Source organism: Phyllostomus discolor, chromosome 5 (genome assembly GCF_004126475.2).
Source record: "Phyllostomus discolor isolate MPI-MPIP mPhyDis1 chromosome 5, mPhyDis1.pri.v3, whole genome shotgun sequence".
Lineage (NCBI taxonomy): Eukaryota > Metazoa > Chordata > Mammalia > Chiroptera > Phyllostomidae > Phyllostomus > Phyllostomus discolor.
Window position 1 is genome coordinate 92,359,428 of NC_040907.2, and position 144,179 is coordinate 92,503,606.

General features: G+C 39.5%; 2 protein-coding genes, 2 long non-coding RNA genes, 1 other non-coding gene and 1 pseudogene across 9 annotated transcripts; 3 read left to right on the forward strand and 3 right to left on the reverse strand.

Moving 5' to 3' along the window:
* Nucleotides 1–5,973: 5,973 nt before the first annotated feature.
* LOC118500744 (N-acetyllactosaminide beta-1,6-N-acetylglucosaminyl-transferase-like) lies at nt 5,974–67,880 on the forward strand. Of its 3 annotated transcripts, none has more exons than XM_036026562.1 (2): nt 5,974–7,339; nt 27,255–28,953. In XM_036026562.1, exons 1-2 carry the CDS (start codon nt 6,418–6,420, stop codon nt 27,437–27,439), a joined length of 1,107 nt encoding a protein of 368 aa, XP_035882455.1. In that variant the 5' UTR covers nt 5,974–6,417; the 3' UTR covers nt 27,440–28,953. The 3 variants fall into 3 exon arrangements, with proteins under 3 accessions (XP_035882455.1, XP_035882457.1, XP_035882456.1); XM_036026564.1 differs by lacking the exon at nt 27,255–28,953 and adding an exon at nt 67,756–67,880 and having other exon boundaries at nt 5,975–7,339; XM_036026563.1 differs by lacking the exon at nt 27,255–28,953 and adding an exon at nt 48,051–50,013 and having other exon boundaries at nt 5,975–7,339.
* Nucleotides 6,930–33,427, reverse strand: LOC118500745. The gene is made up of 3 exons (XR_004903331.1): nt 33,133–33,427; nt 32,771–32,842; nt 6,930–7,002 (listed from the first exon to the last, which is right to left on the reverse strand). It is a non-coding gene; the product is annotated as an uncharacterized LOC118500745 (long non-coding RNA).
* On the forward strand, nt 40,552–115,651 carry LOC114496371 (N-acetyllactosaminide beta-1,6-N-acetylglucosaminyl-transferase). Of its 3 annotated transcripts, none has more exons than XM_036026559.1 (3): nt 40,552–41,860; nt 108,304–108,396; nt 113,429–115,651. In XM_036026559.1, exons 1-3 carry the CDS (start codon nt 40,942–40,944, stop codon nt 113,617–113,619), a joined length of 1,203 nt encoding a protein of 400 aa, XP_035882452.1. In that variant the 5' UTR covers nt 40,552–40,941; the 3' UTR covers nt 113,620–115,651. The 3 variants fall into 3 exon arrangements, with proteins under 3 accessions (XP_035882452.1, XP_028367504.1, XP_035882454.1); XM_028511703.2 differs by lacking the exon at nt 40,552–41,860 and adding an exon at nt 67,831–69,071 and having other exon boundaries at nt 113,429–115,650; XM_036026561.1 differs by lacking the exons at nt 40,552–41,860; nt 108,304–108,396; nt 113,429–115,651 and adding exons at nt 68,122–69,071; nt 70,469–70,516; nt 70,760–71,214.
* On the forward strand, nt 62,461–64,156 carry LOC118500746. Its single transcript, XR_004903332.1, has 2 exons — nt 62,461–63,301; nt 63,379–64,156. It is a non-coding gene; the product is annotated as an uncharacterized LOC118500746 (long non-coding RNA).
* Nucleotides 92,893–95,151, reverse strand: LOC114496173 (annotated as a pseudogene).
* Nucleotides 115,652–137,816: 22,165 nt separating the features above from the next.
* Nucleotides 137,817–137,979, reverse strand: LOC114498363. Its single transcript, XR_003684785.1, has one exon. It is a non-coding gene; the product is annotated as a U1 spliceosomal RNA (small nuclear RNA).
* Between the last annotated feature and the right edge of the window lie 6,200 nt (nt 137,980–144,179).

Below are 144,179 nucleotides of genomic sequence, written 5' to 3' on the forward strand. Positions count from 1 at the left end.
CTGTTTCTGTGAATCTGTTCCTGTTCTAGTTGTTTGCTTAGTTTGTTTTTATTTTGTTTTGTTTTGTTTTGTTTTTAGGTTCAGTTGTTAATAGTTGTGAGTTTGTTGTCATTTTACTGTTCATAGTTTTGGTCTTCTTTTTCTTAGATAAGTCCCTTTAACATTTCATATAATGAGTGATTGGTAATGATGAACTCCCTTAACCTGACCTTATCTGGGAAGCACTTTATCTGCCCTTCCATTCTAAATGATAGCTTTGCTGGATAGAGTAATCTTGGATGTAGGTCCTTGCCTTTCATGACTCAGAATACTTCTTTACAGGCCCTTCTTGCCTGCAAGGCTTCTTTTGAGAAATCAACTGAGAGTCTTATGGGAACTCCTTTGTGGATAATTGTCTCCTTTACTCTTGCTGCTTTTAAGATTCTCTCATCTTTAATCTTGGGTAACTTAATTATGATGTGCCTTGGTGTGTGCTTCCTTGGCTTCAGTTTCTTTGGGACTCTGAGCTTCCTGGACTTCCTGGAAGTCTAGTCCCTTCCCCAGATTGGGGAAGTTTTCCTTCATTATTTGTTTAAATAAGTTTTCAATATCTTACTCTTCCTCTTCTCCTTCCAATGATTTGGATATTGGAATATTTAAAGTTGTCCCAGAGGTTTCTAAACCTCTCCTCATTTTTTTAAGTTCTTGTTTCTTCATTCTGTTCTGGTTGGTGCTTATTCCTTCCTTTTGTTCCAAATCATTGACTTGAGTCCCAGTTTCCCTCCTTTCACCGTTGGTTCCCTGTTTATTTTCCTTATTTTACTTTGTGTAGTTTTCATTTCTTCCTTCATTTTGTGACTGAGCTCAATCAATTCTATGAGCATCCTGATTACCAGTGTTTAGAACTCTGCATCTGATAGGGTGTCTATCTCTTTGTCAGTCCTTTTTCTGATGTTTTGATTCATTCTTTCATTCAGACTATATATTTCTTGTCTTGGTGAACCTGATATGTGATAAGGGGTGGAGCCTTAGGTATTTGCCAGTGTGGGGAAACCCTCTTTGCTGCGTTGTGGCACTGTTTGTGAGGGAGGCAATCAGGGAGGGAACAATGCCACTGACCTTCTCTGCTCTCATCCCACTTCCCATCACTTCCCTTGCTTCCCACAAGCAGATTTTGAACTCTCATGTGAGGCTGGGAGTTTCTCCCTCTGCCGTAACCCCCACAGATTTTTCACAGCCAGGGGTTTTGAGTCTTTAGTTTCCCTGCACTGAAACCCTGGGTTTCATGGCCTGTCTCACTCCCCCATTGCCCCTCCTGCCTTGTCTGCATGCGATGTGGGATCACCTGCATGGTCTGCCACCTTGCCTTGCCACACATCCTCTCTGCCCCAGCTACTCATCTCCACCCTTCCTACCAATCTGGATGAATGTTTCTTTCACTCCTTGGTTGTTGGACTTGCATGCAAATGATTTTCTGTCAATTCTGGTTGTTCTTTGTTTTTAAATTGGTTGTTATCCTCTTTTGATTGTGTGAGGAAGCAAAGTACTTCTGCCTTTGCTTCCATCTTGGATGGAACTCCCTGTCTTCAAAGTTTTGTTGGCACTTGGAAGTTAAACTGGATTTGTGACTTCATCAGAGATGTTCAGTTTATGGGCAAGAAGGGTTTGTCAGAATTGTCATTGTTTTATGTCACTCCAGCAAAAGCCTTCTCAAGGCATCTGAATGTCTTCTCAAGACAGTCTCTCAGACTCAGAGACTGGTTTGTGATTTGTTGTATGAATTAAAACTGGTTTCCTTATCTGTCCTAATAGCTTGGACAGAAAGGGCCCAGAGGTGTTAAGCGGGGAGAATCCTAGAATATTTCCCCTCACCCTTAGCTAAGTATAGTGGGCAAAAGGCTTCAGACAGGTGGGACAGACTGCACACCTTCCACCAAGAAAGCCACTCTTTCTTAATCAGATACATGGTAGAATTGGTCCCTACATTTGTCATTTAGTGGTTATGGTTCTGATTGTGGCTTCTCACTCTTCTCACTCTTCTCAAGGTCCAGAAGTGTTAAAGGGGGGAATTGATACAGGGAGATCTGATCAGATCACTGGAGAGAAGTAGAGAAGGGCTGTGGGAGGAGTTTGCCGAGGCAATGGTAAGCAGTCTAGGATGGGATTGGCTGAGAAGCTGAATGCCTCCAGGGTGCATGGAAATAAAAAGAGGGATGGATCTCTGGCTCACAGGCTCTCAGGCTCCTGGCTGGCTCTCTCTGGCTCTCAGGCTCTCTTCTTCCGCTAGGATGACTGGATGATCATGCTGTAGTGGCCTGCGTTTCCCAGTGGATGGTATAGGGCTCTCTGGGCAAAGTCTAGGATTGGGTTGGGTTGGCATTGGGTAGCAGGTTTATTCTTTGGGTGTTCTAGAGGGAACAACCTTTGAGGCAGAAACCTGCCATTCTTCCATAATTTTGTAACTTTCGTATCTTATGTTATTTTTAGTTTGTAAACTAACCCTATAGGAATAACTAAAAATTAACAGGAGGAATAATAGGAGAACCCCAGTGTTAAGAGTTTAACCTTAATTGATAGGCATAAGTAACTAGTTCTTGTGGAAAGTTGTTATTCTAAAATTGTGAAGCTTTTGAAAAAAGATTCCTTTCCTTTATCACCAAAGCTTTGCCTCCAGAATTTTGCCTAGAGGGTGGCAGCAGGCAGCTGGATCCCAACTTGCTTTTGATAACAAACTTAGTATTTAAGTTATTCATTTTGATTTAATGTTCAAGTTGGGATGAAGAATTATGCTGTTCTTTCTGGTCACTCATTACCATCCCCTTCTGTTATTTTGGAAAAATGCATGAGCATACAGCTCAAAACTTAGAAGAATGATTAGTGGTATATTGCAGAAGAGTCTCAGGAAAGCCAGGAGGGTCAGGAATACAAGTTTCCCATATTTCCTACAAGACGACCACAAAGGCAAGCATCAGATAGCATGGGTTGATGGAGAAGAAAAGATTGATACTGACTCTTTTATAATTGTCTAGCAATGTGAAAGACACCATTTTAAATAATTGTGAATGTTTCTAGAGTTCAAAAGCAAAGGACCATCATAACATTTCAGGTGAGGTTCAGTTAATTCCACTGTACCAAAGTACTATATTACAAACATTCTTTACCCTGTAACTAAATTCAGAGACCTATAGAAGCTATACAAACCATTTGACTAATTTAGATAACATAAGTAAATATTGACACCTTTATTTAATTATCTCAAGCAAATTTCACTTGACATGGGCAGTGACCACCTACAGGGATATTACAAATAAAAATTAAATTTTAGTCATTTCTTTTCTAATTAAAAAAGCCAATTACCACTTAACATTTCATATTATATTAGTTTTAGGTGTATAGCATAGTAGTTAGACATTTATATAACTTATGAAGTGATCATCCTGGTACGTCTAGTATCTACTAGCCACCATACATATTTATTACAATACTATGAACTATATTTCCAATGATGTTCTTTATATCCTAACGACTATTTTGTTATTGCTGATTTGTATTTCTTAATCCCTTCAACCTTTTCAACCATCTCCCAAACCCCCTCCCATCTGGCAAGAATCAATTTGTTCTCTGTATCTATGAGGTTGTCTGTTTCAATTTTCATTTATTTATTTATATTTTTAGACTCTACATATAATTGAAATCATGTGGTATTTGTCTTTCTCTGATTTATTTCACATAGTATGGTACCCTCTAGGTCCATCCATGTTGTTGAAATTGGTAAGATTTCATTATTTTATTCTTTTTTTTTGTGGCCAAGTAACATTGCAATATATATATTCTCCACATATTCTTTATCTAGTTGTCTATTGATGGACACTTAGGTTGCTTCTCTGTTTTGGCTATGGTAAATAATGCCTCAATGAGCATAGGAATACATATATCTTTTCAAATTAATGTTTTAATAGCCATCATTTCTGAAAAGATTGTTCTTATATGACTACGGTATTGGAGAAATTATTTGTTCAAAAGAATTTTAGATAAATACATGAAAGATAGCTAGGTAAATAAGTATTGGGGTTGACTGAATTACATTTGGATCACATAGATTAGACTATGAAACATGATGTAGATCTCTTTCCTAAAACAAGTAAAGACTAACTCACCTACTTTGGAATGATTTCCCTGGGTCCTTTCTTATCATCATTTCCTCTGCTCCGGATGTTACTGAATGCAAGGGGTTCACGGCCTGGAGTGCTCTATTCAAAAACGTGAGGTGGTTATGGCAAGGTAATTTTATTTACGTGCTGCAAATAGAGGAGACAGGGTATTTATCTCCAGAGCTCCGTCTTCCTAAAGGGAGGCTTATCATTGCTAATACACACTCTTTGCTCAATTACACGTTGATTTCTTTTTTTGCAGTTCTCTATACTCATCAGGTTGAATTCCTGTCAGCTCATCCTGTTTACTGCTGCATCAGCAAAAATACTGTGTTGTATTTTAACATTTAGCAAGAAAGATCATTTAGAACGGCCCAGACTTTGAGACCCTTGTCTTGTCTAACACTGATAATTATGAAACAGAGTTGGCAACCCCTTCATCAATGCATTAGCTTACAGCTGGGGTGGGGAAAAGCAACAAATAATAGTCATATGTTCTAAAGTAATGATTGTGAAGCCAATGCCCAGTGAAGACTAAGTAACACTATGAAAAACTTATACTGGGATATGACTTGCAAAATGAATGATGGAAACTTGCACATCCCCTGTCTTCTCAGTAAAACAAAATGTGTATATATCTGGGCAGGATGTAAATGAGAGTACAGGACATGAAAACATTTGTTTAAAACTCTGATATTATATTGTCTTTATAATTAATATGTACTGGGGAAAATAGGTAGTTGAATGCACCCATATCTACATGTATAAATATAGATTACAAATTGTTAATACTTGGAAACTCACACTAAATATGAGCAGGGAAACAGAAATGAAAACTTGAACCCTCAACCAATAAATAATTGTCTAGTGTGTACAGTCAATTGTGGGAGCAAGAAATAGATCAAGAATAGTGAGTGCAAAGCTAACACACCCATTCTTCAGGCGTGCACAGCACACTTTCACTCCACTTCGCTAGTAACCACCAAATAAACACACTGATCTATGCTGCTTTAGATGTACGATCTCATCTGCAGGGGCTCACAGAGGAAGAAGTAAGGGATGATAAGAAGATTTCAAAGAAGTGGAAATTGTGTCATTTTCTTGACATGCAGATGCGGGGAAAAGGCTCTTGTTTAGTTTCCTCTGGCTTCCCCATTGATTGCTGGGCATGGCTATGAACTCTTTATACATGTGATCACATTTGTGTTGTCATGACTAACCTGTGAAGGGGGTAAAATTGCATATTCTCATTTTTTAAAAAAATTAAGGAAACTTCTTTGAAAGGGTTTATAAATCTGAATCTAAGGACCTTCTCTCCTTAATTCTGGATGGTGCCAAACTAAGATGGATGCTCTCTCCTACCTCTGCAGACATGAGGCTGCTTCCCCCATATCCTCTTTGGGCTAAGCTGAAATAAACTTGACATTCAGCTTTGACCTCTACACAATTTTTGGATGATAACAGGCTGTTAAGTTTTTGGCTTTTTAAGAAAAATAGTCTTTATTCATCAGAGTGCCCCAGTCACTTTGTGGAGTACGTTAGGTGTGTGTTGTAAAAGACTTTATCTAACAGCAGAGAAAATTAAGTCCTGGAAAGAATTTGGCTCAACAGCCATTCATATGCTTTGCTTTATAGCATACCCAGCCAATATGGAGATGGGGGCAGGGCAGGGGCAGGGGTTGTGTGGAAAAAGACAGGGTTAAGCATTTTATTTTTAAGTACTAAATATTTATTGACAGAATATCTCTCCAGGCAGTGTTCACATGCTTAGAACTGACGCTTTTAACTTGGCAGTGCTGTTTAAGCAAACAAACTCAGTCAGCTGAGCACAATGATTAACAGGAAGTTGGGGAGCTGATAGAGTTGACAACCTTTGGCCAAGAGAAGAGGCTAGGTTTGAAGTCTCGCAATCATGATTTGCAGAATGGTCACCTCACCCCTTAACGATTTCACTGTGGGGATAGGTGGACACATTAGAATCACAACCTCCCTGATGCAACTTATTTTTGTGTAGTAACAGGCTGCAGATTAGTGGGAGACTGAGCAAAGCAACTCCAAAGGAATTACTTCAGAAATGTGTCAAAGAAACTTGGAAATGCAACACAGCAGTAAATGAGGAGGGAAGGAAGAAAGAAAAAGACAAAAATGGTCAACTGGAAGGGAATGAAAACAGCCTTTTGCATGTACCAAAAGGATGATTGTGGATTCTGGAGAAAATGTAAGTTAACTATATCTCCACTCTGATCAGATCTCAAGAGACATTTTACTCATTTCCTGGTTTTGGATAATGGGCTCCTGGAAGCACTGTCTTTTTAGTGTGTCTCTTATCACTGCCCTGATTTTTGTAGTTGTTTACAATAACAAATTATGGGATAAGAAACATTTTCTGAGGGCATCTCTTTCCAATGCTTCGCTCTTAACAGAAACCTGTCATCAGATTTTCAAGGGGAAGGTCTTTTACTCAACAGAGAATGCATTGAAAACTACCCTTGGTGAATCTGCCTGTTTTGAATACATGACTCGAAGTCACTATATAACAGAAACACTCTCTGAAGAAGAGTCTGGCTTTCCTTTGGCTTACACAGTCACCATCCACAAAGACTTTGGCACATTTGAGAGACTCTTCAGAGCTATTTACATGCCTCAGAATGTCTACTGCATTCATGTGGATGAAAAGGCGACAGTCGAATTTAAAGATGCAGTGGAGCAATTACTGAACTGCTTCCCAAATGCTTTTCTGGCTTCCAAGATGGAGCCAGTTGTCTATGGTGGGATTTCCAGGCTCCAGGCTGACCTGAACTGCATCAAAGATCTTGTGGCCTCGGAGATCCCATGGAAGTACACCATCAACACCTGTGGGCAAGATTTCCCCCTGAAAACCAACAAGGAAATAGTTCAGTATCTGAAAGGATTTAAAGGGAAAAACATTACCCCCGGAGTGCTGCCTCCCAATCATGCTATTGGCCGGACTAAATATGTCCACCAAGAAATATTACACAAAAAAAATTCCTATGTGCTTAAAACAACAAAATTGAAAACTTCGCCTCCTCACAACATGACCATCTACTTTGGCACTGCCTATGTGGCCCTCACAAGGGAATTCGCTAACTTTGTCCTCCAAGACCAGCAAGCACTTGACTTACTGTCCTGGTCCAAGGACACGTATAGTCCTGATGAACATTTCTGGGTGACGCTCAATAGGATTCCTGGTAAGTATGTCTCTTAACTTTTGTTTTTATGAACACACATTGCATGTTCAATATTGAATAAAATGCTTAAAATACAGAAAAATTTAATATTTCAAAGACCTTTAAAGTTAAAAAAATTGATAGCAGCTCTGCTCACAAAGCATGTTGAGATAACTCATGCCCATTTTACAGATGAGGAAACAAGGCATACTGATTAGCAGGGCAGTGGCAGAGCTCTACTGTCTGGTTTCATTTCGCTGATATCCCAGGCTGCCTTTCTGTACCCAGATACCCACTTCAAATGTGTGCTGCCACCTTGAGACATGGCAGGGGATATCAGACTGAGGGAACACTGGCTATGCAAACGAGATGAAACCCAGTTCTCCTTTAAGTGTGATGGCACTCATAATCAGGAATAAATATTATAAATTAAGTTTGAATGGCAATTTGGACATTCTAATTATATTTTTGCCCCCATTAAAGCTCCTATGGCTAAATTCAGATCCTTTCAAAATAGAACAGGGTACAACTTTAAATTGTTCATTTGCAAATTCTTTCCTGAAATTAAAACAGAATTCAGAGCACCTTAAAGATTTCTAGACCAGTACCATCATTTCATAGAAAAAGAACTTCAGTGTGGTTACATGATGTGCTCAAATTACCCAGCTAGTTAGTAAACATGCCAATTATAAACCAGGTTTCCTAAGCCTCATGTTCTTTTTAACTTGATTTTCAATTAGGTCTCAGTTGTTACTAAATTAACTCTTTTTTTCCCTTTGGCGCAAGTTTCAACTGATTTGAATGATCTCAAGTTGTTCACAGTGAGCCAGTTCAGTTTGGCTAGTTCCATTCAAAATAAAAATTCAGTCACAATTCAAGGGAAAAGTAACTTGAATCAATATGAGGATCAGGTTTATGGTTTCTTGAGATTAATGATTTAACCTTGGATGCATGCTATAATCAACTGGAGCTTTTAAAAATACATGAGGCCAGGCCCCGTTTCCCAGGGGGCCTGACTTCCTAGGTGAATTAGCCTTCTGTATTTGATCAGTCTCTGGGAGACACTCAGGAACAGCCAGGGCTATGAACCATTCATTATAGCTGTTAGTTTTAGATATTAGTATACAAAGCTTTAGTCTCACAATGCTTTCCTTCCCCAACCATTGGAAAACGAGACTTTCCCTTCCTTTTTCCTTCCTTCCTTCTTTCCTTCCTTCCTTCCTTCTTTCTTTCTTTCCTTTCTTTTCTTTCTTTTGACATAACATTATATTAATTTCAAGTGTACAACATAATGATTTGATATTTGTACACATTACAAAATGATCACCACAGTAAATCTAGTTAACATGCATCACCACACAGGTTTAGAATTTTTTTGTCTTGTGATAAGAACTTTTAAGAACTGCCTTGGCTGCCCTGACCTGTGTGGCTCAGTTGGTGGGTGTCATCCTACAAATCGAAAGGTTGCTGGTTCAATTCCTGGTCAAGGTAAATGCCTGGGTTGCTGTTTCTGTCCCTAGACAGGACACTGATTGATGTGTCTCTCTCACATTCATATTTCTTTCCCTCTCTTTCTCCCTCCATTTATCTAAAATAAATAAAAACCCTAAAAAAAAAGAACTGCTCTGGCTAGGCAGCTCAGTTGGTTGGAGTGTCAGCCCCCATACACAAGGTTATGCATTTGATTCCTGGTTAGGACACATACAAGAATCAATCAACCACTGCATGAATAAGTGGATAACAAATCGATGTTTGTCTCCCCATTCCTCTCTCTTTAAAATCAGTAGAATTTAAAAATAAAACTTTTAAGAACTATTCTCTTAGCAACTTTTAGATATACAAGATAGTCTTATTAACTAGTCACCAAGACTGTACCTTACATCCCCAGGGTTTATTTATTTAAAACTGGAAGTTTGTATCTTTTGACCACCTTCACCCATTTCTCCCACCCACCCTTGCTATATAACACCCCACCTCTTCACCCCCACACTGGCAACCACTGATATGTTCTCTGTATCTATGAGTTAAGTTTTGCTTCTTTTTATTCACTCCCAGATTCCACATATAAGTGTGATCGTATGGTATTTGTTTTTCTCTAACTTACATCATGTAACATAATACCCTCAATGTCAATCCATGTTATTGTAAATGGCAATATTTCTTTTTTATGGCTGAATAATATTCCAGTATATATAGACACCACATCTTTTATCTATTCATCCAGCAATGGACATATAGATAGTCTCCCTATATTGGCTGTTTTAAATAATGCTGCAGTGAACATGGGGTGCAGGTATCATTTTGAGTTAGTGTTTTCATTTTCTTTTAAATCTGGGAGGGGTAAAGCCACAGTGATAGAAGAAATCAGAGCTCAGGAAAGTGAGGTGGGGAAGGTTTAACCATACAGCTGTTCATGTGGAATAGTAGCATACAGAATAAGGAAAGTAAAAGCCTCAGTTCTCTTTCCTGTGTTGCTTGGACCATGTCTGATAGATACAGGTCTGGGAGCCATACTTTAAGGGGAGACATTTACAAAGCAGGTTCTAAAGAGAGCAGCCAGGAAGGACAAAAAGCGAAACTCTATTTTTTAAAATTATCAATAACAAACAAAAAGGATATTTAATCTGAAAAAGGTTTGAAGTGATATCACTGCTTTCACATAAAGATTTGCTGGAGAACAAGAAATGAAACCAACTCTAGTTTTGAAAGAAGAATAATCTAGGGTCAGTGACAGGAAAAGAAAGAACCCATGCACCTGGAATTACAAGGGATAGCTTGCTCAGTGCTGAACAAGCAAGCCCAAGGAATATGTGGAAGAAGAAACTGGAGAAAGGCTGTGAAAGAAACTCATTTCTCTAGTGTTGGACAAAATGGATTGTGAGTCTCTTTGATTCTGAGTGTCCATGACCCTGAATGAAACTAGTTTACTGAACAAAACTTAAGAGTAACACCCAACTTATCAACCTTATTTATCTATTGGAACTGGATTTTTATACCTCTCCTTAGCAGTTACAGTTCAGCAGAGCAATGGAAAATAAATGCACTGCTCTGTTTCAAAACGTATATGAAGGGTACTTGCTGGAGGCTGTGGCCCATCACTAGTGCAGCTGACTCTTGCAGGACCTGGGGTGGCCAGAGTGTAGGTGGCCATCTTATTTAACTGTTATCCTGCTGTGTGGAAATCTGGGTCCTTTCTGTTTTGACGGCCCTTCTAGTTGATGTTTGAGTTGTTTGCTTTTGGCCATTTTAAAGATTGTTCTAATCAACTGCAATGATTGGGGGCTAATTAGGATTCCCAAAGCAGCAACAGGTCAGGGGGAAAAAAGCACCTCATAATGAAATGGCCTCATGGGGACCTAGAACAGTACCACTCAATAGAAATATAATGTCAGCCACATAATGTAATTTTAAATGTTCTAGTAGCTACATTAAAAGAAACAAAGGTAAGTAGGCAAAATTAATTTAAATAATGTATTTTATTTAACTCAGTATAAAATCACATTTGTACTCATAAGTGGTGACTATTGTAATGGACAGGAAACAGGGCGGGTGGGCCATGAGTCCTCCCTGCTCTGGTCAGAAAGTTCAGGCAGCAGATGTGCTGTCCCAGCAGACTGAGAAGCCAGCCAGGCTCATGGCTCAGCATCTTCATCTCTGCTGATTTTTCCTTCTTTGAAATTTCTGCTCCTGCCTCAGGGCTTCCACGTACTTATTGGCCCACATTTCTGTGGCTTCTACTTTTCTACATTTTCCCCTTGTGTTGCCAGATTTTGTGCTACTCTGCTCACAGCCATTCCTCTCTGTACCCCCTTCAGACAGTCTTACTTTGGGTCACGTAGTCACTGTGCAATGAGTATTCCTGTCATTTCATAGGCTGCTGCTGACCTCTCTGTAGGTAACTGTCTTTCATTTAGGCTCCATGTTGTTCCTGTAGCTGTGGCCAGGGTGGCAGAATCATGTGCTTTAAAGTGCAAATCAGCCAATGTAGCTCAGTTGGTTGGGCTTCATCCTGCAAAGTGAAAGGTCACTGGTTGGATTCCTGGTCGGGGCACATGCCTGGGTTGCAGTCCTGATCCCCTGTAGGGGTGCGGATGAGAGGCAACCAATTGATCTTTTTCTCAGACATTGATGTTCTCGCCTTCTCTTTCTCCCTCCCTTCCCCTGCCTCTAAGAGTAAATAAGTAAAATCTTTTTTTTTTTTAATTTTAATCATTGTTCAAGTACAGTTTTCTCCCCCCTACTCCCATTCCAGCCCACCCACCCAATAAAATCTTTAAAAAATAAATAAATAAAGTGCAAAACAAAATATGGCCACCTACACACAGTAAGTCTCTTAAAAAGTGGCAGGTCCTCAGGAAGCCTTTCAGAAGATAAGAATTCCTGTGTGGTCTACTCCAGCAAAGTTTCCCATGAGGACAAGCATGTTACAGAAAGGGACTTCATTACTGCTACTTTCCTCCTGAGTTATTGATCATGTGCTTTTCTGGTTTTTGCCTGTGATAGGGACTTTCAGTGGCTTTGTTTCATTTATCTGTATCTCTTGGATCTAAAGATTAAAAAACTGACCAATGGCCCTGGCCAGGTAGATCAACTGGTTGGAGAGTTGTCCCAATATGCCAAAGTATTGGGTTTGATCTCTAGTCAGGGCACAGACAAGAAGCATCCAATGAGTATGTAAATTAAGTGGAACACCAAATTAATGTTTTCTCTCTCTCTCTCTCTGTTAAAATATGTTAAAAGTAAATAAATAAATAATAAAAACTGACCAATGGTCCTGGCAAGGTAGCTCAGTTGGTTGGAGCATTGTCCCAATACACCAATATTGCTGGTTCAATCCCTGGTCAGGGCACACACAAGATCAACCAAAGAATGCATAAATACATGGAACAGCAAATCAGTGTTTCTCTCTCCCTCCCCCTCCTTCTTTTCTCTCTAAAAATAAAATAAATAAAAAACAACCAATGATTTCTGCTTCACTTGCTACAATGGAATGTTTTTAATATGATTCTGTAGGAGTTTCTTTCAAATTCTTATTAAAATGTGAATAATTATGAAAACAGCCTTCTTTCCTAAGAGCAGGTTTGGTTGCAGATAGGAGGAAAGAGGAATTCCAAGGTGCCTGAAGGGGAAGGATTAAAGAAAAGAACAGTAGTGGAGATCTTGGGTCTGGAACCAGACTCTACCTGCTTCTAATTTTCTCCCCTAGGAGCCAGCCTCTGGACAAGCTCTGCTGGTATTCTTGTGCCCTTGGTAGGAGAAACTTGTTGAATTTCCATTTGCTATAGAGTCCATACTGGCCTGACCTTTTGTCGTTATTTGAGACAAGCTGTAGTCCCTATATCTGTAAAAATACAAACTGAGGTGCGGAGTGCTGAAATCTTGAGAGAAGTGACTGCAGGAGGCAGGGAAGATAGATCTGAATCAATGTGGTCCTGAGAACTCATACTCAGGGCCCCAGTGATTTGACTGGATTCTTAATATGAAGAGGGAATTTATGTTCCTCAAACACCTCCTCACAAAGCTTCCAAGATCACTAAGTATGTAGGTAGACTTTCAGGGGAGAAAAAATTTGAGGGTAAGATTTACTATTAGCTTGAACAATTTCCATTTTATATCTGCTAGAAATACTGATTTTTGTCAACTCAGGGAAAGTAATTGGTGAGTTGGGATACCTGTGAGTTCTTACCAAGGAAATATAGTCACTTGAGAAGGTGATAAATGGCATGACAAACATCACCTTTTATACCGGTGCATTATCAAGGCAGCAGTTTTACAGCTTGTCCAGAAGAAATGGCTGGGGATTAACTCATGGATGATCTCATCTTTGCTATACTTTTGACAGCCCTTCTTCATTGGTCACTGGCTTTGTTCTTTGGGCATTCTAAGGCTCATACTATATCCATACTTTCCTCTTTTTCCTTCCTCAGCTAAGTTAGACTACTTTTTCCTGGTTTCTTTTCTCTCAAGATGATAATTCCTACCCGTGTTGTCTTGGAAGTTAAACCCCCGATAGGACACAGGGCACTTAGAAATTCAGTATCTTGCAGGGAAGAATGAGCTTAATTTCTTAGTAATAAGATGACTCAGTAGAAAAGAAGACCATTGGAGATTTTGATATTTTGTTGAGTTTTAAAAAAGATTACAATTTCTACAAATCAGAAATTGCCCTAAAATGTAGTTTAGTTGGCTTATATGCTTCTTTGATATGGACGCTGGCTCATGGGGTCCTCGACATTGTGGATGAGATATGAGACAAATTCACACGGACTACCGAGTCCAGTGGAGGAAAAGGGACAGCATGGCTTCTCCCTCAAGAGGAGAAAAAACCTTGGGGTGCCTTGGCCACTTTCTCAAGAGGAGAGCGTCCTGACCCTTGCCTTGACAGACTTTTATTGGGTTCAATTTGCACAGGAATAAAGCTCATCAATCATTGTCAGGCAGAAATGATTAAACAATAGATAACATTCAAAGAACTCTGAGGGCTTATTCTGAGTCAGGATTAGATAGCTAAAGGGCCATAAAACTTTGAGGAGCAAACTCACTTCCTGATGGGTCCCTTATTATTTAAATTGAGGGTATTAGCAAAGTAGGTTTCATATGATTTTATACATTCTTTCTTAGGCCTGACCACCCTAGGGAACCTGCCCTTTCTAGCACAGGGCAGCACCCACCTCCAGCATTGTTTCAGGCTTAAGGCATTGTTTCAGGCAGGGGAAGTAAGGCAGCCAAAAGATTAGGGGACTTCTTGCAGACAGAATGAGGACTCAGGCTATGTCAAAGCTGAAGGGCGAGGGCCCATCACCCCCTTTTTCTATAGCCCCCCAAGTCCTTCCCTGGGGGCCCCCATAATCATGCCTGTCTTAGGTCATCCTTCCCACCATCCATCCATCCTTCCTGATGAATATTACCTGTCATTGGCTAACCGATCAAGCATTGGGAGCCAGGCAGGGTGAAGTAAAAGGAGCAGAGGCCCCTGCCAGGGAAATAAGCTTTGTCTCCTTAGTGGCTTATGGTCCCAAGGTCTCTCACTCAGCTTTAGCCATGGGAGGGTTACAGCTCCTGAAACCAGTCAGGGCAGTTCCCAATACTTCTTAAATATCGACATATATTATCATCAAAAATAGTTTGCATAGTAATGATGATGCACATGGACATGTTTGCTTTGTTAATTATACCATCTCCTGGAATTTTTGAGGAATAATCAAAGCAGTGACCCTGTTTTAATATTACTATGAAGATAAATAAATTAACATATATTTATCATTTAATTAATTCAATTAATTAAATTATTCTATTTAATAATAAATTATTCAATTTAATTAATTGAATTAGTTGATGAAAGTATTATTAATGCTATTCAAGAACAATATTTCTTGTTGGCAAGGATATGGAGAAAAGGGAACCCTCGTGCACTGTTGGTGGGATTGCAAAATGGTGCAGCCACTGTGGAAAACAAGTTCCTCAAAATATTAAAAATAGAACTAACTTATGACCCAGTAATTTGACTTTTGGGTATTTACCCCCAAAATTTCAAAGCTCTAATTTGAAAAGATATATGCATCCCTATGTTCATTGCAGTGTTATTTACAATAGCCCAGATATGGAAGCAACCCAAGTACCCATCAACAGTCTATTGGCCAAACAAGAGGTGGTACATACATAGAATAGAATATTATTTGGCCATAAAAAGAATTAAAAATTACCATTTGCAACAACATGGCTGGACCTAGACGGTATTGTGCTGAGTGAAATATGTCAGACAGAGAAAGACAAATGGAATGGGATTTCATTTATGTGTGGAATCTAAAATACAAAATAAATAAACAATCAAAACAGAAACAGAGCCTGGATACAGACAGCAGATTGGTGGTTGCTGGATGTGGGGAAGTGGGGCTGAGCAGGAGAGGTGGAGGGGTCAGGAGGTACAGTCTGGCAGTTGCAGAGTTGTCATGGGATATAAAAATAAGGGATAGGTCCAACTGGACTGAAGTCAGTGGTCATCAAGCAGGGTGCATTTCAGACTTTTGCAGATTGTACAGTATGTTGAACAAATGATCTCAAGATGTGATTACACTGTAGAGTAGATGGCTGCTCTCAATTACTGATGGGATTTAACACCAGACAGCCCTGGCTCTGCTACATACATCTGTGTAACTTTGGGCAAGATGCCAAATGTCTCAGCCAGATTCTCCACCTATATCTTGAGGATAAATTTTCTCCTTGTCAGACTGGTAGAAGGATTGGAGTATACAAATAGTACCTGGTACATTGCAGGAACTCCTTAAATGTTCAGAGGAGGAACTGACTAGCTTCTTAGATAAGTTTTGAGGTTTTAATGTTACTATTTTGAAACTTGTGTGTTAAACCAAAATACACACACACACACACACACACCCTTGAACATGTGGCTTTGAAGTTGCAAAGATAGTTTGTTTGCTAGAATAAGGTACGTGACCCACACAGGATATCCCTGAGCTGTAGTTTTACTTAGCAATGTGACACATACAGAGTTTTAAGTAGTTGGTTTCTCTTTCCTCTTATTAAAAAGCAGTATTTTCGGACTAGCTGAAAGCCTCACTGTCACTTGTAGACTGGTCTGAAAACAAATGGTCTCCCATCCTTGCTCATGTTGTCCCCTTGTTGTGAAATGCTCTTTACTCTTGCTGCTCATTCTAGTCATTTCTCAAGATCCACTGGAAATGTCAATTCCTCAGAGAAGCCTTCCCTGCCCCTTTTCCTTCCCAGAGAAGCAGCCACTCTTGTCCACACTTTACTCCTACTTGGGTAACAGCATCTCTTCCATTGCATCTTTTTTAAAAATTGTTGTTCAAGTACAGTTGTCTCCATTTTCCTGCCACCACTTTCTGTCACCCTACCCACCCCACCTCCCACCTTCCCCCACCTCCTACCTCTAATCATTCTTTCCTTTGACTTTGTCCATGTGTCCTTTATGCATGTTCCTTGATGACTCTTTCCCTTCTTTCTGTTATTACCCTCCCCCTTCCCTTCTGGTTACTGTCAGTTTCTTCTTTATTTCAATATCTCTGATTACATGTTGTTTGCTTGTTTCTTTTGTTGATTAGGTTCCACTTATAGGTGAGATCATGTGGTATTTGTCTTTCACTCCCTGGCTTATTCACTTAGCATTTGCAGTTCCATCCATGATGTTGAGAAGGGTAGGAGCTCCTTCTTTCTTTCTGCTGCATAGTATTCCATTGTGTAAATGTACCAGTTTTTTGATTCACTCATTTACTGATGGGCACCTGTGGTGCTTCCAGCACTTGGCTATTGTAAATTATGCTGCTGAACATTGAGGGTGCATATGTTCTTTTGAATTGCTATTTCAGGGTTCTTAGAATATAACCCCAGGAGTGAAATTGCTGGGTCAAAAGGCAGATTCATTTTTAGTTTTCTGAGGAAATTCCATACTGTTTTCTGCAGTGGCTGCACCAGTCTGCATTCCCACCAACAGTGTACTAGGGTTCTCTTTTCTCCACAGCCTTGTCAGCACTCATTCTTTGCTGATTTGTTTATGATGGTCATTCTGACCAGTGTAAAGTAGTACCTCATTGTGGTTTTAATTTGCATCTCTGTGATAGCTAGTGATGCTGAGGAGCCTTTCATATGCCCCTGGGCCCTCTGTATGTCCTCCTTGGAGAAAAGGTCCTTTGCTCACTTTTTAATTGGACTTTTTGTCTTCCTGGAGTGGAGTCATGTGAGTTCTTTATATATCTTGAAGATTGATTGAACCCTTGTCCGAGGTATCATTGGCAAGTATATTTTCCCATGTGGTTGGTTCCCTTTTTATTTTGCTGATATTTTCTTTAGCCATGTAGAAGCATTTTATTCTGATGAAGTTCCATTCGTTCATTCTTTCCTTTAGTCCTTTGTTCTAGGGGACATATCAGTGAAGATATTGCTGCATGGAATGTCTGAGATTTTCCTGCTAATGTTTTCCTCCAGGACTTTTATAGTGTTATGACTTATATTTAAGTCTTTTATCCACCTTGAATTTATTTTTGTGTATGGTGTAAGTTGGTGATCAAGTTTCATTTTTTTGCATGTAGCTGTTCAGATCTCCCAACACCATTTGTTGAAGAGGCTATTTTTACTCCATTTTATGTTTCTTCCCCCTTTGTCAAATATTAATTGACCGTAGAGGCTTGGGTTTATTTCTGGGCTTTTTGTTCTGTTCTTTTGGTCTATGTGTCTGTTTTTATGCCAGTACCAGGCTGTTTTGATTACAGTGGCCTTGTGTTACAGTTTGATATCAGGTATTGTGATCCCTTCTGCTTTGTTCTTCTTTCTCAAAATTGCTGCAGTGATTCAGCATCATTTATGGTTCCATATAAATTTCTGAAATGTTTGTTCTATGTCTGTGAAATATGTCATGGGTACTTTAATAGGGATTGCATTGAATCTATAACTTGCTTTGGGTAGTATGGCCATTTTGATGATGTTCATTCTTCCAATCCATGAACACAATACATGCTTCCATTTGTTTGTGTCTTCCCTAATTTCTTTCTTCAGAGTTACATAGTTTTCTGAGCACAGGTCTTTTATTTCCTTGGTTAGGTTTATTCCTAGGTATAGGAATACCTTTATTTTTATACCTTTAATACCTTTATTTTTCTTGTTGCTACAGCAGATGGGATTTTTTCCCCCTGATTTCTGTTTCTGATATTTCATTGTTGGTATACAAAAGTGCCTTCAATTTCTGAATATTGACTTTTTATCCCACCATTTTGCCAAATTCACTTATTAGGTTGAGTAGTTTCTTGGTGGTGGCTATGGGGATTTTCTGTGAACACTATCATGTCATCTGAAAACAATGACAGTTTTGTTTCCTCCTTTCCAATTTGGATGCCTTTTATTTCTTTTTCTTGTCTGATCCCTCTGGCTAGGACTTCCAATACTATGTTGAAAAGAAGTGATGAAAGCAGACATCCTTGTCTTGTTCCTGATCGTAGTGGGAAAGATTTTAGGTTTTGCCCATTGAGTGTGACATTGGCTGTAGGTTTCTTGTATATGGCCTGTAGTATGTTGAGGAATGCTCCCTCTACTCCCACTTTGCTGAGCTTTTTTATCAGAAATGGGTGCTGTACCTTATCAAATGCTTTTTCTGCGTCTATTGATATGATCATGTCATCTTGGTCCTTCCTTTTGTTTATGTGATGTATTACGTTTATTGATTTGCGACTATTGTACTATCCTTGCATCCCTGGGATGAATTCCACTTGATCATGATGTATGATCTTTTTAATATACTTCTGGATGCAGTCTGTCAATATTTGGTTGGGGATTTTAACATATATGTTCATCAGTGATATTGGCCTATAGTTTTCTTTCTTTGTTATGTCTTTATCTGATTTTTGGGATTGGGATGATGCTAGCCTTATGAAAAGAGTTTGGAAGTCTTTCCTCTTCTTGGAGTTTTTGAAATAGTCTGTGAAGGATAAGGGTTAGCTCTTCCTTGAATGTTTTATAATATTCTCCTGTGAAACCATCCCATCTAGGGCTTTTGTGTGCCAGGATTTTTTTTTTTTATTACTGCTTTGATGTCACCAGCTGTTATTGATGTGTCTAGGCTTTGTGATTCTTCTTCATTCAGTTCTGAAAGATTATATTTTTCTAGAAATTTGTCCATTTCACCCAGGTTTTCACACTTTTGGCATATAGTTATTCATAGAAATTTCTTACTATCTTTTGTATTTCTGTGGTATCAGTTGTAATCTTTCCTCTTACATTTGACTGTGTTTATTTGAGTCCTCTCCCACTTTTTTTTCTTGATGAGTCTGGTTAAAGGCTTGTTGATTTTGTTGATCTTTCCAAAGAACCAGCTCCTGAATTTATCAATCCTTTGAATTGTTCTTTTAGTTTCTATGTTGATGCTCGTGGGTCACCGGCCAGCAGTGACCACGGAACGCTGCGGATGGCTCGCCGAAAACACGCGAGAAAAAAACATGCACAGAGACAGACCAGTTTCTGTGGGGAAGTAGGGACGAAATGGCCACCCCCCCAGTGGGGAGCGCCCCGATTTACCATCCATACCTGCTTTTATTGGGCTCATTTTGCATAATAATTCAGGTACAGTACAGTACTTATCAGGGGGAAGTAAGGAACTATAGAAAACAAGGAACTCTGCTGGTCTATTGAGTCAGGGTCAAAGAGCTGTAAGACTTTGAGGAACAAACTTCCTCCTTGGACCCCTCCCATTCAACTGAGAGCATTCTAAACAAAGGTTTCACAGTAATTTACATATTCTTTCTTAGGCCTGATCACCCAGGGAATCCGCCCTTTTAAGCACACAGCTGCACCACCCTGTCATTGTTTCAGGCTTAGGTGGAGCAAGGGAACTAAGGCAACCAAGAGATAAGGAGATTTTCTTCCAGACGGTTGAGAACTCAGGCTATGTCAAAGCCGAGGAGCGAGGGTCCATCACCCCCTTTTGCTGCAGCCCCCCAAGTCCTTCTTTTGGGGGGCCTCCCAAAGTGATCGTGCCTGTCTTAGGTCATTCCCCCTGTGGGGAATCTTACCCGTCTTTGGCTAACCAACCAAGCTTTTGGGGGTTCAGTTATGAATAAAGCAGCAGAAGCAGCATTCCTGCCGGGGAGATAAGCTTTTGTCTCCTTGCTGGCTTACGGTTCCAAGGGCGTTCCCTTAGCCTTAGCCTAGGCGGTGGTTTCAGCTTCTGATACCAGTCAGGGCGGTTCCCAACACTATGTCATTTAGTTCTGCTCTGATCTTGATTATTTCCTTCCTACTACTCGCTCTGGGCTGTTTGTTGTTGTTCCTCCAGGTCTTGTAAATGTAAGGTTAGGTTGTTTATTTGAAATGTTTCTGTCTTTTTTTAGGTAGGCCTGTATTGCTATGAACTTCCCTTTCAGGACTACCTTTATTGTGTCCTACAGGTTTTGGACTATTGCATGTTAATTTTCACTTCTTCCCAGAAACTTTTTGATTACTTCTTTGATCTCATTATTAACCCATTCATTGTTTAATAGCATGCTATTCAATCTCCATGAGTTTGAATGTTTTGGGTTTTTTTCCTTGAGGTTGGTTTCTAGATTCAAGCCCTTGTGGTCTGAGGAAATGCTTGATATGATTTCCATTTTCTTGAATTTTTTGAAGCTTATTTTGTGTCCTATCATGTGGTCTATCTTTGAAAATGTTCTATGTTCATTTGAAAAGAATGTGCATTTTGCTTCTTTGGGATGTAAGGTTCTATATATACAGCTAAGTCCATTTCATCTAGGGCATTGTTCAATGCCACAATATCCTTGTTGATATTTTGTTTGGAAGATCTATCCATTCTTGACAGGGGGTGTTAAAATCCCCTACTGTAATTGTGTTGCTGTCTATATCTTTTTTAAAGTCCTCCTAGAATTTCCTTATATATTTGGGTGCTCATATGTTGGGTCCATATATGTTTCTTGATAGATTTTTCCCTTGAGTATTATGAAGTGTCCTTTTGGGTCTCTTTTTATGGCCTTTCTTTGAAGTCTAGTTTGTCAGATATAAGTGTTGCTACCCCATCTTTTCTTTCCTGCCCATTTGCTTGGAATATTTGTTTCCAACCATTCCCTTTCAGTCTGCGTAAGTCTTTTGTTCTGAGGTAGGTCTTTTGTAGGCAGCATATATGTGGGCCATGTTTTCTTATCCATTCAGCTACCCTGTGACTTTTGATTGGAACATTTAATCCATTTACATTTAAGGTTATTATTGTTAGGTACTTATTCATTGCCATTTTATTCCCTTTGTGCCTGTGTGCCTCTCTCTCTCACTCTTTTTCTTTATCTTCTTAAAGCAGTCCCTTTAGCATATCTTGCAGTGCTGGTTTGGTGGAGGTGTATTCTTTTAGCCTTCTTTTGTCTGGGAACCTTTATTTTGACTTCCATTTTAATTAAGAACCTTGCAGGGTAAAGTAGACTTGGTTGTAAGCCTTTGCTTTTCATTACTTGGAATACTTCTTGCCATTCCCTTCTGGCTGTAGTGTTTCTGTTGAGAAGTCAGCTGCTAGGCATATCAGGGCTCCTTGTATGTTTCTTCTTGTTTTTCCTTTGCTGTCTTTAAGATTCTTTGTCTTTGAATTTCACCATGTTAATTATGATGTGTCTTGAAGTAGGCCTCTTTTGGGTTCCTCTTGATTGGGACCCTCTGTGCTTCCTGGATTTGTGTGACTTTTTCTCTCATCAAATTAGGGAAATTTTCCATCATTACTTTTTCAAACAAGTTTTTTATCCTTTGGTCCTCTTCTTCTCCTTCTGGTATCCTTATTATACAGATATTATTACATTTCATGATGTCCTTCAGTTCCCTTAAGCACTCCTCATTCTTTTTTAATCTTTTTTCCTTTCCTTGCTTTTTTTGGGGAACTTTTTTCTACCTTGTCCTCTACCTCACTGATTTGATCCTATGCTTCATCTAGTCTGCCTTGGATTTCTTCTACTGTGTTCTTCAATTCAGAAATTATATTTTCATTTCCTCTTGGCTGCTGTTGATAGTTTCTATGTCCTTTTTCATGCTAATATATTTTGCAGTGAGTTCATTGTAGCTTCCGTATAGTTTTTGATAATTCTCACTGATATCATTGAGCTTCCTTGTAACCATTGTTTTGACCTGAATATCTGATAGTTGTCTTGCTTCTATTTCATTTAGCACTCTTTCTGAGGACTCGTCCTTTCCTTTTGATTAGGCATTATTTCTTTGTGTTTCCATTATTTGCAAGGCTCTTCTTCTTTGCTTCTGCTTTTTCAATTGATCTATTTGGCTCCCTGAGTTTGTGGTGCTGAACTTCTATGGTAGGAGACCTGTGAAATTCAGTGGTGCAGTCCTCTTCATCTCCTGAACTTGATGCTCTTGGGATTCCCTTTATGCTGTTTATGTTGGCTCTCTGGATGTAGTTGGGTTTTGGTTGCTGTTGGCTCATTCTTTGGTGGGTCCTTCCCTTTAGTTGGTGGACTGAAGGTCAATCTGCCCACCATGTCTTGTGTGCTGTTGTGCAGGTGCCCTGTTTTTTTCTTTCTGGATTTGTTTCTGGTAATGTCAGATGTTGACCCTATTTGACCTTAGGCAGCCAGTTTGAGATTTCCAGGGATCGACTGTCTGTGACTGTCTCCTTCCATTTTTAATCTCTCCTCCATTGCATCTTAACTGTGTGGATCTTGGTCCCTGCATCTCTGCCCATCCCCCACTGCATGTACTCTCTGATGGTGAGAATGTGAACTAGACATTTGCCTAGCCTCATCATTCTGTGGGGTTCTAATAGAATGTTGAATGAGGAGCACATGAATGGGAGAGAAAAGAGCATTACTCTGCTTATCTAATACAATATTTTCTATAAATGAAGAAAATTCTGCTGCAACTTTGCTGAAAATTAATTTTCTTCCTTCTCAGTTCTGGTTCAGCTTTTACACTGCCTAAAAGGCACCTACTTTTCTAAAGGGCAGACATCCTTTCCCACCTCTGCTGAATGCATTAGAAAATACTTTGGTGTTGGCCTGTGAGAGTTATTAGTTTTCTGGTTGCTATAAGGTCTGTATAACCTCTTTATTGAAATTATATGTTTTAGCTCAGGTCTAAAAAAGTAGTCAATGGTTATTGAAATTTGCCAGAGTAGCTTTAGCTATGGGAGGCTTTTATTGATGATATCCAAAAAATGTAGTTACAGTGGTTTATTTAGCTAAAACTTGAATTCCCTGCATAATTGCTAAGCTCCAAACAGACCTCTTTATGCTAGTTTTCCCCATAGGCCCTTCTTTGCCTGGAGAAATCCTGATTATATTTGAGAACCCCCTCACCATGTTGTTGGGTCAGCCCCCCTTGCCCAGGCAAAATTGACCTTTGTTCTCCATGCCGCAAGAGCTCTGTTTTTACCTCATAGATAGTCCTTATCTTCTTGTTAGGGTCTGCAGTTTGGGCATCTGTGGGGACTGACAGAATGCAGAAGCCTGGATGGTCTCATAAGCTTTATAACTTCTGAAACCTCAACCAACACTCTGCTTGGTTTCAGATTGAATTTGATACACCTTATGTTTGCTAGTATAAAAAAATAGGGTGTTGCTTTCATGCAAATCCGGATGTTTTCTACTGCCCAAGTCACTGATAACTTACAACAGACAATTACCAGCTGCTTTTTGAGCCCCTAGTGATGTCATATAAGCCATCATCATCATGAATCCTTAACAGTGTCCAACACTGGATGAATTACCTTTTTACCCCCCTAAGTTAATAGATTTATTATTTACATAACAAAAAACCCAAGGTATATAATTCAGATATATCATTCATACATTCTAAAATTCACCAAATTTTCCCATTTCAAGTATACAATTCAATGATTTTTATTATATTTACAGTCATGGAACTAAGATCCCAATCTAGAATATTTTTATCACCTCCAAAGAAACCTCACGTTCATTTATAGCTACTTTACATTTCTACACCCAACCCTTGCTTTTCTGTATGGATTTGCCCTTTCTGGACATTTCATATAAACTAAATCATATATGTTTTTTCACATTTACTCCTTCCAATTAGTGTAATATTTTTGAGGTTCACCAGCATTGTAGCATGAATCAGTACATCACTCCTTTATGTGGATGACTACTATTCTATTATGTGGATAAACATTTTCTTCAGCCATCCATTTCTTGATAGATACTTGGGTTGTTTCCACTTTTTGGCCATTATGAATAATGCTGCAATGAACATTCCTGAACAAATCTTTGTAAGGACACATTTTCATTTCTTCTGGATAGATCCCAAGAGTAAAATTGCTGGTTCATATGATTTCTCTATGTTTAACATTTTAAAGAAGTGCCAAGCTGGTTTCCAAAGTGAATGCACCATGTTACATTTCCTCCAGCAGTCCATGGACTCCTTACCCTCACCAACACTTGATATTGCCTGTCTTTTTACTCAAGCCACTCTAGTGGGTGTGAAATAACATATCACTATGATTTTGATTTGCATTTCACTAAAGAACAATGATGTTGAATAACCTTTCATGTGCTTGTTGGTCTTTGGTATATCCTCTTAGGAGAAGATTAAGTACCTATTAGAGGATTAAGACATGAAATCATCCAACATTGAATTAAGGACACACTGCATGGCCAAAATGTTAATTTAGGTTTCTATCTTCCAAATCTTCTAAACCATTAGCTAAGCCTCATTCAAAAAGATAAATAAAGCAACCCATGCTGGCTGCCATGACTCAGTAGGTTGAGTGCTGGCCTGCCAACCAAAAGGTCGCTGGTTCGATTCCCAGTAAGGGCACATGCCTAGGTTATGGGCCATGGGAGCAGGGTAGAGGCAACCAATGAATGTTTCTCCCGCACATTGATGTTTCTCTTCTTCCCTTCCTCTCTTTCTCTCTCTAGAAATGAATATATAAATTTTTTTTTAAATAAAGCAACCCTTTATTTTAGGTGAGATATTGCCCTAAAATGTTTACTACATTTTGACCCCTTTTCTGTCATTTTATGCAAACTGTAAGTCATCCTCATTTTAAGACTGAAATGGCTACAATTCCCTCTATTTCAATAAAACCACATTGACTATAATTCACTTATATCCAGTCAATATAAGAAATGTCTAAACCTGTACAGGATTTTTATGAGTTTATTTGAGCAAACTGATGACAATTGCTGGGAAGCAAGATATCAAATGCTCTGGAGAATGATGACCTGCAATTTCTTTTTCTTTTTTTCCTTTAAACTGACAGAGTAGATTTCAAAATCTGAGCAGCAATGAGAATCATGTTTCTTGAAAAAACGGAAAGAGAACAGATAGTTGGCGTGCAATTTCTTTTATGCATCTGGATTTAAGGTAGGAATGGAAAGAAGATTACATGAAAGTGGGAGAAATCAAGGCAAGGACTGGATTACAGGATAATCAGTAAGATTATATGATCTCTCAGGGTAGTTAAGGTGTCTAGTAAAGAGGCATTTTAAAGGTGTGTTAACCTAGAGGCACAAAAATAATGCACAGGACTTGCTTAAAGCAAAAATAAACTTTTACTAAAGAAATTGTGTGCCTGGGGAGTGACTAACCCACCAAGACCGGCCCAGTTAGGAATTTGTGATCAGATCACCCTGAGAAGTTACTTTTGGTGAATTTTATTACAGAGCCCTGCCCCTCCTTTTTTGTCCACAGGTCTTATTCTCCCAGCTCTTTAACAGTGAGATGAAGGGTTTGTGCTGGAGTCCTAGTTACTATTTTTGTGGCTTTTACTTTTTGTTTCTTTCATTTCATGAGATTTGCTCCTTGGCCATGGTCACCATTTGGGTGTATGCATTGATTAGTCTGTGCTACTTACATGTGACCACCTAGAAACTTAGGAGAAGCTTGTTTAAATCCCTATTAGTTGGTTGCTTCAAATACTATTTCCTGTGTTACTGAGCTTGACAGATTTAGGCAGTGTCTGACAGGGTTTCACAATCATTTGTTTTTTCCTCAGAAGATTCATAAATGTGCCTATTTTTCTCCTTATTAGAAATGAAGTGGACAAATTTTTATCATTTTTGCAATTCTAATTAACCTCTGTCTAGCTTTAGTGAAAAACCATAACATTTTTATGGAAGGTAAATCAGCCACCCTTGTAGAATTTTTCATTTAAATTCTGAGGCATGTGCAGCTGTTTTTAGCTGCTTTTGAGACTTTGCAGACCTCAGTTCTGCTCTGAGCCTCCAGCATCTTCCATCTCACAGGCCAGGCAAAAGCTAGACAAGGGACAGTGTTTAAGGCTCTTCTTGCTTTCCAGATTCAAAGCCATAAAAGGGAAGGTTAAGATAGCAGGGGAAGTGAAATCAAGGACAAGTCAGGCCCTGACTGGTCTGGCTCAGTTAGTTGAGCATTGTCCTACAAAGCAAAAGGTTACTGGTTCAATTCTGGTAGGAGTACATGCCTGGGTTGTGCGCCAGTCCCTGGTTGGGGCACAAGCAAGAGACAACCAATTGATGTTTTTTTCTAACATCAATGTTTCTCACCTTCTCTCTCCCTTCTTTCCCCTCGCTCTGAAAGTAAATAAATAAAATCTTTTTTTAAAAAAAAGAACAAAGCAAGATCAAGAGTGAAGTTAATTGCAATGGTAAGTCACTATTGATAAGAGGTGGAGCCTGAGAATACAAACCTGAGCTTGTCTGGAAGGTCATACATCTCAGCACATTCTTATTCATAGTGCAACTAGAAATAGCTCTATCTTTTGCCAAAGTGTGTGATGTGCTTTAGCTTATTACCCATCTGTGTCCTATAATGGCAGACTCTTTCTTTGTTACACTGTGTGCTCATTGCTGTCCTTCTGGCTGTGCACACTATGTGCTGTGCTGGCAGTGTTTGTAGAATGGCTGCCTGTTGACCCCAGAAGTATGTGTGGCACAGAAGGCCCAGGGCAGTTGGAATCCCTTGCACAAGCACCTCTGGTTGAAAGAACTTTGTCCTTTTTTTAAAAAATAGGTATTTTCTTATATTGCTTAAAAGATTTTATTTATTTATTTTTAAAGAGAGGGAAAAGAAGGGACATAGAGAGGGAGAGAAACACCAATGTGCAAGAGATACATCAATTGGTTGCCTCTTGAGAGCCTCCAAATGGGGACCTGGCCCACAGTCCCAGCACCTGCCCTGACTGGGTATTGATCTGGCAACCTTTCAGCTCACAGGCCAGCACTCAGTCCACTTAGCCCCACCAGCCAGCACTGTTCATTTTTTTTATAGGTGCCAGACAAATGATTGTATTCAATATGTGCCCTGATGGGAAAATTGTTGAAAAGTCTTCTTTAATATACCTTCCCAAATTGAAACTAGATTTCAAAATCTCAGAGGGGCAGAGTTTCCATTTGGCCATAAAAGGTAGAGAAGAGCTGAATCTGGTAGTTAATGAAGCATCTGTCTTTAGGTAGAATCATATTTTAATGAATGGCCTATGTTAATTCTATAGAATGGGGCTATTTCCACACCCTAGAAGACTCCAATCCTGGTACTGTTAAAGAAATCCTCCAGCACAAGTGTTTTCTCAAGGAGAGAGCAGGAAAACTTAACATCATGCTTCATTTAAGCTATTTGAACTTCACAGAAATCCTTGAGAGAGGTAGATATTATCATCTCCAATTTACAGATAAGTAAAATGGGGTTCCAGAAAGATAAGTAAGTCTGGGGGTCCAGACTTAATCTGTGTTTGCTTGACCCCTAGTTTATGATCAGGAATTATGCCTTTCAGAAGGTCCCGTGGCTGAAGCAATGTATTTAATAAAAATACTACTCTTTGAATATGTAGAAAATGTTTAAAGATCTTAATGAGTTTTCAACCTTTTATTTTAAACTAATTTCAAATTAACTATGCTTATAAGAGTATAAAGAGCTCTCCTATAGCCTTCACCCACATTTCCCAACCTGTAACACTAACAATTGATCACATTTGCCTTATCTTATTCCTTTCTCTCTCTCTCTCACTCTCTCTTATACATTTTTCCTAAGCCATTTGCCAGTTGCTCCTTACTATTTCACAGTATGTTTCTAACACCAGCAGGAGAGATGCTTTCTTACATAACTATAGTACAATCATCAAGTGGTACAGCATTTCTCTTCAATCCACACACCCTATTCCAGAATCACTGGTTGTACTTACTAATAATGTCTTTCATAAAATTAGGATCTTATTAAGGATTTCAAGCTACATTTAGATATCATATCTTTTTAGTCTCCTCTAATTTGGAACAATTTCTTAGTCTATTGGTTCTTTTCAAGGTCTCATCATTTTTGAAGAATGGAAGTCTGATGTTTCTTCATGATCAGATTCAAGTTATGCTTTTTGGGCAAAGATACCAGAGAAGTAATGGTTGGGAGCATGCCATGTTGACTTGTTCTGATAGTGGCAATGTTAACTTTTGTTACTTGGTTAAGATCTACCTGACAGATTTGTATTTCATATTTACTACTAAGTATTTTATGGGGAGACAGTTTGCGACTATTTAGATATCCTGTTCTTCATCAAGTGTTCACTCTCCAGTTCTGTAGTCCACCGATGGTTCTTCCCTGACCTAATGATTACTGTGTGGCTGCCAAACTGTGATTTTTTTTTTTCCGAATCCATCCTTCTGTGTTCATTAGTTGACTTTCACCTATAAGGTAGAGCCTTCTCTTCTCCCATGTGCTCACTTGTTTTTTTGTTTGTTTGTTTATGGATGTGGGTTCCCATTTTACTCAATGGATTATAACCCATTACTATTTATACTTATTTGCTGTTCAAATGTTCCAGACTTAGCCAGTGGGTGCCCCTTCAAGCTGATTCCTATGTCTTTTCAATATGTCCCCATATTTTTTTAGTATTTCCTTACTTTCTGGCATGAGATATTCCATTAATTTTGCATTATATTTAACCTACCCAGGTCTTGGAGTCAGCCATTTTCTTTAAGGAATCCTCATTGCATTTAGTAAAGAATAATATTTAGAAACCAGGATCTGAGCACTCAAAGGCATTATTACAACTATGACCTTTCAGGGATCAGAGCTAGAAAAAAATATGTATTGTACACATAATGTCTGTATACACAATGACACACACTCACATATGAACTCTCTCTTTTTTAATATTTATTTTATTTTATTTTTAAAGTATATTTTATTAATTATGTTATTACAGGTTTCCCAATTTTTCCCCCTTTATCTCCCCTCTGCCCTGTATATCCCAACCCTCCAGCTGTCTGCGCCCTGCCACCTTAGTTCATGTCTGTGGGTTGTACATATAAGTTCTTTGACTTCTCTGTTTGCTATACCATTCCTAACCCCTCCCCATTTATTTTATGCCTACCAATTATGCTTCTGATTCCTTGTACTTTTGACCCCATTCTCCTCTCCCCCTCTCCACTGAAAACCCTCCATGTGATCTCCATATCTGTGATTCCATTACTTTTCTAGTTGTTTGCTTAATTTTTGTTTTCATTTTTAGGTTCAGTTGTTGATAGTCATGGGTTTGCTGTCATTTTACTATTCATAGTTTTTGATCTTCTTCTATTTTTTAGATAAGTCCCTTTAACATTTCATATAATAAGGGCTTGGTGATGGTGGACTCCTTTAACTTGGCCTTATCTGAGAAGCACTTTATCTGCCCTTCCATTCTAAATGATAGCTTTGCTGCATAGAGTAATCTTGGATGTAGGTCCTTGCCTTTCATGACTTGGAATACTTCTTTCCAGCCCCTTCTTGCCTTTAAGGTTTCTTTTCAGAGATCAGCTGATCGTCTTATGGGAACTCCTTTGTAGGTAACTGTCTCCTTTTTCTCTTGCTGCTTTTAAGATTCTCTCTTCATCTTTAATCTTGAGTAGTTTAATGATGATGTGTCTTGGTGTGTTCTTCTTTGGGTCCAAATTTTTTGGGACTCTCTGGGCTTCCTGGACTTCCTGGAAGTCTATTTCCTTCACCAGATTGGGGAAGTTTTCCTTCATTATTTGTTCAAATATGTTTTCAACTTCCTGCTCTTGTTCTTCTTTTCCTGGCACCCCTATAATCCTGATACTAGAGCATTTAAAGTTGTCCCAGAGTTTCCTAAGCCTCTCCTCATTTTTTAAAAATTCTTATTCCTTCATTCTGTTCCAATTGGATGTTTATTCCTTCCTTTTGTTCCAAATTGTTGATTTGAGTCCTGGTTTCCTTCCCTTGACTATTGGTTCCCTGTATATTTTCCTTTATTTCACTTTGGGTAGCCTTAATTTGTTCCTTCATTTTGCAACTGAGCTAATCAGTTCTATGAGTGTCCTGATAATCAGTGTTTTGAACTGTGCATCTGATAGGTTGGCTATCTCCTTGTCACTTAGCTCTTTTTCTGGTGTTTTGTTCTTTCATTTGGGCCATATTTCTTTGTCTTGGTGCACCTGATATGTTGTAAGGAGGCAGGGCCATAGGTATTCACCTGGGTAGGTCAACCCTCTTTGCTGCGTTGTGGTGCTGTCTGTAGGGGAGGGGTCAGAGATGGAGCAATTCTTTTCACTTGCTCTGCTCTAGCCCCACTTTCTATCGAACTCTCCATCTCTCATGTGAGACTGGGAGTTTCTCCCACTGTGGCAACCCTTGCAATAGTTTACAGCTATCTTTGAGTCTTTAGTTTCCTGTTCAGCCAACCCTGGTTGGCCCAAATTGCCTCCCACATCCTTTCCACTTGGCTGCCCACCTACCGGTCTTGGTGAATATTGTTTTTAGCTCCTTGGTTGTCAGAATTTCATGCAGTTTGATTTTCTGGCACTTCTGGTTGTTAATTGTTTTTAGATTGGTTGTTACCCTTCTTTTGGTTGTGTGAGGAAATGAAGCATTTCTACTACACCACTATCTTGGCTGAAACTTCCACAGGTGCATTCTCAAACACATACTCCAATTTATACATAGTTTCAGCTCACTCACACACTTATCTATATTTTAATTTTTAAATATATATTAAAAAATGCAATTTCACAGTATCTCTAATTTTAATCCAACAACACAGGGTTTATTCTCTCCACTTCTTTCTGTGGCGGTGAGAATCCTGGCTCCTGTTAACCTCAGTACATTCACTCGTTGTCTCAGTCCCACTCTATAACCAACCTGTCTTCTCATGGTGCTTAGCTGAAGTCCTGGACCCAGGGCATACACATCTACCCCTTACCAGCTGTAGCCTTGGTCCCTGGGAAGAAATAAGGAGCTCTGAATGGATTTTGATACCTTTATAAGTCTATTTGTATTAGGAGACAGATAAGCATATAAATAATAAATTCAAAGTCCTGCTTTAATGCCACCTGAATTCATGACCTTGGGTAATGAAGTCTTACTTGCTTATCTGTAAAATGGGGATAACAAGGTGCTTATTACTTGTACAGGGTTGTTGTGAGCAGTAAGTGGTAATCTACAAGAAATGTTGACTAAATATCTGGCACCTGATAAGTATTAACTCAATGTTATCCTTTATTATTGTATCAGTTAGGACCCTAGCAAGAAAACAGATTAAGCTAGTCAAGAAAGGCTTAGAAAAAGTACTGTGGATAGGGCCCCTTTACAAATAACTTCAGTCACAGGAGACCGCTGTCCAGCTGTAAGTGTCAAGATAGGAGCTGGGGTGTAAATGCCTTGATCGTCTCTCTGTCACTGGAAAACCCACCAGAGCCAGAGCCCATTGACACATTCTATACAGGTCAGCTCTCCTGCAGGGGGAGGGGCAGGGGAGGGACATAAAGGGCCAAGTGGAAACAATAAGCTTAATTATTCAACTTTTTTGGTGGTATGTTTTTGTAAAACTGGTAACTGATTCTGATGGAATTCTTGTGGTAGTGTGTCAGACCCCCTGTCAATACAATCATTGGGGTAGTTTCAGACCTAGTCCTCTCAAAAAGAAAAGCTTAAAAACAAACTTGGCAAAAGTGATCCGGAGAGTGGGTGTTCTGAGAATTACAGAAGGCTGGGAGTCTAGGAGGCAGGAGAGCAGGATCTGAGTGCCTGGAGTCCAAGTCAGGACAGAGGAGGCACTTTGGATTTGGTGAATTGTTCTCTGCAGGCAGAAAGAGATATGTGTGATTCACAGGAGCTCTGTTCTGGAGATTATTACCACATCTGGTTAATTAGTTCCAAGGCCAGCTGTCTAAAACTCAGTTCTGCATGGGCCAGATATTCCCTGGATCATGTCTTCTGCTTGAGACTAATCAAACCATGCAGAAATGTGATCACCTGAAGAGCTGGCTGGAGAGATGGAATTTGGAAGTCAATCATGATACGAGCCAGAAGAAAAAGATTTGTCTAGATAGTTTTCTGAATAAAAAAAAAAAGATGTTGGGAGAAAAGGAAAAGAAATGTCCCAGTGTTTCAGGCTTAGGTGTCTTCTCAGTACATGCTGATTGATTGAATGTGAGAGAAAGAAAAGGAGTGTTGGAAAAAAGAATGTGTGGGTCTTACTGGAAGTGAACACAGCTCTCCTTATTTCCTCATGATTTCTCCATGAAGTGGATCTGGGTGAGGAGGCTAAGACCTTTCTGGGCCTGCCTGAAAGGGGATAGATGGCAACCGCGCTGGAGTAAAGCTGCTCATATTCAAGTCCCATGCCAGCCCCTCCCAACCAAGTGACCCCCAACTGGGGGCCTCCCTGGGAGAATAGTGAGCTTCTGAATCTCAGTTTCCATTGGACAAGTGGGGGTGATAGTCCCTAATGCCAGCTATCAGCTTTGTCATTCATATTTCCTTGTACCTTGTTATAACAGATGTTCTGTTTTCAGTGCAGGTGCCTCCTCCATCCTTGTCTGATCTAGATGACAAGTCCCTTAAGGGCTGCAACTCGGTTCAGTGTTGATGAACACAAGGGGTTTTTTAATTATATTTTAATGCTCTGTTCTGTTTTCTTTTGGCTCCTTTTCTTCTGGACATTGCTTACTAGTAGGTAGCAGTGGTTGTTTGGTCGTGGCTAAGGGTGGCAAGTGTCAGGAACCAGAGTAGAAACACCCTTACCAGTCAGTCTGCCTAAAGAAGACATGATGTGGGCTGTCCAGGCCAGTGTGGCTCAGTTGGTTGGGTGTCATCCTGCAAAGCAAAAGGTAGCTGGTTCAATTCCTAGTCAGGGCACATGCCTGGGTTGCGGTTCGGTCCCCAATCAGGGTGCATATGAGAGACAGCTGGTAGATGTTTGTTCCTTACATCGGTGTTTCTCTTCCTCTCTCTCTATCACCCTTCTCCTCTCTCTAAAAATAAATAAATCAAATCTTAAAAAAAAAAGAGGTGATGTGGGTTCTAGTGTATGGTACAGCAGAGTATCTGGTCATAAGTAATACCCATAAATATCATTTATTTAAGAATTCCTGATTTCCACTCACCTTGAAGAGTCCCCTGCAAAAGTTTTCCTAGGAGGCCTATGACTCAGTCTTTCATTTATTTTTGGTAAAACACTTTATAACATAGAAACGTGCACACATCTTATCATTAGTATTCAGCTTGACACATTGTCATAAACAAACACACCCATGTAACTCACATCAAGGCATAGAACACTACCAGCATCCCAGGCACAACACTGATGCCAAACTACATAGGTCACAGGTGGCAAACACAAGGCCTAGGGGTCGAATCCAGTCCTCCACCTTGTTTTATCCTGCCTGGCACCTCGTTTCTACCTGAACGAGAGTGTTTCTGCTGAACGAGTGTTTCTACCAGCACTGAACTCTCACTTAACTGTGAAGGAGTAGTTACATTTATACAGTCCTAAAATTACATTTGGCCCTTTGAAGGCAACCACAAGGCTGATGTGGCCCCTGGTGAAAATGAGTTTGACACCCCTGGCTTAGGTTACTTTGATCTGCTGTTGTCCTTTATATACATAGAAATATACAGCCTGTACTCTTTTTCTGTCTGGCACTTTTTGCTCCATGTTATGTTTGTGATATTTACTTTTTGTTATTGTAGGCATTGATATTTATTCATTTATCATTGCAGTTAGAAGAAGGTGGGTGAGGTGAGGAGGGGTGAGTTTGCCCCCCAGGGAACATTGGCAATATCTGCAGGCATTTTTGCTTGTCACAACTTGGGCTGGGCTGGCAATGGGTGCTACTGGCATTTAGCCAGGGCTTCCACTAAACCTCCTGAAATGCACCCAAAAAAGCACCCACAACAAGCTTATTTTGCCTCAAATGCCAGTGGTGCCAAGGTTGAGATACCCTGATGTATAACTGTGAGTGTTTGGGTCTGTTATAAGTATGGCTGCAGTATACATTGAGCTATATGCCCTTTTATAAACATGTACACATTTCTGTTGAATAAACACCTAGGAATGGAATTTCTGGGTCACAGGATATGCCTATGCTCAGCCTCTGTAGAGATTGCCAGTTTTTACAGTTGTACCAGTTCACACTCCCACCAGCAGTACATGAGCATTTAGGTTGTTCCCCATCTGCACCAATATTTGGTATTTTCTGCCCTTTTCTTATTTATTTATTTATTTTTATTCATCTACATCTACCCTTCATTTAGCATATGGCATACTATATACTCAGAACATCAGTGTTTGTCAGTAAATAGTCCTATCTACATTTTGTGAAAGACTGGGATTATGCACAGGTGTGCTTGCTGTGTATAGTAAATTAGAGACTGCATTTGGGTCAGGATGCCTTGCACCTCGGGTTTCTCTCATTTAAATAAAAGCACTAGCCCCTTTTCTGTATATTGATTTCCCTTCATTCTTTCTAGGAGTTACAATTACTTTCCATAGTAAATTTTACAAGGGATCAGATAATCCACTATTTGAGTTCATGTTTATTAAGTATTTCCAAATTGTACAATATTGTTTATCCTGAAACATTGGTTGTTTTGTTTTTAAGTATATTTTATTGATTATGCTATTTCAGTTGTCCATTTTTTTCTCCCCTTTATTCTCCTCTGCCCTGCACAACCCCCACTAGCATTCCCCACTTAGTTCATGTCCAAGGGTCATACATATAAGTTCTTTGGCTTCTCCATTTCCTCTACTATTCTTAACCTTCCACTATCTCTTTGTACCTACCATTTATGCTTCTTATTCCCTTTACCTTTCCCCCCATTCTCTCCCTCCCTCTCCCCCTCCCCACTGATAGCCCTCCATGTGTTTTGTTGTATTTCAGAGTAAATTGCCTAGTCTTTGCCAAATAGATCAGATGTGGTCACTGAGGAAAAAAATAAAGAATTTTGGTATCTGATCCATTAGTTCTCAATCGTCAGTCCTGATACCTTGTTAGGAACACAAATGATTAAGTTCCATCTGAAACTTACTGACCTCTTGGGGTCAGGGCCCTGTAACCCATATTTTTAATAACCCCTTCTGGTGATGAAACGTTAAAAAGAAGTTTGCAAACTGTGGATCTAAACTATCCTTATCCCCAAGCCATAGACACAGCTAGTTTGACTGAATACTTTTGAAAACAAATGTTTCAGTAAAACAATTGAGTCAGTTATTCTGCTAAGGTTAAGTAATTAACTTCCACATGTAAATTTAGTGGTAAATTTCATCTTGAAATGCTAATTGGCTGTGACTTATTTTGGGTAATTTACTTTTCATTTTCTAAGCCTCTAAATTTCAGACTTTTCATATTTCTAATTGCTATATTTATGCTACCAGACGATTGCTGCCTATCAGTACATGCTTTGAATTTGCCTATTTGAATCTGTGTATACTGTCTTTTGCAAGTATTTGCTTAACATCTTTTAGCTTTCAGGAAGTGTTTCCATGATACCTTTGCTGCATCAAAATTGGATGCAGATCACTTCAATTCACACTACCATGATATCGGAGCATGACCTCCTTCTGGTCCTGCCACCTTAGCCTTTAAAATTCTGTACATTAAATTTCTTCTCCTTCTCTAAGATGAGAGTTTGAAATAATGCTTTTGGTTTCATGATTTAGGCAACAGCTTCTTCTGCTGCTAATTAGGTGAATGGTGTAGAAAGTAAAATGGTTGGATCCCAGGAGAAGGTGGATTTTCCCCAGTGAACTGCACTGGAGGGCTCTCAGTTATGAGAGAATTGTTATTTTAGTTAAAGGTGCTTGAAAGTGTCTCCTTTCTCCTTCTCTTTAGCATCATTATCATCATCATTAAAAAAATAAAGGCTCCATTTACAAGCCCTCTGGTCACCCAGAACAGAATTACTCATTTGGCTATCCAAAGTGAATTGGACTGTCACCACTCTCTTTCTTCTGGTGAATTATTCTTAGTTCAAGGGAAAAAAGAAATTAATCTTCATATTTTACAATTAAGATTGATTCCCTGAGTCACTTGACATGCTGTAATAACAAAGCAAACACACAGAAATGACCTTTCAGGGAATAGCCATCCATGAGCCCAAGGAATGATGAAATCTCACCTCATTTACCTAACCTTTCTGCAAATATAACCTACCCTCTCAATGCTACTTCAATAAACTTTATCAGCGCCAGTCCTTTAAGTGCCCTTTTTGCTATTATTTAACATTATAAAGCTAGTGTTTCTGCTCAAGCCTCTGTCCCCTCAAGTTCATTCCCAACTGAAGAATAGCAGTTAATTGAGAATGGAAAAACAAGTCCCAGAACAATTATGAAGGTATAATGAAGTTTGAATTAGTACATGCAATTAAACAAAGGTAGGATACATGAAATGTTGAGAATAGAGTTCACTGCTGATATGCGTTTATAGTTAGGTCTCTGCAGCCCTACGCTGAAAAAAGAGAGGAAAAAGTACTACTTGTACAGTCAAACCATACCTCCAGGTAACTAGAAATCAGTTTAAAGAAAAAAATCATGGAGGGCTGTCCTAGTCCATGTTATTCTAACACATAAATTAAAACATTGTGTAAACATGGGTTTCAACACTCCTTTGATTCGTAGTTGAAAATTACACTTTTCAGATGCCCAGATGGTTCTGGACCCATTCAGCAGTACTGAATGCAGTGTGTGCCAGGCCCTCATCCAGTTGCTGGGCTATCAGAGGAACAGGAAGTGAAAGTCCGGACACTCCTGGAGTTCACCTGCTCCCCTGATGGGTACTTTGAGATAATGCTTTACTGAGTTGAATGTTTATCTCTGCTGCCATTCCAGAGAAGTTCTAGATTCACAATTCTTCCTGGGAAAGTTCTCTACACTGGTTTTCCTGGTTTTGTGTTCTTGCCCTCTCTTACGATTTCTCCAACTAGAGTGTCTCCTCCATGCTCTGAGTGTCAAATCTAACCATTGGAAGCTTTTTCTAACCATTCAAGCTCCAAGGGAAACTTTCATCCTCTGAACTTCCGTGATATTTAGTAGAAAACCTCTTGTATGGAACTTAACCATAATCATTTCTGTTTGGTTGGCTATATTTTTGGTTGTATATGTTTTGAATCCTAGAAAAGATATAATCTCCTGCAGTACAGAGGTCATAGTCACACTTGAATTTGGTCACTGCTTGGCAGATTCACCTCATACATACTGTATTATAGCTCATTTAAGCTGGAAGGGATCATAGGGAACATCCTATTTAAAGAAAAAGCAAGCGGGGATCTAAGATCACATGCTCAGTAAAAGGTGGGAGAGCGATGTGCACCAAGCCCTATGAGTGATGTTGTGGGACTTAGTGGATAGCCCTTCCGTGACACACAAGAAGAAACACGTTTTTCATGGTTTCCCCCTAAAATGTGATTGAAAGTAGTTTTTTAATCATTTAATCTACCTGGTTAGTCTGGTCAGAGTTTTTGTTTGTCAAAATGAAAGATACCAGTTGCTCTGTAGCCAATTCTAATTAAGAGCTCATTTACCCATGGGCACCTGGAACCATGGGGGATATGGACTGCATTTACTCATTCAACACATATATGTGGGTAAAAAAATTAGTATAAATAAGGTAATGTACATACTTCTACATTACAAGATAAAAGGGATGGAAAAATAACTCTAGACTTTCCTCTAGTTCCCAATTGTGAGTTCCTTAGTGACCCTGGACATTAAATCCTTCCCCTATATTCATTTCTTTATTTAAGAAAAACCTCAAACAATATGTAGGATCTGAAGTTCTGTGAAAATCTACAAGCTTAAAGACTCCTTAGAGCCTTGAAATTGTTTCCAGGACACATTATTAGTTAAGGAGTAGTTAACAACTCTACCTCATAGTTTAAGAGGCTTTATTCACATCTAATATTTTCATTATCTTTAATGTGTGCAGTATGCACATGTAGGCTGATGTGTACTTTCACACCATGATTTATTTTGTCCCTGTTCTTCCTCCACAGGCTGCCTGGGATCACCCCTCCACCTAAAGTCTTTGGTGGTGCTCCTTTGGCAGCAGGATGAAGTTCAAGTTTTTCAACACAACAGGCAAGGTCTTTTACAACCACCTGCCATGTCCCTCAGAGGTCTGTCTTACTTAGCCTGGCAAGCAGCAAACCCTTGTGGTGCAGCTCCCCTCAGATCCTTCTTCCTGGGTCGTGCAGCCTCAGCAAGTGCTCCCTGTACCCCTTCACATGCAAAGTCTGGAAGTGCAAAGTTGTCAGAGGATGTTCTTTCTCCCCTTTGATTGTCTCCTTATTTCACTGAATCTCCGAGTCTCCCCTCATTTCAAAGAAAGGATACCCTCTTCATTTTGGAGCTGTGTTCTAGGCAGTATCACAAATGGAAAAAAATTTTTAAATGTAAAAAAAGTAAAGACTTCTAAATGGAACGAAGAGTAAGCTTTTAAGGTGGCCCTAGGGGAGAATAAATATGCCTAGCCAGAATAATTGCTTTGTTCAGGAATAATTGCTTACAAAGAAAAAGACAGGCACAGTTGCTAGGGCTACAAGAGTCAACCTTGTCCTTGCCTGCAGTCAAAGGCAGGCTGCGAAGGCTGAGCTGTTCAGTCTCAGTAGCAAAAAAAAAAAGAAAGAGAAAAAAAAATGCATGGTGTCTGGTCTGAATAAGCAGGCCAGATGCCTATGAAGATGGAACAGTAAACAGCCTTACACTATTACAATAAGAGGGCTGTTTTTTTTAAAAGTCTTCCCATAGGGATTTCTTAAAGACGAAACCTGAGGGTGGGAAAGTTTGTCCAAGGATGACCAAAAGGGGAGAGAGAAGAAACAGCTATATTTTCAGCACACAAGCAATGCCACTTGAAACAATGGATTGAATACAGAAGTATCATGAAAGTTCTTAATTTGGCTAGTTGTCTGTGTTTCTTAATATAGAGACATTATTAATGTCTGTCCCCTAAGCCTTGTATATTGAACCACTGTGTTATTAGCCAGTAGGAAATAATAATGTAAACAATAGCTGTATACTGACCAGTTGGCCAATCTCCAAATCTTTTAACATACATTCTAAGTCAACAGGCTTTCCCAAACTAAATACTGAAATTACTCTCTGTTGTTTTGAAATAGAATATGCAATAACTTAATATTTAAAGGTATTATTTAGAAAATGATAAGCTTGGGATTGAATTTTCCATTATCACAAACTTTCAGTTATTTGCTTTACTCCAGAGATATACTAAGAATGCGACTGATCTGCTTCGCCCACTGATGGCTGTGTTTTGTTTTTCTACTTTGCCTGCAAATCCAAAGGGCGATTCTATGTGGAGTTTATTTATGATGGGTCTTCAACCATGAGGAGAATTTAGTAAGGCAGAGAGGAAAATAATGTCCAGGCTGGAAGAATGAGCAATGTGAGCAACAAAAATGAGAAGAATAAAAAATTATAGTGTGCTCAGGAAGTCATGTGTCATTCACAGGGAGTGGAGTGCCTTGCATCCTGGAGGACAGCACTGCTCTTCCTGCCCATACTGAAAGCAAGTAATCAGCAGACCTGTATTGTTCTATTCTTTTAATAGCAGGGTAGAGACTTCTCAAAAGGAAGGAGAGAAAGTGCATTAAAGGACATTATTTCTTCATGGGGTGGGGTGGGGCTCAGCCTCCACTGTGAGACTGTAGGGTAGAGGGAGGTAATAAGTTCAGATAAATAGTGAGGAGAAATTGGGAAGGTATCCAGCCATTGAACTGGTGTTTCAGAGTCATTTTAGATAAAATATACTAATCTATATTTAAAAATATAGATTGGAAAAGTAAAAGGTTGGAGAAACTTTTGAGTGGAAGAGCTTGATACTCCTTAACCAAAACACTATTATTTATAAATAGGGAAAACAACTTTCATTTCCTAGGTGGTCGATAAACTTAACTGGGCAGGTATAAAGTACTTCCCTAGAATTAGATGATGCACTTTGGGTGGTTAAAACCTAAATATTCCCTAGGTCCCATAATCTGAACATCACTGTGGCCAGATTCAAGTTCTTCACAGTGAAGCTTTAAGGACTCATCTAAATCAGGGGATGTAGCTTGAAACTTGTTCCTTTGACCCCATCTTTCTATGACAGGCCCCACAGTGGGTGCTGGAATTGGGAGGAGAGGCGCTATCATCTAATCTCAAAGTCACAGGACCAGGATCCCTGCCATTTCAGATCCCCTAGGACTGGACCTCCTGCAATCTCTTGTTTTAGAACACGGTAGGGGAGGGCAGGAAAGCTTCATGAAAGAGCCAGGACAGATGAGGTTTATTTTACTTGTCACCTCAGTCATTTTTTTTTTCATTAAAGCAGCATTTTTAAGAGTGGGGACTATGTTCTATTCCATGGATCATACTGGGAGCATGGATCATTGCCATTGAACAAGAGGGGTTGAGTGTCGTGCAGCCTGTCGGATGACTAGCAGGAAATGCGTGCCTGCCAGAACACATCATTTCAATTTTGGCTTTCACTGTGCTAATTCCCTGAATGGCAATAACAAGGGGTGGGGGTGGGGCAGGAGGAATGGGAAATAAAAGAGATCTAAGGAACTGAATCTGCAGAGAGAGCAGTTACTAACCAGAGTTTCGTGAAACAGCTCACAGATGCAAGCTGGGAGGCAGAGGGAGGGAACAAGGCTGGGCTTAACAACCTGCTACTGGGATTTAGACAAAGGCGGTTTGAGAGAGGCAGAGAGAATGAGGAGGGATCAGTTGCTAATATCAGCATGGGGACAGAGCCAGCAGCTGGACTCCCGGCATGAAACCGAATAAATTCACAGCGTCTCCTTCAGGGTAGAAATTGCTGGAGTATGTACCAAAACAAGAACTCAGAGAAAAAAGTAAGTTTTGGAAAGGACTTACACATTTTCACCATCTTTGAAATCTCTCTCATCTTTGAGGCATGTCTTCTTCGATGCGGTACTTCTTTATAGTCTCTGTCTCTTGCGTGATCATTTTTATTGTGCTGTATGTGTTCAGTTTTGGGGGACAGCAGAGTTTCCAGAGGCTGAATAATTCGGACACTCTACTGCTGACTCAAGTTTGCACATCCTTTTTCAAAGGCAAAACCCCTTTCCTGTGGAGAAACAAACTAATGATATATGAGAAGTCTTCTTGCAAAGAATACCTGACCCAGAGCCACTATATCACAGCCCCTTTATCCAAAGAAGAGGCTGAGTTTCCTTTGGCATATATAATGGTCATCCATCACAATTTTAATACCTTTGCAAGGCTCTTCAGAGCTATTTACATGCCACAGAATGTCTACTGCGTTCATGTGGATGAAAAGGCGACAGTCGAATTTAAAGATGCAGTGGAGCAATTACTGAACTGCTTCCCAAATGCTTTTCTGGCTTCCAAGATGGAGCCAGTTGTCTATGGTGGGATTTCCAGGCTCCAGGCTGACCTGAACTGCATCAAAGATCTTGTGGCCTCGGAGATCCCATGGAAGTACGCCATCAACACCTGTGGGCAAGATTTCCCCCTGAAAACCAACAAGGAAATAGTTCAGTATCTGAAAGGATTTAAAGGGAAAAACATTACCCCTGGGGTGTTGCCTCCAGCTCACGCAATTGGCCGGACTAAATATGTCCACCGAGAGCACCTGGGCAAAGAGCTGTCCTATGTGATAAGAACCGCAGCTCTGAAACCACCTCCTCCCCATAATCTCACCGTTTACTTTGGCTCTGCCTATGTTGCTCTATCAAGAGAATTTTCCAACTTTGTTCTCCATGACCCACGGGCTGTTGATTTGCTCCAGTGGTCCAAAGACACTTTCAGTCCTGATGAACATTTCTGGGTGACGCTCAATAGGATTCCAGGTATGTGAGAGTCCCCGTTTCATATGATAGCAGTGTGCCACACTTGAAAGGGGTTTTCAAAGAGCCTGCTTCTTTTTACATGAGTAGAAGATGAAAACTGAAACATACAGTCCTCATCCTAACCTTTTCTAAATGCAGGGTGGTATTTTTTATTTGTTTGGTTATTTGTTTTAAAAGATTTTATTTATTTATTTTTACAGAAAAGGGGAGGAAGGGAGAAAAGGAGAGAAACATTAATCAGTTGCCTCTTGTACACATGCCCTGACCTGGGACCAATCCTGCAACCCAGGCATGTGCTCTGATCTGGAATTGAGCTAACGACCTGCTTTGCAGGATGATGCTCAACTGAGCCACATGGGTCAGGCCAGGATGGTTTTAATGTGATAATACAATATTCTAGTGTGGCCGAGTAATACTTTTCAGTGGTTTGCTTTGCAGTTCATGCTCTTTTGCATTTATCATCTTACTGGATTTTTACCACAATAGATATTATTGTTCTCAGTCCTCACTGGAGTTCTTTCTTTCTCCCAAATTTGTCAAACTTGTTCTTACCCCAGGGCCTTTGCCTGGGCCATTCTCCTGCCTACCCCTCTGGTGGCACAGGCTCTTTCTTATCATCCAGATGTCATCTGAGCTGATCGCCTCACCCTGTTTTCCTTCAAAGAGTTTATCACCACCTGGAATTATCACATTAACTTATTTGCATGGGTTTGTTCTTGGCCTCTCCTGCATTAACTCCATGAAGTCAGGCCATTTTCTATCTTGTTAACTGCTGTATCCTCAATGCTTAGAACATGTAGTAAATGTTCAATAAGTATGTATTAGATGAGAGAATGAATGAATTGCAAAGTATGTGGCTGTACTGTGACACCACAGCTACCCCCCTAAGACTCAATAAACTGTGAAATATGTGGACCCATGCATGTACCATATTATAGGTGTACCATATTTTAGGCTTAAAAAATTATATATATATATAATTTTGAGATAAATAATGTGATTCTAGGACAAGCTCTTTTCATCAAAATATTTCTACCTTTACTAATGGAGCAGATCAACTATTTTAAAAACTATATAAAAACATGATAGGATTTCTTCTGAAGGAAACAGCATGCTTTGGACTCAATGAAAAATACAAAATGGATCTCTGATGAACTCGACAGCATTATTATAGCAAGAGAAAAGCAATCATTGTTCTTGTTCTTGGGGGGCTGCCAACTTGGAAACTCTGGTAGGTGCTCTCAGGCTGCAGGGCAGGGCCTGCTGGGCGATAAACACACCAGCATTCTCTGGAAAATACTGTGTTTGGGCTCTGAATCCCAGGGTAACTGGCCTGGGGAGCAGGGCTGGCTCTCATCCTGTGCATTCTCTCTTTCCTGACCCCCCTCTCCCTATAGCCACCATCCCTTCAACTTTTATCTGTTATTTCCTTCACTGACATATAATTTGAGACTGTTAGGTACTTAGAAGCTGATGTTCATGGTTAAATATTTATTCCCTTTCCATTTTCACTTTCCCATTAAGATTTACAGCGGTTTGGTTCTAACCATGTGGTTCCTTAGATATCATACTGAGATGAAGGCATTTCGTAACTTAAAAAAAGCCTGAACTGTTGCCTTTTAAGAAAAGAAAAACATGGGCTTTGATTATTGTTTTCTGTTGGTTACTTTGTCAGAAGGATGGCCAGTCTTATCAATGTCAAATCAGCGTACAAAAATCAAGGAAAAAGGAAACCCCCCTCCTAGCCCCAGATTTTTCCTTTCCCAGCCCTAATCAAATAAACAAGGTGGGAAACCAAGAATGATACCTAGAAAGATGCAGGAGAGAAAACTGCATTTACTGTAGGTCTTTGGTGTGTCACGCTGGCTTCTGCCCAGTCACAGTGACAATATAAACTCATGTAAATCACCTAATGTCTTGGAACTTCAAATCTCCCAGATACAAAATTAGGGCACAGGTAGGGAGACCCTTTTTTGTTTCTGCACCTATCTTTTTTTTCCCCAAAAGACACAATGCCCAGAACCACCTAAATACCCACCATACAACTATTGGGAATTTTTAAGAAAGTGAAAATGCTGGGGAGTCTGGACTCCAAATTGCGCATTAGCTCTGGCGAATGCAGTCCACTTCCATTGCAGGAAATTGGGGGTGAGAGCTCTGCCAAGAGAGCATCTCTTCCAGGAGGCAGGTGAGCACAGGCCAGCCAGTGGGCAGTCAGGTCTGATCCTGCAAGGTAAGCTGTTCAGGATAATGTGACATTTCCTGGGACTTTGCCTTCTTCCTTTCTTAGAGTCTGGATGGCATCCTGGTTCAGGGACACAGCAAAAGAATATTCTGCTTGTAGGTGGAGCCTTCCCAAATTACAAGTGATTAAAGAAAAAAAAATTATCAGACACTCTAACCTCTGTGCTGCTTCTCTCTCATCTTCAAAGGCAATGTACAATTCAGTCTCATGCTCCAGTATTCCTGTCCGTTTTCATGTTTGTGCATTCCTTGTGATTTAAGATTTCCTGTATGAATCTGCTTCTTTATTATTAGACAAGCTTTAACCATATCAGCTCTTCTTTCTATTTTCAATGTCATGTTTTAAAGGTAAAGTTCTTCAATAAATACAGCATAAGCATCCCTTTTGCAAATGTATAAGTCAGAGAGTGCTGTCCCTCCCTACCTCAACATTTCCTTCTCTCTTTTTCCTAAATACCCTAAATTAAAGTGTTTGTGTTAGAAAGACCCTGTATAGGCACATCAGATTCCCCCAAACACCCACTAGAGTACTATTCCTAAGAAAATGATTAGTACTCCACAGTGAGATATCAGAAAACAAAGTGAAAATAGTTTAAAATCAATGGGCCTCAATAAAATGGTGGTTTATAGAGGTAACACTAAATTGCATATCTTCACACTGCTCTTTTTTAAGTTGTCTCTCTATTGAGAAAATGACCTACCTCTTAGTTTTTAACCCTAGGCTTTTCCTGTAGTGCATTTAGAAAAAGAAATGGTGGGGCCAGAGAGGGTCCTTGAGAGCCAAAGTCTCACATCCTTCTTCAGGGGAGGCCTGACAGAGTGGCTGTCATGCCATCCTCTGTGGCTCATGGTCAGACAGATGGCCTCTCCCTCTGTCCATGTTCTCATAGGAAACCTCCCAGGGGCACACATTTCTTTGACTCACACTAAAACATCCAGCTCTGCTAGCAGTACCTAACCCCAAATTCTGATGCATACTTATATTTTCTAACTTCTCAGATTTTTGTAATCATTGCTACTGTGTCACCTTAAGACAAGCCTCTTTTCTCTACCTTTTCTGGTTATTCCTCTAAGCAGAGGTTAGACACAGGGTTGTCAAACTCATTTTCACTGGGGGCCACATCAGCCTTGCGGTTGCCTTCAAAGGGCCAAATGTAACTTTAGGATGTATAAATGTAACTACTCCCTACCCAGGGGCAAGGAGCTGCAGCCTGGTAGAAGCAAGGTGCCAGGCCAGATAAAATAAGGTAGAGGGCCAGATTCAGCTCGTGGGCCTTGTGTTTGCCATCTGTGCTCTAACATGTTTTTTTGCCTACCTGCCCCAGGGCAGAGTGTCAAAGCCATCTAGATTTTTTATGTGTGTCATTTTTTTTATTATTGTTCAAGTACAATTGTCTCCACTTTCACCCCCTCCCCTCCCCATCCCTATCTAGACTTTTGATCAAGTCTTGTCAAATTGTTCGGTATGGGCAGAAGCTTGTAGTAGTCTAGTTTTTTGTTGCCTTCCTATGGTTAAATTGTCCTCCTGTCCACTTCAGAGAGGGTCCATTTCTACCAAAAAGGCAAAGCTGCTACAGGATTTGGCTTCAGCCACTTTTTTCTCTCACTGCGTAAGTTTGTTTTTGAGAAGTTTTGCTCATGCATTACTCTGACCTTTCTCATGCCATGATGTTTTTCTTCCATAAGAATGTTTTCATTTGCTTCTCTTCCTTTTTCTACTTTGTGTATATTTTTTCAGAGCTCCTTTGTCAAATAAATTATCTCAACCTCAGAAGTGGCCACATGATCATATTTCCTCATTTTTCAATTCTAAAAATAGCATATTTCCTACTTTGATTCACTTTGCTTTTTAAACTTTGAGTTTTATTTATATGTGCACATTCTTTGGGAATGTGGTATGACTTTTTGAGTTACAAGTGACAGAAATGCAACTCAATGTTGCTTAAACAGACATCAGAACTTCCTGAGTCACAGATTTAAGATGCTCAAGGGTAAGGGCTCCAAATAAAACTGGATTCAAAGTTCAAACAATGTATTCAGGATTCTTTCTTGCCAGGTCACCTCTCTGTTTTCCCAGGTCTGAGGGTGGGTCCTGGGAATGGGTCTTTCAGTGCAAAATCCAGGAACGTCCCAGACAAACTGGGATGGGTTGGTCACCTTACCTCTCTGCCTCTGTCCCTTTAGGTCTCACTGAGGCAGGTCCTCCCCCCATGGTGTCAGATGGTCAGACATAGCTCCAGGTGTTTGTTTCTGACAGCTGGCGCTTCTAGGGGAAAAGAAAGTTGTTTGCCTGCTAGTTCCAGCAACAGTCAGGGGAGTCCTCAGACTGGGTCTGCTTGTTCCAAATCCCTATCCCTAAACAAATCAGGGGCATGAGGAATGCTGACCAGCCTTTCTTGGGTTGTTCTCTCACACCAGAGCTAGAGGTTAGGGGTGGGCCCTGGTGGAGGACAGTTACCTAGCATGACGCTGGGCAGGTGGAAGCACAGGCCACTGCAGGATGGTTCCTTGTCCTAGAGGCAATGTTGTTGGACCATCTGCACATATCAGAGGGGCAAGATTTAATGCAGCGATTTTCAACCTTTTTCATCTCAGGGCACACATAGAGTAATTACTAAAATTCTGCAGCACACTGAAAAATGTGTTATTATGTTTTTTGCCGATCTGACAAAAAATAGGTGTAATTTTGATTCATTCACTCTGGCGGCAATTGTTGTGTAGGCTGTTGTCATTTTTTTTATTTGACAATCTAAGGGAAAAGAGGTCAGTGCCTCTGACTAAATAGTCAGGTACGGTGTGTTTTAAAAATTCTTGTGGTACATTGGTTGAAAATCACTGATTTAATAAAATCTGTAAACAGTTGAGCTATTTAACTTGGAGAATACTAATTTTATTACTTTTGTAGAAGGGGCATGAGCTCAGTAAGCATATTACTTTTCCCTCATAAACACATTAAAAAAATTTTTTTTATTTACTTTTAGAGAGAGGGGAAGGGAGGGAGAAAGAAAAGGAGAGAAACATCAATGTGCAGTTGCTTGTTGTGTGCCCCCTACTGGGGATCTGGCTGGCAACCCAGGCATATGTCCGGACTGGGAATCAAACCAGCAACCCTTTGATTTGCAGGCCCACGATCAATCCACTGAGCTACACCAGCTAGAGTATAAACACATTTTTAATAATGTTCCTTTATTATATTTGAATAGTTTGCAAAAGTATTTCTTGTACATTAGCTCCTTTATTTTTATAAGAACTTTGTAAGAGAACTACTGTTTCCATTTTGCAGCTGGGAAAATTTAAGATTAAAATATGTGACTTGGTCAAAGACAAATATTACATATACCTAGCAAGAAATGAGAATAAAAGGAAACATCTAGGGGAAGGAGAAGTAACACCAATGATATATGTTTACATTAAATGAAACCTCGTTTTATAAATTCTTCATTTAATTATTGCAGTACAAGCATTCAGAAGATGAAACTTAGCTAATTGTAAGTCTTATTAAGTTTATGGAATGATTATATAATTGGACCCACCCAAGAATACCCTCTTGTTCCTCATGTCTTCTTGGTGTTTAGCCCACTTCCCCAGAACTTTAGGTTTTTCATGAGCAGAAGATATAGAAAGATGAAGGAACTAATGTTTACTGAACATCTGCCTGTGTACCTGAATTACCTCAGTTTAATCTTCCTAAGAATTTTGTCTGGTTGGAGGTAATTACAGCCACATTTTACAAATGTGAAGATGGGCTCAGGGGGCTTGAGTATGTGCCCTGCTGCAAAAACAGGAAGCACACCTCAAATTCACCAGGCTCAGAACCCAGCTCTTACACTCACCCTTGTGTTCCCCTGAATTCAGCACCATCGTCTGTTAGCTCAGACCTACTAGCTGACTTCTGTCTCTCTATATCTCATCACCCCGATCCCTGTCAATTTGCCTTTCCCTGGAGCTTTGGTGCCAGAGACAGATAGAACAGGTTGGAATCCTAGCTCCTCCCTCACCACCATGTGACCTGACATTTGGAAATCGGTCTGAGAGTAGCAGTATAGCGGAGATGTTGAAAGCACATACCCTGGAGCCAGTCTGCCTGAATCTGAATCCTGCTTAGCCATTTACAAGCTGTGGACCTTGGATAAGTTACCTAAATTTGGGGGGCCTCAGTTTCCCATCTATAAAATAGAGGAATTAATATTTATATCAAATATGTGAGGCATAAATGAGTTGGACCAGTGCCTGGCATGTGTTTTACATGTTCATTTTTATAATTGTCATTGTTATTGAGCATTAGGCTGTACTAGGTACTGGGATATGGTCATGAATATGACAAATAAGTTCCCTACTTTCATAGAGTATATATTTAGAAGTAGGAAGTGGATAATAAAAAGTAGACAGATAAGATAATTAGAAATTATGGTAAGCACTATAAAGAAAATGGAGGCTGATGCAGGAAGGGACTTACTTTAAATAAGGTAGGTCAGGAAAGGCTTCTTGGTGAAAATATCATATGAACTGCACTTCTATACGAGGATGAGCCAACCATGCACTTGGGAAAGAGGCTCCAGGCAGAGGGTGGAGGGGTTGCAAAGGTCCTGCAGGGAGCAAGAGCTCCCTGTGTTCAGCAGTGGAAAAGCAGCCCTATGGCTGTGACTGGGGCTGAGTGAGCAAAGGTGAGGGCTGCACCAGGCATGAGGTTGGCAAGACCACGGAGATAGCATGGCCCAGCAGTACCCCATTCATAGGGTTATTGGCAGAAGAAGCTAGACAATGTGTGCAAGTGTTTGGCATGGTACCTGCTACAGAGTCAACAGCCAATAAACTGGATCTGCTGTCGGCCTCCTCTCCATTTCTGGTGCTGCCATCCATCTCTCTCCATCTCTCTCGTACAGTGATCTAATTTCTTTCTGAGTACTTTCCCTGACCTCAGCCTGCTTAAACCCATTCTTCGCAGGATGACCTTCATAAAAATGCGCCTTGACCATGTGATCACACCTCTCTTCTTAGAAGCTTTCTGTGGGTCCTTGTCACTTCCAGTGTGACATTGTAGCCCCTTCACTAGGCACATGGTGCTCATTGCAATCTGACCCTTGGCCTTCCAGTGCCTTCTCTCACTATGTGCCCCACCCCATACTGCACTCCAGCTCTACTAGATGGCTTGTGGGTCCCAAATGTGCCACCTCTATCTTCTGCCTTGACCCATGCTAGTCCCTTTGCCAGGATGCTCTGGAATGCTCTGCTACCCTCCTCCCTCATCTGATTGATGTGCTTTTCTTTTGCAGTTCAGCTTAGACTCATATTCTCTTAAAAGCCTTTCTTAATTCTTGCTCCTGTGGACTTGCTCCTCCTGTATCACACTGTACTATTCTTAGTCTCACAATGCTGTTTGTGTTCCTGTGGCCTTCCAGACTGGGCTTCAAGGGCAGCACCTACACAGTTCCTGGCACATGAGCAATGCTCAGTACAATGGAGTCTCAGCTTGTAATCATTTACCTTGAATAAATTCAACTGTATTCTCACACACACACACATGTGTGTATATGTACACACACTGTATGTAACACACACTGGGGTTTCAGCCACCCGACCCTGCCCTCCATTCCGTCCAATGAGTCTGAGATCCAGAGTGAGCATGAAGCAATTTCTGCTCATTCACATGCTGAGTCTTGGCTCCCATGGCTGACTAATGTGAAGATTCAGTATACATCTCATAGCTCCTCAGCTTGAGCCAACTGCTTCATCTGGTGCTCATTGTAAGAAACCACTCTGAACCAAGATTAAAGAGAAAATTGGCTGTGTTGGAAATGGGGACTCTGTGTCATTTTAATGTGACACATTCCCAAGGGATTCCTCCAGAGGAATTTTGACTGTATGTTGTTTTCCTTTACACATTGACTTTGCAATCTAATCTCTAAATATGTGTTGAATTTCTAGAACACTTAGTAATTAGCAAAGTCAGTACACAAGGTCAGATAGTTTTACTTCTTATTCCTGTATTCTGTCCCCAATCCACAAGGTAATATTTAGAATTGCTGTTTTCTAAAAGTCATTTTTACTAGCCAGGCAGATGGGGCCCAAGTGCTATGAAGAGATAATTATAGAAGACCAAAGCCTTTGAACAAGTTATCAGAATTTTGATTTTCTCATGGAACTTCTGGCTAGACTTTCGGCATTTTTAGAAGGTTAATATGTTGCCAAATGCACTAAAGGGCATAGCTTTTATAATCCCTCTTTGAAAAACTTGTATTTAAATGGATAATTTTGTTCTCATACTCCCAGGCCACCCCCCACCCCCACCCCCCAGCCATTTCTCCCTGTATTTGGATCTCTCTCCCTGCGGCTCCCTTTGGAACCTGCCAATGGGTCCCTGGCTCCTCCTCCCTACTCCCCGGTAACACTCTTCTCCAGAATCCCCGTGACTGGCACCAGCATTCTCCAAGTCAGCCAGCCCTCCTCTTGCAGGCTCCCATATCTAATCAGCACATTCTGCACATTCTGTCTGTGATAGGTTTCTAGTGGGTATCACCCTCCCTATTCCCATCACTACCACTCTAACCCCAGCCTGTGGTGCTTCTCAAGTGGGTTGTTCAACCCTTCCAAGTGTTCTCTCTGGCCCAGGTCTCCCTTTTCAGACCATCCTAACACTTTCAACGTATTTTTCTTCTTAAGGCATAGCTCTAAGAACAAGTTCTCAATCCCAAAAGCTTCAGTGAGTTTCAACAGCTTCTTGAATTATTCAGTACAAACATCTCAACATGGCATGTTGAGTATCAGTATATCTGTATTGAATTTCACCTCAGTATCACAAACATTGCCCTACCATTAATTCCTACTGCTGTTTTCCCCAAAAGGGACACTCCAGAAAAATCACCATGCCTTTGGTGCTTTTCTGCATGTCATTCTCTTTACTGGGGCCAATGTCCTCTACCCTCCCATTTAAATAATGACCTTAATAGGCCTGCCATCAGTGGCTTGTCATTTAGGAAGTTCTCCCTGATTTTTTTTAGTTGTACACCCTTGTAAACCTTTGTAGTAACTCTTTTATGTCATTTTATAACCTTGGTATTATAATTGTGAATATAAATATATATCCTTGACTGGGCTATACTCTCTTTGGAGTCTTTTGTTTTTAGCAGTCCAATAGCAAGCAGCCAGGGAGATAAAAAAAATAAATATTTACTGAATATTGAATTAAGTCACATGAAAATAATTTAAAAACTTTATTTATTGATAATGCTATCACAGTTGTCCCAGTATTTCCCCCTTTGCCTCCCTTTACACAACACCACCCACTCCATCAGGCTGTCCCCTCACCCCTCCGCCTTAGTTCATTTCCGTGGGTCATGCATATAAGTTCTTTGGCTACTCCACTTCCTATACTTGCTCTTAACCTGCCTATCCACCTACTTATTCTATAACTACCAATTTGTACTTCTTAATCCCTTCACCTTTTCCCCTATTCCCCTACCCTTGCCCCTTCCAACTGGCCACACTTCCAGTGTTCTCCATGTCTGTGATTCTGTTTCTGCCCTGCCTGTTTGCTTAGTTTGTTTTTTAGATTCAGTTGTTGATAGCTGTGCATTTGTCGCTCTTCCAATGTCCATAGTTTTGATCTTCTTTTTCTTAGATAAGTCCCTTTAACACTTCATATAATAGTGGCTTGGAGATGATGAGCCCCTTTAGTTTTACCGTGTTTGGGAAGCAGTTTATTTGCCCTTCCATTCTAAATGATAGCTTGCTGGATAGAGTAATCTTGGATGTAGGTCCTTGCCTTTCATGACTTGGAATACTTCTTTCCAGCCCCTTCTTGCCTGCAAGATTTCTTTTGAGAAGTCAGTTAACAGTCTTAGAGGAACTCTTTTGTAGGTAATTATCTACTTTTCTCTTGATGCTTTTAAGATTCTCTTTTTATCTTTAACCTTTGGCATTTTTTAAGGTTTTTATTTATTTGTTTTTAGAGAGAGGGGAAGGGAAGGAGAAAGAGAAGGAGAGAAACATAAATGTGTGATTGCCTCTCACCTGCTCCCTACTGGGGACCTGACCTGCAACCAAGGCATGTGCCTTGACTAGGAATCAAACTGGTGACCCTTTGGTTTGCAGACAGGCACTCAGTCCACTGAGTCATACCAGCCAGGGCTAACTTTTGACATTTTAATTATGATAGGTCTTGGAGTAGGCCTGTTTGCATCCATCTTGTTTGGGACTCTGTGCTTCCAGAACTTGCATGTCTATTTCCTTCACCAAATTAGGGAAGTTTTCTTTCATTATTTTTTCAAATAGATTTGCAATTCCTTGCTCTTTCTCTTCTTCTGGCACCCCTATGATGCTTGAAGTTTTCCCAGAGGCTGCTTACACTATCCTCATCTTTTTGGATTCTTTTTTCTTCTTGTTGTTCTGATTTCTTGTTTTTTTACTTCCTTATGTTCCAAATAATCGATTTGATTCTTGGCTTCATCCACTCTACTGTTGTTTCCCTGTAAATTGTTCTTTATTTCAGCTAGTGTATCCTTCTGCCTGGATCTTTTTTTTTTGTGCTTTTGAGGTCCTCACTGAGTTCCTTGAGCATCCTTATAAACAGTGTTTTGAACTCTGCATTGGATAGATTGTTTATCTCCTTTTGTGTAGTTCTTTTTCAGGAGTTTTGACCTGGTCTTCATTTAGACCAGGTTTCTTTATCTCCTCATTTTGGCAGGCTCCCTGTGTTTGTTTATATGTATTAGGTAGAGCTGCTGTGACTCCCTTTCTTGGTAGCATGGCCTAATATAGTAGGTGTCCTATAGGGTCCAGTGGCACAGGCTCCCCTATCACCCAAGCTCGGTACTTGAGGTATGCCCTTTATGTGGGCTGAGTACACCCTCCTCTTGTAGTTGAGCCTTGGTTGCTTTTGGCAGGTCAATGGGAGGGATTTACCCAGGCCAGTCAACTACAAGGATTTGCTGTGACCACTGACCACCAACATCTGCCCTCCATATAGGACCAGCTGTGCAGAGGCAGGGTGGTGGTGCACCAGTGTGGTCTGCAGCTGTCCACTGGATATGCAGGCCCTGGGGTTTCCTGTGTGATGCAGACCAATGTCAGCCCCCATCTGTGTTTTGCCCAGGGCCACCCTGCCTGGGCTACAAAGCAGTCTGAGATGGCTGCTACTTGTGCTGGGCTTGGAGATTCTCAGGCAAAGTCAAGCTGTGGATCTAGGCTGGCTGCTGCTAGTGCCAGGCTTAGGACCACTTAGCCACAGATAACGAGGGCTGGGGGCTCACTGAGGCTGGCTGTTGCTTGTTTGATAGGATTTAGGAAGTTGTAAAGCATGATCCAAGACCAGCCATTCACATAGAAAAGTCATGGTTAACAGTTTGGGTGAGTCCATAAGCTGGGTGGGACAGAGTTCAGGGTATCTCCAGGGTAAACAGTGTTAGCCAGGTTGGTTGATTCTTGGGTATGGAATCCACCAACTAGCTCTGTGGCTCTTTGTGGGGAGGGTTCAAAAAAAGGACAATGGCCTCTGCCTGCCTTTCTGTCTAGGAGTCCCCTGGCTCTCGCCTTGATGCCAGACACTTCAGTTCCTCCTTGTATGCCACTGGTGCCTTTCAAGCTGCTACTCCATTGCTGGAGATCAGAAAAAGTGAATCTGATTAAGTCTGTGTGTGGGTTCTTTAAGAGGAACCGCTTAGGACTGTAGAATTTTCTTCAACCCACTAAATTACTGCAGGTTTCTGCCACCAGAAGTTGCGAGGAGTTACTTTCCTGGCACTGGAACCCTGGGCTGGGGAGCCTGGTATGGGGCTGGGACTCCTTACTCCCAAGATGTCCTTCCCAAATTTTTATCCACCACACATGGATGTAGAACCTGTTCCATGTTTCCATCCCTTCTACCAGTCTGGATGGATGTGGTTTCTTTAATTCCATAGTTGTCAGACTTCCATTCAATTTGATTTCTGATGGTTCTGACTGATGGGTATTCTATAATTTAGCTGTAATTTTGATGTAGTTGTGTGAGGAGGTGAACCATGTTTACTTATGCCTCCATCTTGACCAGAAGTGAAAATAATTTTTAATATGTCCTTCAGCACTGCTATCCAGTCAGCTGCAAATCACCATCCACTCCATACCACCCTCATCACCAGAGAGAGAGAGAGAGAGAGAGAGAGAAAGAGGGAGAGAGAGAGAGACTAGATTACCCTGTCAAATCCTGAGGTGTCAGCATCAGATAGTGTCTGCTAGTCACGTTCAATTAATTTTTCTGGGACATTTCCTGAAGTCCTTTCTGCTTCTGTTCTCTCTCCTTCTGTTTTTCCAGAGCATCTGGCTCATCTTGGGAATACTTCTCAAAGCCAAGCTTATTTTAGGGGCAGCAGTGGCTCAAGCTGGACTGTGCTTCACTCTGAGGCCCACCCTCTGTACATTTCTCAAACTGGTGTTTTACTCTGCACCAAAAACTAAAAAGAACAGTGCAACAGCGGAGGCCCTTGTTTTAAAGGCCAATCTGGGCTTTTTAAAGGCTGCTTCTTTGATGCAATTAACCTATCATTTGGTGAAGCAAATGACCCTGCTTCATGATTTTTGGTGATTTTTTTTTCTGAGTCTCAGAGTGGACCATTTGCAATCTTAGAAGGCTAAATCTAAAGTAGCAAGTAATATTAATTACTCTCTTCACTAACCATTTCTTAATATGGTTTCTTAATGCCAGAAACACTTACAAGCCAATCTTTTTCTCATCTTCTGACCCACACAATATGTGGTATTCTTTTTGGAGATGCTTTTGAACAAATCAATGAGTGGCAGATGGTTTTCCCCAAATATATTTACCCTGTATCCATTTTAGGTCCACATTTTCAGAAAATGGATAAATGATAACCATTCCCCATAATCTTTCTCTTTGGCCAAATTTAAAACATCAAAACTTAACTGTGGACATATTCAAGGATAAATCTGTCATCTTTACAGCAAGCTCAAAATACTCAGATCATCCAAATGCAGCTAGCTTTCTGCCATGATCAGTCCCCTCTTCTAGTTATTTCTTCTTTAGCCCCAGTCCTTGAATAATTTCTCATCTATTGAAATTCCATAACTTTATCCTCAGTTCAAGTCAGAGCTCCTTCTTTGAGCTTCTTATGGTTCCACAGAATGAAGGCCGTCCTACCTAGGGCACCAAATGCCCTCCCATGTCCCATGGGAAAACTGCCTGCCCCAGCCCCTGAAGTCCTGGCTAAGTGTCGGGTGGTTGCTGGAGAGGTAGAACACCTCCTGTCTGGCTTCTGCTCTCCTAGGACTTCCGTCTGTCCAAGCTAACTGCCCTCTACTTCACCTCCAAGGCTTCTTGATTGATCTCCGGGTCAATTATCCTGCCACATTTTGGACTTTCCCCTGCACTTATTCCATCTAAACATAACTCCCCAGGACAGTTTTCCTGTAAAAATCAGTCTCTTCTTTATTCTGTGCAGAAGCTATAGTGATCACAGTATTTAGAGCTGAAAGGAGCCCTGGGGAGCACCTAGTTCCAATCCTAAAGTTTTATAAATTTGGGAAATGGAGAGTCAAAGAGATCAAACAGCTGGTTGATTATGCTGTTCTGTGAAATAAGTTAACATTTTTCTGGCTTCATTGCCCATTTATTATAGATGTTAAAGCAAGCACTTCCATTCACAGGACCTCCTATTTTTCTATTAGACTCCAGTTTAAAGAAAGAAGATCTCTCAGGTCACATGTAATGTGAAGGGAGTAGATTTCAGATATGGTTAACATTGTAAAAACGGTTATTTTTCTTTTCGGTTTTCCCATCATTAGGTTGTTACTATGGCATTCTTGTATCCACTGCAGAACATCTGTGTAGTTAAAATGGTTTAAGTGCATTTGCTGTAGAGCTACCCACAAGTGTTAGTCATTTTGTCCCCACACCTCAGTGGTTTGCTCAGGGGAAGCATCATGAAGAGTTTCCATGCACTACAGTTTGCAGACTTTTGATGATCCGTATGTTCCTCCCACACAGATGAACAATTTAAACATTTCTTCTCCTTCCACATTGATTAGTTATTAAATCCCCTCTAGTGGGTACATCTCTCAGTAGGACTGATGGTATCTAGGGTGACCAATTCACCCTGGTTTGCCCAGGACTTTCCCAGGTTTAACACTGAAAATCCCATGGCCTGGGGAATCCCGCAGTCCAGGGTAAGCTGGAACAGTTGGTCACTCTGCGTCCTGCCGCCACCCATTGCTGCTCACCTTTCCAATGCCCTGGGCACCTCAGGATTGAGAATTAGTGCCCTAGATATTTATGTTCAACAGAATAGCACCAATCAATAAACTGGAATAATTATAATCAAAGCCACTCAGCTACGTAGGTCAAAACACATTGAGGACACATAAAAGGGTAGTGAACCAAATTACACAATCAGCCATGAGGGCCCTAGCCAAACCAGGACTGAGCCTACTCTATTTACAACAATGTTTCCATTATTTTTGCAGAGAAAGGAAAGAGTTTAAGGATGTCATCTAAAAGGATGGATTGGTAAATATTAGAGTCTAAAGCCACTCTAAGCACTGGGAGAATCAAATGTAAAGATTTTCTTCAACTAACTATAAACATAGGGTGCATCTTCTTCTAGCTTTAATTTCTAGGAAAACAGAAGAAACATTTGTTCTGGAAGATTTATCCAGGCATTCTGCCCTAACAAACTGTGTAAACTCAAGTAAATGACAAGTTCTGTGGGAAAGAAGCTAGTAAGACAGTGGACTGAATAAACTGAAAATGAATCAAGAATGAAATAGAGCTATTAAAATTAGAAGTTTGAGGAAACCACTGCCTATCTCTATTTTAAGACTGTTTTGTTTTCATTTATTTGAAAATGTTCAGAAGATAAAGAGTATCTTCAAGATGAACATCTCTGGCAGCAGTTGAATTATAAAATACTGTCTCCTTACAGAAATACTATACAATCCCCTTGCAACTTGAATCCAATATTCAAAGATATGGGGGTGGAGAGGTTTGGTGGTATTTGGTATGAGAAGTATACCAGAAAAATATGGGGAGACCCTAGGCGTGCAAGGTGTTCTCATGACTTTGTGGTCTTTTTTTCTCAGCGGAGACATTTAGAACAGAAAGTTGCACAGAAAGACAGAGTCACCTGTTCTTTTCCTCGAAATTTAGCAGGGTGTGGGCAAAAGTAAAATTTTTGTTTGTAGGGTTTTCTTGTATTGTTTTGGATAATTAGAGTTAAGTCTGGGTAATTAACCCCAGGAGGGAGAAACGTGTTACCCCAAGGAGGCTGCCAGGGAAGTAGAAAAAGCAGTGTGGCCCTGGAAGAATAAGATAAGCTGGGAGAATGTGGAATAGGAGCGGGAGAAGACTCAGAAGACTTCTTTGCTGGATTTACTTTCCTCCACTTGGGTAGACTAAAAGCAACTACTGCGTGTGTGTGTGTGTGTGTGTGTGTGTGTGTGTGTGTGTGTGTATCTTTAAATTTATAAATCATATTGATGAAACTACTCCTTTTTAAAAGCGGGGAATTCAGGCATAGTGATCCCAAGGAATGTTCTCAGGGTCAGATAGTGAACGGCAGAGCCAGATTTTATATCTTGCATCAAAGCCTTGGTTTTTGCCACCACGTTACAAACTTGTGTGTACCACCAGCTTTCTACAGGGTGCACTGGCAGGCTGGTTTTCCGAACAGGGAACCAAACAGTGCAGTTTGAAAGAATAGGCTCCAGAGTTTGCAGATGGGAATGAAAGGCAGTTCCCTCCTGGCTGGGGGTGGGGGTGCACTGGAGGCAGAAGCAGACCTCAAGCACAGCTTTTCTTCACTAAATGTACTTCAGAGGGTGGACCAGCTGTTTGGAGTCTCAGGATAAGCTGAGTTGGGCAATAGAGAGAGATGCCTAAAGATTTGTTGAGTATTTTTTCATGTGCAAGACATTATTCTAAGCTCTTTTTATGTATTAACCTATAAGAAAACTGTGAGGTCACTGTTCTGAACATCTACACTTTACAGAAGAAAAGAGACACAGCCCTGGCTGGTGTGGCTCAGTGGTTTGAGCCTGGCCTTCAAACCAAAAGGATCTCTGGTCCAATTCCCAGTTAGGGCACATGCCTGGGTTGTGGGTCAGGTCCCCAATTGGGGGCATGTGAGAGGCAACAAATTGATATATGTCTTGCACATTGATTTCTCTCCTTCTCTTTCTCCCTCCTTCCCCTCTTTCTAAAAATAAATAAATAAAGTATTTAAAAAATAAAAGAAAAAGAAACCCAAGCTTACAGTCCAGTGCTCTGTACTACAAAACAGGCAGTTATATAGGGATATTTATTATTCCCTTTCATTTCTTCATTGGAAAAGATACAGAAATGATAGGTGATTGCAAAGTCTCTAATACTGCAAAATTTAGGCCTGGAAGAACATGATTATAATCTAGAACAGAGATCAGCAAAAACCTTATAGCCCATTGGCTCAGTCTGGCCTGTTTTTATACTGCCCACAGCTAAGAATGATTTTACATTTTTAAATGGTTGGGAAAAATAAAAAGAAGACTATTTCATGGCACGAGAATGACAAGACATCGAGACACTGGTGTCCACAAACAGTTTCATATATTGTCATGGCTCCTTTCATGCTACAGGAGCAGACGAGTGGTTTCCTCAGAAAACAAATGGTCCACCAGCCTAAAGCTTTCGCTACCTAGCCCTTTACAGCAGAAGTGCTGATGCCTGAGGGAATCATGTGGCACACATATTTGTCTAACATTTTTTAGGAAAAATTTTTGTCATAATTGTGAATTTTCTATGTAAATGAAAGCCCACTATTTTGTGAGCAAAATGGTTAATTAAAGAAAAACTATTTTGAATAAATACTTCAGAAATGCCTTTTAAAATGAAATGTGCAGAATATATGTAGAAGGTATCTATTTTGTTGTTGTTTAGAAATTCTTCCAAGATATTAATTTTTGTTGTAGTGTTCAAATTTATATATGAATATATAATTTAATTATAAACATAATTCACACCTCCACTTTATTTTCTTGGTATTCACATTTTTAAGTATATTTTATTGATTATGATATTATAGTTGTCCCATTTTTTATTCCCCTCTGCCTTGAGTCACCCCCTCCCACCAGCATTCCCCCACCTTAGTTCATATCCATGGGTCATACATATAAGTTCTTTGGCTTCTCCATTTCTTATATATTCTTAACTTTCCCATCTATTTTGTGCCTACCAATTATGCTTCTTATTCTCTGTCCCTTTTCCCCCATTCTCCCCCACTGCCTCCCTGCTTATAACCCTCCATATGATCTCCATTTCTGTGATTCTGTTCCTGTTCTAGTTGTTTGTTTAGTTTGTTTGTTTTTTGTTTGTTTTAGGTTCAGTTGTTGATAGTTGTAGGTTTGCTGTCATTTTACTGTTCATAGTTTTGATCTCCTTCTTTTTCTTAGATAAGAACTTTCAGTATTTCATATAACAAGGGCTTGGTAATGATGAACTCCTTTAACTTGACCTCATCTGGGAAGCACTTTATCTGCCCTCGCATTCTAAATGATAGCTTTGCTGGATAGAGTAATCTTGGATGTAGGTCTTTGCCTTTCATGACTTTGAATACTTCTTTCCAGCCCCTCTTGCCTGCAAGGTTTCTTTTCAGAAATCAGCTGAGAGTCTTATGGGAACTCCTTTGTAGGTAACTGTCTCCCTTTTTCTCTTGCTTCTTTTAAGATGCTTTCCTTATCTTTAATGTTGAGTAATGTAATTATGATGTGCCTTGGTGTATTCCTCCTTGGATCCAACTTGTTTGGAACTCTCTGAGCTTCCTGAGCTTTATGTCTATTTCCTTCACCAGATTGGGAAAGTTTCCTTTCATTATTTTTTTCAAATAAGTTTTCAATTTCTTGCTTTTCCTTTTCTCCTTCTGGCACCCATATGATTCGAATGCTGGAATGTTTAAGGTAGTCCTGGGTGTTCCTAAGCCTCTCCTCATTTTTTAAAATTCTTGTTTCTTCATTCTGTTCCTGTTGAATGCTTATTTCTTCCTTTTGTTCCAAATCATTGTTTTGAGTACCGGTTTTCTTCCCTTGACTGTTGGTTCCCTGTACATTTCCTTTATTTCTCTTTGTATAGCCTTCACTTCTTCCTTTATTTTTCAGCCATACTCAGTCATTTCTGTGAGCATCCTGAATATCAGTGTTTTGAACTCAGCATCTGATAGGTTAGCTATCTGCTTTTCACTTAGTTCTTTCTCTGGAGTTTTGATCTGTTCTTTCATTTGGGCCATTTTTCTTCGTCTCAGGGCACCCGTTATGTTGTAAGGAGTAGAGACTTAGGTATTCTCCAGGATGGGGCAACCCACTTGGCTAGGTTGTGGTGCTGTATGTTGGGGAGGGGTCAGTGAGGGAAAAATGCCATTTTCTTAGCTCTCACCCCACTTTCAGATACTTCCCTTGTTACCCACAAGTGAATTTTGCCCTTTTGATGCTGATTTCTGGGTGGGTGGGCTTGTGTACATTCTAGGCTCCATGGGCCGCTCCAATGGACTCTCGTGTGACACTGGCAGTTTCTCCTTCAGCTGCAACCCCATAGATTTTTATAGCCAGAGGTTTTGAGACTTTCTTTTCCTGGAGTTGGAAGCCTGGGTGCGTATTCTATCTTGCTCCCCAGTTGTTCCTCCTTGTTTATCCACTGGTGAATGTGGGACTTCTCTGTATGCCAGCCATCACCTTGCCACACATCCTCTTTGCCCCGGCTGCCCATCTTCACCTCTCCAACCAGTCTGGATGAATGTTTCTTCTTTAACTCACACAGTTTGATTTTCTGGCAGTTCTGGTTGCTTTTTGTTTTTAAATTGGTTGTTATCATTCTTTGGTTGTGTAAGGAAGCCAACCATATCTGCCTATGCCTCCATCTTGGCCAGAAGAAGATATTGATTAATACATTTCTATTTCTATTTCACTAAATGTTAGGACTCTGTTTCTTTTCATAGAAGGTCTGGTTGGCCCAATCCTAGCACTGATTGTCAGAGTCTTCAAGCCCTTGCCCAGGTGTTAACTTATTTGATACTTATGAATCCTAGATGTATTGATCAATAGTAATAAAATGGTCAATTAGCTGTACAAATAATGCCCAGTCACCCTGTCTTTGAATAATCTTGCACTGATCTGCTAGTGGAGTTTTTCTTGAGCCTACTTCATTCTTACTTTATCACCTATTGTTGACATTAGGGTGCCCAAATCTGCCAGTTCTACATCCCCCTTCTAATCTGTTACTTCTTACCTGCTTAGGTCTGAGAAATTTTAAGGTTGTGTCTAAACTAAGAATTGATAGACTAAACCTCAAAAAGGATTTAAGCCTTTGGTGCTTAAAGCAAAGATGATAAACTAGCATCCTGAGGATGAAATGGTGCATATGTATGCATGCACTTGTGTTTTGAAATTTTATTAATTACTTGATAACATTTAAATAATTTTTTATTTTTTAAAAATAAAATTCAGATTTTTCACTTCACTTAAAATATCCAAAGAGTTGGCAGCTCTGGCCCCATGATCCAGCATGGATTAATTGCTAGCATTGAGAGGAACTGTTTGCTTTAGGTGGGACACATCTCATTGCCAATATCCCCACCTTCCCTCATGTCTATCACACCAGGGCCAAGTGTTAGCAGCCACTTGTGAACTCACTAGCTCTTTTTCCTTCCCTCCAACCAACTTCACTTTTTTAAGAATCTTACCCACCTGTACACATTTGAATGTATGAATCCAGCCTACAACATGTGATCATTGTTTTGGTTGCTGGGAGGTCTTTTCTTATTTACTTTCTGTGTCTCGCTTATGGTCAGAATGTATGAGATTGCCAGATTGATGCAACTAGAGCCTTAGATGGGGAGCAGAATGGTGGTGTCAGTCAATGGAAATGAGTGGACCAATCAAAAGCATTGCCTTTATTCAGTAGCCAATAATTATGCTGAGAGAAGCAACCTGAGGTAGAGAACTATGAGGACTTGGGAACAAGTCAAGCCCGAATACCAACCCTGCTCCCACAACACCAGCATTGGCATTTGCCTATGGTTGCCCAGCAGGGGTAGATGCACAGGTCATGTAAGGTTAATGAGAGCTAAGTGACTGTGAGGAGGAAAAAGATCCCACCGGGGTCCCAGAAAACCCCTGGACAGCCTAGCCTTTTGTTTTTGTTTGTTTGTTTGTTTGTTTAAAGATTTTATTTATTTATTTTTAGGGAGGGAAGGAAAGGAGAGAGAGAGAGGGAGAGAGAGAGAGAAACATCAATGTGCAGTTGCTGGGGGTTATGGCCTGCAACCCAGGAACGTACCCTGGCTGTGAATCGAACCTGGGACACTTTGGTTCCCAGCCCGCGCTCAATCCCCTGAGCTACACCAGACAGGGCTAGCCTTTTGTTTTAATGTTGAGCTGAGTTGACTATGTGCTGTTACTGTCCTTGTCCTCGTTTGTGACAATAAAGGTTATCCTGGATCAGAACAAGGCGGAGAATGATACAAAATGTGTACTTGATGACAGTTTTAATACGTTAAGCAACTGAAGTGAAAGGGGCAGAAATAATGACCTGGCTAGAAGTTAATGGCTGAGCCCACCCAATTATTTGCTGGGAGACAATGCCTGTTCAGTCACCACAGACACCAGGCAAAACAAACTTCCTGCCAGGCCAGCTGCTAGAAAGGCATCACATTCTACCTCAGGCTGTTCACCTAAACCATTGTAAATAAGGCAGGACAAACTATACTTTTTTTTTGGATACCACTGTTTTGAACTATAAGTTGTGTTACATTCCCACTAGCAATCTGCTTTGACTAAATCATGATTAAAGATCTGTTGAGTTTGCTTTGCATTGGCATTTCACCAGAGCTCCCTATTGTAGGATCAAGGCTCAAAGCAAAGAGGGGGAAAAACAGCTAGCTTGCATTGCAAGCTCTTTGCCTCACTTCCCCACTGCATGACTCCCTTCCCCCGCCACCTCATGTTCTCCACAAGTCCAGATGTATTTTGCAGAAAAGTATGTGGCTCTAGTAAGAATGAAGCAAGATGAAGACATCAAAATGGATTATTCGGTTCTTCCCTTTATCTAGCCACATTCCCATTATCTCCCTTGCTGGGGTGGGGGGTGGGGTTGTGAAGGAGGATAGTGGAAAGGAAGAATGACATTTAACCTTCATTCTTTTTGAGTGGGAGTACCTATTTCAACCCATTTGAAAGCCTTAAGAGGATAAGGTTTTCTTTTCCATTACTAAGAACAGAAATCAAAATATCCTTTCAAGCTTAAAGGGAAAGAGTCTTAAGAGAATAAGTGTTTTCTTTTCCATTAGTAAGAACAGAAATCAAAATATTCTTTCAAGTTTAAAGGGAAAGAGCCTTAAGAGAATAAGTGTTTTCCACTAGTAAGAACAGAACTCAAAATATCCTTTCAAGTTTAAAGGTTTCAAAAGTCACATTGAATTGAATCCAGTCCCATATGGAAAACCCTCCCATGTAGGTCACTTGTACATAACTGATTCCTTCCCCAAGAGCCCTTCGATGAGAGGCTGAGGGCCCACACTTGCAGTGTGGGATGTAGCACTTGGTACCCAGCAGTCCTGGTGTGTCCCAGGAGGGAGCTGGGCACGAAAGCCATCAGGGCGGTATTCACTCTACAGAGCCCACAGCCTGACACTGTCCCTTAGGCAGGAACACCTTTCAAGGGAATGGCCTCTTCCAGAATGCCCCATGGTGGTGACTGCTGGACCCATGCTGAGTGCAACTACAAGAAAAATCAGTTCCTGGGAAACGCCTTGAACACATCCCTTCTTAAAAACTCAACCCTCCCAAGACTGAAACCTGCCACAACTGTCTTGGCCACAGCTGTCTCCAACCACCCTCCAAATGTGGGTTTGGTTCACTTTTGGTTTAGATAGCTTTACCAAAGAACTTTTTCTTGAAAAGATGATTAGAGAGGAGGAGGGAAAGTAAGAAGTTATAGTATATTATAAGGCTGTGAAAAATCTATCGTGCAAACAAACCCTTTCCACATAGCACTAGATAAAGATTAAAGACAATTGTAGTAGTATAAAAATAATTGTATATGTGTATGTCATTTAAGAAAAAAGAGCTACAATATCTTTCTCTTAAATGTATCCAAGAGCCAACAGCAAGTAACTGTAGATGTCATGGTGCTGAGGTGCTCATGGCTGTTTTCCAATGCATCTTTAAATATCGCTATAGTTCCCTGGTCCCCCTACCCCCTTCCCATGTGAGTATGTGAGGTACTGCAATGACACACCAGACACCACCTCTCCTGCAGAAGAAATGAAAGCAAAACACCAACACCCCCACATGGTGCTCAGGTGACCTGTCAGACTAACAAATACATTTGCTACTTTGGAAGCTGAAAGAACACCTGACATTTGGGAAAGAATTCCCAGCCTAAGTGAATTACACTTGAGCAAAATATTCTCTCATAAATAGGCATGTGCTTAAATGCTTTCCTACTCTTGGAGTAGGGAGTAAGACAGGGTGCCTCCTGCCCCTTGGCTTGGTGAGGACACAGACGGCCTCAATCTGAACTTGACTCACTTGATTCAGGCTGGGAGTCTTCTTTCTGGTGGGTCCCAGTTGGTCAGGTGTTGCAATTTGTTTTTATGTTTCTGCAGAGAAGTATTTTTTCTTTCATCTTCAGGATTTTTGCCACCAAAAGAGCACATTGAAACTCTGTGTCCCCTCTAGATTGTGACTTACCAGTGTGGACAGTTAAATCCTTAGCATCATAGGCCCTGGCCCTCCAGTACTATCTCAAACACCGTTATGCACATAATGCAGCACTGTGATCTAATTTAAATAGTACCTTTTTATTATTTGTACTTATAAAAAGTATACTTACACTTTTATTATTATAAAAATAATGTATTATTTATATATTTTATATATCATATACACCAACACTGTTGTTATGTAACCTAAGCGGATAACCCTCTCTTAGTTACCTGCCAAACTCAGGGCTTTATACTGCAGTTAACACAGTTACAAAGTTGTATTGGTGTCCTTTTTCCCCTTTGTAATGGAGTGTGTAAATCAAAGACTGTGCATGGTGTGGTGTTCCTGTTTTGGGAGTTTCAGGGGGATTTAGGCATGGCATTCAGGGTTCTATATAGACTTGCCTACCTTTGTGAATTCGTCTGTTAACCCCTTTTCCTCTGAGAGAGCACTCCTGCTGGCAGGGAACTCCCTGTTTTCTCTCCCCCACTGGTCATTCTTGAGTTAAGCACAGACTCATCAGCTTGGTGGCTTTATGATGAAAAATGAGTGTGACCTTGCCATTCTTTCACAGTTCCCCAAAGAACTGTCAGCCTCACTGACCAAAATTTAAGGAAGGAAAATGTGTTTTTTAAAAAGAATCCATCTTTTAACAGCCAAAAACGATGTGTCCATGGTGCTGTATCCTGCTGTCTGTTGTACTTTTGAAATCTACCCAGGTGAAAGATCGCTTCTGGCTTAACTGTGATGTGCTCACAAGTACCCTTTCTGTTTGTTTTGTTAGTATTGAAACCAAGACTATTTATCTGGGATACATACAATAGTTATTTCTACTGTGTTTTATTTGTAGAAGTGGAGAACTATCTTCCCTGCTTTTTAATTAATATTCCATATTGGATTCTTGAAGACTTCAATATCTTGAATCTGTCAAACCTAGAAATTGTATTTCATCCTTTCATTACTGTGGCCTGAGACCGCCCCCATGCCCCCACATGCCCTTTTAGATGAAACTTAGCACCATTTCAGTTCTTAAACATCCAGCTTTTCCTTAGTATGTACGTTGAGGCCATGAAAGCTCATAGCTGATCCATACTTGCATTTTGCATTCTTCATATGTACTCATATTGCCAAAGACAAATTTTTGTCATTTACTGTAAATAACACTTTTTCCCAGACTTACCATAAAGCTTCTGTGCTGTATTGTCTTCCAGCTGCAATAAAAATTACTGAGCTACATGGAAAAAAAGTCCTTTCATTAACAGGGCCAGAAATATTATATATTTTTCAAAATAAAAATAGCAACAACAAAAATTGCTAATGCTGACTGAACATATGTGAATGTATACATAAACCCTGAACAAGAGTTATCTCATTTAATATTCTAACCATGTGAAATAGCAACCGCTGTTATTTTCCATCTCACAGATGAAGAACATGGTGCTTAGAGAGGCTAAGTAACTTGACCCTGGTCACATAGCTAGCTGGTCAGTGACCAGCTGGGATCTGAAGCCAATTAGATGGGCTCTAGCATCTGGCCTAGGGATCTGCAGAATTAAGGTGCTGGCTTCTATCCAGTGGAATGACTTTAGAAAAAAAATATTTGTATTGGTCTTAGTTTTCTCATCTATAAAATAAAGGTTGGGTTAGGTGATTTTTAAGATCCTGTCAACACTTTGGGTTTATCTCCAAATCATTGTCTGTCACATCCGTGCTACTGTGGCCATTCATTCATTTGTCCAGGGCATTACAGGAAGTTAAGGGGTGGTGTTGGATAGGAGAGGGTAGGGAGATTGTTTCATTGTACACTAGCTGTTTTCTTAACAGGGGCAGCTGCTTCCATTGTTACACCATGCCCAGACAGGTAGGATAGCTGGGTGACTGTGGGAGCGAGATGGGAGCAGACCCACTGTGACTGCCATGGCTAGTCTTTTAGTAGGACTTGTTACATTCCCCCAGAAGCATCCTTACAACCTGCATCAGTCTGCAGCTGCTCACTCCACATTTGCTGAGCACTGGAAGCACCTGGCACACACATGAGCTTTGAGAACCCCTCTGTAATGTGACCAGACCTGCTGGGTTTCTCTTCCTGGCTTATCTGAATCACACCAGCTGATACTTCCAGGAATTTTGCTATAGCCTGGGGAGTCTTAGTTCTTTCTTTAGAATAAGGAAGTGGGTGAGGGCATTGGGTGGGAGGTTAAAGACTTTGATTTCTCTGAAATGCCCTCAAATCTCAAGATGTCAGGCTTATAAAGAGACCCAGTGGCTATTCTACATATTGTAGATAATACCCTGTCAACAACATGAGTTATCTGAAGCTCTTTGTGAAATGAGAACCAGCTTTTGCTCTCTGGGAACAGTGACTATCACCTTTCTCTCTGGCGGGCAAACTAAGGTGTGTTTATTTCATTCATGTCATCCACAGCAACGCTTTAATGTTTCAGGTCACTCCTAGGTTCCTTCTGCCTTCATCCTATGCCCATGACAGTGTAATCCTTATTTCCCCCCCCCCTCTCTCTCTCTATATATATACATGCTATGTAACACCATCAGAAACTGTCTCATTTAATCCAGCAAACACCTACCTCCCAATTTTTAGCTGCTGATAACTTGCTGTTGCAAGTGCATTTTTCCTTATCTGTGTCGGTATGTGCTCAGAGGTAGAGATAACACCGAAATGAAAAGACAGGCCAGAAAGAGATAAAGCTTAGCAGAAAGAGATATAAAGCAGAGGAGTATTAGCCTGAAATGCAGTGGTTTCCAAGGCGTGCTAGCAGGCCACAGGGCTGACCCGAAAAAGGAGAACCACTTACTCTAAAACGCCAGAGGAAAGTGTGAAAAGAGAAGGGAGATAAAATCGGAATAGATTGGATGGAAAGGGGTGGGGTGAAGCAAGAGAAGCTCAACCCCAGTGAAAAGGACCGGTCATTCCTTTCCAGAACGTAATTTGCTGTGATCCACCACTTGCATTTCATATGCAAATGAGGAAGGCTTCCCGAAGGCTGGGCGGGCTGAGCCTCCACTCTGCTCTCTGCTGTCTGCGCACTGCTGTTTGCTGTCTGCTCGCTCTCTCGTCCCAGCGCCTGGGGCCTGAGACCCGTGCCTGTTGGAGAAGCATGTCCTCTCCCACCACTGCCCAAGAAGATGGACGCGATACTAAAGCAGAGAATACATGAGGATTAAAGGACTCCGGAAAGGAAGCCCGTTTGCGAAGCTGTTGACATTCAAGACTGGCAAAGGGAGCCCATTCAGCGTCTTCACACCTGCGATTTCAGGGACTGATTGATCATTTCCCAATCCCTGGAGAGAGATTCTTTCCTCAAACTATCGAAAATAATGAACTTTTGGAAGTATTACCTTTTTGCTTTCACTGTGCTCACTGTAGTTATTTTTGTGATAGTTTACAGTAGCCAATTAATCCTGCCAAAAAGGAGGTTGAATAGCTCCAGTGAAAGGTATTCTGTAATAAATGCCTGTAAGGATGCCTTAGAAGATAAGTCAACTTTTTTCTGGGAGAAGACGTTGACATCACCTTTGGGAAGTGTTCCTTGCAAGGACTATCTGATCCTGAATCACTACATCACTAGCCCCCTGTCAGAAGAAGAAGTGGCATTCCCTTTGGCATATGTCCTGGTCATCCATAAAGACTTTGATACTTTTGAAAGGCTTTTCAGGGCTATCTACATGCCCCAAAATGTTTACTGTGTTCACGTGGATGAGAAAGCCACAGCAGAGTTTAAGAAAACTGTGTGGCAGTTACTGAGCTGCTTTCAAAATGCTTTTATTGCTTCGAAGATTGAGCCTGTGGTCTATGCCGGCATTTCCAGGCTACAGGCTGACCTGAACTGCCTTAAAGACCTGGTAGCCTCTGAGGTCCCATGGAAGTATGTCATCAACACCTGTGGACAAGATTTCCCCCTGAAAACCAACAAAGAAATAGTTCAGTATCTGAAAGGATTTAAAGGGAAAAACATTACACCTGGGGTGCTGCCTCCAGCTCATGCAATTGGTCGGACTAAATATGTCCACCAAGAGCACATAGGGAAAGATGGCTCTTTTGTGAAAAATACTAACATTTTGAAAACCTCACCTCCACATCAGCTGACCATCTACTTTGGCACTGCCTACGTGGCCCTTACCAGAGACTTTGTCAACTTCATCTTCCATGACAAAAGGGCCATTGATCTACTGCACTGGTCAAAAGATACCTATAGTCCTGATGAACATTTCTGGGTGACACTTAATAGGATTCCAAGTAGGTACTAATTTCCATTACCGTTTTTTCCTTATTCATAAATTGAGTTTGCTACCACTATTCAGCTCCTCTAAAGATCTGACTCATTTGAAGTTATTTTTAAAAAATTGAAATGCTTAGGAAACTTAGCCTGGTTGCTTTTTAGTGACACTTTACTGCCAGATCTGTTGTCTTATAACTAACTATGTGTAATATAGTAATCTAAGAAATCTGTTGAGCTACAGGAGCTCTGGCAAAGCCACCTTTGACCGTGTATCATATAGTTAGTTGTCCATTTTAGCTCAGTTTTTGGAATGAATGCTTTTTGTAGTCCTCCATATGCACAGCTGTAGCATAATGAGATTGATGATTTCATAAACATTCCAGAGCTTAGGAGCTGAAGTACATAGTATTTCTTTCAGGAGATGTTATAGAGCACTGCACGGATGCTCAAAGCCATTGCTCAGAGTTCATGGGGCTCTTTTCAGAATCTTTGAATTCTCTTCGGATAATTCACAAGTTATCATTATGGTTTAAATGTCTCTAGTCTAAGACCTGGACAAATACCCAGGTCTCAACTGACCTGGTTCAATAAATCTAGTTTGATCATTTATTGTATAGAAGAATGAGATGAAACATACAGGGAAACATTCTAGCTGGAGTTGAGCTAAAGTAAATGCCTAATTTTTAAGGCACAGATTTTTATTAGAAATTCCAGTTTGCAACTTCTTGTGTTTATAGGCTGTGAAGTCTTTTCCATTGTTATTGATAATGTGGAAAGGGGTCTGATGTATGCCAGGCAACTGAATGCATAAGACAGCACCACACTCCCTCTTTGATTCAGGACTGTGTTTCTTTTCAAAATTCCGTTTCCCATATATTACCAGAGATTACCTGTGGGTGTCAGCCCTGTGCGAGGGTGGCCCTGTGCCCGCTGTGCTTGAAGTAATTCCCTGCTCTTACAAGTACTATCATTATTGTTGAGGCATTTGAATGCTGTTTAAAACTACCCTCATATCTGAAACTCACACTCACAGGAGTTATTAAGTGTCCAATAAATGCAGCATTCCTAAGAGCTAAACTGGAGTGGTGGTCACAGAAATCTACCTAGAGAAAGTGGCAGAAAGAGGTTCAGCAAGGTAACTGGACACAGAGACATATGCTATTCTCTGAGCAATTTATTTCCAGATATATTAAATTGTCAGATCATGAAGACTTATGGGGGGGGAGTGAAGCAACATTTACCATAGTGTAGTAAGTGTTCATCATTATTTATAAGTAACTATTTAAAACACATGTAAGTATTATATATGCAGAATTTAATATTGTTTTTGTTGATACAGTTTGTGCCAAATATGTGATGTTCTATATCATTTCTTTTAATAATAAGAAAAAATCATTGTTACCCCCCTATGTAGATGAAGAAAAAGAGGTTAGAGAGACTGAAGTGCTGTGCTCATCTCCACAGAGCTTGTTTTTTTTTTTTAATATTTTATTTATTTATTTTTTAGAGAGGGAAGGGAGGGGGAGAGAGAGAGAAAGGGAGAGAGAGAGAGAGAGAGAGAGAGAGAGAGAGAAAGAGAAACATCAATGTGCGGTTGCTGGGGGTTATGGCCTGCAACCCAGGAATGTACCCTGGCTGGGAATCGAACCTGGGACACTTTGGTTCCCAGCCCACGCTCAATCCACTGAGCCACGCCAGCCAGGGTAGAGCTTGTTTAAGGCAAAGTGAGATCTGATCCTGGACTTGTGTGGCCTGAAGTTTGAACTGTTTCTCTTGCACCAGGAAGAGAAGGAATGATTACTTTTTTCTTTTCTGTATGTTAAAGCAAAGTCCCCACAGAATCACAGACAGGAGAAAAGATGAGGGTGGGGAAGAATGATGAGGGTGGTGGAAGGAAGCTCCACTTCACCACTTTAAGCTGGAAATAAGGTTAGCAGGGTGTGTGTATGTGAGTGTAGGAAGACAGCATGCTGAGGCTTCGTGGGCTGCTGTGCTAGCTTGAGTCATGGGAGGGTTGTCCTTGCTGGAACTGGTCACCACACCCCACACTGTCATCTATGCTAGCCTCCTAAGCCTCACCTGAACCAGGCTTTGGTCTGGCTCATGGAATGTGTTGAGGATTCTGTCTTCACACAGTACAGAAAAGAAGTCTTCAAAAAAGGAATAGAATATTTTGACGTATTTTTGGCAGTCAACATGTATTTATTTAACCTTTTATGGTACTAAGCACCATTCTGTGTACTGAGGGTACCTCTGTAAGCAGGCAGACATGATTCATGGAATTTAAGTTTCAAGATTTGAATAGCTGAGCATTAAATTTAGTGACTGTTTAGTATGTTGGGCTAATTTCAGTATAATGTTAGAATATTAGGCTAATTTCCCCTACTCCAACTTCTCATAAAATGTTCCCACCCCCAAAATATCTATCCCTATTTTTAAAACAATTTTTAAAGTTAGCTTTTTTAAAAAAAGAGGAAATAGCTCTGCTGGTGCAGCTCAGTGGATTGGGTGCTAGCCTGTGAATCAAAAGGTCTCTGGTTCATTTCCCGGTCAGGTCACATGCCTGGGTTAAGGGCCAGGTGGTGTGAAGGGCAACCAATATGTTTCTCTTGCACATTGATGTTTCTCTCCCTCTATTTCTCCCTCCCTCCTGCTTTATCTAAAAATAATAAATAAAATATTTTTTGTAAAAAAGGAAATATATTTACAAGATTTAAAATTTTTAAATTTTGCCTTCCATCAGCAACTAGTATTACTGCTTTCTTATATAAACTTGCAGAGATATTTTATTAAGTTTATAGATAATAAAACTAATTAAATGTGTAGAAAATAGTACATATACTCTTTTAAGTTCACCACAAAAATACACAGATAAAAGAAAAATTGTCCTTATTTTAAATGCTCTGTTGTCTATAAGTGAGAAACAAAATACCACAAGATGTGTTTTTTATTTAATTAGATCATATACAGACACTTAGGGAGCTAATTTAAAACTCAACTTTCTTCTTATTTTAAAGAATTTTTCAATCTAGGTCCTAGGAATTTTGTGGGAAGAAGGCACCAGGGACTTTTGCTCCCCAGAGTCCAACAGTGGTGAACCCCCAGAAAGGCTGGTAGAGCACCTATTGTTCCCTTGTTTAAAGCTGTACTGTGGCTCCTCACTATCTTGAGGGTCAGGGTGAAGCTCTTAATGTGGCAGGACCTCCACGACCTGATGCCCTCTCACTTCCCCACCCACCTCTCTACCCTTATTTCTTTTACTTGATGCCTCATATTTTATGTTCCACCAACCTGTTGGCTCTACACACTTTGGCAATTTTTACCTGATTTTTTATTGGTGGCTTTTTATGATGTCCTCTTTGGGATACCCTTCCTAGCATCTCTATCTAATTCCCATCCATCCTTTATAACCCACCCAGGATGTCAACCCCTCCAGAAGCCACCTCAGTTAACCCACCTCTCAGATGGTTGGTACTCCAACTCTGGGTTCTCTTTCACTCAATGCCACTGCTGCCAGCATTGAATTATAATAACTGCTAAGTGAATATTCTTCTCCTCCCTACCTCTTTAGTTTTTGGGTTTCTTAAGGGTAAGAAATGTGACATCCATCTTTGTCTTCCCCATCACTCACCACACTACCACCTATCATTGTGTCTGATTTGAGAATATGCAGAGTGCCAGATGGCTGTGGGTTGGATTTGTGGGAGTGAATGGATAGCTATGAGAAGATTTGAGGGAAGGATAAAAGCATTCTGTACCTGGGTGGGTGGGGTGGGGGGAATTTTTTATAGAAAGGATTAGAGAAACAGTGAGTAAGATACTGCTTGGAGATATAATTCCACAATAGCTAGGCCAACAAATAATATCACTAAAGAGAAAGATACCAGAAAGATATTGTAGAGTTAGTAAGCTCTAGAGTTCCAGTTCAAATGTTAATAGAGCAGTCATTCCTTAGGAAATCTGTTTCCCAGTTAGCCAACCTGGGCCCATCATGCAGTCGCATCTGATGCCAAGGGGAAGTGCTGGCATTCTATGTGGATGCCTCTAATTGCCACCTTCTTGCACCTGGTTTGTGTTTCTCCCACAACTTGGCACCCTTCCAGTCCTGCTTGTCAGTACTATTCAGAACCTACTCCCAGTTTATGCAGCAGGCTTCTTCTGTCTTCATTTAATCTAGACTATTCCTCAACTACTACTGGCTTAGAAAGAAACATGAGTATAAGGAAATGAAAGGTTAAGATAATACAACAATAGAAAGAAATTTGAAACATTCCCCAGCTATAGCTGTAAGCAAACATAAACACTGAGCTATTTAGAAGGTATTGTATGTGTTCTCTGCAGAAAGGTTACTAGGGACTTAAATCTGGGTGTGGCTGGATCAGCCCCAGTCCTTAAAAAAATTTTTTTAATTGATTTTAAAGAGACAGAGAGGAAAAAAACATCAGTTTGTTGGTCCACTTATTCATGCATTCATTGGTTGATTCTTGTATGTACCCTGACTGGGGGCTGAACCCACAACCTCAGTGTATTGGGATGACATGCCAACAAACTGGGCTACCTGGCCAAGGCCAGTCCCAGTGTTTTTTAAGGGACAGTCATTAACTACTGGAATATGTTTTAGAAAAACATGTCATTAGGCAATTTCATAGTTTTGTGAACACCACAGAGTGTAACACAAACCTAGATGGTACAGCCTACCACATACCTAGGCTCTGTGGTATAATCTATTGCTCCGAGCCCAAAAGCCTGTGCTACATGTAATTGTACTGAATACCAGAGGCAACTGTGACACAATGGTAGGTATTTGTGTAGTTAAACATATCTGAACAGAAAAGATGTGGTAAGAATATGGTACAATAGATAGAAAGTGGTAGGCCTGTACAGGGCATTTACCATGAATGGAGCTGGCAGGACTGGCAGTTGCTCTGGGTGAGTCATTGAGGGAGTGGTGAGTGAATGTGAAGGTCTAAGCCATTACTGGGCACTATGGTAGACTTTATAAACACTGTAGTCTTAGGCTACACTAAATTTATAAAAATATTTTTCTTCAATAATAAATTAGTCTTAGCTTACTGTAACTTTTATCTTTATAAACTTTAAAATTATTTTTTAATTTTTTACTCTTTTGTTATAACATTTATTTAAAACACAAGCATATTGTACAGCTGTTCAATTTTTTTCTTTGTATCCTCTATAAGCTCCATTCTATTTTTAAATATTTTTTAAACTTTTTGTTAAAAACTAAGACACAAACACACACATTAGCCTAGCCCCACACAGGGTCAGGGTCAGCACTATCCCTGTCTTCTACCTCCACATCTTGTTGTAACAGGGTGCAGCCAAGAGGGGGAACCCCAAATAGGGATTTGGAATGGGCTCCAGAACTCAAGGTGTCCAGGAGATTTTAGGATGTCTTCACCGCCTGCTCCCCGCCGCCCCCCCCCCCCCACCCCGCACCCCCTCCCCGCCCCCACAGGTGTGGGCTGGGGGAAGGGACAAATGGAGCCGGGCCACTGAGAGCTGTTTCGCATAGCAACAGCCTTGCAGCTAACATCAGGCGTGGTCATTTAACATATCTATAACCTTTAACCAGTTTCATGGATACGTTAAATGACTGTGGCCATGCTCTGAGCCAGGGGAATGGAAGTAACTTCCCCACCAAGACATAACTAGGGGGCAGGTCCCCTGAGTTACAGTGCCTGCATGGGAGCTTGGAGATGATTGGCTCCATGACATGGGGCCACACCTGCCCAGACTCATGATGGCAGTCTAGTGAAACTGGAAGGATATGAGTGCTGGCATGTATAGTCGATTGTAGGAGGAGTTGGAAATGGGGCTGCAGAGGAAGATTGGCGGGGGGATTTAAACCCAGATGTGGCAGCCATTGGAGGGAGAACCATGAGGCTGTGGCAGTGCAGAGAGGATCACAGCTATTGAGAAGGGAGAACCACGCAGCTTTGGCAGAGCAGGTACTCCCACAGCCCTGAGAGAATCACCTTGCGTCTTTAGCAGAGAACCGCCACTCAGCTTTGGCAGAGTGGCGACCGCCCCCCCCCTCCTTGCAGCCATTGTGCAGGGAGAGAAGCATGAGGTTTTGGCTGAGTGGGGACTCCCATGGCCCTGGGAGAGAGGACCACATGCCTTTGCCAGAGTGGGGACCCCCACAGCTTTAGAAGGGGGAACCACCACCCGGTTTTAGCAGAGATCCCAGCGACACAGCTGAGGGTGCCAGGAACCCAGAGAGGTCTCCCAGTCAAGACAGAGTACCAACTGGGAATAACCAGAGGACTGCCTGAGCCATGGACTTCTATTTCCTTTCCTGAGATACGGTACTCTGGACTGGGCAAAGGGGGAAGGAAGGACTGTGTCTGTTTGTGGGTGTTTTAAGGGACTTTAGGATTTTTGATGAAGACATTAGGTCACTACTTTAAGTTTGTATAGCATTAAATAAACATTTCCTTTTCACGAATCTCTGGCATTGAGAGATGTCTTTCCTCTGGCGGCAGACATAACAGACCTGAGGGCTTCTTTCAGTAATAGTATATTGTCCTGGGGGCCCCCTTGTTGTGCTCTGTAACATTGTCCCACTGGAAGGTCTTTAGGGACAATAACACACATGGAGCTGTCATCTTGTGTGATGACAATGCCTTCTGTAATCCTTCCTCAAGGACCTGCCTGAGGCTCTTCTTAAGGAAGAATCATTCTTTTCAGAAATATGTACATGGTAGTTTGCTTAATTTGTTCCTTTTTGTCATCATAGATTTGCTTGTAAGAAGATGATATACCATCAACTTTCTTCTATATCAATGAAAACCTTTCAGTGTTGGGGGGTCTGTGTTTTCAAACCTTCCTTTTTTTGGACAAGTAAATAAAAGTATATGTTTATTATTTTTGTTTATTTTTTAATCTTTACTATATATTTTTTCCATTGTCATTTAGTCTCCTTATACCCTCCTCCCCGTAGACTTTTTAAGAAGCTTTCTGAGGTCTGCAAAAGCTTCTGCTAAACCCTTCACAGTGAATTTTCTTGGAGGTTCTTTTTTTCTTCTGCACTTTCCTTTCTTATTGCCTCCTGTTTCAGTCCTAACACTAACTACTCATTAGCCCAGCAATTTTCAACATTTTTCATCTCAGCATACATAAACTAATTATCGAAATTCTGCAGCACACCAAAAAATATGAGTATTTTGCTGATCTGACAAAAAATAGGTATAATTTTGATTAATTCATACCAGATGGCTATTGTTGTGTTAACTGTTGTCAGTTTTTAATTTGACAGTCTAAGGGAAAAGAGACCAATGTCTTTGACTAAATAGCCAGGTACAGCATGTTTTAAATATTCTTGTGGTGCACCGGTTGCAAATCACTGCATTAGTCAATTCTTCAGAAACCACACCTAGGAGCTCCTCAATGACATCCTCATCCACGCCCAAATTAAAATGGTTTGCCATCTCAGGCAGAGCCTTCTTAATTTTTTACAACCTTTGCACTATGACATCAGGACAGCTACAATGTCACTAGGTGTCATTGACCAAAACATTATTATGGGCACATGACCTCATGCATTGTGTTCTCTGTACATCGGCCCAAATTTAGAATTTAGTTTGTAAGACCACAAAGGATGCATTTAATCAGACTGATTATACTGACAACCTAGAATGATAAACATTGATGGACTGTAGAATCAGGTCTTATTAAATGTTTAGAACATTCAGGTCTACAATAATGCTATTTTTTGTGGCCATATGACAGTTCACACTGATACTTATTTTTGTCAATGTGGAAATAACAGTTGAAAGAAAAATTACACAAAACAAATAATGTTCATGAGTTCTACCTATTGAACAGTTTTAAAAATTATATCCTTTTGTGTAGCCTAGTAACATTAAATACACATAGAAAATTTGGACATGACTTTCAAAACATAGTCTTAGTGATCTGGACTTGTGTGGCGTGTTTTTCCTTGTTGGTAAAGGGGGCTCTAGGCTCTTTAAGGACTAGTAATCGGAGGAAGATTTCTAATGTGCAATTTGTCCTGGCTCTTGAGTTAGTACTGAGGATCCCCAATCATAAAATACTGAGCTCTTGATAGAGAAAGCTTAGACATAATTAAACTATACTGGAGATATAGGCAGATGAGAGATCATTTATGATATTTCTAGCTATTGACTGTGATGTAATATTTGGATCATCATCATCTTTATTGGGGAATCTGTGCCCAATAAGTTTTTTTGTCTCCAGCTCTATTAAAGGAAATAATCAGGAAACCCTGCTCTTCACTAGCTTTTAATTTCTAATCTCTAGAACAACATTATGCAAGATTTAAAAATGGAATAAAGTATACATGAATATTTAATTAAGTATACATACCATTATGATTGGTAAACATCCACTAAGCTAAATTCATGTGAATTTAACTCTAGCAGAAAGGATTAATGTAGCTACCACTTCAGAACTGGCAAGACCATTTCTGGGATTTTCATTCAGCCTCCCATCATTCTCTCCCAATTGCACAAGACAAATCTTTTCTAGAAGCAGCATTTTTTTTAACACAAACATAAATTTCATTTTAATGACTCTCAAAGCAAGAAAATAAAATTAGTTACATATCAAAACCTTAAAAAATCTATAATCAATGTCTAAGTAATCTTTTTAATGTAAATATCTCTACTCTGTTTCTCTGGACCACTACGACAGCATCTCTATCTACCCCATTTTGAGTCCACTTGCTTCTAGGAAAAGGGACCAGCCAAGCATCCTTTTTAAGTCCTGGGTCCCCTCATTCTCTAACTATGTGATACTGGCCTTAGTCTATGCTGCACCTCCAATTTACCTATCTGTGATGATGGGAATAATAAATAGTAGTTAGTTCCCAGAGAACTTACGAGTATTAAATAAGATAACGTATCTAGTGTGGTAGTTCTCAGACAGAGCATGGCTCAGAATCTGCTATAGGGCCTATTAACATAGACTGCTGGGCCCTAACCCCACTGTTTCTGATGCAGCAGGCCTGGGGCATGGCCCAGAATCTGTATTTCTAACAAGTTCCCAGGTGACACTGCTGCTTCTGTTTAGAAAGCACAGTTTGAGAACTGCTGACATAGACTGTCTTTTACAGAGACTGGCATGTTTATAGATGTGCAGCAAATATTGGTTCTGTTCATTTCCATCAGAGGCCCTCCTTGACTAAGAAAACAGGCAGCCACCAGTGAAAATGAAGGTGATTTTGTATAAGGAAAAGCTTTTTGGTGTTGATTGTATAAAGTGGATATTATAAAAGTAGTATACAAATGACTGATGTTTCAGAAGTACTCCTATTGAGGAAATATCCTGGGCTTTGGAGTGAGACAGACCTGATGATGAATTTTAGCTTTGTGACTTTCACTACCCCTGAACCTCAGACTCCTCATCTGTAGAGTCACAATAAGGATGCTTACTTAGTAAGGTTGTTTTGAGAATTAAATGGAAAAAAAAGGTTGTAGAGTAATAGGTTAAGTATTAATTCACTTATTAATATGAATATATATCAAGAAACCCTAAATGTAGAATAGTAGTCCTAATTTGTCCTAGGATCCTCAAGGTGTTAAATCAAATTATTTTAAATATCTTTTCACTATAAAAGGAGGCTGTCTATACCCTGGCTTCCCAACAATGTAAAACTAGAGGTAGATATACCCAAAGAGGAATAGGAGGAAATATAAGAAAGTTCAAACTGTTTAACATGTTGAGACAGGTATTTATTCTTTATAATTTTGACTTCCCTTAATTTTATTGTTGTATTTTTGAAACTAGTAAAAAGCCTCACTAAGTCCTGACAGTAATACTGTGAAGTATATATTCTATTAGAAGAGTGTTTCCTTTGGGGTCATATCATGTGAAAGGAAAAGGAGGTGGGATTAGTTGATTGTTTCATTTTCTTAAACCCTGCAGTATAATAGAAAGGACTAAAGATGTCTGCTCAGAACATAATATTACTTCTTGGAAAAGGAAATCAACATAGTTAAGATTGCAAAGGGAGGTGAGAGGTTTTGTGCTGTCATTCCATAGAGGTTTTTGCTGGTCCTTCCATGTTCTTCCCATTTCACGTGTTCAACTTCCTCAATATTAAAACAAATGTCCCTTCTAGCTACTGACACAGAGGTAATATTTTTAAAAATATATTTTACTGATTATGCTATTACAGTTGTCCCATTTTTTTGTACCTTTTATGCCCCTCTGCCCTGTAACCTTCCTCCCACGATCATTCTTCCACCTTAGTTCATGTGCATGGGTCATACATATAAGTTCTTTGGCTTCTCCATTTCCAATATTATTCTTAAACCCCACTCCCTGTCTATTTTGTACCTACCAATTATGCTTCATATTCCCTGTATCTTTTTCCCCATTATCCCCCTCCTCCCTGCTGATAACCCTCCATGTGATCTCCATTTCTGTGATTCTGTTCCTGTTCTAGTTGTTTGCTTAGTTCATTTTCGTTTTTGTTTTTGTTTTTTACATTCGGTTGTTAATAGTTGTGAGTCTGTTGTCATTTTACTGTTCATAGTTTTGATCTTCTTTTTCTTAGATAAGTCCTTTTAACATTTCATATAATAGGGGCTTGGTGATGATGAACTCCCTTAACTTGACTTTATCTGGGAAGTACTTTATCTGCCCTTCCATTCTAAATGATAGCTTTGCTGGATAGAGTAATCTTGGATGTAAGTCCTTGCCTTTCATGACTTGGAATACTTCTTTCCGGCCCCTTCTTGCCTGCAAGGTTCCTTTTGAGAAATCAGCTGAGAGTCTTATGGGAACTCCTTCATGGGTGACTGTTTCCTTTTCTCTTGCTGCGTTTAAGATGCTCTCCCTATCTTTAATGTTGAGTAATGTAATTATGGTGTGCCTTGGTGTGTGCTTCCTTGGGTCCAACTTCTTTGGGACTCTCTGAGCTTCCTGGACTTCCTGGATGTCTACTTCCTTTGCTAGATTGGGGAAGTTTTCCTTGAGTATTTGTTCAAATACACTTTCCATTTGTTGCTCCTCTTCTTCTCCTTCTGGCACCCCTATGATTTGGAAGTTGGAACATTTAAAGTTGTCCTGGAGGTTCCTAAGCCACTCCTCATTTTTGAATTCTTATTTTCTCATTCTGTTCCGATTGAATGTTTATTTCTTCCTTCTGCTCCATACCATTGATTTGAGTCCTGGTTTTCTTCTGTCACTGTTGGTTTCCTGCACATTTTTCTTTATTTCTCTTTGCATAGCCTTCACTTTTTCCTCTATTTTGTCACCATACTCAACCATTTCTGTGAGCATCCTAATTACCATTGTTTTGAACTCTGCATTTGATATGTTGGCTATCTCTTTATTGCTTAGTTTTATTTTTTCTTGAGTTTTGATCTGTTATTTCATTTGGGCCGCAATTTTTATTTTTATTTTTATTTTTTTATGTAGTAAGGAGCAGAGCCTTAAGTATTCACCAGGGTGGAGCAACCCACTTGGTTGTCTTGTGGTGCTGTATGTGGGGGAGGGGGTCCAAGAGGGAACAATGCCTCTTGCTTAGCTCTCCACCAGCTTTCAGTCACTTCCCCCACTACCCACAGCAAATTGGGCCTTTCTGGTGTTGATTCCCTGGCAGGGGGGTGGGTTTACATACATTCTAGGACCCTGTGGGTCTCTCCAATGGACTCTCCTGTGAGGGTAGGAGTTTCTACTGTTGTCACCTCAACCCCCACAACTGTTTTCAGTCAGAGGTTTTGAGGCTTTATTTCCCAGCATTGGAACCCTGGGTTTGCACAGCCTGTCTCACTCCTCAGTTGTTCCTCCTGGTTTAGCTGCATGCAAATGTGGGACCACCCACTACACCTGCCGCCACCTCACCCAGTCCAGGACAGCTGCCGCCTTGCTGCAGTCCTCTCTTCCCCAGCTGCCCATCTCCACCCACCCTACCAGTGTGGATGAATGTTTCTTCTTTAACTTGTTTTTGTCAGACTTTCATAGAATTTGATTTTCTGGCAGTTCTGGTTGTTTTTTGTTTTTAAATTTGTTGTTGTCCTTCTTTAGGTTGTGGGAGGAGGCAAAGTGTATCCAGCTATGCCCACATCTTGGCCAGAAGTCCCCACAGAGGCAATTTTTAAACTGTATTATGAAATTCACAAATATACAACAGCACTGAGAATAGTACAGTAATCTCTTGTGCCCATTAGTCAGTTTCAACAACCATCAACATACTAAACGAACTCAAAGCAAGAAAACTTAAAATTTATAACAAATCATTTAGCTAACTCTAATTTTCAAAAATTACTTCCTTTTTTCAAAGGAAGTATAAAAATACAATATTCCAGACTAAGGCTTCCGTATATCGTGTGATAATAACTTCCTGAAAAGTGAAGGTCCCTTCACTCAGCTTCAACTTTAGGATATATTACGTCAACCAGGGTGAGACTTCTTGTTCCTCTTTTTCTTTTTAATGGACAAAGCTTTTTTTTTTTAATGGACAAGCACTTGCTCTTTAGGCATTATAAGCCCAAGTCAGAACTCTGCTTCTTAGGATCTCCCTTCTCTTTGCCTTCCTCCTTCCTGTATGGAGAATGGGAGGTGTATGCTACTAAGAGCAGTAAATTGATTAGTGGGATACACTGTTCCATGTGCAGTGTTTAGAGGTACTTACTAAAATCTCTTCTTGCTACTGAATATTCTGCTTCCTCTATTTTTTAAAAAAAGGACCAATTGGCAGTCTTACTGTTTTATGAGTCCCCTCTGAGTTTGACTTTGTAATTGAGATGAAGAAATTTTGCCTTCAGCCAAATCTTAATGTATTTTCCATTACTACATGTTCTCATAGAGCCTTCCTTGCTGGGTTCAATTATCTTGTTAATTTTTCACATATGTAATTTAATCTGAGAATGCCTGGGCATCAAGCTCTGTAGCTTTCCATGAGATTTTTCTGATCTTTCAGGGCATATGGAAGAATGTGGAAGTGAGCATCCCAGCCTTGTCACTTAACAGTTCATCCAACTCTGGACAAACTGCTTAACCAAGCTGAGCTCCAGTTAATTTGGTTTTAGAACACAACAGAAAGTTTGGAAGGTTTTTAAGAATTTATTAAAAAGTAAGAATTGTATTCTAGGCAGTTTTGGTTCAACTTCACCCCCTCCCCACCAAAAATATATATCTGGAGAATAATGTGTGTTATAGCAGTGACTATGACTTGCTAATATTTCTTTTCAAAGACATTTGTGGCAGGGCCAGAAGGATCTCTGGGTGGCTCTAATGATGTGAGTTTCAGATTATCCCAAAAGGCTCTCATGGATTGGAACAGTAGTTTATGGATTTGGATATTTTAGATGCTTCATGGCACACAGCTCAGAACAGTAGAGTATTGAGCAAACAAGCAGTAAATGAGGCATGTGTGAATGTTTTATTTTCCTTTTTATATGTGCTTCAAACTCCAGTCACTTGATCCTAGAAAAGGGGTCATTGACCTAGATGTGCTCAATGCAAAATTATTTTCTAGGTTCTAGCACCTGTTTTTAACTAGTTGTTTCACCTTGGGCATGTCACTTAAATCTCTCTGGGCCTCAGTTCCCTTCCCTTGAAAATGAGGAAATTGGGCGAGGTGATCAAGAGGTTCCTGCTTTATTTTGCTTTAACTCTGGAGCATACAATGGAAGGAGCAAAAATTTTAGAGACAGACAGATTTAGGTTTCATCTACCTGCTGTGTGACCTTGAGCAGTTCTGCGTGGGCTTCAGTCTACTCATCTATAAAGTGGAGAGAATATTAACTTCCTGAGATTATTTTGAGTGTTGTAAGTTAATGAATGTATACTTCCCAGCTCAGCCATTGTTAATTCTATTACCACACCATCTCCTCTCCCTTTCTATGGTATATTGATGTCATGACTTTCCTATTTATATTTCACTGTGACCAGTAGGATTAATGGAACTATAGTTTCTGGATAATGAATTTCTTTCTCTGTCATGATTACTATGTCCATGTCTGGATGCCTGCTGTCTCTGCTGCCATGATTTAGAACTCAGGCTGTCACCCTCAGCACTATATGGAGATGATTTTTGTGCTCTGAAATTCTGGCCAAATGAGTAAGTTGGGTACTGAGTATTTGCACACCATCCCCATTTGCCTGCTTGTTTGAATATAGCACATTTGCCCTAGTTTCTGTAGAGTATTTTCTGGGTGTGCCCATAAGTGCTGAGCTAGATGGATCAGGGCTCACGTAGCATATCTACTGTGGGGGAGGGAAGAGGGCCCACTGGAGTCAGACCACTCGGCTTCAAAGCCAACTTTGCAGATTCCTAGTATATATGATTTGAAGAAAACTATGTAATCTCTCTGAATTTCAGTTTCTGCATTTATAAAATGGAGATGGTAATAGTTCCTACAATTGTAAGCCAATTATGCATATTAATATATATCAAGTGCGTAGTATATACCATAACTGTTAGTTGTTTTTATTCTTCCTACTTGCCCTCATTAAGGGACAACAGGGGCCGGGAAAATGCAATCTCCCAAGATGCAGAGGCCTCTGAGATTACTCCAAAGGGTCTGAAAGATTTTCCTAGAACTCAGACAAAATCAGCTTGATTTTATCCTCAACTTACAATACTACTAGGGCTCACCCTGCTTGGGGAAATGAAAGGAGCAGAGTAACTGAGCATATGACACTGGTTAGTGGGATAGACTGTCCCATGTGCATGAACTCATGTACTTAAATAGTAGGAAACACAGATGGCCAACGACAATCTTACATCAGTATTGAGAGCTTGACTCTTGAGAATACCTGCATTTTCTGAATAACCTGAATCTCCTTTCTCTGCCCCAGTTTTAAAAAAAATGAAGTGTTGTTTCTACTAGAATGAGGAGGTAACTGAACCATGTTGAAACAAGGTGTCTCAGTAAGGGGCATCTTGCTCGTCTCCCTCTCAGCTTCCATTCATTGTGGCCCAGTAGGGACATGCACAGTGAGGGGTGTGCCCAGTGAAATAGAAATGGACTCATTTACCTTCAGAGTTCCCCAGAGTCCACATGGAATGAAGAGTTGTTATAGAATAAAAAGAGCATGGGTCCCCAGAGGGGAGGAGGGAGGCAGACAAGGGAGGAAAGAAGGGGAAGGGCTTAGTTAAAGAGTAAGTATAAATGACCCATGGACATGGACAACATGGTGGTGATTGACTGTAGGAGTGCAGGTAGGAGGGGCAGGGGAGAGCAAATGGGGGGAAATTGGGACAACTGTAATAGAACAATAAAAAATAAAAATAAATAAAATGATAAATAAAAAAAAGAATGTGGGTCCCCCTCCTCAAAGGGTGGGGGGCTCAGATCATGGCTTCTTCTGGGTTGTGATCATGGGTAGTTCCTTCAACTCTTCAAACTTAGTTTCCTCAGTCAAGGATTGATAATCTCTTGTGGTGGTGATAGGGAGCACATGTTGTGAGAAGTGAGTGAATAACTCTATAACGATGCTATGACTAGAAACTCTAGAACCATAATTCTGAAGCCTGTAGTACCACTCCATACATACAGAAGATGTCCACTGAATATGGTAATGGTTTTTGGTGTGTGTGTGTTTTTTACATGGAAGTTACTAGAAGGATTAGAAACTTAGAATGCCTACCTGAAGAATAACAAAATGATTTTGTGAAGTGGAATGGGCAATTCATACTGGACTTGGAAGGGCTATTCTCATCACTTAATATTAAACAAAACACACCAAGTTGCATGATTTTGTACATGAACTGGGTCACAAAGACGGGACTTCTAAGTCATAGTACAGCCATCTTTATATATTTAGTGTTTCTCGTAATTTCTCTCTGAAATGCCCTAGATGTTGGAGCAAAAGGGCAACAACAGCATTTTGGTCTATATGCTGCCTAACACTGAAAAATGGGTTTTAATGATAGGCTCCTATAAAAGGTGTTCAGAATTCATATGTTAAAAGATAGTGAATATTAGTATTTCTCAAATGAAAATTCTATAAGTATACAACAAAATGGAGTTAAAATTTATCCATTTTTCATGAAGGTGATCCATTCTGTTGCACACTGTTGTTAAATTTGAAGCAGCTTTCTACTTTATTTTTAAATTTATTTGGAGTAGAATTTATTCTCTTTGTATCCAGTCCCCTGTGTTTTGACAATGCAGAGTCACGCATCCACCACCACAATCAAGATCAACTCTATCTCCTCCAAAAATCTTCCCATGCTAACCCCAGTCCAAACCCTTGGAAAACCCTTACCTGTTCTCATTCCTCTGATTTTGCCTTTTCTAGAATGTCATAACATGAATTCATAGAATATGTAGCCTTTGGGGCTTGAAAAAGGAGCTTTCTATTCTGCTTTCTTTTTAATGAATGCATTTGTGTTTCCCAAGGTGTCTATAATAGTTTCATATAGATCCCCTGGCAGGTTTCATATCTGTGGAGTATTGGTTACATTTGGCTCACTTTTCTTTTCTTTATTTTATTGATTTTTTTAGAGATAGAGAGGAAGGGAGATAGAGAGAAAGAGAGAGAGAAATATCAATTTGTTGTTCCACATATTTATGCATTCATTGGTTCATTCTTTTATGTGCCTTGACCAGGGATCAAACCCACAACCTTGGTGTATCAGGACAATGCTCTAACCAACTGAGCTACCATACTAGGGCAGCTCACTTTTCTTTTCCCATGTTATTTATTTATTATTCTCTATAATTAATAAATCAGCTGGACCCCTTATTATTTTTTAAAAAGTAGGGTCAGCTTTAGCAATATTCATTTGGGCTAATAAACTCAAAGTCAATATAGCATATAATCATATCATGATTAACCTTGATATGGTATGCTTTTGTTACCTTGAATTTGACAATATCCATGATTCAGAATAAATAGTAGGAACACCATGAACTTAACTATAAGAATAAGAATAACCAAAACTGTGTTCCACTTGTATTCTAGAACACACATGACAGACTCACGAAACTTCCCATAATGAGTGAGTCCTTTCAATCAATCATATTGTGTGAGAGCATCATGGTGAGCATGCCACAATACCTCAGTAGGGTTTCTTATCAGAAGAGGATCTATCTACATTTGTAGATGGCTCAAGGCTTTTTCTTTTTCTATAAACTCAATATGCTACTCATTGGTTCTGGGTCAAAAGATGCCATAATGCAGAGTTTATGAAATATTGAAATAACTATTGCACAAATGGAAACACCAGTATTCAAGCACTTAAAAGTCAAGACCGCAAAGCCAGAAAACTGGTTCCTCAAAAGTGACACTGTGATTCCTAACATGAGCAAAGGGAAAGGGAGCCAGGACAAGGAACTGAAGAGGCCAACATTTTTTGAAGTCTCATCTGTTACTTTATAAATTTATCTAAATATCACGGTCCTGTGCACTCTATAACTTTCTTAAACTTTTTGTTGAAATATAACATACATCCAGAAAACTGCATGTATCAGAACTGAAGGGATCACTGAATTTTCAGACTGATCCTTACCTGAGTAACCAGCACAAGAAACCATGTTACCACTGGTACTGCAGGAAGCCCCTGTGTGCCCATTCAGTTACTCCCAAAATGACAACCATCCTGCCCCATAAATTAGTTTTGCCTCTTTTTGTATAGTTATGTAACTTAAAAACATTTTGTATTTTTCAATTACAGTTGATATACAATACCATACTAGTTTCAGGTGCACAACATAGTGATTAGACATTTATGTAACTTTTGAAATGATTGGCAGGATAAGTCTAGCACCCACCTGACACCACACATAGTTACTATAATATCTGTGATTGTATTCCCTATTGATTACATCCCCATGACTATTCTGCAACTGCCAGTTTGCACTTCCTAATCCCTTCATGTTTTTCACCCAGCCCCAGCAACCTCCCTCCCATGTGGCAATCATCAATTTCTTCTTTGTATCTAAGAGTTTGTTTCTGCTTTATTTTGTTTTTTACATTCCACATATAAATGAAATCATATGGTACATGTCTTTCTCTGACTTATGTCACTTAGCATAATACCCTCTAGCGTATATATATTGTCACAAATGGCAGTGTTTCATTTTTTATGGCCAAGTAATATTCCAGTGAGTATACATATACCACACCTTCTTTATCTGATTGTATGTTCATGGACACTTTAGTTGTTTCCACAATGCTGCATTGAACATAAGGCAGCATATATCTTTTCAAATTGGCGTTTTTGTATTCTTTTGAAAAATACCCAGAAGTAGAATTGCTGAGTCATATAGTAGTTGTATTTTTAATTTTTTAAGAGACCTCCATATTGTTTTCCACAGTGGCTGTACCAGTCTGCATTCCTACCAGTAGTACGTAAGGGTTCCCTTTTCTCCACATCCTAGCCAACACTTGTTGATTTACTGATGATGACCATTCTGACAGGTGTGAGGTGATATCTCTTTGTGTTTTTAATTTGCATTTCCCTGATGATTAAGAATATTGAACATCTTTTCATGTGTCTATGGCCATCTGTATGAACTCTTTGGAGAAGTGTCTATTCAGGTCCTCTGCCCATTTTTTAAATTGGATTGTGTGTGTGTGTGTGTGTGTGTGTGTGTGTGTGTCTGTGTTAAGTTGTCTGAGTTCCTTATATATTTTGGATATTAACCCCTTATCAGATATATTATTGGCAATTACCTTCTTTCATTCAGTAGGTTGTCTTCTTTATTTGTTGATGGCTTTCGTGAGGTAACTTCTAATTATAGCCCAGTGCTTTTCCTCTAAATGTTCAGGCTAAATAGATATTTCAGGAAGAAATGCTAGGCCTACCCTGTGGCTTCCTATATTTCTAAAAACACTGTAAATGCCATGAGGTCAAGGGTGGAAGGATGGCGGGGAGAGATATGCACATGTTTCATGCACAGTACAAGGCTTTTTCTCCCATGTCTCTTCTTTTTTTAAAGTTTATTTAGAGTTTATCATATTTGCCGAAGAACTGTGTCTGCTGTTCTGTATAAAAGATTGGGCTTGCTATAAATGATCACTTAGTTCCTAGAATTAGCAATCTATATATACCCCAGTACATGCAGCAACAAACAGAATTTACCACTGACCTTCAACTCCTTTGGGCCTGTTTTGGGTTGGAAATAGGGGTTAAAATTAGATGAGTTCTAAGAAAACATGATTTTTATTTGGTTGTTTTTATATGGAACTGGACAGAATGTTTTACAACTTGCAAGTGAATTCTTGATTCATATTCAACTGGGTGTAGCCTGGAGCCTTATTTCGAAGATGAAGAAGGCACTGTGTGCAGAGCCAGATGAAAATTTGTATAATGGACTCATTAAGGACCTTTCCCCAGACAACAGACGAAGCAGTACAGGGTGTACTATGTTCTGTGGGTGCCAATAAGGAATGACCCAGCATGATCTTCACATGTACTTGAGTGAGAAGGCAAATCAATACTACAAGTACTTTTATTTGAAACAGTCACATCAAATCTAGGAAATGCTATTTGAAATGTAAATACCTAATTCAGACTGAAAAAAACACATCTGGACAAGTAGATTGCAGAGAAAACTTACTACTTGCTGTTCATGTGCTGCAAGTAACAGAGTCTCCCAAGTTTCTGTGATCTAATAAAACTTAAGTCATAAGGAAATAGATTTTTGAATTGATAAGCCCATCAAAGTGGTAAACATGTTCATAAGCATTGTCCAAACACTTAATTTAGGAAAACCCGGCCTATGTATATCAATTGTCCATGAATGGTAAAGGCCACCTGCGGAAGATTATTGCAATCTACATTTAATATAGGTTAGTCAGTATGGATGGACCTGGAGAACATTATGCTAAGTGAAATAAGCCAGTTAGAGACAGACAAATACCATATGATTTCACTACTATGTGGAATCTAATGAACAAAGTGAACTAACAAGCAAAACAGAGACAGACTCATAGATGGAGAACAGATGACAGCCAGTGTGTTGGGGGGTGGGGAGGTTAGGGGGTGGAGGGATTGAACAAAAAGGAAAAGGACTCATGAACATGGGCAACAGGGTGGTAATGGCTGGGGGGAGGGAGATATAAGGAGAATAAATGTTAATGGGAAAAATATAATAAAGATTAAATTAAGCCCTGGCTGGCGTAGCTCAGTGGATTGGGCGTGGCCTGCGAACCGGAATATCGCAGGTTTGATTCCCAGTCAGGGCACGTGCCTGGGTTGCAGGCCACGGCCCCCAGTGGCCGCGCATTGATGTTTCTCTCTCTCTCTTTCTCCCTCCCTTCCCGCTCTAAAAATAAATAAATGAAATCTTTAAAAAAAGATTAAAAAATAATACAGGTTAGTTCAACTACTTAATAGCTATGTTGTGGTCTAATGGTAACATAGAAGTATTTATTTGTACAAAAAGATTCTTTGTGAAATTATGTTTTCTTAATGATTGTTACTTATGAGATTTTGTAGTGTTTCAGCTTTTTTAAACTTTCATTTTGTTCTTTGTACTTTTATGTGTTATTTTAATCCATCCTAATAACATTGTTCAATTTTTCACAAATTATAGAATAATATTTTTAAGAGGAAAAGACTAAAGATTCACAAGGTAAATGTGCTAAGATGCTTAACACTAGGTAATATGGGAGAATTGAAAAATAACTAGTTTCTTCTTTAACTTTTTGTACTTTTAAAATCTCCAAAGCTTATGCCCTGGCTGGTATAGCTCAGTGGGTTGAGTGCTGGCCTGTGAACCAAAGAGTTGCCAGTTTGATTCCCAGTCAGGGCACATGCCTGGGTTGAGGCCCTGGTCCCCAGTTGGCATGTGAGAGGCAACCACGTATTAATGTTTCTCTCCCTCTCTTTCTTCCTCCCTTCCCCTCTCTCTAAAAATAAATAAATAAAATCTTTAAAAAATAAAATAAAATCTCCAAAGCTTAGAAATAATGTTGCTTTATTCAGTGAAAAATACAATCTTCCCTTACTGAGGTACAGTACTTCTTTTAGAAGCTTAAAAGCATTATGCCTATGAAGGGATGTTCAATAGAATATTCTGTGAAGAACGGGCATTCTCAACCCTGGCTACACATTACCATTATCCAGAGCTTTATTTTTTTTTAAAGTGATTTGAGAGAGAGACAGAGAGAGACATTGATTTTTGTTGTGCCACATATTTGTGCGTTCATTGTGATAATCTTGTATGTGTCCTGATGGTGGATGGAACCCACAACCTTGATGCTGAGCTACTCAGTTGGATCCTTGAACCAACTGAGCTACTCATGTAGGGCATTTTTAAAAATATCAATTCCTGGGCCTCACCACTGACCCACTAAATTCAGAATATCTGGAAGATGATGAGCCACAGTTATTGGTAATAAATTCCACAGCTGTTTCTGACATGAGCCTGAGTGGGGAACACTGATACAGATGAAGGCTTGAGCTGAAGATAAAAACTGAAGAACGGAATTGATTATCTCATTGACTTGGCCTTCGTATATTCCCTACCATTTGCATCAGAAAAAAAAAAAATCAATTAAGGTTTTGCTGGGAGGAAAAGAACTTGCAAAACTTAGTGACTTCTGATTCTATGAGTTCTTCTAACCAAGACCACCAGCTCCACTAGGGGTGGGTGGGCTTGATGGCATCAGTTGCCAGACCCAGGCTTCTCCCCAAATGCCCCCCCCCTCCACACACACACACACATTTCCTAGTGAACCCTCCAGGGCTGCTTCTCTTGGCAGACTCTGTGAAGGACAAGCCCTATTATGTCCCATAGGCCAAAGGAAGTCACATAGCCAAAGCCAGACTCAAGGAGTAGAGAAACTTTCTTTACCTCTTGATGGGAAAGCTGCAGTCATATTGAATGAAGGTGTGCATATGACAGTGGGATGAATTCATGAGCATTTTTTTTTGCAACATATAAAACTATATTCTTTTTTTATAGCAAAGACATTTGATAAAGCCAGATAGTTACTGGGACTTAAAAAAATTGTTTTCTAGTTAATTTTGGGAATGCATATTTAGCTTTCACTAGAAAAGAAATTTAACAGTAGTTAAGCCATTTCTAAAATAGCTACCTACCCACAATGGTCACAGAAGGAACATTTAAAAAATAAGGAAAATATAGAAAATTACAAAGGCTAAAATGAAAAATCACTAGTAAACTCAATACTCAGATATTTTAGTATATTTCTTTCCCTCTCTGTTTTCATCTAAAAGCATATATTTTTATGTGTTTTTACTGCTTTTATGATTGGCTCTCTTTATGTAACAGCATGCCATGGTTTTTCAATGTCATGAAGAATTCTTCATCATAATTTATAATAGCTCTGTAGCATGCCATTATTTGAATGTGCTGTGATTTATTTAGCAAAGCCTCAAATTATGGGCATTTATATCATCTCATCAGTAATAATAATTCATTGTTTTATGAATAAAACTGGTATTTAATGATAACTGATACTTGTAAAGCACTTGCTATGTACCCAAGCACCATTCAGAGTGTTTTAAGTACATTGTGCATTTTGCAGCTCCATGAGGTACTGTTGTTATCCTCATTTACAGACAGGGAAACTGCAGAACAGAGAGATTAGATTATCTGTCAGTAGTCTCGCTGTTAGTAATTGCAGGCACTTGAACCAGGCAATTGAGTATCAGAGTCTCTCCTCCTAACTGTTCTACTATACTGCCTCTTAAATAGTAATTTACAAATAGCTTCTTTGGGACAAATTCTAATATCCGGAACTGTTGAGTCAAATCATACACACATACATAAAAGTTTTGATGCAGAGTGTCATATTGTCATTCTAAAAATTGCACCTGTTTATACTTGAACTGTCAGGTCTGACACCCATACTTTTCTCTCCCTTCTCCACCACTGGATACCAGCCTTTTCTAAGCCTTTGCCCGCTGTCAGGTATAAAAAGGGGAGTGGGCAGGGACTATATGGGAAATCTCTGTACCTCCTCAATTTTTTCTGTAAACCTGTAACAGCTCTAAACAAAAATATTATGAAGTATATTTTAAACCTTTTTTAAAAAGAGGAGAGGCTATTTTAGGATTTAAACTTTAGTAACTATAATTCCTAAGAAGTTTGAGCTTGTTTTTTCTTTTTGTAACATTCACATATGTAATTAGAGTTTACAAAGGTACAAAACTTTGGGCAATAAACACTTTAAACTCATTTTTCAAACATTCACTCAGCCCATTATCCCCAAACTGACTACAAAGAAGTACAAAGGGTTACTAACTGTGGCAGAACATAAGAGGCAGGTCAGGGGAGGCAAGTGTAGATTGGATGACATAAGAATATCCAACCTGTTTGTCAATATCACAAGACAAAATTAAAAATCTTTTACAAAAGAAAATAAATTCATACAATTAAATACTTAATAGGTGAAAGAACATTATAGGGTATATAACATTTTCTTTACATAAATTTTCATACATTAAATTTAATGCAGAATACCATGTTTCAATTCCCATTTGAGAATATCATAATATGTACTTCTTGGTGAATCTAGATGCAATAGGATGAATATTTAAATAGATTTTAATGATCATGTCAAGTTTGTATTTGGTCATTATTGTTTTAATTCTTTAATGTTTTTCTTCATTCACTGGACTAACCAAATTTTAGAAATAAAATCCACAACCAAGGCATATATAGTGCAGCTATTTCTGAGAAAACTAAATAGCATGGTCATGAGTGTATCATTAAAAGAGTTGTGGTTAAATAAACAAGCAAACAAATGAATAAAATGACTGCAACTCATGTATGAGAAAGTTAAAAAGGACAACGTTATGAGTTTTATATAGTGTATTTGTATTAAAATAAAAGAAATGTGGATAATGTGAGTGAAGTGTGCTTGATTATAAAGAAATGAAATTCCCAATTAGCACTGAGCTCTGTTTAGGAGCAGTGTATTTGTTCTCCTATTTTATATCAGGAACATATGTTCATAATGTACCAGCTGTGGTTTTGATATACTAAGAAATGAAATTTATAATTCTCATTCATCCTCCCTTGTATTAAAATCTTCACTTTAAGACCAGGCACTTTGTGCCCAGGAATATGGCATTGCAAATTTACTAAAAATGTACCCATTGATAGTAGGATAAATGTACTAAATTCATAAAAGAAGAGGATTTCTTCTTTAGAAATTAAAGCACTAAATTATAATTACAGTCACAACACAAGCCCCAGCTCTTCCTAGGCACAGCGGCCTGAGTCCACTGTGTTAAGATAAGTGTGTCCTTCATACCCTCCAATGGCATTTAATTTATCTCCAAGTAAACGAATCCCCACTGCCTCTCAGCTGATGCTCACAGGTGCCACTGCAGTCCTATACCTGTTTTGGGATCATATCTCTCCTTACGGTCTGAGAATCTGGAAGTCAAGGTGGGTGCGGGAGCATGATGTCCGTCCATAAAATCTTACTCCTACTCTACCTCTCCTTTTTGACATTTGTGCACAGAGTGTCCATTTATTAGTATGAGGATCAAAACATTCTACTCACTGGAACAAGCACTTCTGTCATGACCACCAATTACATAAAGCTTTCTACTTAGTACTGCCACACCTCTGTGCTCCTGGGGGTGTACACAGTGGTAACAAAATTCCACTGGCAAGCCTGAGGGCTGCATCTTTGTGCTGTATTCAGATAGCTCCAGTCATCATGCCTTCCAACTGCATACACAGGTTCTTCCAATGCTACCACACCCAGGCCATGCCTATGTGTGGACATAGGGGGGCTTCACACTCCCAAGTTTTTATTTTTGGGTTTGTAGCATTCTACAGTATTCAAAACCTTAAGTCCATCTCTTCCTCCAAACACGCAGTGTGTCATCTAACACTGCAACACTGCACTGCAGCCTCCTCCCATTGATATTTGCCACAGGAGTCCATGGATTTGTAGAGATCATACTTTTCAATGTTTGTTGCTCCTTTTGCTGAATACATTCCTCCAATGGCAAATGGTGTACCAACAGTTGACTTCCTAGGTTTTGTCCAAGGAGTTTGTAACATGGGTCGTCTCTTTGGTAATAAATGACACTTCATTACTTCCACAAGGAGTTTCTGACATTCTACACCATCCCAGAAAAGTACATTATTTTCCATGTCTACCAGGAACCTGTGGCATAAGAAGAGGTAGCCTATAAGCCAAACATTTACCGAGATCTTTCCATCTCTGTTCCAAATTATGAGGTATTCAAGTAAAAAGTGCATTCACTTCTCCTCATTAGGATCGTTCATGTCATCACTGACCAAGCCCTGCAAGTTCACTGGCTGGTAATAACGCAAATTCCTGGTTTTGAATCACTCCATGAAATGTTCCATAGTATAATTGTGAGCCACTTTATGCAAACCTGTACAACCTTGGGCATCAGCAAAAGAACAGGTTCCAAGACAGGTTGGTGGGTGAAGCTGTTTCATTAAAAACTTCCAGCAAGCTTCCGCAACCTGTGAAAGCTGAAGAAGGCAAACTGCAGATAATAGGGACTCACAATTTTTTTTAATTCAGAGCGGCCCGTATATGCATACTGAATCAGGGACCATGGTGAATTCGATTCTACACCTTCTGGTTTTATTCTTCTCTTGCTTCTGTGACATCATTGGTAAACATGGCAGCAAGATAATCTGAGACAGAGAAGAGCACCAATCTATGGGCTGAAATTCTTCTGCCATCACCAGCAATTAGAATTGTACCACATAACTGTTTATGTCTCAAGTAATTTTCCTTCTCTTGTTATTTTTAAATGTTTGCTCAACATGATTAAGGGCTTGGAAAATTTCACCTGATGAACATGGTTCCATAGTATGGCAGGATGATAACGTCTGACTGCAGAGGGCTCCTGAGGTGGCTGGGGTCACGCAGTGCGGGGACAGGGCGAAGGGGGAGGGGGAGAGGAGAAGGATGCTCCGCCCCTCGGGATCCCCTAACCTCTTCCTGGCAGCCTCACCACTGGCTCTTGTCCGCCAGGGTTGGTCCACTCTGACTCTCAACCTGCACCAGGCGGGGGAAACTCCTCCCGAAAACCAGAGGAGGCTGGGGGTGGTGAATGGATGGGGGCACAGGGTCGCCCCTCTGTGGGGCACTGGCTCCGGCAGCTCCCCGCCCCTCCGCGTTAGTGAGCCTGCCTTAGAGACTGCAGCCACCTCCTACCTTCGGTTTGGTATTCAGGCGCACTCGCATCAGCATGGGGGTGGGATCCTGGGGAAGTGAAGGGAAAAAGGAGGGGCATGCGGTGCGGACTGAGGCTGTTTTTCTTTTTCTTAATTGAAGTATAATTGACATATAATACTAGTTTCAAGTATACAACATAATCATTGGATATGTGTACATATTGCAAAATGATCACCACAGTAAGTCTAGTTAATATCCATCACTACGTATGGTTACCAATATCTTTTCCTTGTGATGAGAACTTTTTAAGATTTACTCTTAGCAACTTCCAAATATACAATACACTGTTATTAGTCACCATGCTGTACATTATATCCCCAGGATTTTTTGAGTTTGTTTTATTGTATTAGATGTTTGTATAAGCCAAAGTATGGGGAACTAGGTGAAAAAAAGACCTATTCAAGAAATTCCCAAGAGGGTGTCAGGACAGCTGGGTGTGTGTGGACAGTGATGAAAGATGTGGCGGGGAAACAGTATTGCAAACTATAAGTCAACAGGGCCAGACAGACAACAGGGCAGACGCAGAACCTCTGGCTCCCTCAAGCCCCAGTGAATTGCTGTGGACAGACACTAGCAATCCAGACTTGCATGAGAAATCTGTTTACCACTGTGTTCCACTCACCCTTCTTTGGTGGTCAAACCAGACACACCCATCAGGTGTGGTTTATGGGCTGTTTGTAGTCTGGGGACAAGACTGAAAAATGTCCTTATGTGCTTGGTGAGTGTTTTGGTATCTTCCTGGTTGGAATGTGATCTATAGCAGCAAACCAATGAACCCAGCCAGGCTTACAGTTCTGAGAAGATGGCTGGGGCTTGATTAGTGACAATCTTTTTTTTTTAATGTTTTTTACTTATTTATTTTTATAGAGAGGGGGAGGAAGGGAGAAAAAGAGGGAGCAGATCATCAACGTGTGAGAGATACATTGATCAGTTGCTTCTTGTGCACACCCAGCTGGGGGCCTGGCCTGCAGCCCAGGTATGTGCCCTGACTGGGAATCGAACCAATGACTTTTCAGTTCACAGTCTGACACTCAATCTACTGAACCACACCAGCTAGGGCGATTAGTGACAATTTTAAGCAAAAGAAAAAAAATGCCAGTTGAGCTTTTTTTGGAAGGACATAAATGTAAAGCTGGGTCCAGAAGTGCAAAGACAGCAATGTAAAATGAAAATGGGGGTGAGGAGTCCGAATTCGAGTAAGAGGTGGGATAGTACCAGCAGGAAAGGTCTGGGATGATGCAAACCTGCATTTGCTTTCATGTGGCATAGAGTGAGTGGCTGGTGGACACCTTAAAATGGCTGGAAGGAACAGACATTAGATGGATGGTTCGAAGTAATCCCACATCCCCCACATAAAAGAGCAACAGGGTTAACACTGATTATAGACTCAACCATCAGGTGGTACTGCCAGTGAAGTGGGCAGTCTAGAGCAGAGACTGCTTTGTAGCTGATTAAAACAGTCTTGGTGAAAGATGTGGAGCACCTGAGCTAGGACAGTGCCCGCAGAGGAACGCAGCACTGTAAGCAGCCAGGGAAGGCCTGAAGAACTGGGCTGTCAGTCAACCAGAAGTCAGTTGAAGCTCAAGAGAAAATCAGTTGGATGTTTACTGGACTCACTGTGGTGATAATTTCACAATATATACAGACTTTAAATCATTATGTTCTTCACCTGAAACTAATGTTAAATGTCAATTGTATCTCAATTAAAAAAAAGAAAAAAAAACCTCTGGGTATAGGACCCAGTAATTTTTATTTTAACAAGCTCTCTAAGAAGTTTTGATATATTCTTAAGTTTGAAAACAGTACTTCAAATTCCTTCCTTCCTTCCTTCCCTCCCTCCCTCCCTCCCTCCCTCCCTCCTTTTTGTTCAACAATTTGCAGCATATTTGCTAGTTATTTGGCCACATGTCTGAGAATGACTCTGTTTATACACCATGGACAGTGTTCTGATGTTTGTTTAGACATCATGGCATTCCTGAAACACCTGATAACAGCCTGATGTGAGAGGACTTCTCTCCTAATTGTCCCAGGAATCAGCCTTGCCTGACAGAGCTCCCTCAAAGGGTCCTCTGCCACTCTCAGTGAATGGTTTGGGCAGACACTATAAAGTGCATTTTTGCTGCTAAGTGCTTTTATTAATCTTTAAATAAAAGGCTCACTCCTTTCGTTTGAAAGGCTACTGGATCTCAAACTTTCATGAAACAACATGATCATAATGAATTTGCTAACTGCTTCATGCTTTACTCACAAAACTTCACTCTCAGGTAAGCAGGGTAACTTAAGGAAAGTTACAAAGGGAAACTAATGACCATTTTCATCTGCTAGAGATATGTGATGCCAGAGAGAGGACCCCTTAAACAGAACTAGTGGGAGGAAAGAGTGAGAAATAATAACAGAATAGTGCATATAATTATAAACCAGTTGTTCTTCATTTTAATATCTTTTCTGCATTGAATTAGCATAATTTTGCACTAAAGACAAGCAAACCAGATGAAAGGAAACTTATTTTGCTTCGACATATTAAAAACAAAAAGTACAAGCTATGCTCACACAGGTCAGTCTTCTGAAGAATATACAGAGGGAAGATGCTGACAAATTATTTATCCAAGTTCATCCTCAGAGCCCTGGAGTTCAGAAACTTGCACTGTGCCACACTTTTGGGTAAAAAAATAGTTCTTAAAGGTTGACTGTTTTTATTCCTTTCTTTCCTCATTAGCATAATTTTGATGCAGCCCTGAATGGGTCAAATTTAGTGTTCTCCTCTCACATGCTAGAACAATTGTTTGTTTATTTTTTAATAAGCCAGGGAAGACTTGAAAAGCTGCCGGTAGATTGGAAATCAGTTCAGGGGTCCTGTACAGCACAAAATTTCAATAGTCTTAGCTGGAAGGGATTAACTAGATTTGGATTAATTATGGAGAAGGATTTTGAAGAATGTTATGGTGTAGTGGAATAAACAAGGGAAGGTTGTCAAGCTACAATTCTGGAAGCAGTGCAGCTGAAGACCTTCACTACCTCGGAAAAATTTGCCATAATTTAAGGGGTGTTTGAGAGTTAAAGATGATAAAAAAAAAAAAAGAAATGTAGACAGAGGGCTAATGGATCAAGGTCAGGATTGTAATGAAATGTGAGCTGCTCTGGGACAAGCATTGCCCAGTTTTCCAAATGTTCCATTGACCTTGTTCTTCACCAGAAGACTGTCCAGGAAAGACTCTTGAGTAGAGGTGTCTGGGCTGCTAGTAAAAATATTAATGAATATAAACCCAATGGATAGAGTAGGCTGAAAATTCTAAGAACATCTCATTCATGGCTTTACCCTACCATCTATTTTAGAACATGGAAGGCATGCAAAAAAAAAAAAAAAAAACCATTAAGGAGGCGGGGGAAGTAGGAGAGGGCAAGGGGAGGGTAAATAGTGATTGAAGACTTGGGGCGATGAACACAGAATACAATATACAGATGATACAGAATTGTATACCTGATACCTATATAATTTTATTAATCAATGTCACATCAATAGATTAAAAAAATAAAAAAGATGTAGGGCAAAAAAGAAACCATTGAATAAATGAACAAATTATCTTCAAATAAAACCAAGAAGTTATTTAGCATGTCCACACTCCTGAGCAATTAAGTTTCCTAGGCTTTAGTTTACACAGCTTGGAAATAAGGGGGAAAAGATTAAAATACTAAAACATTAAAACTTCTAAAATCCCTTTGAGTTCAAAACTCTGGATTTTTCTTCCTTTCTCCATTACATCTTTTCCTTTTACAACCAAAGAAGAGTCAGTTTGTGGGTCATTATCAGAGGTGAATGGAGTGCTGTCACTTTAAGGATGTTAGGCCATTTATTATCTCAGGTACTACAGAACTCTAGAAAATACCCACATGAAACAAAGTACAATCTTATGTTTCATGTTTTAACAATCCCAAGTGATTAATGAACCTTTGGTAGGTGAAAACAACACTGTATCTTTTCATTTCTAAATACTAACAATGAGAAAAAGAGGTTATATGTTATTTAACACTGCATTTCTCAGTTATTAGCTAATTTCCATTTTATTGTGAAAGCTAATAACAATGAACATTGTATGTTTTTGTATTGTGTTGAATTATTCTTACACTACCACAAGCACAATTACCAAATCAGTGAAGCAAGTAATCTTCAGATGTATGTAAAAAACTTTTACAGATATAAAGGCGGCCCTGGCTGGTGTGGCTTAGTGGATTGAGCTCCAGCCTGCAAACCAAAGGGTCACCAGTTTGATTCCCAGTCGGGGCACATGCCTGGGTTTGCAGACCAGGTCCCCAAAAAGGGGCACAGGAGAGACAGCCACACATTGGTGTTTCTCTCACTGTTTCTCCCTCCCTTCCCCTCTCTAAAATAAATAAATAAATTCTTAAAAAAAGATATAAAAGGGCCCTGGCCAGGTGGCTCAATTGATTGAAGCATTGTCCCATATACCAAAGGTTGCAGGCTTGATCCCTGGTTAGAGCACACACCTAGGTTATGGGTTCGATCCCCAGTCAAGGCATGTATAGGAGGCAACCAATGTTTCTCTCTCATGTTGATGTCTCTCTCTCTCTTTCCCCTTCTTTCTCTCTCTCAAAAGCAATAAAAACATATCCTCAGGTGAGGATTAAAATTTTTTTAAGTAAAAATATAAGAGCAATACAATAATAACATTAAAGTTTCATGAATTTAAAACATTTTCATTTCACATGTAAATATTTATACACAGTTTTATTAATAATGTAAGATTTCATGTTTAACCAGGGGTGATTTTTACTGCCCTGGGGACATTTGGCAATATCTGGAAACATTTTTGATGGTCACACCTGGGGATGGACTAGGGGCATGGGAGGCAGTGATATTGACATCTAGTAGGTAAAGGCCAGGGATGCTGCTGCCAAACATCTACAGTACACACAGCAACCCCCACAGCAAAGAATTATATGCAAAAAAATTACCCAGCCCAACTGTCAGTAATGTCAAGGGTGAGAAACTTGCTTTACAGTAAAAAAGCAATGTCTTTTACAGCTATATGTCCCCATGATTTTAACAGAGGGTTTATGTTTTCAACCATTTATTGAGTAGCTATGTATGCTAGGCTGTATGCTAAGCACAATATGCACATTATCTTATTTAATGCTAACAAAATCCTGTGAGGTTTTGAAGGTTACTACATGATGTTTCAAAAAATTATACAACTGTTGAAGGTCACACAGCCAGTAATAGCAGATAGTGATTTGAAATGCCTTCTATTTGACTTAAAAGCCTGTGTTGTTAGCATGTATAAATAATGTCATAATAAACATTTTCATATACAGATTTTAACACTTTAAGAATTATTTCCTGATTTTCCTTCATTTAATGTGGGACAGGGTTGCTTCCTGCCTATTTTAAGTAAATGTTTCAAACAATGTATGATGAAAGCTTAGGGTGGTGTGGAACACTTATATTTAGAAGCTGAGGTGTTTTCTTTTTAATAAGTTGAAAACAGTTTAATTTAAAAGATGTTTTTGCTGGTTGGTAGAGACACACTGTGAGTCCAGCAGAGGTGCTGGGATCTTGGCAGGGCTCACTATGGAGCAGTTGTTGAAGTGTACTAAATCTTCACTGTGGACTTCTCTGCAGGATTACAGTCAGAACTTCCAACAGGTTTTCCAATGCCCATGATGGCGGCAGAGTGGGTGGATACTACATTCCCTTCCTCCCAGGACAAAATTGGAATTACTAAATTATAGAACAATCATCTTTTTTAAAAAATTTATTTTTGGAGAGAAGGGAAGGAAGGGGGAAAGAGGGAGAGAAACATCAATGTGTGGTTGCCTCTTGTGTGCTGCCCATTGGGGACCTGGCCTGCAACCCAGGCATGTGCACTGACTAGGAATTGAACTGGGGACCCTTTGGTTCACAGGCTGGTGCTCAATCCACTGAGCCACACCAGCCAGGGCCAGAAAAATCATCTTGAATAACCAACTGAAGACTAGCTGAAAAGAAGTCTCATAACCAAGGATTTCCAGAAGGCTATGGCAAGAGACAAAGGACACTACGTAATGATGAAGGGAACAATCCAACAAGAAGACATAACCCTAGTAAACATTTACACATCCACCATAGGAGCAACTAAATATGTAAAGCAAATCTTGATGGACTAAAGGGAGAGATGAACAGAAATATAGTTGTAGTTGGGGATTTTAACACCTCCTGATTTTGATGGGTAGATCTTCCAGACAAAAAATCAACAGAGACAATGGCCTTAAATAACACAGTCAATCAAATGGATTTAATTGATATCTTTGGAGCATTTTACCCCAAATCACAGAATATACATTCTTTTCAAGTGCACATGGAATATTTTCCAGGATAGATCACATGTTAGGCCACAAAACAAGTCTCAATATATTTAAGATGACTGAAATTATATCAAGCACCTTCTCTGACCAGATGGTATGAAACTAGTTATCAATCGAAGAAAAAAACTGAAAAACACCTGAAGACATGGAGGCTAAACAACATGTTACAAAACAATGAATGGGTAACAATGTGATCAAGGAAGAAATAAAAAGATACCTTGAAACAAATGAAAACTGTAACACAACAACTCCAAATCTATGGGACACAGGAAAAGCAAGGCTAATAGGGAAACTCATAGCATTACAGGTCTGTCTCAAGAAACAAACAAAAAAACCTCATATAAATAATTGAAATTTACACTTGAAAGAGAACAAGAAAAGCTTAAAGGGTGTAGAAGGAAGGAAATCATAAAGATCAGAGCAGAAATAAATGATACAGAGTCTGAAAAATATATAAAGATGAATGAAACCAAGAGCTGGTTCTTTGAAAAGATAAACAAGATTGACAAACCTTTAACCAAACTCATCAAGAAAAATAAGAGAGAAGACCTAAATAAATAAAATCAGGAATGAAACAGAAATAACAACTGACACCAAAGAAATACAAAGAATTGTAAGAAAATATTACAAACAACTGTATGCCAACAAATTGGACCTGGACAAAATGGTTAATACCTAGAAACACACAATCTTCCAAAACTGAATCAGGGAGACTCAGAGAATCTGAATTGACAGATGACAACTACTGGAATTGAAGCAGTAATTTAAAACTCCCAACAAACAAAAGTCCTGGATCAGTGGCTTACAGGTAAACTTTATCAAACATTCAAAGAACTAACACCAATTCTTCTCAAACTATTCCAAAAAATTCATGAGGATGGAAAATATGCACCCCTCTGTTCATTGAAGTGTTATTTATAATCACCAAGATTTGGAAGCAGCCCAAGTGCCCATCAGTAGACGAGTGGATAAAAAAGCTGTGCTGCATCTACGCAAGGGAATACTACTTGACTCTAAAAAAGAAGGAAATCCTATCTTTTGTGACAGCATGGAGAGCATTATGGTAAGTGAAATAAGCCAGTCAGAGAAAGACAAGTGCCATATGATATCAGTCATGTGTGGGATCTAATGAATAAACTGAACAACCAAAATAGAGACAGATTCACAGATAGCAGGATAACAGCTGTCAGGGTTGGGCTGTGTCATATATTCTTTCAAGTTAGTGTTTCTGGTTTCTTCAGATAAACTCCCAGAAGTGGAATCACTGGGTCATAGGCAGTTCCATTTTTAATTTTTTGAGGTTACTCCATGCTGCTTTCCACAGTGGCTGCACCAACCTGCATTCCCACCAACAGTGTACAAATGATGTGTTATAGTATTGTATACATGCAACCTGTATAACTTTGTAAACCAGCATCACCCTACTAAATGCAATAAAAAGTAGAAAAAAGAAATTATTTTCTTAGCATTTACAAAACTATTGGTTTAAAAGGTTAAAGGGAATTGGCAATTATGGTGGGTTTTCCTACCTTGTTTTCAAATTAACTCTCCAGAGTTGTACCATTTCACAACACCACCATTTAATTGTGAGAAAATCTCTCAATAAACTGACATCAGCATTGACTTTTGACATTTAAAAACAAAATTCTGTGTTTATTTAATAAGTCAAAAAGTACATATCTGAGCCTAAATAATTAGGAGTTGCTAGAATTTGTTACCAGATATATGTCTTCCCAAATGAGAGCCACACTGTGTAAGAAAAATAAGAAAGTCAAATCGATATAAATAAAGCTTATTTTTCAAAGAATCATCTTCATTTATTCAACAAATGAAGTTATTTGACTAATAAAGGCTGAGCCCCAAGAAAAACATTTCTGGTTACTCTGTAAACTTTATCTCAAATCTTTTGTTTAAATAAGCCTATGAAGAGGAAATAGGAGAATTGGACTTTATAGTTTAAAATGTTGGTGTATCCTTTTTGCCACATCCCAGGAAGAATAAAAAATAGATCTTTCCTAGGATACTTGTGAATTGAGGGTAGACTATTACCCATACACCTCACAACTACCTTCCTAGAATCTTGACGGTCAATAATTATAATCATAACAGCTATAATAATAATACAGTCATCTAGTCCAGGATTTTTAAAATAGTAGTTGCATCCCATTAGTGGATCCAGAAATCATTTTAGTAGGTTTTGTCTAGTGTTCTTAACATGAGGCTAGACCAGAAAATAATGTAAAATAAGCAAGTGCATTGCATGTAATAAGCCTAAGAATTATTTTGTAAAACTTTTGTTTGCACTTTGAGTGTATGATGGTGGTTTGCAGTCTGAAAGGTTGAAAAACCACTGATGTAATCTGCCTACTTCACTTGAAAAGTGAGCCTGAGTGACACTAAATGATATACAAGGATACAGAGCTGGTTAACGACAAAGCTGGGATGAGAACTAAGTTCCTCAATTCCATGGCCAGTCTCTATCCCATCATGGGGTTTGCTGAAGGCAAATCTCTCAAAGAAAAACAAGAAACAGAGTTAGGCTTAGTAGATGCTGGTATGGAATAGAAGGAACAATTGATGTTGGCACAGGTGGTGGGATCAGTAGCTTTGGGTCTCTGAGTATCTTTTCATTCAAGCCAAATTAAATTACTTACTCAATGTATAGTGGGTACACTTTACATTTAGGTTATTCAATCTTTTGCTTGCCATTATCTCTTCAAAATAACAACCAAGTGAGGCCCACACATTATCTGAATTGAGCTGTCACCAGAAATCTTCAGTGTTTTTCTCCCCACTGAGCTCATTGTACCAGGCAGGACAGATGTGGGGAATAAGATGACTGATGGCCACCTCAGCTATTGCCAGAGGGCAAGCTGGCACAGGTTGGCTCTCACTGAAAGAGTAGAAGAAATACATTTAGATACTGAGAAGTAGAACATTATTTCACCATAAATTATGGTGGCCTATTGGGAAACCAAGGCAGCAACCAGGCCTGTCTGATCCACACATGAGCTGAGTGGTCCTCACCATCAGCACTAAAGACTGAGTTGATGGGACAACCCTTTGTGCCATACTCATCTATTCATTCCTTTAACATTGATCCAGTGTTTCCTGAGGGCCAAATGCTGTGACGTGAAAGGCACTGTGAGGACTGAACTTCTGCTCAACAAGACTTCTCCCCATAACAGCTGGGCCGATTGTCTTCAAAGAGCTGATTTGAGAGGTACATTAAAATGCACATATTTGACATATTCCTGCAGTTGGTCAAGTTTGTTACATTAATCAAAGGATGTAAAGGCATGTAGCACCAGACTTCTTCATATCAGTAGAATTTGATGGAGAATAAGAGAGTGAGTCTAACCCAGAAAATTGATGAAAGCTGAGAGAAGGACTTCAAGGAGAGGAGGAAAAGGATCTGTGTCCTCTTCACAGCATTGATGATTGCCCACAACTTTTGAGACTTGGTAATGCCTAGGAATCCTCTGGGGAGCTTATGGAGATGTTCATTCTGGTGCAGGAGGTCTGGATGGGACCTGAGACTCTGCATTTCTAACAGGTTCCCAGATGATGTGTCCTGGCCAAGAACCACTCTGGAAAAGCAAGGCTTTATGTCCATTTCTAGAGACATTTCTGTGTCTCAGTATTATTTGTAAAAAGAGACAAACTGGAATTCAACTTAATGCTTCTGCTTTGAAAAATGTCATGTTTTATGCACAAACATGAATAATATTTAAACAGACAAATTTAAGATTTGTCATCAAAAAGAAAGTATAGAAGTTGAGGTTTGAAATTTTATTAGTAGGAGGTTAATAGGTGTTATGTGTTTATTTTAAAAACACCAGTCATTAATTATAAATGTCACTATTTTATCTCCAGAATAATGGAATGTGATTCTGAGGAAGAGTCAGTTTGTGTTGATCAATGTCAGTGAGAATGACAGAGGAAGAAAAATATCTTGTTCTTTTAAACGTGTAATCAGTGAAAAGAGTGTAAGGGACCTTTCGCCATGGCACTGTTTTATTCACACTTTTCTGCTGCAGCTATTTAATTGGGATATTAATCCAGTCTTGCTGACATGAATAAATATACTAAGTTACCTCTTTGTTTTCCAGACTGCCCTCTCCCCACCCCATCTTAACCAAGGCAAGCTTTATTCCAAATTTTTTAAAAATATGTGCTGAGAACAAAACAAAGAAGCTACTTTGGGGATAGGCAAACACATAAATGAATTTTTAAGTATTGAATGTAAATCAAAACAGTGGGGAAAAATATTGCTTAATAAGTAGCATTTTTTCCCAAATATTTTACATGCATGAGCAAAGTTTCCAAGCTTGGCAGCCAGAAGAGAATATTGACTTGTACAAAGTCCTTAAGGGTAAAGACTCATGCTATTTTACAGGAGTGTTGTGCAGAATTTAATTTTAGTTGGGAAACTTCTGTACAATTCTGGATTTATATCATTATATAATTATCATGAGGCATCAGGACAAAAGAACAGAGCCTTTTTTTTCTGAAAATACACATTTTTGTTTATATTCTTAAAGAGGAAATACTTTTATATGCCTATCCAATTAAACTTTAAAAAATATTAGTCGTGTCTAATTTTTTTCCTTGTTAAAAAATATCCATCATCTTGGGTCACTTTTTCTTATTAGCATGTATTTAGTTTTCTATTTGCCACCATAACAATTTCCCACAAATGTATCAGCTTAATGAACATAAATGTGTACAGTTTGGTAGGTCACAGGTCCGAGATGGGTCTCATCAGGCTAAGATCAAGGTGTTGATGGGGCTGTTTCTTTCTGTGGGGTCTGGGCAGGATCTGTTTCCTATGTCTTCCATCTTCTAGAGACCCCTGCATTCCTTAGCTCCTTCCTTAATTTTTAAATGGCAAAGATGAGTTGAGTCCTCATATCACACCAATGGAGTCAATTCTCCTGTCTCCTTCTTTTATTGTTAAAGACCCTGTGATTACATTGGACCCACCTGGATAAATCAGGCTACTCTCCCTATTGCCCAGTTTAAGGTCAGCTGAGTAGCAACCTTAGTTCCCCTTTGCCACGTAAAACACAGCATATTCTCAAGTTCCAGGAGTGAGGATGAAGAGTTCTTTACGTGTATGAGTATGTTTGGGGAGGGGAGCCATTATTCTGCCTACTGCAGTATGTTTTATCAATATTTAAGGTCTAAAAAGAAAGGACTGTTGCAATTTGAATACAGATATCACTTGTGTAATGCCATTACATCAAAATTATGTTCAGATCAAACTTCTCACTGGTGAAAAGTGCTGTGGCTCTTTTGAAGTAAAAGATTCCTCCTCTAGTTGCATTTGCATCGATTCCCATATACTCCTTTTCCAGTAATGAAAATCTTGGGGTATAACTACCCCATATGATTAAATAAATGGACCCTTTGATTTCTGGGAACTATCCAAAATGTAATGAGATGAAAAGGGTTATTTGAGGTAGCTTAGCACAGTGTTTCTCAAGCAGGGCAATTTTGCTCCCCCAGGGGATATTGGGCAATGTCTGAACATTTTTGATTATTACAGTTAGAGGGTATGTATTATTGGCCTCTAGTGGGTGCAGGTCAGGAGTGCTGCTAAACATCATGCAATGCACAGGACAGGACCTACAACAACGGATTATCCAGCCGAAAGTGTCAATCAATAATACCAAGTTAGAGAAATCTTCGCTTAGCAAGCTGACAACCTAAAACTCCCTCCACCCCCTTTTTTTACTATTTTTAAAAAAGATTTTATTTATTTTTTTAGAGAGAGAAGAGGAGGGAAGGAGAAAGAGAGGAAGAAAAACATCAATGTGTGGTTGCTTCTCATGCATCCTCCATTGGGGACCTGGCCTGCAACCCAGGCATGTGCCCTGACTGGGAATTGAACTAGCAATCCTCTGGTTCACAGCCCGAGCTCAGTTGACTGAGCCATACCAGCCAGGCCTCCCTCCCCCTTTTTAAGGGTAATTGTTTATGTTTCAAAACAGGCCAGTAAAAGCATTTGGTCAAAGACCAACTGAAAGAAATAGAGAAGATGAGTGGATCAGTGTACACCAATCTTATAGGGAAAACTCAAAGCTCAAAACCCATTGTTTGGGATAGACAATTCATCATCGTTATTGGGTAGTCAGGAATCGTGTCTAGTTTCTTTGTCCCCAGTTCTCAGCACAGTGCTTGTCAATACCAAATGCTCAAGAAGTACATAAAAAAGAAACTATAGTGTGTTAAAAGATTTGTTTATGAGTTCTAAACGTAGTGAATAAGATGTCTTCCTTCTGTATGCCTAATACTGCAACTCCGTATAAGAGCAACCATGAAATTGCTCTCTTATCAGCACTAAGAACCTAGAGTAGCCTGCTTTCTGGTCCTTCACTATAAGATAGAAGCAGCCTAGAAAGTCCTAAAAGAAATTTAACGTTAGCATTTAAAGTAAGTTTAGTCAAAGGCCATTGAGACACCAAAACTCCCCAACTTTCTCTTCCACATCTTGGTTTTACACTACGATATTTCTTAAGTTCTGCTTTTCAGGCTTGATCACACACTATGAAAATCAGTAGACTGTTTTTACTGGTGGCAAGGCCAGGCTCATAACCACCGACCATTCATATCATAAGCCTTTGGGGTCTTGCAACAATGATGAAAAATCTGATGTGAAAGATAACACTGAAAGAAAATGACTTGTGGGGTTAACTGATGAAATCGATACCTTTCTCTCTTGGTTCTTGTTTATGCTTTTCTTTTTTATCAATATTGCAGGTGTCCCTGGCTCCATGCCAAATGCATCATGGACTGGTAACCTCAGAGCCGTCAAGTGGATTGACATGGAAGATAAACACGGAGGTTGCCATGGTGAGGCATTTGTTTTACACTTGAGGCTATACCCCTTGTTGGTGCTGGCATGAAGACAGTTGTGGAATACAGGGTTCTGGCTGAGAAAACTGCTGGTATCTTTAGACCTATCTGTGGGTTATTAGAAGAGTAGCTAGAGGCTTTAAGACACAGTCCTTGAAAAGTAAATTTAAGCATTTCACTGACCTTGTCCAGGTAGGTTCAAATTGTAATGGTACTTTCTTCTTGCTAGTTTCTGCTCTCTTATTGTTGTTTATTTCTCTTTTTGTTCTTTTCAAGAGTGCAGCAGTCAGGAGAGGAAAGTGGTCAGGGTGCATAGTGATGGCATGCCATCACCACGGAGCAGGCTGGACTCTCACCCATCACGTCAGCCTCTGCTCTCTCCACAGGCAGGCTTCCGGTTGGGAGGTGTTTGCTGCAGCTCCAGCATGATGGCAGGTGACACCAATGAGAGATTTCTCTTCCAATGGATAAGAACTTGAAATTTTAAGTAGTTTCATTTCTGTAGAATCTTATGAAGAAGGGTTATTATCAGTTCTGTACACATTTCATTCAAACTATTGCCTGTTGCATGGTAGGCATATGTATTTGTCTGCTAGGGATAACAAAACAAATTCATTTTATACATTACCACAGATCGGGTGGCTTACACAAAGTAAATTTATTCCCTCATTGTCCTGGAAGGTAGAAATCCAAGAGCAAGGTGTCCTCAGGTTTGGTTTCTTTGGAGGCCTTTCACCTTGGCTGATAGATGGCCATCTTCTCCCTGTGTCTTCACATGGTCATCCCTCTGTGTGTGTCTGTATCCCAATCTCTTCCAGTAAGGACACCAGTCATACTGGACTAGGGCTTACTCATATGACCTCATTTTAACTTAATTACCTGTTTCAATATCGTCACAGTCTGAGGTATTGGGGGTTAGGACTTCAACATATGAATTTGTGGGAGGGGACACAATTCAGTCCATAATAGCACACAATTAATATGTATTCAGTGAGTGAGTGATTAAGTGAATGAACCAATGAGAGAATATGGAAGTTTGATATTTTTTCCCTGAAAAAATGAGGCTTTTCTTCCTCCACCCTTCTATTGAATCCATGGCTTCACTGACTAGTCCATCTTATCTACACCTAATTGTAGATTGCTGCTTTTCTACACCTCTCCATTATTCAACCTCATTCTTATGAGTCCCCTCCCACTGTGGATGGCGATGTCCTCACATCACTGTACAGAAATTTCAATCCATTCTTTAGCACATTCATACATTTACCTTAATTATCCTACATTTTCTCCAGGGGGCAGTTCTTGCCACCTGCCTTCATTCTCATCATGGCCTGCCTGTCTACTGGAAGGAGGAGAATGGGGAGGAGATTGCTTTGCTCTTAGAAAATGGACCATCACTGTCAGTGGGAGCCCCAATATTTGGGATATGTGTCTTTTCCACATCCTTCTATAACCCCTATTATCCTCCCTCTAGGACCACTGCAGTCATCTTCTGATCTGCTTTTCCATCTTCTCTCCAGTTGCAACCCCTGAGGACTTCTGCATCCACAATGGGGACCCATGTTGCATTCCTTTGCAGCTCTAGCCCGCCCCCACCACAGAAGCTCCCATTCCCACTGCACAGCAGCCATGCCTACCCCGCAAGTTGAGCCTTACCTCAATCTCCTTGTCGTCTCACCTTTATCCAGGTCCTATCCCAGCATAGAGGGTATAGGCTAGTCACGTTTGCATTTTTGTAGGAACCTTTACTGATCATGTGGCAGGTGTGGCAATGAGCATAGCCTCTGGCCAGGAACCTACACTGGGTACAAAGCTTGGGTAGTCCAAGCCCCTCTCAGACAAATATCTCGCTTTTCTTCTCTTGGTACCTGTTATGCCAATGAACACCTGAAGGTCTTATCAGGTTCAGAGCACAGAAATTTTTTGGCCCCCAAACCTCCATAGAAGAAAAAGAAATGAGCATAACCCAAAGGAAGTAGAATATTATATGTCAAGTCAGCAAGTCAATAATACAATCTGGACCTTCCCCTTTGGCAGCGAGTAATAGGATTTGTTCTAAACCCTTGTGCATACATACTTTGTAAGCCCTCTTAGCACTTAGAATCACAGGGCACCATTTTAGCTCTATGGTCTTGAACTTAGAGCTCTCATCTCTGATTGCGATCTCTTTGTTACCCTACTAATTTCCTTTACCAATTTATATACCATATGTATTTACTTTTTCCTAAGAGCAGAGTAGAAACTCCAAGAGGGCTAGCATTTTTGACCAAAGTGTTCATTGCTATATCCCTATGTTAAATATGTTGGTTTTTGTTGTTGTTGTTTTAAATGTGTTTGCTTTTTTAAAATTGGGATTTCCAGAGGTTCAACTTTTCCACCTCTTCCTTTTACTAGTTTCCTTCCAAGGACTCCTTGTCCAGTTTGTGTACTCTGTCAGCCATCCCATGCTGTTTTCACCAACATTTTAGGTTCCCTTGCCACATGACCCCACAAGGCTGATTCCTGCCCTTAATTATTACCATCACCCGCTTTTTGCCACTTGTGTTTCCCTAAACAGAACATTGCTGGAGAATGGTTAAGGGACCTGCCATCTAACCAGCTAGGTGCTCTTGGCTGCCTACTTATTCTTTTATTTACCTCATTATTTTCCTGGTGCCCTTCCTGCATACACTATTTTGGCTTTCCTGCTCACCTTTAAGCTCTCAATTTTATGCTAAACCAGCCTTTCCACTATCAAAAAATGAACATTTCAGCTCTAGGAAGAACTTTTAAGACATTTCATCAAAATGTCCTTATCAATTACTTTTTCATATCATCCTTTTACTCCATCTTAGAGTATTTTGGGTACATTCTTTTATTGTTCTCTCCTGGTTCAAGAGGAAAAGTTACCCATCCTCACAACCGAGGTCACCATCTGTGGTCTCAGTTATGTGTGGGTTCCCTTAAATTATCTTCTTGCTCTCTTGCATCCCCAGTGTCTTCCCCTCTGCTGATTCTTTTCCTTCTCTCTGGTAGTATGTACACTGCAAGTATCACCTCTATCCTGAAGACCAAGTTGTCTGTATACCCCCTGCTTGATACAAACTGAAGTATTCTCTCCTGTTCACTTGCATTTTCTTAAGCATGGATATGCTGCCTATGCATTCAGTTCCTCTCACCACCAAATTATTCTTATACCTCTTACCCAGGTATTCTTTAACTTCTCACCACTCTGGCTGCTTTCCCCAGTGACTTCACTCTCTATTGTACTTCCTCCCTGTCACGCTGAATTAATCATCCATCAAGACCTGTCAGTCCTTATGTGTTCAGTCTCTAATATCCTTTCTTTCCCACTCACAGCAACCATCAACTTTGAATGACCTTTCTGGTTTCCATTGAGTTGGTAGTCTCTTGATCAATTTCTAATGTACCCTACAAAGGTCTGCAATATTAATCTTACTAAAATGAATTTCATCATTTGGTTCTTCCGTTCAAAAATCTTTTGATTCTTCACAATTATGGGATAAAAAAGGCTCAAGCCTTTAGTCTGCTTTATGTCAGTCACCCATAGTAGTTCTATTATATGCCAAGAAACCTCTGAAGAAAAATCCCAACTTCTTACCATTCTAGTTTCTAACCCATTCCCCCAATAAAACTCCCTATTTTAGCAGAAAATTCCTGCCTTGACACTTTTTTCAGAGGCATTTTTCTCCAACTGAAACCACCTGATGCTTGCTACTTCTACCCATCTGCTAATTCTCCACTCATCCTTTTATTCAAAAATTATGAATTTAACACCTAATATTTGTCAGGCTCTGTTCCAGATGCAGAGGACATAGAAGTGAACAACCTGAAATTTCAGCTCTTCTGGAGCTCATATTCTTATCTGGGGAGAAAGACAATCTTAACAGTTCTCTGTTAAGGAAGACAATAAAAAAAGTAGTATTTTTCTTCATGGCACTGCTTTTACATAAAGTGAGAAAATAAAAATTAATCAGGGAAGGAGGAAAGGAGATCAAAGACACCCTCACTGAGAAGATGGCCTGGAAACGGAGATCTGGGGTGGTGAGAGCAGGGACCCTGAGTATGTCTGGGGAAAGGGGGAAGTGCAGGGGATGGAAAGCAAAGAGGGATTCTCAAGTAGAGCATGCCTGGTGTGCTTGGGACCAGTAAGGAGGCCATTGTGTCCATAAGGGGTGAGCAGTGGTTATTAAGGGTTATAAGTGATTGAGCAAGTGGTGGAGGTAAGTCCAGATTATAAGGGGCTAGACTCTGAGAAGTCTTAAATGCCATTGCTAGGATTTTGGCTTTTATTCCACATGAGATGAGAAGCCATTGAAGCAGAAGAGACATGGCTGATATGCTGAGAATATACGAACTGGCAGAGGTGGAGGCAGTGGAAACCAGTTATTATTGCAACAACTCAAGACAGGAAGAGGGAGATGGCTTAGAACAGGATGGGAGTAGTAGAAAAGTAGTCAAATTCTATTAGTATTTTGAAAGTTGAGCTGACAGAATTGCTGACAGATTGAATGTAGGGTGTGAGAGAGGGGAGAAGTGTTCAAAGCACCAAACAATAGAATTGCTGTGGATCTTGACGGGGAAGACTTGGACAGGATTAAGGAATGCAGTCCTGACGTGTTGTATTGGCTGGGTTTATTACTCATCGAGGCACTTAGAGAGACTAGGCCGGAGCTCCAGGAAGCAGCCTGACCAGGGCAGCCCATAAAGACATCTGTACACTTCTGGAACTTCTCATCCCTAAGTCTTAATTTGATAATACATGAATTGCCTCATGATGCCTAGTGTGTTATTGCTTTGTGTTGTTTAACTCTCATTGTCTTCAAATATGTATTTGTACCCTTTGTTTTTCTATAAAGAATTGAACTTCTTTGTAGGCTGGACTGACACAATTATGTTTCATTAGAATCTCACAGCACTTGGCACAGTTTTAGGTACTCAGTAGTCAGGCACTAACTCTTCCACTGTGCAAGTTCCCTGACTTTTGAAACCAAGCATGTTTTGATCTGTCTTGTTCTCTCCTTTGCAGGCCACTATGTCCACGGCATTTGTATCTATGGAAATGGAGATTTAAAGTGGCTGATTAATTCACCAAGCCTTTTTGCTAACAAGTTTGAACTTACTACGTACCCCCTTACTGTAGAATGCCTAGAATTGAGACTTCGAGAAAGAACCCTAAATCAGAGTGAAACTGCAATACAACCCAGCTGGTATTTTTGATCTACTGTAACTCATGAATAAAGGGAAATCGCAATTGGGAGGAAGAACCTTTGTGAGAAGACTTTGCCTTGGTTAACATTTTAAGGACTGAGGTTATGGCTTCAGGACCTGGCTACCCTATCACATGTTACAATATCCACTGGACACTGTGAAACACATTAACAGGAAGGCTGCATGGAGCGATCCTGGCACTTTGGCCACTCTGGCTGTTTCTAGATGCTCAACTCTATGTCCGTTTGTTGTTCTGATCAAGGATCAGTGTAAGTGCCCTCATATCTTTGCATCAGATAGTCATCATATATAAATGTTCTAATCAAAAGGAGGATTGTAGGTAATATAACTTAGGAAAATAAAAACTGGGTTTCTTTGAAGAGGCAATCATTTATAACAGATCTATAGTCACATATTAATGGACACCGCTCTTTGCTCAGCTGCACACAGACATATAAGCAGCTTTCAGGGTAACTCACCTATCTTCTCTAATACTTGAGCTACTAGAACTGAAAACTAGATCCTGTTCCTGACTTTTAAAGCTAGCATTTTCAGTTTACTTGTCTGAAGTTCTGTATAGAATAGACAGTCATTAGGAGACAGAATGTGTTTTAAGACAGCAGTCCCTGCCAGGTGCTTCAGTAAAAGGACTTACTGAACAGAATATTAGAACAGAATATTTCTCAATTTTGTCAGAACGTGACCTGATACCTCAAAATTAATCACTTTCCTCTTCGTAACCACCCTCTCAACTCCCACCAAAGTTCTCTTACTTGCAAAATGGAAACCAAATTCTATCCATAGCGTTTTCTGAGCAGTTTACAATGCCTGGTGCTGATAAGAATGCCTAGGTGTTTAAGAGCTTTCATTTGTGGTTGAACATCTGTCTCATTTATCCCTTGTCCATTCATTCATCCAATTCATTCAGCATACAGTCAATAAATATTTCTTGAGTGTCTAGTATACACTATACATGTGCAGAGACAAAGCAGGAAAATTAAGACGGAAGCTTTTTCACTCTAAAAATCTCGGTAATAATGTTAACATTGGAAAGACTGCTGTAGAGAACCTTAAATAATGGTTGTATTTTAATACATTCATATGTAGGATTGTAGATTGTGATATCAGTAATTACAAATTGAGGCTTAAATCAGAGATTATTTGAAAGAACAGAACGAGGAGACAGAAGCTAAAAAGCCTATTGTGTTCAAGGCATTATGCTAGCTCACCTTTCAAACCTCACAACCCTCCTGTGAGGTCCTCATTATTTATCCCCGTGTTGCAGATGAGGTCAGTGAGGCTTAGAGAGGCTGTTGCTAAGCACTAAGAAACACGTTCCTGCCTGACACTTGGGATTCTCCTACTGGTCTTAGTTCATTTCCTGAGGTACAATATTAGAGAAGGTGAAATGTAGCCATATTTACTGTACCAGAGAAGGTAGGTTTTAGGAATGATCTCAGTGTTAAAATTGAGAAAAGGTCCCATCACCTCAGAACAATGTGAAGCCTGTGTTTGTATTACACTGATCTATTAAGTTCCTCAATATTTATTCTGATGAAAAACACTTACTACAACTAATAATGCATTTAATTAATGTAATTTTTTCCCTTTATTCTACAATTGTACCTGTTGAAAGTTAACCATATTTAAAGGGAGTGACTGAAATAAAGTTTTCTTTGCTCCTGCTGCTTAAAGGGATGGAACTATATTGGGAGATGAAGGGCTGAGTGGAGGGAATACAGCGAGAACTAATGACAGAGTCCTTTTTCAACTTATTCAAATGACACCACCTGAAAAGAAGAAATGTTTTACACTGGATCTTTCTCACATAGAATGAGAAATCTTTTGGAATAGATGTTTACATGTTCATTGCTGGTCATGCCTCCTGTGTCTTTAATACTTTAACATTGGAAGAGTGTAGTGTTGGGCTAGTGGGTTTCTCCTCCCCGTGGAGATGCCCCAAAACTACTGAATCTGTGTTTGATTTGAGTAATGTTCCACATTGTTTCCTTGGAAATAAATTAATATATTGTTTTCCACCTTTGGGGCTGTTGTGTATTTTTAGTTGATGGTTGGTTAATATCCGCCACATAGCATGTTTTACAAGATAATTCTCCTAGCATTTAAAAATATCTAAATAAGCATATTTATACATACACAAATACATGTCTAAAAAATGTCCATCCACTGAAAAATAATTAAACTTTCCCTTTTTGGAGTGTTGGGGAGAGTTTTGAGAATGATAGGAAAGACCTGACTGGTGTGGCTCAGTTGCTTGGGTATTGTTCTGTAAAGTGAAAGATCACTGGTTCAATTCCCAGTCAGGGCACATGCCTGGGTTGCAAGCTCAGTCCCCAGTCTGGGTGCGTACGAGAGGCAACTGACCAATGTTTTTTTCTCACATCAATGTTTTTCTACCTCACTTTCTCTTTCCCTCCCCCTCTCTCTAAAAATAAATAAAATCTTTTAAAAATATGGACAAGAATATTAGGGAAGAGAATATAATGGAAAATCAATTTTATTTAAGTTGGGTACAACTATTTTAAAATTTTAGGCAGGCATAAGTTATTTTTCTATATATACCTGCTTTATTAATTTTTTTAAAAGATTTTATTTATTTATTTTTAGAGAGGGAAGGGAGGGAGAAAGAGAGAGAGGAAGAGAGAAACATCAGTGTGTGGTTGCTGGGGGCTGTGGCCTGCAACCCAGGCATGTGGCCTGACTGGGAATCAAACCTGCAACACTTTGGTTCACAGCCCATGGTCGATCCACTGACCTACACCAGCCAGGGTGCTTTATTCATTTTTTTAAAAATAAGATACAATTTAGGAAAAAGACTCATGTTACTATTATCATAATTACTTGATTATCAAATGCCAAAGTTTTTGAGAAGCCTTCTAGTTCTAAATTTTGCTAAACAAATATTACATTTACTAGACAAATGGAAAATGATAGAAATACTAAGAAAAATAATTCAGAGGACACCTGTGCATCAATTTTTAAAACAAATATTTTAAAACTAAAATGAAAAGGTACAGAGAATAAGTAGCATAGATTGTAGGTTGAAAATAGATAGGGGGAGGGTAAGAATAGTATGAGAAATGTAGAAGCTAAAGAACTCATAAGTATGAAACATGGACATGAACTAAAGGGGGGGATGTGGGTGGGAGGGGGTGTACAGGGTGGAAGGGAGTGAAGGGGGGAAATGGGACAACTGTAATAGCATAATCAATAAAATATATTTAAAAAAATGAAAATGAAAAACATTTCAAACTATAAAAATATTTAAAATATATACATATATGCTCATCCTTGGCTGGTAGGGCTTAGTTGGAGCATTGCCCCGTAAACTGAAGGGTTGTAGGTTTGATCCCTACATAGGTAGGTTTCAGGTTCAATCCCCAGTCTATGCTCAGTAGGGGCAGATACAAAGGCCACCAATCGATGTTTCTCTCTCACATAAGCATTTCTTTCTCCTCCCTCTCTCTTTTTTAAAAGTATATTTTATTGATTATGATATTACAGTTTCCCAATTTATCCCTTTTATCACTCCTCTACCCTACAATGCCCAAATCTCTAGCATCCTCCTCCACCACACTGCTTACTCCAGGTCCATGAGTTGTACATATAAGTTCTTTGACTTCTCTGTTTCCCATATCATTCTTTGCCTCTACCCATCTATTTTATGCCTACCAATTATGCTTCTTATTCCCTGTACCTTACCCCCCATGCTTCCCCTCTGCCTTCCCACTGAAAACCCTCCATATGATGTCCATTTCTGTGATTCTGTTCCTGTTCTAGTTGTTTGCTTAGTTTTTCTTTCTGGGTTTTTTTTTTTTTTTTTTTTAGGTTCAGTTGTTGATAGTAGTGAGTTTGTTGTCATTTTACTGTTCAATGTTTTGATCTTTTTCTTAGATAAGTCCCTTTAACATTTCATATAATAAGGGCTTGGTAATGATGAACTCTTTCAACTTGACCCTATCTGGGAAGCACTTTACCTGCCCTTCCACTGTAAATGAAAGCTTTGCTGGATAGAGTAATCTTGGATATAGGTCCTTGCCTCTCATGACTTGGAATACTTCTTTCCAGTCCCTTCTTGCCTACAAGGTTCAGCTGGGAGTCTCATAGGCACTCCTTTGTAGGTGACTCTCTCCTTTCCTCTTGCTGCTTTTAAGATTCTTTATATTTAATCTTAGGTAGTTTAATGATGATGTGTCTTGGTGTGCTCCTCTTTGGGCCCAACTTCTTTGGGACTGTCTGAGCTTCCTGGACTTCCTAGAAGTCTATTTCCTTTGCCAGATTGGGGAAGTTTTCCTTTATTATTTGTTCAAATAAGTTTTCAACTTCTATCTAGCTCTTCCTCTTCTCCTTCTGGCACCCCTATAATTCTGATGTTGGAATGTTTAAAGTTGTCCCAGAGGTTCCCAAGCCTCTCTTCATTTTTTTGAATTCTTATTTCTTCATTCTGTTCCAGTGGGATGTTTATTTCTACCAGGTGTTCCAAATCATTGATTTGAGTCCCAGTTTCCTTCCCTTCACTATTGGTTCCCCATATAATTTGCTTTATTTCACTTTGGGTGGCCTTCATTTGTTCCTTCATTTTGTTACCAAACTCAATCACTTCTGTGAGCATCCTGATAACCAGTGTTTTGAACTCTGCATTTGATAGGTTGGCCATCTCCATGTTGCTTAGTTCTTTTTCTGGAGTTTTGATCTGTTCTTCATTTGGGCCATATTTCTTTGTCTCAGTGTACCTGTTGTGTTGTAATACCTTAGATATTCTTCAGGGAAGGGCAACCAATTTGGCTGCATTGTGGCACTGTACATGGGAGAGGGTTCAAAGAGGGAACAATGCCACTTGCTAGCTTGCTCTGCTCTCACCCTACTTTCCTTCACTTCCCTCGCTTCCCACAAGTGAATTTTCCCCTTTCAGGTGCTAATTCATAGGTGGGTGGACTTGTATACATTCTAGAATCCTTGGGCTTCTTCAACAGACTCTCCTGTGAGGCCATTTCTCTCACAACTGCAACAACCATGGGTTTTTAGAGCCAGAGGTTTGAGACTTATTTTCCTGTGCTGGAACCCTGAGTTGCATGGTCTGTCTTGCTCCCCAGTTGTTTCTCCCAGATTAACTACATGCAAATGTGGGACTCCCTGGTCCATCTTCTGCTGCCTTGTTACATGTCCTCTCCACCCTGGCTTCCTGTCTCCACCCCTCCTACCAGTCTGGATGAATGTTTCTTCTTTAACTCATTAGTTGTCAGACTTCCATATGGTTTGATTTTCTGGCATTTCTTTGTTTTCAATTGGTTGTTATCCTTCTTTGGTTGTGTGAGGAAGCATATCTACCTATGCCTCCATCTTGGCTCTGGCAAAGAAGGTTTCCCTGTCCTGGTGAATACCTAAATCCCACACCCTTACAACACAACAGGTACACTGAGACAAAGAAATATGGCCCAAATGAAGAACAGATCAAAACTCCAGAAAAAGAACTAAGCAACATGGAGATGGCCAACCTATCAAATGCAGAGTTCAAAACACTGGTTATCAGGATGCTCACAGAAGTGATTGAGTTTGGTAACAAAATGAAGGAACAAATGAAGGCCACCCAAAGTGAAATAAAGCAAATTATATGGGGAACCAATAGTGAAGGGAAGGAAACTGGGACTCAAATCAATGATTTGGAACACCTGGTAGAAATAAACATCCCACTGGAACAGAATGAAGAAATAAGAATTCAAAAAAATGAAGAGAGGCTTGGGAACCTCTGGGACAACTTTAAACATTCCAACATCAGAATTATAGGGGTGCCAGAAGGAGAAGAGGAAGAGCTAGATAGAAGTTGAAAACTTATTTGAACAAATAATAAAGGAAAACTTCCCCAATCTGGCAAAGGAAATAGACTTCTAGGAAGTCCAGGAAGCTCAGACAGTCCCAAAGAAGTTGGGCCCAAAGAGGAGCACACCAAGACACATCATCATTAAACTACCTAAGATTAAATATAAAGAATCTTAAAAGCAGCAAGAGGAAAGGAGAGAGTCACCTACAAAGGAGTGCCTATGAGACTTCTAGCTGATTTCTCAAAAGAAAACTTGTAGGCAAGAAGGGACTGGAAAGAAGTATTCCAAGTTATGAAAAGCAAGGACCTATATCCAAGGTTACTCTGTATCCAGCAAAGCTTTCATTTACAATGGAAGGGCAGGTAAAGTGCTTCCCAGATAGGGTCAAGTTGAAAGAGTTCATCATCACCAATCCCCTATTATATGAAATGTTAAAGGGACTTATCTAAGAAAAAGAAGATCAAAACATTGAACAGTAAAATGACAACAAGCTCACAACTATCAACAACTGAACTGAAAAAAAAATGAAAAGAAAAACTAAGCAAACAACTAGAACTGGAACAGAATCACAGAAATGGACATCACATGGAGGGTTATCAGTGGGAAGGGGGTGAGAAAGAATGGGGTAAAAAGGTATAGGGAATAAGAAGCATAATTGGTATGCACAAATAGACAGGGAGAGGTTAAGAGCAGTATAGAAAATGGAGCATGCAAAGAACTTATGGACGTGAACTAAGAGGAGGGTAATGCTGAAGGGAGGGGGAGTGAGGGGTGGAGGAAGATAAAGGGAAGAAAAATGGGAAAACTGTAATAGCATAATCAATAAAATATACTTAATAAAAATATATACATTAAAAAATAGAATACAGAAGATTATAGAATAAAAATGAACTACTTTCTCTAGAGGTAAGCACTTTTTGGTATATATTGGTATCTAAATCCCTTTTCCATGCAGTGATATGTAGACACACACATACATATATACCTTACAGCATTGCTGTCCAATAGAATTTCTGCAAGAATGAAAATGTTCTGTATCTGTTCTGTCCAAAATAGTAACCAGTCACATTAGCTACCGAGCACTTGTAATGTGACTAGTATGACTGAGAAAATGTTACTCATTTTTAATTTTATTTACTGGTAGCTCTAATGAATTAAATTTAAATAGACATGTGTGAGTGGCTATTTTACAGCACAGTGCTACAGGTATATGAAGTCTGTACGGAAAAAGTACAGCCATTGTTAATATAACAAGAATGGTTTATGCAACATCAATGTACCCTGGCAGCCAAGGAGAGTGGACTGAAATGCATATAATGTGTAAACAATGATGACTTCACTATACTAGTTAGTGGGGGCAGTGGACACCATTGAGTGAACCTGTGCACTGCGTGGCCATTGCATTTAAAAGTAGAGCACCAAATCTGCATCAAATTTTTTGTTAAGTTTGAACATTCCTTCTCAGAAACTATTTGGATGATTCAGAGGCTGCAGCTATGGGCAAGTGATGGTTGGCAGCTTCATCATGATGACGTACATGCCCACTCATGCATCATGTCTCCTGCACAGTTTTTTTGTGAAACATCAAATCACTCAGATGATTCAGCACCGCCATGGCCCCAATTTGGTGCCATGTTACTTCTGACTTTTCCTGAAACTAAAATCACCTTTCAAATGCAAGAGATTTTGGACCATCTGTGAGATTCAGGAAAATATAACGGGGCAGCTGATGGTGATTGGGAGAACTATGTGAGGTCCCAAGGTGCCCACTTTGAAGGGGACTGAGGCATCAGTGTCCTGGGTTCAATGTTTCTTCTATCTTCTTTAATAAATATCTCTATTTTTCATATTACATGGCTGCATACCTTCTGGGAGGACCTCATGTATAAGTTATGTATAGGTGCTTGGGTATGCAGTGGGAATACAAGGTACTGGCTTTTAAAAAAATGAATTGATTATGTAGGTATATAATAGAAATTATATCTTTTTGCAACTTGCATTTTTGGGCCCTTTAAAAATAAACTTTTAGGGGTTCTGGTCAATATGGCAGTATAGGTAAATGCAGTACTCAAATCTTCCCACAATCACATGAAAATTACAACTAAAGTACAGAACAACCATCATTCAGAATCACCTAAAATCTAGTTGAATGGAAGTATTACTACAATACTAGAGATTTAAAGAATAACCCACATCGATACTGGTAGGAATGGTAGACAAGTGGAACAGGCTTGTCCCACACCTACCTATGGCAAATAAAAACCAGGAGGGTTATCTTGGCTGTGGAGGTGTCACCTGAGGAGGAAGGCATCCCAGTCCCACACCAGGTCCTGTAGCCCAGAATTCCAGTGCCAGAAGAAGTCCCCATAACTTCTATGAAAGGCAGTGAGGATTGTAGCTGTGTGAGATGGAGAGCTTCTGGAGTCCCAGGCATTTTTCTTTCTTTTTTTTCTCATCCGAGGATATTTTTCCATTGTCTTTCTTTGAGAGAGAGAGAGGAAGGGAGAGAGATGAATATCGATGTGAGAGAAATATCGATTGGTTGCCTCGTTTACATGCCTGGAACAGTGATTGCATGTACCCAGGCTGGTGACTGAACCTGCAACCTAGATATATGCCCTGACCTGGAATCAAATTAAACCTGCAACCTTCTGATTATGGGAGGATGCTCCAGCCAACTGAGCCACACTGGCCAGGGCCCAGGTATCCCTCTTAAAGGGCCCACACACAGACTTACTCATACTCACTCTCTCTGAGCTGTACACTGAGGCATTAGCTCAAAAGGCACAAGAGATAAGTAGGGAGGAACTGAATTGTCTGAAATCAGAGTGAGAGCTTGAGGGAAGCAGCTTTCTCCCAGATGAAAGTGCTGACAGAATATTCCTTTTCTGAGCCCTCCTCACACAGAGCTAGAAGGTGGCCACCATATCTATGTCTCCATAAACCTGGCTAACACTGTTCACCTCACCTTGATAATTCTCTGAGACCCTTCCCACCCAACTTTTGAACCCACCCAAACCATTTGTATCCATACAAATGGCCTTTTGGCTCATGCTTCAGACTTTCCTAAAATCTCTCAAGCAAGGAGCATCTGGCTTCAGTGTGCCCCATACTTCTTGATAAATGACCCCAGACCCTGCATTAATGGCAGGTAGGCTTGGTTCATAGCTTGGCCTCCCCTAGAAACCTCCAAGCCCAGAACAAGTATCAGCCATCTTTAGATCACTTTGTAGTTCATGCTGGGCAGAGTACAGTGCCTGACCTTGGCCTGCATCTCCCAGGAGGCCCCAGAGTCAGTGTACCAAGTGGACAGTATTAAACCACATCAAAGCACCACCCAACCAATTTCATAAGCAACACACTCAATGGGCAGACTCAGCAAGGACCAGAGCCTTGCTGATGTCAGTCCTGCTCTGTGTGGTCAGCTCCTGCATAGCTGATCCTCCATGGCCATTGCAGCCAGTCCTCGCAGCCTATGGGCTTTGGGGTATCCCTCCCACTGAGGCCCCAACAGCAATCAAGGCTCAGTTACAAAAGGAGGGTGTACACACTCCACACAGGAGGTGCACCTGGTACACCTGGCTCAGGTACTAGAGAGGCTGTACCACTTGGGCACTACAGGACACCTACTATACAAGGATACTCTACCAAGCTTTGGAGACATAACAGCTCTACCTAAATCATAGAAACTAATAGAGAGAAGTATGAGGAGATAAAGAAACATGGCCCAAATGAAATAATAGAACATAACTCAAAAAAAAAATAGAACTAAACAAAATGTAGACAAACAATCTACCAGATGCAGAGTTCAGGGATGCTCAATGAACTTAGGGAAAGAATAGATGAACTTAGTGAGAACTTCAACAAAGTGATAGAAAACATAAAAGCTGAGGTAAAAATAATCTATAAAAATACAATAAAAAGTGAAGAATGCATTATAGGGAATCACCAGTAGAGTAAATGAGGCAGAGGATTAAATCAGAGATTTGGAAAATGTGGAAGCAGAAAACACCCAATTAGAATAGCAAAAAAAAAAAAAAAAAAAGAATTTAAAAATGAGGATAGTATAAGGAGCCTCTGTGACAACTTCAAACCCACCAACATTTGTATCATGGGGGTGCCAGAGGAAGAAGAGAGAGCAAGAAATTGAAAACCTTTTTGAAAAAAATGACAGAAAACTTCCCTGACCTGGTGAAGGAAATAGACATACAAGTCCAGGAAGCTCAAAGAGTCCCAAACAAGATGAACCCAAAGAGGCCCTTGATTACAATGTATAGTCAAGATACATTGTAATTGAAATGCAATGGTTACAAACAAAGAATCTTAAAAGCAGCAAGACAAAGGCAGTTAGTTATCTTCATGGGAGCTCCCATAAGATTGTCAGTTGGTTTCTCAACAGCAATTTTGCAGGCCAGAAGGGACTGGCAAGAAATATTCAAAGTGATGAAAAGCAAGTTCCTACAACCTAGATAACTCTATTCAGCAAGTGTATCATTTAAAATCAAAGGACAGATGAAGAGCTTCCTAGACAGTAGAAAGCTAAAGGAGTTCATCACCACCAAACCAGTATTACAAAAAATGTTACAGGATCTTCTTTAAGATGAAGAAATAAAAAGATAAAATATGAATAATAAATTGGAAATAAATACATATCTATCAAAAACTACTTTAAATATAAAATGGATTAAATGCTCCAACCAAAAATCATACAGTGGCTGAATGGATAACAAAACAAAACCCTTACATAGGCTGTCTTCAAGAGATTTATTTGAGATCAAAAGATACACACAGACTGGAAAGTAAAGGGATGGAAAAAGCTATTTTCATGAAAACAGAAACAAACAAACAAAGGAAATCCTGGGGTAGCAATACTTGTACCAGACAAAATAGACTTTAAAACAAGGCTGAAACAAGAGAAAACAAAGAACCCAGCATTTCCGCTTCTGGATATTTATCTGAAGAAACTCAAAACACTAATTTGAAAAGACATGTGTGTCCATATAATCATTGCAGCATTATTTACAATAGCTAAGATACAGAAGCAACTTAAGTGTCCATCAATAAGTGAATGGATAAAGAGGTAGTTCATATTCACAATGGAATGACTCAGACATGAAAAAGGATGAAATCTTGCCATTAGCAACAACATGGATGAACCTACAGCGTATTGTGCTGAGTGACATAAGCAGAGGAAGGCAAATGCCATATGATTTCACTTATATGTGGAATCTAAAAAACAAAATAAATGAACAAGCAGAATGGAAACAGACTCATAGATGCAGAGAATATTTTGACAGTGTCTAAATAGGAATGGGTTGGGGGAATGGATAAAAGGGAAGGGATTAAGAAATACAAATTGGGAGGAGGGGGGAGAAAACTGTACTTGAACAATGATTAAAATAAAAAAAAAGAAATACAAATTGGTAGTTACACAATGGTCATAGGGATGTAAAGCATAGAGATTGTAGTCAATGGTATTATATAACCATATGTGGTACCAGGTGGGTACTAGATTTATCAATGTGATCTCTTAGTAAGTTATATAATGTCTAATCACAGGGTTATACACCTGAAACAAATATAATATTGTATGTCAATTGTGCTTGACAGGTGATCAAGGTCATCATCAATTGTGGTAAATCATGTTGACAGTATAGTATGTACTCTTGATATGATGTGATGAAAATGGCACTTTACCTCTATAGTTTTCCTTCTCCTTACCCAAAACCCAAACTAATATTGAGGAAAAGATTATACAAAACCAATTAGGGGGCATTTTACAAAATATCCAACTAGTACTCTCAATATTGTCCAGGTCATCAAAAACAAGGAAAGTCTGAGAAACACTCCACAAAAGCCTCTGGAGATATAATGACTAAATGTAATGTGGTGTCATGAATGGGTTCCTGGAGAGGTGGGTCCTGGTAGTACAGGCTTCCCCGGCTAGGTGAGTATTCTAGGAGCCCATCTGTATCAGTGCACCAGCTGGCTGGCATTGTTGTGAAAGGCTGTGTTCAACTTCAGTGAATTTTTTTTGAAGACTCAACATGTGTGTCCATTTCTTAATGGGTGATTTATGAGTGCACCTGCCCACACCACACTGAGTATTCAGCAGTTTTTCACCAAGAACGACATGACCCCTGTGTACCACTCTCCCTATTCATGCAATATCATTCCAAGGAATATTTTTATGTTTCACCCAAGGGAAACCTGGGTGAAAAAAAATCTCAAAGGGAAATGTTTTGCTGATGTGAAAAAGGTGAAAAAATACTGCAGAAGAACTGAAAACATCAAAATTAACAAGTTCAAAAACTATTTTGAGCCATGGAAAACACATCTTGATATGTGTATTGCATCAAATGAAGAGTACTTTGTAGGTGACTGAAGTTTAAACATGTAAGGATAAATACACAATTTTGTATAAATCAATTTCAGTTTTAGGGTCTCCTCTTGCATTTTCTTCTTTGGTTTTCATAGTTTTTAGCATTCATGTCATCTAGAATTTATTTTGTCATGTGATTTCAGGTAGACATCTAAATGTCTAACTCTGTTCAGGAAAGACAATTATCCCAATACCATCTTTGCCTTACTGATTTTAAGTGCCAACACAATCATGTTATAAATTCACATAAAATTATGAGTCTTTTCTGGAGTATTCTGTACAATTGATCTTTTGATCTGTTCATATGCCAAAACCATATTTTAAAAATTACTATAGATCTCTGACATATGACTAGATGAAGAATCTCCTACTGTTTTTTTTTTTTCAGTATTTTCTTGGCTATGTTTTGCTCATTTAATTTTAGACAAATATTAGAAATAGCTTATTAAATTCTTTGAAAAATCATGATGGGATATTGATGGAATTTGTACAGAATTCATACTGATTAATTTTGTGGTAATTAAAACTTAGCAACAATGAACTGTCAATATATATACTCAGGTCCTCTTTTATGTCCTTCATTAATACAGTTTTTCCTATGTAAGTCTTGCACATGTCATGTTACGTTTATTGTCATCTATTTTATAGAGTTCTTTGTACTTATTGGGAATGGTTTTTTTAAAGACTTTTTCCATTTTGCTATCGATAGTATAATGAAAAAAATTGATTTTGATCCTGTATGTGGATTTCATTAAACTTTCTCACACTTTCTAAATGTTACTCAGTGTGTTATATCTCACCATTTCTGGGAGTTACCTATAAAGAAGAGTTCTCTGATTTTTTGTTCTCAATATTGTTATCTTATTTTTTTTCTTGTCTTCTGGTAACAGGGTGCAGCCAAGGGGAAGGCCCCAAATAGAGATTTGTAATGGGGTCCAGGACTCGGGGTCCAGAAAATATTGGAAAAAATATATGTATATAGGATGTCCTCACCCTCACAAGTCTGAGCCAGGGGATGGGATGCATGGAGCAGGGCCATTGAGAGTTGTTTTTGAACAGCAACAGTTTTGCAGCTAACTTCTAGAACAGTCATTTAACATATCTATAACCTTTAACTGGTTTCATGGATGTGTTAAACAGCTGTGGCCATGCTTTGAGCCAGGAGGATGGGAGTGACTTCAACCCATGATGTAACTGGGAGGCAAGTCCCCCTGCTTACAGAGCCTGTGTAAGAGCTTGGAGATGATTGGCTCCACACCACAGTGCCACACCTGCCTGGACTTACTATGGCAGCCAAGTAAAGCTGGAAAAAATACGGGAATTCTGGCAGCTGTGGCCAATTGTGGGAGGAGTCAGAAATGGTGTGGCAGAGGAAGATTGGTGCTGGGATTTAAACCCAGGTGCAGTAGCCATGCTGGCTCTTTTTGGGACCACACTGCTTGGGCAGAGAAGAACCACTGACTTCTATTTCTTTTCCTTAGATACGGTACCCCGGACTGGGCAAAGGGGAAAGGAAGGACTGTGCATTTGTGGGTATTCTAAAGGACTTTGGGATCTCAATGAAGACATTAAGCTATTACTCTTAAGTTTATATAACTTTTTAAATAAGTAATCCTTTCCTCTTCACCAATCTCTGGCATTGAGAGACGTCTTTCCCTGGTGGCAGGCAAGGTAAACCTAGTATGGGATGGGGTCCCCTAGAGCCCAAAGGATATCGTTCACCACCACCCCTGGGTCTGTTCTGTAACATTCTTATATTGACATAGATTTGCAATACTATTTTATCATATTTTTAATTTTCATTTTATTTTATTTTTATTGTATGTCTTTCCATTACCATTCAGTCTCCTTATACCCCGCTTGTCCCCACAATCACTGCACTGTTGTCTGTGTCCATGAGTCCTTTTTCCTTTTTGATCAATTCTTCCACCCCTCCCCCACCACACCAATCTTAGCTGTCATCCTGCTCTGTCTACAAGTCTTTCTCTATTTTGCATGTTAGTTCACTTTGTTCATTAGATTCCACACATAAATGAAATCATATGGTATTCACCTTTCTCTGACTGCCTTATTTCACTTAGCATAATGTTCTCCAGGTCCATCCATATTGTTGCAAAGGTTAAAATTTATTTCTTTATTATGTCCAAGCAGTATTCCATTGTGTAAATGTCCCATAGCTGTTTTATCCACTCATCTACTGATGGGCACTCGGGCTGCTTCCATATCTTGGGGCAATTGTAAATAATGCTGCAATGAACATAGGGTTGCTTATGTTCTTTTGAATTAGTATTTTGGATTCCTTCAGATATATTCCCAGAAGTGGGAATGCTATGTCAAAGGGCAGATCCATTTTAAATTTTCTGAGGCATCTCCATACTGCTTTCCACAGTGGCTGCACCAATCTGCATTCTTTGCAATAGTGCAAAAGTGTCCCCCTTTCTCCACATCCTCACAAGAACTTATTGTTTGTTGATTTATTGAAAACCATTCTGACAGGTGTGAGTTGTTATCTCATTGTGGTTTTAATTTGTATTTCTCCAATGATTAGTGATGTTAAGCATCTTTTAATATTTCTATCAGCCATTAGTCCTCCTTGGTGAAATGTCTACTCAGACCCTTTGCCCATTATTTATTTGTTTGTTTGTTTTTTGTTGTTGTTGTTTTGGTGTTGGGTTGTGTTAAGTTTTTAATGAATTTTGGATATTAACCCCTTATCAGATCTATTGGAAAGTGTTCTCCCATTCTGTGGGTTGTCTTATTATTTTGTTAATGATTTCTTTTGCTGTGCAAAGGAAAATCTAAACTTTTTAGTTTGATGTTTATTTTGTCTTTTGTTTTCCTTGCCTGGGGAGATATATCTGACATAATAGTGCTAAGAACTATGTCCAAAATTTTGCTATGTTTTCCTTTGGCATTTTTATGGTTTCAGATCTAACATTTAAGTCTTTGGTCCATTTTGAATTTATTCTTGTGTGTAGTATAAGAAGTGGTCTAGTTTCATGTTTTTGCATGTATCTGTCCAATTTCCCCAACAGTATTTATTGAATAAACTATCTTTAGCCCATTGTATGTGTTGGCTTCCTCTGTCAAATATTAATTGACAAAAAAATGCATGGGTTTATTTCTGGGCTCTTTATTTTGTTCCATTGATCTATGTGTCTGTTTTTATGCCAGTAGCAGGCTGTTTTGGTTACTATGGCTTTTTAATATAGTTTCATATTAGGTAGCATGATTCCTCCAACTTTTTTCTTTCTCAGGATCACTGTTGCTATGTGGGCATTTTTTGAAGTTCCATCTAAAGTTTTGAAATATTTTTTCTAGTTCTGTGAAATATATTGTTGGAATCTTGATAGAAATTGCATTGAATCTATAGGTTGCTTTGGGTAGCATGGACATTTTAATAATGTTAATTCTTCCTATCCATGAACATGGTATATGCTTCCACTTATTTATATCTTCTTCAATCTCTTTCTTCAGTGTCATAATTTTCCAAGTGCAGGTCTTTTACATCCTTGATTAGGTTTATTCCTAGGTATTTTATTCTTGTTGAATCTATTGTGAATGGGATTGTTTTCTTAATTTCTCTTTCAGCGAGTTCATTATTGGCATATGAAAATGCAGCTGATTTCTGGATATTAATTTTGTATCCTGCTACTTTGATGAACTCATTTATCAGTTCTAATAGTTTCTTGGTCAAATCTTTGGTGTTCTCTATGTGAAGTATCATGTCATCTGCAGATAAAAACAGTTTAACTTCTTCCTTTCCAATTCAGATGCCTTTTATTTCTTCTTGTCTGATTGCTCTGGCTAGAACTTCCAGAGAGGTGAAATAAGAGAGGTGGAAGTGATATCCATGTCTTGTTTCCTGATCTTAAGAGCAACGCTTGTTGGTTTTGCCTGTTGAGTATGACGCCGGCAGTGGATTTGCCATATGTGGCCTTTATTATACAGAGATATGTTCCCTCTATTCCCACTTTGCTGAGAGTTTTTATCATTAATGGGTGCTGGACTTTATCAAATTCTTTTTCTGCATGTATTGATATGATCATGTGGTTTTTATCCATCCTTGTGTTTATGTGGTGAATCACATTTATTGATTTGCAAATGTTGTACAGCCTTGTATTCCCAGAATAAGTCCCACTTGATCATGTTGTATGATCTTTCTGATGCATTGCTATAGTCAGTTTGCTAATATTTTATTGAGAATTTTAGCATCTGTGTTCATCAGGGATATTGGCCTATAATCTTCTGTCTTTGCAGTGTCATTTATCTGGTTTTGGAGGACAAGGTTCACCTCATAAAATGAATTTGGGAACCTTTCCTCCTCTTTAATTTTATGGAATAGTTTGAGAAGGAAAGGCACTAGTTCTTCCTGGATTGTTCGGTAAAATTCATCTGTGAAGGCATCCAGTCCAGGGCTTTTGCTTGTTGGGAGTTTTTGGGGTTTTTTTATAATTTTTTTTTTATAGATTTTATTTATTTTTATTTTTAGAGAGGGAAGGGAGGGATGGAGGGAGGGAGAGGGAGACAAGAGAGAGAGAGAGAGAGAGAGAGAGAGAGAGAGAGAGGGAGAGAGAGAGAGGGAGAGAGAGAGAGAAACATCAATGTGCGGTTGCTGGGGGTTATGGCCTGCAACCCAGGAATGTACCCTGGCTGGGAATCGAACCTGGGACACTTTGGTTCCCAGCCCGTGCTCAGTCCACTGAGCTACACCAGCCAGAGCTGGGAGTTTTTTTTATTACTGCTTCAGTTTCACTGGGTGTAATCTGTCCATTCATATTCTGATTCTTCCTGCTTTAGTTTTGGAAGGCTGTATGCTTCTAGGTATGTATTCAATTTCATCTAGGTTGTCCAGTTTGTTGACACGTAATTGTTTATAATACTTTCCTAGAATCTTTTGTATTTCTTGGGTGTTGGTTGTTATTTCACCTCTTTCTTTGTGTTTGTGTTTGGGTCCCCCATCTTTTTTCTTAATGAGTCTGGTTAAATATTTGTCAATCATGTTATCTTTTCAAAGAACTAACTCTTGGATACATTGATCTTTTGTATCATTCTTCTTAGACTCTATTTCACTTATTTCAGCTCTGATCTTTGTTATTTACTTCCTTCTACTCAATTTGGGCTTTGTTTGGTTTTATTTTTCAAGTTCCTTTAAGTATAAAGTTAAATTTTCTATTTGGTCTTTTTCTTGCTTTTTGAGATAGGCCTGTAATGCTATGTATTTCCTCTTGGGACTGCTGTCCCAGTGTCCTACAGATTTTGGATAGTTGTGTTCTCATTTTCATTTGTTTCAAGGTAGTTTTTGATTTCTTCCTTGACCTCATAGCTAACCCACTCATTGTTTAATAACATGTTATTTACCTTCCACGTCTTTGAGTATTTTTCAATGTTCCTCTTGTGGTTGATTTCTAGTTTCATAGCATTGTGGTCAGAGAAGATGTTTGAAATATTTCAATCTTCTTGAATTTATTAAGACTTGTTTTGTGTCCTAACATGTGGCCTATCCTAGAAAACATTCCTTGTGCACTTGAAAAGTGTGTATATTCTGCTGATTTGGGGAAAAATGCTTTAAAGATATCAATTAAATCCATTTGATTTAATGCATCATTTAAGGCCATTGTCTCTATTTATTTTCTGTCTGGAAGATCTATTCATTGAAATTAGTGGGCATTAAAATCCTCAATTACGACTATATTTCTGTTTATCTCTCCCTTTATTCCGTAAAGATTTGCTTTACGTATTTAGGTGCTCCTATGGTAGATGTGTAAATGTTTACTAAGGTTATGTCCTCTTGTTAGACTGTTTCTTTTTCCATTATATAGATTCCTCCTTTGTCTTTTACAATAGACTTTGTTTTAAAGTCTATTTTTTCTATATAAGTATTACTATGCCAGTTTCTTTTTCCTTTCCATTTGCATAAAATATCTTTTCCATCCCTTTACTTTTAGTCTTTGAGTATCTTTCAATCTGAGTTGGGTCTCTTGGAGGCAGCATATTACATGGGTCCTGTTTTCTTATCCATTCAGGTATACTATGTCTTTGGTTGGGGCATTTAAGCCATTTACATTTAAGGTGATTATTGATAAATACATATTTAGTGCCATTTTATGGTTAGACTATTTTCCTCTTTTTTTTCTCCTCCTCCTCCTCCTCTTCTTCTTCTTCTTCTTCTTCTCCCCCTCCTCCTCCTCCTCCTTCTTCTTCTTCTCTTCTCTCTTCTCTTCTCTCCTCCCCTCCTCCTCCTCCCCCTCCTCCTTCTCCTCCTCCTCCATCCTTTAACATTTGTTGCAGTACTGGTTTACTGTTAACAAACTACTTTAGCTTTTTCTTGTCTGGGAACCTCACATTTCTTCTTCGTTTTAAATGATAGTCTTGTTGGGTAAAGTGTCCTTGGTTGTAAGTTCTTGTTTTTCATCACCTTGAATATTTCACATCACTTCTGGCCTGAAATGTTTCTGTTCAGAAATCAAATTGGTGCTCCCTTGTATGTAACTACCTGATTTTCTCTTGCAGCTTTCAGGATTACTCAGTATCTTTGAGCCTTGTCATTTTCATTGCAATGTGTCTTGTTGTATGCCTCTTTGGGTTCAACTTGTTCAGGACTCTCTGAGCTTGCTGGACTTTTGTGTCTTTTTCCTTCATCATATTGGGAAAGTTTTCTGACATTTCTTCAAATAGGTTCTTGATCCTTTGCTCACTCTTTTCTCCTTCTGGTATTTCCATGATGCAGAGTTTGTTAAGCTCCATATCATTCCAAAGGTTTCTTAATCACTCCTCTTTTTTTAAGTTCTTTTTTTTTTTCTGCTGTTGGGTGGTTTTTTTTCTATCTTGTCTTCAACATCACTGATTCAATCCTCTTCTTCATCTAATTTACTCTTTATTCCTTCCAGTGTATTATTTACTACAGATATATATTCTTTATTTCTGACTGGTCATTTTTATGGTTTATAATCATTATCTAAACTTTCTATCTGATACATTGCTTGCCTCCATTTCATCTAGTTCTTCCTCTGGAGAATTCTGTTGTCTTTTCATTTGTGGCCTGTTTCTTCCCCACCCCATTTTAGCTGTGCCTTCACTATTAGCTGACCTTCATTATTTTTTCAAGTAAGTTTTCAATTTCTTGCTCTTCTTCTCCTTCTGGCACTGATGTGGATCAAGGCTCGTGGGGTCCTCGACATTGTGGATGAGATATGAAAAATTCACATGGACTACCAAGTCCTGTGGAGGAAAAGGGACTGCATGGCTTCTCTCTCAAGAGGAGAAAAAGCCTCAACTCTTGCCTTGACAAGCTTTTATTGCTTTTCTGGGCACATTACATGATGGTCCTCATTTGCTATGCAGAGGTTCACTTTAGGTGGTTACCTTTTACAGTAAACAAAGGAGAGGATGCCACTAATCACATTACAGAAGAAGGATATTTACAAATACAAAGGGAAAAGTGATTGAATTGCTTACACTCATCCTTGGAAGATTTAGCACAGACGTTAGGAAGTTACAGTAAATACTTGCTGCCTCAATTCAGGGTGAGGGAGTTTTAGCAAAAGCAATTCTCATAGCAGTCTAGGTACAATGAAGGCCTGATTCCCCATGGGAAAACCTATCGTGGGCGTGGGTCCTGTCTGGGCCCTTGCCACACAGAACAGTCTCCTATATGGCACCCCTATGATTTCAATGCTGGAACACTTAAAGTTGTCCCAGAGGTTCCTGAGCCTCTCCTCATTTTTTTTTTTTTTGAATTCTTGTTTCTTCATTCTGTTCTGGTTGAATGTTTATTTCTTCCTATTCCTCCATCCTGTTGATTTAAGTCCCAGTTTCCTTCCCCTTACTGTTGGTTCCTTGTATATTATTCTTTATTTCACTTTGCATAGCCTTCACTTTTTGTTCTTCTCTGACCATACTCAACCATTTCTGTGAGTATCCTGATTACCAGTGACTTGAACTCTGCAGCAGACAGGTTGGCTATGTCTTTGTCACTTAGTTCTGTTTTGGGAGTTTTGATCTGCTCTTTGGTTTGGGCCATATTTCTCTGTCTTGGTCCACCTGTTACATTCTAAGGGGAAGATCCTTAGGTATTCACCAGGGCAGGAGAACACATTGTTGCTGTGCTGTAGTGGTATATGTCAGGGAGAGGCTAGAGAGAGAAAAATGCTGCTTGCTTAGCCCTTGGCTGGCTTTCCCTCACTTTCTCTGCTACCAACAAGCAAATTAGGCCCTTCTGGTGCTGATTCCTGCATGGGTGGGTTTGTGTACATTCTAAGACCTTGTGGGTCTCTCAGACAAACTCTCCTGTGAGGCTGGGAGTTTCTCCTACTGCTGCAACCCCCACAGGTTTTTATAGCTAGAGGTTTTGAGGCTTTCTTTTCCTGCAGTGGAACCCTGGGTCACACAGTCTGCCTCACTCTCCAGTTGTTCCTCCTGGTTTATCCACACACAAATGTGGGATAGCCAGCTGCCTCCTTGCCCACGTGGTTCTCCAGCTGCCCCTTTGCTGTGCATCCTCTTTGCCCTGGCTGCCTTTCTGTCCCTCCTATCTGGATGAAGGTTTCTTCTTTAATGCCTTGGTTGTGGGACTGCCATACAGTTTGATTTTCTGGCAGTTCTGCTTGGTGGGTTTTTTTTTTGTTTTAAATTTGCTGTTGTCTTTGTTTTGGTTGTGTGAGGAGGCAAAGTGTATCTACTTCCACCTCCATCTTGGCCAGAAGTCTTCTTGTTGATTCTTAAAGCTTTTGTTGTTTGTTTCAACCATAAAATCCTGACCATTGACTACTTTAACACCCTGATTGATATTCTTTTTAATTGTTGCACATTTTTATTGTGTTTAAAAAAGCACATAACTAAAAATTAACATATTAACCATTTTCAAATGTATAGTTCAGTAGTGTTAAGTACATTCACATTGTTGTGAAATAGATATCCAGAACATTTTTTATCCTACAAGTCTGAAACTCTGTGCCTGTTACATAACAACTAACTTCTTTTCCCTCCCCCAGCCCCTGGTAGCTACAATTCTACTTTCTATCTCTATGAATTTGCCTACTTTTAATGCCTTGTATATGTGGAATTACATAGTATTTAGGGTTTTTTTGTTACTGATTTATTTATCATAATACCCTTAAGTTTCATCTGTGTTGTAGAAAGTTACTGAATTTCCTTCCTTTTTAAGTCTGAATAATAGTCTATTCTGTGTGTGTGTGTGTGTGTGTGTTATTTTGTTTATCCAATTATTTACCAGTGGACACTTAGATTGCTTCCATGTGTTTGGCTATTATGAATAGTGCTGCTATTAACACGAGTGTGCACATATCTCTACTATAATTGATTTTGCATTACAATGGCAGAGTTGATGAGTTATGTCAGAAGATCCAGAGGCTTTATGTCCTTCAACCCTAAAATACTTACCTGGACTTTTAAGGAAAAGTTTTCAGAACCCTACCCTAGCCCAATCAGACTGTCAAAGGCACTGATCAGCCTCTCGGCTGTTTTTCTCAGGATGGAAATATCTGGATTTCTGTTTCTCTATTATCCTGGCTTAGTAATTCCTCTCAGTCTTGCTAGATCTTTGATGCTGTTAAAAAGGACATTTTTATATTTCATTCAGCTTTCCTAGTTGTTTCCAGCATGAAAGTTGTTCTGAATTATCAAAAGTAAAAATCAGGTCTAGTATCTTATAAGAAATTCCTTTTTTATTTTAATCAGTCAGAATCAGTTTCTGTTTATTGCTGTTAAGAAGCTTACATAATATTTTTTTTTCTACTTGAAGATAAGAAAATTATTCCACTGAGAAAATATCTAGATATATTGGATGTTTTATGTTTCTGGGAAAACCATTGAAAAGAAAGATCATGATTTTTGGCTAGATTGATAAGTACTGGGTATGAAGGATAAATTAGGTTTGTCTGCACTCAGAGCAGAGAGAGGAGTATGGCTGGAACTTGGCTTCTGCTACTACCTTATCTAGGGTTACAGGTTAATAAGAGCTTGGTTCTACCTTATGCTGCTGTGCCATGGAGGTGGGAGTTCCTTCAGGAATCATGACTTCATCATACTACCAGATGAAGATTAAACAACTGAGTTTTGAGGTATGTGTGTTTGTTTGGTTAGCTGGTTGGTTTTTTGGTAACTTTTCATTTTGATGTATTATCATATTTACAGAAAAATTGAAACAATACTATAAGGAACTCCTTTATACCATTTACCCAGACCTGCTAATTGTTTGCAAAATCTCTTTTGCTTCATCATTCTGTGTGTATACCTTTTTTGAACCATTTGAGAGTATGTTGCAGACATCACTAAACACTTTGGTACTTCCTAAATACAAAGAAATCTTTTTATATAATCAGGAAATTTAACATTGACATAATACTGTTATCTGATCCATGGTATATAGACTATTTTTCCCCTCTTGTTCCAGTAATGTCCTTTATAGTTTTTTGTTATACCTCCAGTTTAGAATCTAATCCAGGGTCATGTATGCATTGATTTTTATTAATCTCCTTTAATCTAGAACAATTCTGCAGTTCATCTAGATTTTGGTATCTTTGAAGGGTTTAGGGCAGTTATTTTGTTGATGAGTTTTGCTTTGATGGTTTCTTGTGACTATAAATTCAGTTTATGCAGTTTTGATAGCAACATCACTAAAGTGATGTTATCTTCTCAGCGCTTCTCATCAGGAGGCATGTGAGTCAGTTTGTCCCAGTGATAGTGATGTAACTTTGATTACTTGACTAGGAGATATCACCATGTTTTTTTTTTTTTTCACTGTGAAGTTACAACTTTATGTTTGTAATTAATATGTCATCGATGGAAAAATGTTTTGAAACTATGTCAAAATCTTGTTCACCCACTAGTTTTAGCAAGCATTAATGATTTCTTAGCTCCATTATTCTTTCTGCATTTATCAGTTGATCTTTCACAGTAAGAGCTTTTTCTTCTCCTCCATATATATATGCATGACTTATCTTATACTTTCCCTTCCTGAGCTCTGGAATCAGTCTTGTCTTTATGGCGCCCTTGACTGGCTGAATTCTTAACAAAGTCCAGGAATACACTGGTAAAGGCAAGTCCTAATGTCTAACTACTGCCTTTCTGATCAGTAGCAGACAGAAAACTGCAGTATCAAACAGTCCCCTCTGCAGAGGGGCTTTGCCTGCAGCATAATCTGAAGGAGCCCTGCTGCCTCCACACCTGTTGACCTCTATCACTTAACCCTATGTTCTCTTCTTCAAAGCATTAAATCACTATCTAAAATTATCTTGTTTGTTGGTATATTTTTAGAATTTTTCTATTTCCTCAACTAGAATATAAAAGATCTACCAGTCCTAATTCATAGCTATATAACCAGAATATGAACATGGCACAGTTTATTTGTTAATTATATAAACGAATGAGTGAAATCTTTCTGCTCAAAAGTCCTTTGAAAACACAACATTTGTTTACACCATTTTATATTTGTGGAAGATTTTCAAATGGTATCTGCCCAGATTCCTACCATTCCTTAGAAAAGTTTCTTGATCCTATATCCAAGTAGGAAATTTCTGTGTATGGTAATGACTACAACAGTGTTTTAGTAAGTGTTTTACATTTTCAAATATTTCTCTACCAGCCTATAGTGGATTGAAGTCACTCTGTTGCTTTCTGTAACTGTTATCCAAAAAGAGTATCAAGCTATTACTGTGGTTACTCTTTAAACTATTCTTCTTTCATTGGGTCATCTCTGATACCATGGTGCAATTGGAAAACCTATTTCAAGCACTTCCATCTCAGTCATCTGTGAAAGCCATCATATGAATGCTAATCATAGAGTTACCATGCCTCACCTGCTCAGAGGTATGTGGAAGAGAATCCCTAAAGGTGTTAAGCAGTGGAGTTTTAATGTGTAGACATGGCAGTAATCAGTGCTTTTCCTCCTTCATGACTCATTAAGTCTATTTAGTAAATCTGAGAAAATTAACCTGTTTTTTTCCTCCCCCCCCCCCACCCCCCAGGGCAGAGCATGAACACAGAGTCCTCTTATTGCAAATTTTGTAGTTGAGCTTCCCAGTTTGGGTAAATTGCAGGAGTCAGCACATCCAGAATGCAATGGATAAACCTTGCCTTAGGAAAACAACCTTTTTGATCATGGTATCTCCCCTGCCAGGTAAGTGTGAGAAAATGAATCTTAATTAGAGTTTTTCCAACCAGTGATCTGTAAGGTGCAAGACACATTTTAATTGCCACACACCTGCTTTTCTTTCACAATTTCCTTAGGGATATGACTGTGAATCTGTTTTTCTCTCTCATCCCTTTCTTTTATCTCATTTCCATAGATGGGAATTGAGAATGTACAGAATTTTCCTTTCCATAGCACAGTTTTCATCAGGAAGTATCACTTGAGACCACTCCCTTTCTGTCATTCAGTCTCATACGATGGCACATGTTATTCGACTCTCCTTACCTATCTGGTCTGCCCTGTGCAAGGGTCAGAGACAGCTGGCTCCAACTCTCAACACATAGCTAGCACAGAGTTAAAAACAATATAAAACTAGTCTTGACCATTGAACTTTGGTTGTCTAAGATATTAACATTATGAGAAGCTGGGAGAAACATCTACAAGAACTCTCTGTACTGTTTTTGTAGTTTTTCTCTAAGTTGAAAGTTATTTCAAAATAAAATTCTATTACAAAGCTCTCTAGAACTCTATATTTTTACCTTGTATACAATTGATGGCCTGAGTTTCACTAATAATTCAATTTAACTGAAATAAACAGCCTGAAGTTCATGAATAATTCACTTTAATCTTGCACTAACATTTTCAGCTATTCTTCCTGATATCCTCAGTTCCTGATTACATAATGCTCTAGATTCATTTCTATAGTTTGACATTTGATGTTGACCATCAGTTTCTGAACTTTGTCTTTTTTTATTAAGAACTCCTTAGTTTGCCTTATTCAGTCCTCCCATCTCCTACAGCCACCAAGATTCTTCCCAACATGTAGGTTGGGCTTACCAGGCCCACAGCAGAACTAGGCAAAGTTTATATTCCAGACAACCACCACAGATCCCTACCACTTTCAAAGCTTGTTGGTATTCCTCATGGAAAAGTAAGCATGGTCACTTTCCCCTTTTATTCCTTTTATATCAGATACATCACTATTAGTCCTTTTCCCATGAACTTAGCCCTGAGAGAAGGTTGACCTCCAGTGTCTTTCCCATTGGCTTCACCACAAAATCCCTAAGTCGTCCTTACCAGAAGTGAGAGTAGTTACAATAGGAATATTCCAGCTCAGGCATTAGTCTTCTAAACTCCCAACTGTTTACCTAGTAATTTCAATGGATACCTGTTCCAGTTTCCCACATGACATAGACTGCTATACTATATTCTTACTGTTTAAAAAGATTACTAGTGAGCTTTTCTTTTCCCTCTGAAGTAACAAGTGAAATAGGAAAAAATTAAAAACTCAAATCACCCATAATTCCTTGCCACAACAAAAAAGAGATCACAACAGAGGTATATATATATATATATATATATATATATATATACACACACACACACATAATATTTATTTTCTGATCTTCTGATTCTTAATTCACTAAAGGTTATCTACCAGAAACCTACACCAAAATTCCATACCATGCACAAGAGTCAAACATTCCCTTAATGTCGGGAACAACTCAAGGATAGCTGCTTTTACTATTACCATTTAAAATAGTATTGTAGACTCCTTGTCAAGATGGAGGTATATATTGATACACTTTGCCTCCTCGCACAACCAAAAGAAGGACAACAACAAATTTAAAAACAGAAAACAACAAGAATTGCTAGAAAATCAAACTGTATAGAAGTCTGACAATGGAAGAGTAAAAGAAGAAATGTTCATTTAGACTGGTTGGAGGGGATGAGATGGGAAGCCAGGATGGAGAGGACACGTGGCAAGGCAGCAGCTGGAGAACTGGGCAGGCAAGGCAGGGGCTGGCAGACCAGGGCAGGAAAGGTGGTGGCTGGAAGACTGGATGGTCCCACTTTAGCAAGCAAATAAACTGGGAAGAACTGGGGAGTGAGACAGACTACACAACCCATGGTTCTACTGCAGGAAAAGAAAGCCTCAAAACCTCTAGCTATAAAAACCTGTGGGGGTTGCAGCAGCAGGAGAAACTCCCAGCCTCACAGGAGAGTTTGTCTGAGAGATCCACAAGGTCTTAGAATGTACACAAACCCACCCATGCAGGAATCAGCACCAGAAGGGCCCCATTTGCTTGTTGGTAGCAGAGAAAGTGAGAGAAAGCCAGCCAAGGGCTGAGCAAGCAGCATTGTTCCCTCTCTAGCCTCTCCCTGACATATACCACTACAGCACAGCAACAGTGTGTTGCCCTGCCCTGGTGAATACCTAAGGATCTTCCCCTTAGAATGTAACAGGTGCACCAAGACAGAGAAATATGGCCCAACCAAAGAACAGATCAAAGCTCCAGAAAAAAATACAATTAAGCAATGAAGACATAGCAGAGTTCAAGTCACTGGTAATCAGGATACTCACAGAAATGATTGAGTATGGTCAGAGAAGAGCAAAAAATGAAAGCTATGCAAAGTGAAATAAAGAAAAATATACAAGGAACCAAGTGTGAGGGAAAGGAAACCAGACTTAAATTAATAATATGGAGCAGAAGGAAGAAATAAACATTTGACCAGAACAGAATGAAGAAATAAAAATTCAAAAAAAAATGAGGAGAGGCTCAGGAACCTCTGGGACAACTTTAAATGTTCCAGCATCCAAATCATAGGGGTGCCAGAAGGAGAAGAGCAAGAAATTGAAAACTTATTTAAACAAATAATAAAGGAGAACTTCCCCATTCTGGCAAAGGAAATAGACTTCCAGGAATTCCAGGAAGCCCAGAGAGTCCCAAAGAAGTTGGACCCAAGGCAGCACACACCAAAGCACATCATAATTACATTACCCAAGATTAAAGATAGGAAGAGAATCTTAAAAGCAGCAAGAGAAAAGGAGACAATTACCTACGAAGGAGTTCCCATGAGACTCTCTGCTGATTTCTCAGAGGAAAACTTGCAGGCAAGAAGGTGCTGGAAAGAAGTATTCAGATGAGATCAGGTGCTTTCAGGGTGGTATGGCTGTAGACTGAAAGGAAATATTTAAAGTCATGAAAAGCAAAGACCTACATCCAAAATTACTCTACCAAGCAAAGTTATCATTTGGAATGGAAGGGCAGATAAAGTGCTTCCCAGATAAGACAAGTTAAAGGAGTTCATCATCACAAAGCCTTTATTATATGAAATGTTAAAGGGACTATTCTAAGAAAAAGAAAATGATAACAAATATGAACAGCAAAGTGAAAACAAACTCACCACCATCAACAACTGAACCTAAAAACAAAAACAAACTAAGAAAACAACTAGACAGGAACAGAATCACAGAAGTGGAGATCACATGGAGAGTTATCAGCAGGAAGGGGGTGGAGGGAGAGTGGGGGAAAAGTTGCAGGGAATAAGAAGCATAAATGCTCCATACAAAATAGACAGGGGGAGGTTAAGAATAGTATAAGAAATGAAGCCAAAGAACTTATATGTATGGCCCATGGGCATGAAGTAAGGTGAGGGAATGCTCCTGGGAGGTGGAGTGCAGAGTGGAGGGGAATAGAGGAGAGAAAACAATGGGACATCTGTAACAGATAATTCATGAAATCTGCTTAAAAAAAGATTCAGTCATAAATGAAGGATTCACTAAATGAAATAAAGAACAATTTACAGGGAAAGAATAATAGAGTAGATGAAAAGAGAATGAAATCAATGGTTTAGAACATAAGGAAGCAAAAAACAAGCAATCAGAACAAGAAGAGAAAAGAATTCCAAAAGATGAGGATAGAGTAAGCAGCCTCTGAGACAACTTGATAGGTCCAACAACATTTGCATCATAGGGCTGCCAGAAGTAAATAAAGAACAAGAAATTGGGAATCTATTTGAAGAAATAATGAAAGAAAACTTCCCTAATTTGTTGAAAGAAATAGACATCCAAGTCCAGGAAGCACAGAGTCCCAAACAAGATGGATGGAAAGAGGCCCACTCTAAGATACATCATATTATAATTATCAATGGCTAAAGACAGAAAAGTAGCAAGAGAAAAGCAGTTACTTACAAGGAAGTCCCATTAGACTGCCATCTGATTTCTCAAAAGAAACTCTGCTAGCTAGAAGGGATTGGCAAGCAATATTCAATGAAAAGCAGGCAACTACAGGCAAGATTGCTCTACCCAGAAAAGATATCATTTAGAATTGAAGGGCAAATAAAGAGCTCCCCAGACAAACAAAACAAAACAAAGCAAAACAAAACAAAACAAAACAAAACAAAACTTCATTATCACCAAGCCATTATTATATGAAATATTAAAGTGACTTAAAATATGTCAATAAAAATGTCAATCAATACATATCTATCAACAATTGAATCTAAAAACAAACTAAGCAAACAAGAAGAATAGGGACAGAATCATGGATATGGAGAGTGTTTTGATGGTTCCCAGATGGGAGGGGGAACAGGGGAGTGGGTGAAGAGGTGATTGGATGGCAAAGTACAAATAGGTAGTTACAGAATAGCCATGGTGACATAAAGTACAATATAGGAAGTGAGTATCCAATGAACTCATTGACCCATAGACATGAACAATGGTGTGGGGATTGCCTGAGGGAGTGGGGAGTGCTGGTTTGAGGGAGATAAAGGGATAGATATTTGGACAATTGTAATAGCATAATCAATAGAATATAATTTAAAAATAATGAATAAAATATTTAATTGAATTGTTTCAATTAAATTTTATGTACAAAATCGGCAGTCAGACTGTGAGCCACAGTTTGCTAAATCCTCAGCTGAGGGACAAAAGTCAGAGTCCAAAGCAACTGGTATGGAAGCCCTGAAGTGACCCAGGCTTAACCATGACCTTGTTTGCCCATGTACAGTGTCTGGCTCACATGCACATTTTCTAGCTCCTAGAAATAACTCAGTGATTTTGATGTTGTTGTCATTTTCATAATCAATATCACAGAAGGATCAGGAAGCAAAGAAGGTAAAAATGGCTACAAATTTAAAGTATAAGTAGAGAATACATCTTACAATAATATGATAAAAATAATATTTCTTATGTGATTCTAGGGGGTCATCAAAAAGCATATATTATATTAAATGTAGTTTACTAAAGGAGGCAGAGAGAATATGCTACTTTTTAGAAATAGTTTTAATAAAAGAAAATTGGAAATGTGCTTCAATTATCTATAAAATTCATAAATGTATAATAAATAAAGATATATAAATCTACCTCAGTGTATGGATATTCAAGATTACTAATACATATGAGCAATGAATCATAATGTTAAAACTTAGTCCTTCTCACTCTGAAAGATGTGGCTCAGATGGTTGGCTGTTATCCTACAAAGGGAAAGTTCGCTGGTTTGATTTCCAGTCAGGGCACATGCCTGGGTTGCTGGGTTGAGGGCCTGGTCCCTGGTCTGGGAATGGCAAAAGACAACCAATTGATGTTTCTCTCTCACATAGATGTTTCCTCCCTCTCTCTCTCTCTCTTTTTTAAGATTTTATTTATTTATTTTTAGACAGATGGAAAGGGAGAGAGAAAGCGAGAGAGAAACATCAATGTGTGGTTGCCTCTCACATGCCCCCAACTGGGGACCTGGTCTGCAACCCAGGCATGTGCCCTGACTGGGAATCAAACTGCTGACACTTGGTTCACGGGCCAGCTCTCAATCCACTGAGCCATAGCAGCTAGGGTTCTCTCCCTCTCTTTCTCCCTCCATTCCTCTTTCTCTAAGAATGTGTACTGTAAATAAAATCTAAAAACAAACAAACAAGTAAACCAAAAATACCGCACCTTAGTCCTCAATCCTCCAAAATCCACAGCACGTTATAGGGAGACTTTTGTCCTCCAAAGTTGCCAGGGACCCTTCAAAGCTAAACGAATGAGGAGAATGAGTCAACCCATTCAGTTTTTCATTAGAAGAACTTGCCAAGTACCCAAATGTGTCTCGTGTTATGCTGAGTATTTTAGATAAAAATCCTTAAGACCAGGCCCTGCCTAATGGTGTACTCTGACTTGAAAGGCCAGAAACATGAAAGGATCCAGTCACTTAGATGGTTGGAAGTGATTAAGTAGATGGAAAATTTCTAGAATGTATCTAGATTGGCATACTCAGGGAGAAGTTAGCCAAGAAGTGGAGGAGGATACAGGAAAATATGTAACTGAACACAATTATGACACACTGGCTTATTCAGCAATAGAAACAGAAAATGAAAATGAATCCTCTATCTCCTCCAGTTAGAGCCAGATTGAGATAGAAAGGAAGGTGTATGA

Bases quoted from the DNA above. Each gene is read 5' to 3' on its own strand.
- LOC114496371 (XM_036026559.1), top strand. From the start codon at position 40,942: ATGTCTTCTTCGATGCGGTACTTCTTTATAGTCTCTGTCTCTTGCGTG. The intron at 41,861-108,303 runs GTATGTGAGAGT...TCAATATTGCAG, and splicing joins GACGCTCAATAGGATTCCAG to GTGTCCCTGGCTCCATGCCA. The intron at 108,397-113,428 runs GTGAGGCATTTG...TCTCCTTTGCAG, and splicing joins TAAACACGGAGGTTGCCATG to GCCACTATGTCCACGGCATT.
- LOC118500744 (XM_036026562.1), top strand. From the start codon at position 6,418: ATGGGCTCCTGGAAGCACTGTCTTTTTAGTGTGTCTCTTATCACTGCC. The intron at 7,340-27,254 runs GTAAGTATGTCT...TTAATTCTATAG, and splicing joins GACGCTCAATAGGATTCCTG to AATGGGGCTATTTCCACACC.